The sequence below is a fragment of the Rhinolophus sinicus genome, chromosome 15, assembly GCF_057876585.1.
Source record: "Rhinolophus sinicus isolate RSI-liver-muscle chromosome 15, RSI-T2T, whole genome shotgun sequence".
NCBI lineage: Eukaryota > Metazoa > Chordata > Mammalia > Chiroptera > Rhinolophidae > Rhinolophus > Rhinolophus sinicus.
In genome coordinates, this window is record NC_142515.1 from 116,586,006 (window position 1) to 116,730,184 (window position 144,179).

Here is a 144,179-nt window from a genome sequence, read left to right on the forward strand (position 1 = left end):
ATGAGTTTTACAATCTCTGATGGGTGTGAAGGGCCTTTAGAAATGATTCTCAGAACGCTGCCACAGACTGCCAGACACGGGAACAATCAGGAATGTGGGTTCAGGAAAGACACCAATGACTGAAGCCAGGATCACGGGCTCATAGCACCATGAGGGTGCAGAACATATAGCACCTCATGTCTTAACACTCAACTCTGCCTTTGGGATAGCTGGCCTGTAGGACGCTCCCTGTGAGCCTTCCGGTCATTCATGGCCTCATAATTCTGCTTCCACAATGAATCAGGAGTGGACCGTATGATCGCTCGAGTGCAGTAGTGATGACAGTGTGTGGCACTGAAGCTTCTGCCTGGTCTCTGGGATCACGAGCTTTGGGGGAAGCCGGCCACCATGCCAGGAGCATATTCAAGCAGCTCTGTGAAGAAACCCACATGAAGAGGCACACAGGGCTCCTGCCCATTTGCCTACCACAGGCTGAAGTGCAGTGGAAACAGATCCTGCAGCCCCTAAGATGAGTAGTATCAGCTGATTTGACTGTCATTTCATTAGAATTCTGAGCCAGAGGCTGCCCTGCCAAGACACTCCTACATTTCCGACCATGGAAACTATGAGTATACATGACTTCTTTTTCTTTAAGCCATTACATTTTGGTTTGTTATATAATGTTAGACAGTATTTATAACTGTCTACCCAATATACAGCGCTCCATATTCTGCCTCGTTTCTCCTGTTTTATACTTTTCCGTACAACTAATAGCAAACTAATAAATAATTCATGTTATTTTTCCTGTTTCCTTCTTGCCAATCCTCCGAAGTTCAGCTCAGTCTCCACCTCTATGAAGCTTTTCTTAACTACAGTACTTTGACACTCTTTCCTTCAGTACCTCCTCATTGGTACCTCAGAAGTGATTATTTATTGTCCCATATTGTTTGTTATTATTTCACATACTAATTTGTAAAGATGTAGGTTTCTTCATTGTTTCCCATAGCACCTAGGATATTGTCACACATGTAGCAGCTACTCTAGTTAAATGAGTTAATTTTAAATAGACCATCATCCACTAGACTAAAAACCTGAGAAAACAGTACTCTCTTCTTAGTCTGAATTCCAGAATTATTGCTTTGTCTAAGGATTGGAATAAACAACCTCCAGACTCATTGTTTTTACAGAGTTGATTAAAAAATACTTTTAGAGGTACCGTGTTTACCCGAAAATAAGATCTAGCCAGACAATCAGCTCTAATGTGACTTCTGGAGCAAAAATTAATATAAGACTCGGTCTTATTTTCTATAAGACTGGGTCTTTATAATAATATAATACTATACTATACCATAATACCAGGTCTTATATTAATTTTTGCTCCAAAGGACGCATTAGAGCTGATTGTCTGGCTAGGTCTTATTTTCTGGGAAACACGGTATACAGGATATGTGTTTTACACACAAAGGAGAAATTTAAAGCAGGGATAATTAGATAACACAACCCCAGGGACAGCTAATGAAATTCTGTTCTTAATAGGATATTGTGCCCTATCTAGCAAGAATCCAATAATCTTTCTGTTCCTCTTTAGCATATCATTTCCTTCATCGGAGAGGCCAATTTAATGGTTCCTGAAAGACAAAAAAGGTATGGCCACCAGAAGTGGAAACATGTTTCATTGTTTGTATATGGCTTCAGAGATTCATCAACACTTTTAGGAGAGAAAAAGTTTTTGGCGTAGAGACTGCCAATGTATTTCAAATTAAACCTCAAAACCATTGCTTCGTATATGTGTAAGAGGCACTCGGATTAATGAATTAATACCTGTATCAGTCAGCGTTCTCCAGAGAAACAGACCAATAGGATTGATTCATCCATCTATCCATCCATCCATTGGCGAGATTTACTTTAAGGAACTGCCTCACACAATTGTGGGGGCTGGTAAATTTGAAATTTGTAGGGCAGGCCAGCAGGCTGGAAATTCAGGCAGGATTCTACATTACATTCTTGAGGCAGAATTCTTTTCTTCTGTGAGAAACCTCAGTTTTTGCTCTTAAGGCCTTCAACCTTGGTTGGAAGATGCCTATCCACATTATAGGGTGATCTGCCTCACTTAAAGTCAACTAATAATTGTAAATGGTAGTCACATCTACAGAATACCGTCACCGTAACATGTAGACCAGTGTCTGAACACACACACGGGCACTGTCACACAAGCATGACGGCCTAGCCAAGTTGACACCTCATCTATCACAATACCATCTTTGAGAAAGTAGCTTATTTTGAGGGATGACTTTATTTCTTTTCTGTACCACTATACATCCTACACATTGAGTACTCAAAATATTTTGGGTATCATTTATGACAAAATCAGAGCGACATTATGCTGAGAGCTAATCACCAACATAACCACTAGTAACAGTAATAAAATCCTGTCTAATTATAAACTTCATTCTATAGGTGTTCATTTCTTTTATTAAGAAAATAATTTTCTGTAACCTTAAAACGGAATCTAAGGAATGTTACCCATCAGAAAAATTACTATAGTAAGACGCCTCCCATCACTGACTCAGCTTTTAAATATGCAAAAAAAATTCACAAAATTGCCAAGTTATTCTCCATAAAACTAACAAAGCTATAATTCAAAAAGTGTTTCTCTATCAGAGAAAGAAGATTCTTTTCCCAAAGAAGTTATATGTATCTAAAAGATTCATTATTTACAAGATGACAGAAAGACAGAGGATCTCAAAGATAACCTCCCCCTCCCCAAACTTCTCAAGTATGATTTAATGCAAGTCAGAGTTTCAAAGCACTGGGCTGAGTAGGCCAAACGACTGACTGAGAGTAATTCTTGGGTTTTATGAAGTGCTGGAGATGTTTGAAAACTCTCATGGAAGTGAAAAAGCCCAGCCACCTACCATTTTCCAAGTCATGATTTATGTATAAAACTTATCTTCTGATGGTAAAGCTTGCACGCAGACCCTTATTTATTGGTCTTTTACTCAACAAAGGCTGGTAGCAATGGCTAGATAGAGGAAAAACAAGGGCATATGGGTGTGGCAACAGTTTCAGGAGCTTTTCCTATTTAGTTAGAGCGTGACTACTGTATTTTAGCATGATTTAGTGTGATCTTTGCTGCAGAAAATAAGTGACCCTATAGGACTGGAAAGTATAGTTAATGGCAGAGTTGGATTTTTGATTTAGAAAGACTCTAAGACAGGGTTGAAAATACATATGTCCTAAATGATTCACAATGTCAGTATCCAAATTGACTACTTAGGTCTTGAAACCAAATTGTTTGAAAAGTTTATTTGGTAGCAGAAAATATCTATATTTGGATCTTTACAAAAGATGTGCAAGAGGGGAGAAATAAAATTTACACGTAAGATTTTCCTGTTAAAATTTGGGATGATTATCCACTATTGATTTAGGTTACAAGAACTCATGTAAAGCCATGTGTTTTTATGTAAAGGAAACAGAAGCTAAATAGTTTGTTGAAACTCAAAATAGATATTATATTAAACCTAAAGAAAGACAAGTCTATGGAAGAAAAAACAAACTAAATTATTTCAAGCTGCACTATATATTTAGTCAGACTAAAATCAATTATTTCCACAACCTGACAATTGATTTTTCATTATATCAAGTCCATGATGTCTATAATATTCATTTATACCACGGCTTTTCATCTCATAGTTTTCAGTATTATAATTTTATACCGATTTACAAATATCAGACGTTATGAACAATCACTCTTATCCTGGGATATGTCTTTCTCTGTGTATCCACTTGATTTGGTCATATGTACAATCCCTGTCATGGACCTGCTACTTATCTGACAATGGAGGACAAACAAGGCCGACCAGAATGACCCAAAGAGAGGAATAGGAAGAATGGGCCTGCTTCATTGTTTCTAAAATTCTAAAGACTTTGCATTGACTCAAAATACCAATACTTTTAATGGTCCAAATAAAGAGGCACTCTTAGTGTTTGGGATAACAAAATATAAAAAACACAGATTTCACTAAAGGGGGAAAATAGACAACTTCCCACTAGTAGAAAAAGAAACATACTGGGGTTCAATTCCAGTTTAAATTCATTTATGAAGATTGTGACCCTCATTAATTAAAGAGTACAGAAGAAATTATTACTTAAGACCTTAATGTATAAGTATAGAAGTTTCCTATATCAAATTAAATTCAGTCTTTGACCAAATATAATTACACACACACACACACACACACACACACACACACACACAAACTCATAGTACCTTTATCGAATTCTCTAAAACACTCACAGTAGCTTATATAGTACTGATAGAAATAAAGATGGAAATGTACATACTAGAGTGCAGATAAAACTATCATTTATAGCTTACTAAGTGATACCCTCTGTGGGTTAAATAGCTTATATTATTCAAGTTTGAATTTTCATTTTTGAAAACAGAACTGTGCTTTGGTATTCAAACCTTCATAAAATTTTAGTTTTCCAAAATAAGGACTAAAAATAGAGAACATCAAACAAGTGGGAGAAAAAGACTTCTGATGTATAACATAACTGTTACATCGATACCCAGTGGTTTTCAACCCAGGCCTGGCCAAAACTCAGCTTCTTGGAGGTCATTAGGGGTATTAAAAGGGTTTGGTTCAAATTTTGTTATAAGTACATATTTAAAAAAAACTTAATAAAAATGCACATTCTAATTTGTTATATGCCTCAGTTTTACCATACTGGAGACTGCTTATGTATTGACTTCCACAACCAGGATGTTATTTTTGTATAAACCTTGGAATACAACTTTGGCTATCTCTAATTAGTAAAAAGCTCCTGAGATGTGTGTTTAAAATCTGTTATTGTATGCACTTACTTATGTTTGTGTGAATCAAAATCTTCTTAATAATATACAAATGAAACAAGGTATAAAAATAAATTGGCTGCTGAAGTTTTTCACCAACTATCAACAACCCCAGTTTTATATTTGTGTTATTCAGAGATTTTATTCTTAGCAATGGACTAAAATAAATAAATATAAATGTGAACTGAAAATACATTTATACTGATAAAATGAACTTTTCAGGCTTTATGTATTGGAGTTACACAAAATTTTACTTAAAAAAGATCCTAGTGCTAAAAAATGTTTGGAAAATACTGGTCTATAAAAAACTGTCTTTTATTTTAATTTGTTAATACAACGTTAAAGGTGATTTCATTGTGTGAAACAAGCTACTTAGTATTAGGTTGGTGCAAAAACAATTGCAGTTTTTGCCTTTATTTTTAACCTTTTAAGCCGCAATTACTTTTGCACCTAATACATTTCAATTCTCAAATTACTTTGTACAATGGGAACATTTCTACAAATTAGAGTGTTGCGGAACTTAAAAAATGGTGAGTAACTTGTAGTAAAGGAGAAATTACACTTAAAGTTTCACTCTTCTGATAGGCAGCTTTAAACAAGATTTCCATTTTTGAATTAATGAAATATTCAGTGTTGTGTTCTAAATCTCAAAATATGTTTATCCTCCACATAACACAATTTAACATTGTCACACATCAACTGTGTTGTGTGTTTTAAATGTTTAGGCACAGTTCAATGATTTTAGGTTTTATTTTGTGGTTTCGTTATAAAACAGCTTGCGCACGCCAAACTCAAACAATCTTTTTTATTTAAAAATTCACCTCAAAATTCACGTCTGGGTTTTAGTTTTTGTTTAAAAAGAAGCAAACATTTAAAAGCATCAACTGTTACTAATCTACAATTTGTCTTGTTATGAACATTTTTAGTTTGTGAACTGGGGAAATATACCCATTACATTGATTAGGCACAGTACTGTAGCCAGGAGGCCAGAAATCGGCACATCTGTGTAACTCAGGCAACAGAGGTCTGAATAGAAGGAGTTATGCCTAGCTATGGGCATTCCCATCTCTATGCCCCCCTCCAAAAACTGTTAGTAGGTCTCAATTCAATACATAGGAGATTGCATGTCACTTAGTCAAAAACAAACAAACAAACAATATCTGTTTTCTAAATTACGTCGCAAAGCCAAGACAGATCAATATAATTGTAGCCTCAGTATAATTTGTGGTCTTGATATCCGTGTCACAGGACCATGTTATAAGTGAAGCAGAATGATACGATTCCTCTGGTGGTTTCAGAAATCTGGTTGGAAGAGGTCCATGACTATAAGATTTCACATTATATCAAGGCTCCAATATTTCTTGAATTGGGGCAGTGAGTATAAATCACAGTACAAAATCCTTAATTCTTTTACTGGAAAAGCCAACAGGTGCTACATGTGAGAATCCCTTATAGAACATCTATGTTTTTTTTAAAAAAATGCAGATATAAAATATTAATTGCATAGGGATTTAAATATAAGGCCAAGAAGAATATTAAGTAAAGTCTAAAAAAATCATAGAAAGGGCACTCTGGTGTCAAAGGACAGAATCGTTCTTAGAGCAATAAATCTGAATTACAGTCTAATGAAAAATCACAGTATGTTGCTATAACTAACAGTGAATGTCAACTGTTTCATTAATTCCATATTGGAAACCAAATATTAGGACTAGCAAGAACACAACTAAAGCTCAGTCTAAACCTGATCAGTGTATTAGCACATCAGTGCCTGGTACGTACCTGATTAGTTATATAAACTACGTTTTACAAACAATGTAAAGTGTAATACATGTTAACAAGTGTGAGAGCACATCATCACCTCACGCCATCCGTGATTCGCAGGCTTACTTGATAGTATAATTATTCAGTTTTTCCAAGGTGCAAGATCCTACCCTGCAGAATCTTCACTCAATGAACCAAGAACACTGTAATTAACAAAATATAATAAAGTTCCACCATTGAGAACTCACCGTACACGAGCCAGAGAACTATGTCCTAATACCTAGTACATATATTATCCTTAGCATCCTGGAAGGCAATGAATGATTGATTCCAACTATACTCTGTAGTTTTAAATGATTACCACCTAAAGTTTCACATCGAAAGGTAAATTGTGAATCTACTTTTCATCTTAACATTAGACTGCAGTTTAAAGAGTAATTTCCAAATCTAAAAGTAGCTTAGTTAACTTAGTATTGTTATATAGAGTAGTGTGAGGAGAAACAAGAACTCCCAAAGGAATTGTGTTAAGGTACATCTGGGAATACCCCAATGTTTTAAATGAAAAAGTGCATAAATACAGTAATACTACAAGTGTGTTAACTACAGAACCAATGTTTCTCTGGGAGCTAAACAATAGTATTTTCCCACATTATTTACACATATGAATTGTTCAGATACCACAAAGCACCGTTGACAGTCTAAATTGCTTGACTATGTCTGAAAGGTCCTTTGACTTCAACTCTACTCATTTGAGGATCTATCTAGAGTAGAAGTGTCAAGTCATCTTCAGTCAAACAGGACTTATCTTTACAATTCAGTTCTTTTTTGTTCAGACACAGCAGAGAGTTATTTTCATTTCACACTCTTGGTTGGTGTTTCGGATTCTGTGGACTGTCTCCCATCTGTCCAGGCTTCTCGGGTACTCTTTAGAGCCAGGGTCTTCTGTTGGTCAACCACAACATAATCCACTCTCTCATCTGCTACACTGCTTCCTGAGCCACTGCTCTTTTGCTGAAAATAAGCAAATAAAAAAACCGCCCATAAAGTTCCACATATAAAGGAATACTTCTGAGTGAAATTCAGTCTTAAAACACAGACACATTCGCACTATGAATAACTCTTGAAATTCCTTTGGGTCACAAAAAAATAATATTACCTCAATTTAACAATGTCGTCTCTCTCCTAACTGCACACTGTTTTTCCTTAAATGTAAAATTATTACATATCAGAGTTCAAACTAATGCTCCCCATCACAGAGGAAATTATTACAAAGTAGTGAGAGCGGACACCTGGTTCATCTTAAGATACACAACTTGCTTCTCACTTTAGCCTTTAGCTTAAATTAAGCTTAACCTTTTCGAGTCCTGAGAACACGTATCAGTGCTTACTTTCAGAGTTAAGAAATGTTTCTTGAAAAATACTATTTCAATAATGGCAACTCACATAGGCTGATGGCCCCTCTTACTCCTGAACTACCACTAGATACTAGCTAACTTAAAACAAATATAATTATTAATGCATTGCTGGGCTCACTAAAAAGTAGGGGAAATCCCCAAGGGGAGGGAACCAGAGGGAGCAGAGAGCTGCTAAATGGTCAAGGCAGTGCTGTGTTTAACGTGAATGTCAATCTCAGCAACGCACTCAGGAGGCCCCAGTGGGAGGACATGCTGAAGCCGACCCTGTCCTGTTACGCTAGGGGCCCTGGAAGGGAACTGAGGTGGTTCTCGGGTGGTAGCACCACCTGCTTTCTAGCAGAAGCAAATGCAAATGCTGTCTGAAGAAAATGTAGGTCTGCAAGATTCCCATAGATAGCCTCAGCAAAATGAATTCTCAATAAAAGTGCATAAACCACACAAGAAAGCAAGCCATCAAGAGTGTGAGTTAGCAAAACAATAAGCACAGATTCAGACCTCTAAGGACTTCAGATATTGAAATCATTACATAAACTGTATAAAATATATATGTAAAAATATATGTATATGTTTAAAGGAAATAAAAATAAAACAAAAAGGAACAAAATAAGGAATAGGAAGCTATTCAAATCAGCTAAGCATATTTGAAAAAAACAAACAAACAAAAAAACCCCAGGCAGAAATTCATTTTAGAAATAAAAAATAATGAAATTAAAAATTATACAAATGGGTTAAACAGAAGAGTTGAGAATTAGTGAACTTGGTGATAGAGATAAAGAAATTATCCAAGTAAGCACAAAGAGACAGTAAGAGAAAACATGAAAGACTGGTAAGAGGTACGAAAAATAGAATGAGAAATTCTAACTAATGTTTAATCAGAAACCTCAAAGGAGAGAATAAAAAGAATACTGGAAAAGTAGTATTTAGAGAGATAATGACACTTTTCCAGAATTGATAAAAAATTCGAATCCAGAAATAAAGATAGTACAACTTCCACCAAGCAAGATTAAAAAAAAGGAAATCTATAGATATCTAGACACATTGTAGTAAACCTGCAGAATACCAAAGATACAGAAAAGATGATACCACCAGCCAGACAGAAAAGCCAGATTACCTACAAAGGAATTGTAATTAGATTGACAGCATACTTTTCAAAAGGAACAATGGAAGCCAGATAGCGAGTAGTATCATCTAAGTGTTGAGAGAAACTTACTGTCAATCAAGAATTATGAACTCAAACTCTTCTTTCAAGAATGATGGTAAAATAAAGACATTTCAGTTAAGCAAAATTCCAAGAATTTACCACTAACATACCTCCACCAAGGAACTTCTAAAGGATATATTTCAGGAGGAAGAAAAATGCTTAGAGAAAGAAGGTTTAAGATACAAGAAGGAATAATAATAATAAAAAAAGGCAATAATGCAGGGAAGTGTAAATAAATATTGCCTATATAATAAGAATACTACTGCTAGTAATGTCTAATTTGTGGATTTAACTAGAGGAAAGAAACTAAAATTTTGGACAAAAATAGCACAAAAGACAGAAGGGGAGGAATTTGAGCTAACATTGGAAAACAGTAAAGATGATAATTAACTTTAGAATTTGTTAAGTAAGCATTGCAATGTAACCACTAAAACAGCACAAAGTATATGACTTCGAAAGCATTAGAAAGGAAAAAAATTAATTTCTTAGTCTCCATAACTTTGTTACTTGTGATTTATGAAATAGCATCAGGCAACAGACTTTAATGAACTTAAACAGACTAATAAAATTCCCCCAAAAGAGATATGATTCTTCAGGGTTAAAATGTGATCTAATTGTATTTATTGAATGAGGTTTCACTTACCTTACGTGGTGGTGTGGATTTCCCAGAATCTAAATCTAGATCGAGGTATTCCACTTGTTTGTCTCCTTTGGGCTTGATCATAGGGCTGCTTCCTCCATCAAGACTGTTACTGCCAAAAAGATTCTGAAAGTATAATACAACAAAATCAACTGCCAAATTATTCACGAGACACATTGCTTATCTCACTTGCCATCTACTAACGCCTAAATATTTATTTAAAGAGGACATAGCTTGAAGAAATGTCTGCTCAGAAAATTAAATAACCTTTTAGGATTAGGGGAAAATAAGTAATGTTTAAAAAATTGATTAAAACTGCATTTAGAGCAAACTAAAAGTAGTTTCAAACGTCAAACTAAGTTCAAACTAAGTTCAGACGTTCAAACTAAGACTGGGACATCAGCTCCAGTTAGTTGTGATAGCTCGACTTGAACATTATTAAAACGATATCTGTCCTCAATGACATTTTTTAACTACACGATCCTTATACTCCATGCTTTCAAATTAAATTTTCAAAAAACTTTTATATTTTATTTAAAGACTCTCCCACTGAAATTAGTTGAGAATAAGTATGCTAGCCAAAGGCCATGAATGACGACTCGATTGACAAATCTATTTTGTTTCAAACATCTGGAATTTTTACCACCACTTAATTTCCTGTCTTCCCTTCTGTCCTAATAGGAATTGTACAATAGAAGGACTACTCTCTAAAAAAAGGGTAAAGGAAAAAGGAAGACAGTGAACAGCAATTTTTGTTCAGGTTAAACATAGTAAGCTGTGATTCAGGGAAAAGACAATTGCTAGAAAAACAGAGTTTATTTATTCCCTCATATGTAAGCAGGGCTGCTGATAGCCCGGTTTTTTGTGAATTAGAAAAAAGGTGCTCCTTCCTCTGGGGTGACACAGCTCTGTGCAGGGCCCATCGGCTGTTGAGCGGGACATGGTCTGGATTACAATTACTCACAAATACAGGATGTGTGCAGTCTACTGTACATACATACCACATACTGTATGCAATATGTTTATGCAGTAAACAACCTGCATGACTGAATGTGATGGCCTTATTTGTAGGAACAGATTTTTAAACCCAATGTATCAACTACTGCTAATAAAACATTAAAAACTATTGACAATAACATGTAGGGCACAAAAAATGTAAGCAAGTTTTGGTGTTTAATTAATACAAATAGTCATTCCCCTGCTGCCTTTTTTTCTAATTCATGGAAAGACTGATTTTTTTCTCTGAATGACTCCAAATTTCATTCTCATATAAAAAATCAAGCAGGAGTATATGTGTGTGAAAATATTTTGTATTCAAATGTGACCAATGCAAGAACCCATACCCAGAATTTCCCTAACTGGAAACACCTCGAATTGTTCACAGTATTGTAAGGCTATGAAAAGAATCCATGAGTTCATATGATATATACATTTAATCTCAATAAGTTGTTCCTAAAGAGAATTTCTCAGAATTACTAGTTAAACCATTTTCTGTCTAATTATTGCTAGAACTGGAAATTTTTCATCTTTAAGTACTGGTAAAATTTTTGTCCCTACATGGAAGTCTATTTGCTTTTGATCTAATTGCCACTGGGAACAGCCTGTCTCAGTGTTCTAGCCTTTCACCCAGTACTTTCCCAAAACAGTTTAGAAAAACCGTAAGATTCTAGGAGTTATTATGAATGTTCTGCAAATTAAAAAATAAAATGAAATAAAATAAAAGCAACAGTAGTGACTGTCCTAAAATTCTTTAAAAATCATGTAAAATTATCGAACATATTTTTTGTTGCTGTTATATAACAATATTTGTCTTTCGTAATGGACCATCACTCGCATTTCCAGGAGTCGCATTAAGGGTTCACTTCATGAATGCTTGAGTTCAGATCTTTGTATAAATGAACAGGAAGCGTTCAGTATAAGGTATTTTCTTGGATTGTTTCAAAAATCAAATATCTCTTAAAAGAAATAAAACTGGAAAATTTTATCACGTGTAACTAATTTATACCTACTTTATAGATATTGATATTACACTTTGACCCTTTATTAGACTTGTAGACTTTAAGATGCTATTTTTACAAAGCACTTAAAAAAGTTTTCTTTTATCCTTTTCCCTTAAGTATATAAAGAAAGATATAAGGGTAAAATTTATAGAGTGGAAGAGAGAGAAAAGATAAAGACTTTACATACGGAGTCTTCACTGGACAGGTTTGGGTTCATGGGGACATAATTCTCTTCACTGTCGTGAGAGTCACTGCTTGATGTTGTGCTGTGCACGGAGTCCGGTCGGGGTGACATGGGGAACCTAGAGGAGCTAATGACAGAAATGATCGTTCCAAACATAAACCTTGACAAATTCTTCTAAATTCACTTCCAAAATAAAAATGAGAGTTTACATTCTTACAGGAATAGTCACATAAGTTTACAATCACTTATTATACATATTTACTCTAATACAATTTATTGTACACATTCAAATGCACAACCAGTATTTATAGCTATATTGCAAAAGTATATTTTGGGGCATCAAATTGCCTGTATAGAACAAGAAAACAGTATTGCTAGTGATTTGAGGGTTAAGTAGAAAGTCACAGATAGATATAAAAAGAAAGATTTGAGAATTCCTATTAAAAAAATTAGCTGTATCTATACATGAAGCATATTCCACATGAAGCATATTATACATATTCCACACAGGTTTGTAACTTCATATATTCATTTCCCTATACACATTTAAATAAATCCTGATTAAATAAGTACCATGTTTTCCAGATCAGTTCTTAGAAATTTCTAGCCTCATGAGCCCTTTACACTTTTAGAAATTATTAGGAACCCCAAGGAACTTTTGTTTACATGGGTTTATCTATTGATATTTGCCATATTACGAATAGTAGAAAAATATTTTAAACATAGGAGCGCACAAATACATTGTATTATCTGTCTCAATGTATCGTCAAATATCATGTAGACTCTGAAAAACTCCAGTGTACATTCATGAGAGAAGAAGAGTGGAAAAAGCAAATGGCACTAGTATCTTCATGAAAACAGTTTTGACTTCACGGAACCCCCAACACTGGGGCTCCCCACACCATCCTTTGGGAACCACTGTGATAAATATTTTCCATTATAATGAACAATCAAGCCACATAGTTGAAACAAAGACTTACTCTCGAGCAAAGCTCCTAGTGATGGGAGATCTAACTGGGGCTTGTAGTTCTTCCCATTCTGGTAAAGGTTTTATTTCTAAAGGTGCTGGTTTGGCTGAAATAAAAGAGAGAAAAACAGATTTTAGCACAGCATACAGAAATTTGGAAAGCAAAACAAGGTCCTCTCTCCATATCTCTATTGATAAGTTGTAGCCCAAATATACCTAAGACCAGCTCGTTTCACAGAGGAAACGAGGTTCATGGATGTGATGTGATTTGCCCAAGGTTACACAGCTAAAAAATTAGTGGCAGAAGCTGAATCAGATGTTTCATGATTGCTGACTCAAAGCCTTAAAGCTCTATTACAATATGTTGCTTGCTAATTTAAGTAAATATTTTATGACTATAAACTAAGTGAGAATAAAAAAGAGTGATGTGACCCGATTCTTTTACAGTTACTTGATGTATATACTCTTTATTATTTCCTTATTTCATTTTTTACTAATTTTATCTTCAAATACGCAGGTTTAATCTTCTACATAAAAAATGTTCTGATTCTTTAATATTGAAATATCAATTATATAACTACACATATAAAATTATAGAAAGTATTAAATACAAAACTTTACTAAAACCAAAAACCAAAACAAGAATTAATGGTTAAGTCTTCTAAAGTAATTCATGCCCAATCTGGAAACAAATAAAACAGAGCAATAATTATATCTTTCGACTCAAACTCAGATGTGAGAAAAGGCCAGAATTAAACAATTACCTCAAAGTTTCAGCCTAATTTAACCAACAATATCCTTTTCCAAATTAAATTAAAATAAATACTAATAAGAATATTAGCATTTATTTACAGGTGGTCTTTGCTTATTTACCTCATTATTGCGGTAGACAATTACTATGCTAGTACATAACACAAAGCTCTCAGCCCTTTCCTTAACTGAAACATTTTTTCAGAAATTAATGAAAATGAGCAAAGAACTAACTATTCTTTAATATTAATTATATTTTACGAGACTATTTAAACATATAGGTGAATGTTTTAGTTACATTTCATTCTGTCACTCTAAAATTACTTTTTCATTTTTCCAGGTTTCCTTCTTCTAGACTTTGTCCATTGTGTGTACTTTTAATGAATTATGTTGCAATTACCATTGAACTATACAATAGGTGGTCATTTTAAAGGACTATGCAGATTCACTGGGGCTTATTAACGAAGTATTTTTGTCAACTCAAATACAAAACACTCTATGTGAGTTTCTGAAGATTAAAGTTCATGTTAAAGTAATTTTGCTCATCTATACACTTAAAATGGGCATGTACAGAATATTGTGCTGACTGGTAGGATTTCTTTAACTCTTATGTTTCCCTGTTTTGAAACACAACGGCTAATAGCAGTTTGGCTGTCAAATTCTAAGTCATGGCATAAAATAATTAATCTATGGAAATGAGTCCGCATTTTCCCACGACATAACACATACATTATACTATATAAAAATAGGAGACAACTAGAATTCACAAGCAGCTCACAAGCTTAAAGAAAACAATGCATTGATGTCTCAAGGGTTAAAGGGAATAAAGCAGAAATGCAGAAGAACACCATATATCACATATCAAATATTTAACATGCTGTTGTTAATGGTATAGCAAGTAGACTTATTGTATAGTATGGGAAGCATTCACTTTAGAAATAACATGCTGGGAAGCTTTTTTTTTTTTTACAATAGCAGTAGTACTTAAGGCTCTTCTTTATTTTTTAAAAAAAGCATCACAAAATAAATTCCCAAAGTCCCATCCAGCATGCGATGCTAAAGTACATACCCTTTCTTCTTGTAGCAAAGTCACCTATGGTTTGTGAATCAGTTCGCTCTAAACCATGGGGTTTGGGTCTTAAAATTTTGGGACTTTGACCTAATTGGTAAAAAGAAGACTCTCTTAATATAATGTTATTTTTTAATGGAATAATGGATTATGTAAAAAAAAAGAAAAAGAAAAAAAAAGGCAACAGAATCCTGAGCAGAAATGTTACATCTCAAAAGCATAAACAGTTTCTTTGTGGAAACTATTTGAATCTTGCTATGTATCATACATGCTCAGTACATTGGACAGGAGGAAGCTGCATGCAACAGTATAATAAGCAAAGTGTTATAAAAAACGGTAGGGTGTTAGTGGGATAACCGGCCTTGTTAGTTCTTATCTTTACTTGGAGGACGGAGGAAAAACACGTACCATGTTAGTTGTTCTTCTAACATGCCTTAGAAAACTGGGTCAAATAAAAAAATTTTTAATCCCTCATTCAGATCTCAAGTACATCTTTTCTTTGAAGTCTGGTGTCTCATAAGAAAGTACCAAGGCCCACCTCCTTCCTTAATATTACTTTCTTACTTTGGTGGAGGTATTGTAACAACCTTAATCTGACTGTTCCTTCACTTTCTGACCAAAACACTTCTAGAGAAGAAGGTGGATGCTACAGTGTTCACTCATCCAAGAGCAAACCCAAGACCCACATTTGTTTCCCCTGGATACTCAGGGCTGTCCGGTGACATCATTTTGCAAGGATGAGATGTCTAGATTTTGGAACTACTGATTGCCTAGCTTCCATGCAAGTACTGGAAAGCATAAATTCATTTGCCATCATTTTCTTTTCATTTAATCTCCGGCACATACAAATACTGCTGAAAAACCTTACGAAAAATACCAGGTGAACACCCAGAAGTTGGCCTCAGACTTTTTCCTACAGGAAGCCAGCATACCAACATCATTTGAATAAGGAATTTCAGCTACTCTATTCTCAGTGGCACCAAATTTTCTTTGTTCTTGCATTTACAAAACTGAGCTGACATCTAGTATTAGATGGCAAAATAAGAATCTGCTGATATCTAGCACTTTATCTCTTGGAATCTAAGTTTCTTAAAATGGGATTATCTCGATTACAAAACATGAAAATTCTCGAATTAATTTTCCAAGTTAGGCAATTAATACACTGAGTTAATTCAGAAATGAGGAAGGCCTACTTACACACATGAATGCTAAAATTTGGGGCCATGACCAAACCCTGTATATTGACCTACACTGGGGTCACCCGGAAGGGCACTCTTCTAAAACAAAGGAGGATGTCAGCTTCTTAAAACTCCCTCGGATAGTGTACTTCCCTTCAAAAAAAGAAGAGGCACAGGGTAGTAAGCTTTACCATAGAAAAGTACATTTATTTTAGAGATGAAAGCACCTCACTGAACAAATCCATCTTCTTCATTTTATGAGTGAAATATCCCTGGAGAACGAAAGAAGTGAAGTGACTTGCTCAGATAATAACATTAATCAGAGACGAAATGAAGGCTTCCTCTAGCCTTCTACTTGCTGGCGCCATGGGGGATTCTCTACCCCACTCTGCTGTACCTCTCGATCCGGCTGGTAAATTGAGCATCTTAGGAAATCAGTGTTTAGAGTTCAGTTTTGAACTCAGTTTGAGATCTTACATCTACCTGAATACCACATGAGTGATGTAATGGTTCATAATTAAAAATTGCTTTTAGAACTACTTTTGGTTTGTTGATGCTGATTCAGTCTGCCCTCTGTCCTCTTCCTTTTCTAAAAAGACCCACTTTCATTAGCTCTCAGCTTCTGCCTGGTTTTTCACTGTAGTTATCTACCAGTGGTCACTCTTTACATTTCTCAACTTTTCATCCTTGGTATCGTATCTATATTTATGGTTAAATAACCAAGGTCGTGTGACTGCTAAATCTACCTCGTTATAATCTAGTTCCATACTTCAGTTGTCTGACAGGTTTCTTCCAATTGTCCTTCTAGCCCTTGACCCTGAACTCATCATCCACCTCTCCCCCAAACCAATGTCATCACTCAAGTACTTTCAAGGATACTCCTTGGTTTTCTTAATAGAAGAATACTGTATTGAGTGAGATTTTTTTAAGTATGTTATAAAATTTACATGTATTTTCTACTCCATCCAAAGCTTAAGGTTGATTTTAGGATAAAAGTCGGAATGTGGAGATGTTGCACTGAATTTTACTGAGTCACTTAGGCATTTTGTTAGCTTTATTTTTTCATATCCTTCCAAACTCAATTCAATATTTATGTTCTAGACAGAAATAAAAGTCACACCCAAATGATAGCTGAATATTGCAGAAGAGGTGAGAATGAAAAAAAAGAAGTCCAAGGTATAAGTAGCTTGGTCTTAGCCTTGTCTTCTCTACTGACTGTAGGCAAATACTTGAATGTTTTTCAGATTGTTGAAGAAAAATGTAAAAATAAAGAGTAAGAAATAAGAATACTAGCGTAAGGGCCAAAATGAACCAACTCTAGAGATACACAAATTCTCAAATTCTGAGAGGAAACAGAAGAACTCATTTGAGCCTCAACTTTTAAATCCAAGGAAGTTATAACTGGGCTTTAGCTAGACTAGTTTTCAACAAAGAAAGCAATGTGTGTGTTTTTTTCATTTAGCAAACAACACTGATCCCTGGTGAAATTCCTACTGTGCTTTAACCTTTATGGGTTAAAACTATCTCACACAGGACTGTCAGTCTCTGGATCATGTGATCTGCTCCCTAATTTGGAGTACAGTTTGGTACATCTTAATCTCTGGTTCAGATCTTTCTCCAGACATCCTGATCTACACATCTACAAAACCACCCACATGGGTGTTCTACAGGCGTTCGTTCACACTACATGTTCAAAACGGAATTTATCCTCTTTGATTCACCACAAACCTGCTTTGTTTCCTATACTACAAGTTCCCATAGCAGATCTCTTAGGAGTCATTCTGGATTGCATTTTCTCTCTAATCTCCCTATATCAATTTTACTTTATATTTATAATGACAACATAGTAGCTTGTTTTCATTCGCCCAAGATAATAAAAAAATCTGCAAGTCTAAAAGGTCCTTCCTTCTTTCATTAATGTACACTTACCTGGTTTTTCTGGAAGTGATAAACTCACATTGCACGGCTAAAGGGTCTCCACCCACACTCCAAGTGCCCTCAAAAGTTCCAAAATCACTGTAAGCCCCGCATCGAGGGAGTAACTGAGAGCCAGGGAAAGAACTGTCCAATTGTCCTTCTAGCCCTTGACCCTGAACTCATCATCCACCTCTCCCCCAAACCAATGTCATCACTCAAGTACTTAGGCATGACTTTGCGGTCATGCCTAAACCAAGGCTTCAAGAACCCAGAATTTGGAAAACAGGGCAAAGCGCTCTCTGAGGAAGGTGTTGATTTTGTAGCATTTTACATTTAAAAATACAATTGTTTTCTACCACATCTTTACATCTTAGAATGAGCTTTTTAGGGGCCAACCTGATTCTATTATTGCCTGCATAAAAAACATTTAAGGATGTTCTCAAAATAAAGCCCAGACTCATTAGCTTGGATCATAACCCCCTCAGGGGCAGGTACCTGCAAGGCAATTGGCATTGGTTCCTCCACTCAGACTTCCCTGCCTCCTTCCCCATCTCCTTCCCTCCCTTCCACCCACGACTCTCAGACAGCCCCTTCTCCCCTCTTTCTGAAGGATCTGGGGATATTGTTTATTCTGACTAGAAGATCCTCTGCCATCTTCCCCTTCTCTACCATCATTTAATTGCCACTCACCCACTCAGACTTTCCTCAGGGGAGCTTAGCTAACAGTGCCAAGATCTTACCTCAACCACAACCCCTCCCATGTTAATTATGATAATAATGTGTTTACTTTTCTACCTCCTCCACTAAACGGTGGTGTAGTCACCTTTTCTTCCTTGTGTTTGGAGACCCAAGACCTACCAGAGGGGTATATGCTGTTAATTGGTAGGATTTAAATCTGTGCTGATGATCTGCAGTTCTCTTAAAGCTGGTGCTGTTTAATCTGATCAATGGCATAAGTTTTTGTCCTTTAAGAAGAAGAGCAACTAAACGTTGTCTCAAAAGTTGGTCATCCCAAATATGGTCAAGGCAGTCACACGAGGTCATTTCCAATAAGCAGATGCAATCCTGTTTTTTGAAAAGTCCGTATACTATGAAGTATTTTAATAGGTACTGTCTACACACATTCAACTCAAAGTAGAAAACTTATTTTCCATATACGGGTTTAACTTAGCCTAAATTATTTAGTTTTATTATGTTTTACAGATTATGCTACTATTTCCAGTAGGCATCTCAAAATTCAAGAAAGAAGGAAAATAATTCACAACATTATTATCCTCTGCTAATTTCAAAAACTCATCAAGGTAGCATACTGAAAAACTTTCACGCTTGTTTTAATGGTCTCACTGTATAAAGAAAAATATGATAATTATAATCATATTGGAAGGTCAAGAATATTTAGGGAAAAAAACTCGCATGCAAAGATTATGCTCTAAAAATGCATTCCATACTGACTTGCTTTAAACTGTAACACCAAACCAAAAATCTGACTTGAGGTTCAAACTTTAATATTCATTTATTAAAATCTAATTATATTTCCTGGTATCAATCATCCGTCTTCCAAACATTATAGTTTAAAAGCCATTTAAAGAAAACATGTTCATTTTTAATCACATTCAAAAACTTTAGAAGATCTCTGAAAAATGTTTAGAACAAATATATCCCTGTGCCCAAAAAAGACCCACCGAAGGAAGTGCCTCCCGACACGTCTTCTGGATGCTTTCTACACCGAAATAAAGACACAGAACTGAAGATACTTTCAACAAACTAATGTACAAAACACCAGAAGAAACCTCGAGCAGCCTTTTAAAAATCAATACAATAACTAATGGTCAGAACTGCTGCAGAAATCTGTGAATGGATAAAGCCAAACAAAACAAAAAGGAAAGACAGCATTTGAGGCTCAAACAGTTGCTACATCACGTTAGAAGGAGACTGGATGGGGGTAGGGGGACTTAGATAAGTCTGGTGGTTAAAGATGGTAGATTTATGTAGTGACTGACGTTAAGAGAAGGTATGATATGTATCTTATTGAAATATACCAAACTTCACAAAACTGCTTTTCCATGACAATATGAAAGTTTCAGTGAAAGCAAATCAAAACAGAACTTGTGCTGTATTTCTAATGACTCATCTGCTTTCCGAATATTTAATACAACACATGTATATTATGTTTTTCTGTTCTAGTAATAATATACACAAAACTTGGTGCAAAACAAATACTAACACGACAGAAATAGTACACGTGAAAACATAGCTACCGCAAGCTGGGTGATGGGAAAAGCATACGTGAAAACACATTAAATGTAAGTGTTTAGAATATCTATGTATTTCTGCAGCTTCAATTACTCATAAGTATTCAAAAAACTCATCTACTAACTAGAACAGCTGACATCTATAATTGGGGGTATAAACAAGACTAGAATGTCACTCATTTGTTGTAGACCCTTCCAAAGAAGACACTCCAGAAACTGGCTATATTGGAGGCTGAACTAGTTACACTGGGCTCTGAAACCACTCAAGCCATATTTGATAGAATTAGGTTTGCTTATAATGAAGTTTAGTTAATAAGAGATACCAGAATATTAGACTGAGTCACGTATCTGATGTCACAAAATTAGAAATTTAAAAGACTCATCTGATGATACGCATCATGAGAGAATTTCATTACCAAATAAGACACTTGTTTTGCAGTTTAAGTTTTTAAGGATAAAAACTCTGATCTCAGATTTAAATTTCGGTTTTAAAATGTGTTTTTTTTTTTTAATAGTTATAACTTTCTAAAGTGGTTGACAAAGTTTGCCTTGCCATATTAAATATTATTTCATGCCTCCTCTCTTATATCATATTTATTAAAAAAGTAGAACAGTACAAAGAAAAGCAAAAACTTTTTTTTCTTATTACTATGATTTTAGTAAACTCTTTACTGTTTTGCTAAATTCATTCTCCTTGATTTTGCCAAAAATTATGTGGGTATTTTATTCTGGGTGCTTTCTCCGTTCATTTTGTATCTAAGAAAAGATACCAAATAAATAATCCAGACAATGACTCAGGACTCTGTCTCAACAGTTCAGTTAATTTGTAAAAGACTGAATATAATCTCCAGAAGCCAGGAAACTATGTTGTTCTGTTTTATTGTAAAGTCACTTTCAGGTGGTTAGAGGACTAGGACAATTAATCTCTCATCTACTAGAATATATAGTACTTTCCCTATACACAGGGAGGTGTAATTATATATAATGTATATGATATATAATGTATATATCATATATAGTATATGTCATATTATTATGATATATACATATTATAATATGGGGTCAGACCTAGATGGCACCAGAGGCATATCATTATGATCTTTAAACTTTTATAACATAAATAGGGAATCTTTTCTGAGCGTGCTTACTACATAGAATCATTAACTGAAAAATACTGGGGATTTTCAAACGGCCTGAGAGGAGGAAGGAAAGGGGAGGAGAACAGAGCAGCTAGGACTCAGAGCCCGTACGCTTACCCAAAATATACAACCTCCATGTTTATGGGAGACCTCAAGATATAAAACTGTTAAATTTAGGGTTAAAAAGTGGAGATCTGCTGCTAAATGCACTAATTACAGGGAAATAAGAACCAACTTAGCACTAAAATGAATATTTCAATATTTCAAAGGCTTTATGACACTTGCATCTTAATCCTTCAGCAATGTGTGAACTCAATTATAAATCTATCCATGCCCAAACATACGTTCGCATATTGTATGTAAAGAAGAAAATGACTAATAATGTCTAAATAGATTTAAAGACTAATGAGGACAAAGAGTAACAGACAGAAAAGGTACCAAATGAAAAGCTGGTGATGCTCATAGCCTTTCTGGGACAACCATCCTGATTATGGCCCTGCTGCTGGGGCCGTCTGGTGGACGGGGATGTCACACATGACTCTCTTTCCAGTTGTTGGACCAAAGGTGGGCACTTGACCCAACAGCAGCCAATCTATGGGCTGGCCAACGATCTATCATGTGGCCTGGTGTGAAAAGACCAATGAGACCAATCAAATTCTCTCTGAGCAACTGAAGTGAGTAAAGAGTGAGCAAGACAATTAATTAACAGATGTGGAGGCTGCACGGGCACGTCAAAGGAGCCACGTAAAAAAGGCCAAAGCTCTGGGAAAGTGGAAGCCATGTAAAGGAGACGATGCAGAGTAGAAGGAAACAAAAAGAATGTCAGAGAGAAAACAAAGCAGACACAGACTTCCCAGAGGACAGACATGCCGAAAGCAGGACAAAGGGACAGTTCCCTAGGAGTGCTTCAGTTCCCAATCGCTTTCTCATATCCTTACTTAAAAGCAAAATGAAACAAAACTCATTTTCTTAAGATACTCTGAGTGAATCTGTCACTATTCCCCACAACTGGAACTTAATTAGAATTAGTATTAATGATCTAAGCTCAGGTTAATGAGAAATATACACAAACATTACATGCTCTTAAAAAGCTACAAACCACACATGAGACTTTTTCAAACGTGCTGAGTACCCTAGAAATTGTGCGACTCATCACACAGCTAATATATTAACTTATTTGGTTGTCAAGATTAAATCACACTGACAGCATGCTGCAAGACACTGGGTTTTAACCACTCAAACCCAGATTTTGTAAAACTTGTGTATATATTATCAATTTGGCTGAGAAGTTTCTTTTACACCGATTTCTTAACAAATCATGCCACCTTAGAATTTAACGTTACTTATGCAGGCCAGTATGAAAGAACAGACAAGAAGCATTTATTTACACCCCAGCAAAGGAAGAATAATTTTAAAGAATTTGTTACACGGACAGAATTGAAAGATTATACAAGCAACCTCACTGTTCTTAAAGAATTATGTCAGGTGCAGTAAATATCTCAAATCTGCCTCGTAGTACACACTCTGGAGAAGAGGTCACAACATAGCAGCCAAAGACCACATTTAGGTTGTAGATGTGTTTGGTTTCGTCTGCAATGTTTGTTTTTTAAAATAATTAAATTAGCTGATGGAACTTAAAAATCCATAGACAATACGCATAAAATCTGAAATTTCTGGCATCTCTTGGTACATCAGAAGCTTTGCCTGTCGGGTCCACAGTATTTTCACAAGTCAGCCCTGGCAGGGAGCAGGGAGTCAGCCCATCTAGACAGGGCAACGGCATTCCCATTTCTCCTCATTCTCTTCTGTTCCGTGCCAATCCCTGGGAGTATTTTAGTTTGTAACCTCTGCTCTAGAGATAGGAGACTTAAAACTCTCAGCTGGGTATCAACACACGATATAGTAATTATTAATGTATCAATAGCAATACCACTTAAACAAGTTAACAACTAACACAATATGAAATACTTCAGAAATCCGAAACAGTCCCCATTCTGTTTTGGATTTCATGACAGTTGAAAGGCAGGTCCAAACTGGAGACCCCGACCCTCTTCCTGTGCTGGGCTCTCCTTACCTTTTCTGTCCGGCTTGAGGTTCCTGTCCACGGGGGGTGGTTCACAGTCTGCAACAGGAACTGGTCTTCTGGGAGGGGTTTTGGGGCTGGACCTGAAGCCCATATGAGCAGGAGGAGGAACTTGCATTCCAAATGAAGAGAAATCAAATGTCCCTGGAGTCATCGGCACATAATTGGCTTCCTGAATTGGTTCCGTAAAACTGCTGGAATGTTTTCGAGGTGGAGAGTTGGGATTCATTGGGACGTAATTTTCATCCAGTTCTTCACTTGATACACTTCCTACTGTCAATACATTTTTGATTTTCTAAAACACACATACATTTCTTTTAATAAACAAAAACTACTGTCAAACAGGAAAACACAATTGCAAGTCACACCTATTCACATGGATCTGAGGGGGCTTTTATTTCATGATCTCATTTAGTCTCAGGGAACTAAGTGTGAGATTTTGACAAGGAAACACACTCAATGCCAAGGTCGAGTATACTTACAAAGTGGTTATGGAAGCCTTCAAGTGAACTAGATCTATCACTTGGAAATGTTCGTGGAATATCATAGCAGTCTTGAGAACTAGCATCTAAAATAAAGAACAAACTATCAACATTTCTTCCCACCTTTGCCATTTCTCAGGGTAATCAGGAAGGACCTATTGTCTCTGTCTCTCTTTAAATACACACACATGCAGTTACGTATGCACACACAGGTTTTAAAAAGGATGCTCACAGAATAATATCCTGAACTGGCACATTACGCCACTAGAAAATGCAGATACTCGCTCCTAGGCTAACCAGTATCAATATATGTTACGACAATGAATGAATGTCTAAGCCTGAGATGAGACAGGTTATCTGAAAATGGAGGAAAGATATACGTCTATTTTCTCATCTTTTGTACCACCTTGGGCCTAACTTATAATTCACTAACTTATTACCAGATTATACAAACACTTCAAGAAAGGAGTTACAAATTGATATTGAATGGCTAATTGATTAATGCTATCAGGACATCCATAATGCACTAAATCTTTATGTTCTTTAAGACAGCTGGAAAATTCTACCACAATACACAGAAACGCTAGGGTATGTGCATTTTACACTTTGGTTTTCTATTTTTAGGACTTTTAGAATCTCAGAGTATAACCCAGACGCAATTTTTCTCCTCTCAAGGTCTGTAAGTTTCGTCAGGCTCTAGGAGACGGTGTAGGAGTAAGTGAAGTGGTTAGGAATATGGGGAGAGAAGACACAGAGCTTTAAAAGTAAATAACACCAAAAACCCAAAAGAATGGCTTGAGTGGAAGTGACTGTCACCCGTTAGACACAACATACAAGTTGTTTATCTAGGAAGGAAGGAAATGGAGCCCAATAGATGTGACAAAGAAGCTGCCATAATGGCACACAAATACAGGAAAGGGTATGACTCGGAGAGGCTTTGGCTGGCCCCTTTCCTGCTTCTCTGACCCATCAGCGTCTACCTACCCAGGATACATAGAAAATGGGAGAGGGGGGTGCACACCTCCTGAGGCAGCACAGGATTACTAAGGCCATATCGTGTTTCCCCAAAAATAAGACACACAAACATAACAAACATAACATAACATAACATAACATAACATAACATAACATAACATAACACCAGGTCTTATATAATATAAGACCGGGTCTTATATTAATTTTTGTTCTAAAAGACGCATTAGAGCTGATGGTCCAGCTAGGTCTTCTTATTTTCGGGGAAACACGGTACTTCCTCAGGGATGAAAACCTCCAATTCTTTCTCCCTTCCAGCAGAACACACATATAGGCACACACATGTCGCATGCACAAACACCCTGCCAGGAATCTACTGAGACTATGACATCTTTGCTCCATGAGTGGGTAACTGCAGGGCTGAAGAAACAAAGGACAATCATTTAACATCATCCTCTGCGTAAAAGAACAAATATTCAGAAAGAGAGATTTTCTATCATGAACTTCTAATAGAGTAGAAGCCAACTAGAGCTGACCTTTCCGCAGTTTGTTTAAATCCACAGTGGAAATGGTATTGCTGCGTGACGGCGGCATTCCTGCGGTGGGGATACAGTAACTGCTGTCAGTGTCTGAGGCCGTGCGTGTGATGCTACACGTTTCCACAGGAGAACGGTCATGAGGCGGGTGTGGTTTCGGTGGCCGTGGTGGCGGAATATCTGGAATAGTGTCTAGCTTTGATGTCTGTCCCAAGGTTCCTTCTGGAAATGTTCGTGGAATCTGGTAAGTATTACCAGGTGCTGGAGGAATGTCATAACTAACAGATACATGCCTCATCTGAGTCTCTACACTCGATGTCCCAGACGGGGTATTAAAAACATAGAGCTCTCCATCTGCTTCGGTGCTTGACGGAGACGCCTTTGGTAAAACATCGTGGGAATAACTCCTGGGTAGGTTGTAAAGGCTGGAGTCGACAGAAACAGACACAGCACGAGACGGTGGAGAGTCATACATCATTTGCTGCTGGAAGAAGCCATTTACTCCGTGTTTGCTCTGGGAGGAAGCAGGATTTTTATGAGAAGGGACATTATCATTGCAGTCTGTGTCCGAAGAGGTGGATTTTGTAGAATCCGCATGTGTTCTAAATGAAAATTGTTAATGACAGAAAATAAAAATAGTGAAGACATAAAACTACATTTTAATACATGTATCTATAGCTTAGCAATAAAAATCCATCGTTTTTTCATGAGGTTTTTTTGTGTGTGTGATCCATAAGATTCAAAGCACCAACATCCCTCATTTTTATGATTATACGCCAGACAAGAAAACCGCCACCACAAAACCACCAAAAGCACTTTCCATAATTCCTGTCCTGGACCTACCCACACCCCCAACTCCACCTATTAAATCCACACATAAAACCACAAGCCCTGAAGTACTGAAATTAGAAAGGAACAAAACTTGGAGAAAGGTAAATGATTAAGGCATAGAAGAAACAAGGAAAAGCATTTCCTCTGAAGAGCATGCAAAAACTTCGTGCCAATATGGTTTATCAAGGTGATCCACTGTTCTTTAGCTTATCTGGGACAGATTTGTTTTCTGGTAAAACTAAAAGTCTAATGATTACCTGGTATTGAATAAATTCAATGTGATCTATGAAGAAGTGACGACTTGAAAGGTTTTGTGTATCTTCCTTTCTACTAATTTTCTTTAACAAGCATTTAGCCAATATGGTAAAGAGAATCAAAATACAAGCCAGAGAGTTATCCAATTCTAAACAATACTTAACCTTGAGGAATCTCATTAGAGTACATTGTATGCTTTGGGTACACTTTCAGTCTCTGTAGTTGGTGGTATCACAAAATTTGGGTGCAAGCCAAAAAGAAGCTAACACTAACAAGCATCCTTACACTTCCTTAATGTTAAACAAGACGCCTTAACTACCTCTTTGTCCAAAGTCCTATAGGAACTTAATAATGAAAAAAATAACTTGTGATAGTTTTTTTAAGGGCTTAACCTCGCTGATTTCTTAGTAACAGCCACAGTACATTGAATTTATTCATTGGAACTCTCCCTCTCTAGAATCAGAGAGCCTATATAGCGATATCCCGATTTTCCTTCTGCAGTAATTATTCCCTTATTTCGTTGACTGGCTCCTTCACTCTCATTCTCACTGATCCTTTCCCTCAAGGTACTGTTATGCAAATTACTAAAGATAGTCTCCTTTTCTCTTACCAACTAGGTGTAATTCAAATCCTACTCTTCTCCCCAGTGGAACAATTTCCAACACATCTACACAGATTCTAAAATTTTCACGCCATTTAATTCTAACATGTGAGTAATAGGATGCTAGAAATACAATGAGGAATAAACTCTCTGCTCTAGACTAGCTTACATTTTAGTGGAGAATGAATAAAAATATCAATGTATTTCTGATTAGGTGATAAAACAGATATGGAGGCACAACCCCAATGTTATGAAAATCCAGAGGCATTTAATCCAGCCTGGGAGTTTGGGGGAATGTTTCCTAGCGAAACACATGTTGGAGCCGAGGCTTGCAGAATGAACAAGAGGGTGCAAGGCAAATCTCATATCTTGCCTCCATCTAGAAACACTTAATGCTTGCATGTTTTGACTTCTTCACAAGCTTTACCTGTAAACTCAGAAGGTAACTGTATCTGAGGGGGCTATAACTTATGTAATTCGTTTGTACCTCTGTAGCACCTAGCAAAATAGTGGGCACATCATAAATATTTATTTGTCACTTTTGCAAAAAAAATAGATACAAAATATATCTAAGCATAATTTCTACTACAACAGGAAAATTGTGATACTAGTGAGGTCAATGAAAGACACTATATAAAAAGAACATGTGCTGAAAACTGTCACTTAGCTGTTGGCTTTTAAAAAGTTGATACTAAAAAATAATTGTGAATCTCCATAAAATAAAATCTCAGTTAGTAGCATAGGTAACAATGTTGCGAGTGTATAATTTTAAATACTCACAGCAAACAAGCAAAATCAAGTTAGAATTTGGTATTATTAACTAGTGTTGATTTACAAAAATTTTTTTTGCCCTTACAGGTAAAATCCCATTATAACAAATATATAGAGATCTATCTTTGGAATGTTTGTGAGCTATTTCTATTATCTCTGGGAATGGTTCTCAGAAACTAATCTGTGGATCTTAACAAATTCTATGTAAATTTTTTTAACACGTGCTTTGTATGTTCCTAGTGCAGTAACAGCCACTTTCTGGATGAAAATATATTTGTTATAAAAATAATATTTAATATCTAATAACCCTGTTTGAAAAATATCTTTCATATCTATTTATGCAATTCACCCCCACACATTTATACAGCAAATCAAGATAACAAATATGCCAAATATCACTAGTTGTCACAGCTGTGACAGCTAGAGACAGGCCTTCAGGTAAGTTTCTGATTTCAATTCTCACCATTACCTCAAACCTTCCAATTACTCAGTATCAAATTAAAATATCTTACAGCTTAGAAGAAGAGAGGGGTCTTCAAGCAGGGATGGAGATGACAGTAAAACCAAGGATTTGGGAAAGGCTTTCTGATACCTCTGGTCAAGCACTGAAATCCATATACTTCTCTTTCTACTTAAAAATTTATAGTCAAGGCTTGGTATGAACTCTGCTTAATTGGTAGATGTGAAAATTCGAAAGTTTCATAGCTTTGAGCAATATATTTGATTTCATCAAATTTCACTAAAGCCCAATTGGTATTTTCCATAGAATTTGCTATATTGGGATTTCACCTGTATGATTAATTTCTCACACAGATCCAAAGCAACCACAACACACTCACTGCAATGGAATCGTTTTGCTTTCAAAATCTTCTAGCAGTAGGTATTCCTCTCCTTCTTCAGAAACAAAAGATGACCCTTGGCTGGTTTACAATCACATAAGAAATGGAGCAAGATCACCATTTATAAATCAGTGAAATCTGTTAAGCAAGTAATATTGTGAGTCTGTAACAAAGACTATGCAACAGGAGACAGGTTTCCAAAAGAGCCTTTTACTACAAGTGTTCTTTGCCAAAGATGCTAGAGAATGTGTTTCTTCAATCAAATCTCCTGAATATCAGAAATCAGGAGTGGAGAAATATAAACCTGAAATATAAGCCTATATAGCTGATTTCTTTAGAGCCTTCAAATCCAGGTTTAAAAAGTTTCAAGGTAAGATTTCTAAATGTACACACATACACATACATACACACGCGCGCGCGCGTGCGCACGCATATGTGGTTTACCTGGTAGGTTCAGGCTTCTTGCTTTGACAGTTGATGAGCAAGAGGTAGTCTTGAGGATCCTCCTGGATGCCAAGAGTTTCCAGATGTGGTGGAAGGTTAATTAGCTGGTATGGAGGAGGTGGAGCTGCAGAGGACGACTCCACCTGGGTGGATGGTGGTGCTGTATTTACAGCTAAAGGTAAATCTGCTGGTGCTTGTAAGGAGTTGCCAGGGGGCTTCACAGGATCTGCAACACCAAAGTACAACGATCATTCTCTGTCCTATTTTAAGAATTTTTTCTTAAACAAAGCGACTTGAAAATTTGGAAATAAGTTGTTTAAACACAGGAAAACAGGGTAAATCATGACCATGGCAGTTAAAACAAATACAACCTAAATGGCAACATTTATACAGGAAATAATTGGTTCTTGTCAGAGGGATCTGAAGAGTAGGGCCCTTTTTTCCAGAGGCTTTAAAAATGCCATGGTTAACCTTGCCTTGAACAGTCTTCAGTTTTGAGGCTCCTGGGAAGGAAGTTGTTCTACAAATCTTAGCACAAGAGGCAGATTTTTTTCCATGATAATACAGTACCTTCTAAGCTAAGCCAACCTTCCCAGGAGACCCATGTTATTACGTAGCCCTACAGGCCGTGATGCTAATACCAGGGTCAGCTCTTCACCCCATCTTTAGTCTGCTGTTCATTCTTTCTACTCCTTAGCAGACTAGGGTAAAATATTTCTAATTCCAGGATTCAAATTCAGGGAAAGAGCGTTACTTTAAGGCATCACCTCTTCCCCCAGCTCATAGTCTAGTTTCATTTACCATTAATTAGATTTCTGAAGTATTTTCATGCAAAAGGGGTCAGCAAGTAAAGAAGTAGTTTATTAAGCATTAAACTATGTTCTGAGAAGACATGAAAATAGCTAAATGTATAGAATGAAGTATTTTGAAATGAGTTGAAAACCTTAAAATGAAATCCCACTGTAATTATTGACACAACCAAGTACATTTTTAACAAATGAAAAATTCTGTTGGTCTGGTTAGGAACACAAGGCTATAAACCCAGAAAAAGGTAAATTCCCATATATGAATAAACAAATTTGTTTATTATCTATTTATATTAGAACATATTAATTCTATTTTAATATATTCATTTTCTATTCATTATATTAATATGTTTTACCAAGTAAAACAAAATGCAGGACATTTGGCCTATTAATTCACCAGGAAATACTGTCAGCTCTCTCTCCTCTAGATACTATAGAATAAGTCAGCATGCTTTTGATCATATATTTATGCATTCAACTTCAATATTCATCTATGTACCAGAGCAAACTTTACGTAGCTCATGTTATAACGTTTCCCTAGACACAGAAACTCATATCCTAATTGTAAAGCTTGAATGACACATAGCATGGGTCAACATAACAGTTTATTTTTAATTGTGGATCCCTAAAACGAACAAAAAGGATCAGAACTATGCTTCAAAGTGCCTTACATGTGGTAGAGCTCAAAAGTGTTTCATTCACTCAGCAGAAACTCACTTAGTACTCTACCTACTTAAGTTGAGATTAAAGCAAGGGGCACTCCCAAATCCCCAAGACCCATTCATCTGCATGTGCAGTTTGCAATTTTCTCCTCAAGAAATTTGTGAGCCCTAACATTTGTTAATTAAGTTTGAAAACTTCTTTTGGTTGGGGAATTTGGCCTGAGTAAACAGAAGCTGAGCTAATTTCTAACATTTATCTTGGTTATGCTGCATGCAATGTGAAGTCTTCATACAGGCTCATCTAACAAAATCTAACACTTTATGCCAGGAGTTAATTCTTTCTTATTTATGAAAGGCAAGAATAGAAAATGGTTGGAATAAAAAAATAAAATTTTGGACGTTTATACGACATAATGACATAATTTCAGTGGGAACCCATAAATACTTCATCATGTCTAATAGATGTTGATTATCAATAGCATATATAACAAACCCTATAAAAAGTTTTACTGTTTTGATTCAGTTGCAAATATAGAGATTTATTTAAGGGGATTTAAAATGCCACAGATTCGTCAGTGACTCAGAGTAAATCCTTGTGATTTGTTCAACTTAAGAGAACTATGAAAACTGTTTACCACTAAAGAAGAGCTTAAGAAAAATATATACAACATTGAGAAGAAATAAAAAGAGTAGAGGGGTTAGAAAACAGTTACTCTATCCTATAGGCTCTATTCATAAGCATATTTTGCATACTCTCCTTTCCTCTACCATACGGACATGGTAAAATTGTATAATATAATCCAGTTCAATTTTCAGTTCTGACCAAAACAAAATGAAACTAAACACTGGAAACACACTGGTATATAAAATAGTATGAATTCTAGTTTTCCACTGTAACTCCTAGAATAACTTTTGCAGATGGACATTTTTATAGATACGCTTTTCCTTTAATATTTTTTTCCTAATTTGATGGCTATACACTAAGTGAACTGAGTGATTCATCTTACGTAGGGGAAAAAAGTCACCCAGCCAGGCAATCACATTTGTCTTTGACTGTTTTATTAACACAATGGGACAATCTCATTTTAAACCTTCCATTTATCCCACCTGTGAATGACGGAAGTTTTTACCCTCCTTATGGCTGCAAGATTCAATCAGTTTTCTGAAAATAGGACTGGGATTAAAAGGCTCCTTTTTTTTATTTTTCTTAAATATCTTGTTCACAATAGGGGAAGACTTACATATATAGTTGATCCTTGAACAACACAGATTTGAACTGCAGGGGTCCACTTATACGTGGATTGTTTTCAATAAATATAGTCGGCCCTCTGTATCCCTGAGTTTTGCATCGGGGATTCAAACAAACCCATCGGAAAACAGTATTTTCTTTCTTTGTTTTAATGAAGAAATTGAATGTTTTATTATGAAACTTTGTCCTCCTGAAGGGTTGTTGCTTCACTGTATAAAAATAGCACCAGCAAATGCAGTATATTGCAAAATTAAGATAATATTGGTCATCATCTGACACTGTTAATAACTAACAAAAACTTTTCTCCACTGCCAGTTACTTCCAATGGAAAGATCATTAAGTATTTTGACCCAAATCCAGAGATGGGTGTACGCAAGTTACAATATTACACAGGGCTTAAGGTAATAACATTATTTGTTGAATTACATGATTTTTAAAACTAGATTTTACCACAAATAATTTCAGGAATTCTGAATACTATAACTGTAGCCTAGCCTAAAAAAATCATAGGGTGTAACAAAGAAGATGCATATTGTGTTTATCTGCCAGTATTAGAAAGTTAAGGATTGTCTTTCAGAAGCATTGCTGTAGTTTCTTGTTCCATTGGTGTTACTAAAGGCTGCTATTTTAAATCTCCTGTCCACCACTAACTGAAGACAATGGTGCTAGATTAAGTCGGTCCACAGCGCTGGATTCAGCCGGTTCCATTCTCACTCCTCTAGGCTTCTTCCCTCATCAGCTCCTCTAGCTCTGGGGGGTTGGTTCCTCACACTCATCTTGAGCAGCCAAACAAGATTTGTTGACAAGTCCTGGGTTTTCTGCGAGAGCTTCATTCATTTCAGTTACTTCTCCTGATAGAGGAGAAGAGAATTCTAGCAGCTTTCACACTTTCCGAAGCACCAAACTCATCTTGTTTGTTCCATTTTGTCTCAACTTCGGGCAAACCACAGTAAACATCTCCCAAAGCTTCCTGTGCAAAATTGCCGATTCCCACTGTTCCAATACCATTTTCTGTTGTTATCCATTCATGTTTCTCTGTGAACTTACACACCGAGAGCCAAGTGGGGTGTGCGCGCAGCTTGGGGACGGGCCCACCCTCAGGCCCCAGGGCCGCAGCAGGCAGGGCCCGATGGGCGCCAGGCTGCAGGCTGCCGCTCCCACGCTCCGTGCCCCTCCAAGAGCCATGTTCGCAGGAGTCGGAAAACAGTATTTTCCATCCGTGATTGGGAATCCGTGGATGCAAAGGGCCGACTGCATGCATTTTTCTACACCGTTTTATATGAGGGACTGGAACCAATCCCCTGAAGGTACCAAGGGACTACTGAGTTTTGAGGAGTGAAAAATTATACTAGAATTTTCGACTGCGCAGGGGTCGGCATCTCTAATCGCCCCCCACCCGTGTTGTTCAGGGGTCAATTGTACTTCTAGGAAGCAAGAACCAGAGACAAACTTCCATTATGTTCACTAGCAAGCTCATGAAAGAAAAGACCTTCAAACATCCATGAAAAGCAAGCCCAGTCATTCCAAACATGATGCACAAAGGTCTTTAAAAGAGACATTGCTCTATCACTTTGGCTTAGATAATGCATGCAGTATTTTCAAAGTTTTAGTCTTTGGGATTATTTTACTCATGTTAATTTGACTATATACTCAGCTTGCATATTTTAACCCAAGCATTGTATTTGTGTCTCAATATTCTCTAACATAAAATTTCTGGCCAAAGTTAGGCAACTGGTCTGGAAAAACACAAACAAAACAAAACACTTCTGTCCCACCACAGAAAGACATGTGATTTGTCCCTATTCTACACTACAGATAATTGAGGGGTCCATGTTTGTTGCTTTCTGCCTCACCTGGGTTTCTAACTTACTGTTCTTTCTAAGTAATGCTGGAACCAAGTTTCTGAGAATGGAAACATCAGTTTAGGGTTTGCTTATGTATGTAAAATTATTTCCTGTCTCTTAATTCAGAAGGCAAAAAGAGCATAATTAGCATTCACTGAAGGGCTAATAAGCTGCTGGAGAAACTCCTAATGGAATTTTCCTTAGAAAACTACTAAATACTGCTAAAGAAAGCCTTAACCAGCTTTCGGTGCAGGGAAGTGGATCATTATGTGAGGAGAACCACAAATAAGAAGTTGGTCCACATGATCCCTAGTTTAATGCAGTTTTATCCTACTTGGGACCATAGTCCCTGGAGTTAGTGTCCCTCACAGAAGTTGGGGTGTGCAGATAATGCCTCTAAGCATTCCAAATAATATTATTTTTTCTATCCAAATGGTGTAAGAACTTAAGTCCAGGGAAGCAATCGTATTCGTTCTTACTGGTAAAGTAGAATATTTCAATGCTCAGGTGATAGGTCCTCCGATTTTGTAACTACTAACAGACGGTCTCTGAGCCTGTGGTGACAACACTGTGGTGTTTATTGCTCCTGTGTCAGGTGACCAGATGAGATCCTAGTCTCTGAGATGGGCTACATTTGCTGGTGAGAATATTCTTTTGGTTTCTATTAGAAAAGTTTTACCTTTATGTTCACAATTAAAGGTAAATAGGTCAAGGATACTCTGTTTTTATTGATTATGAATTTACCTGTTGTGTTATAGAATTTCTTTTTCTGTAAAGAGAAGCATTTTGAATATATCTAGGTCTAATTAGCTTAGCAAATAAGAATCCACAAAGAGGGTGCGTTATCATTAATGCTATAATAACCATCTTCTCACTTCTGAACACACCATTTTTTATGAAAGAACATTTTATAAAGGTAAATCTAACAAATGGATACAAACAGCAGTAGTTGCAATTTTCAGTGAAGCAACCTACAGTTTCTTCAACTTATTTAATCAGCTATTGAAGACCTTTAATCATAGCCCAATCTATTTATTTAATGTGTCTTGAAGTAGAAAATTTTTAAATCATATTTGTCATGCCTATGTCTTTAAGAGATTGTGAAAACTTTCTTGAAGACTTTGAAAATAAATCCTTAGGAAGAGCTGACAAGTGCCTTAGTTCTTATCCAGAGGTGTCATGGCATAGCATCACTTATGGGGCATTTCAGAAATCTCGGTGCCTGGGGCCCCACCTTAGGAGACTCAATAAATCAAGATCTCAGGGGCAGTAGTTTGAGAATGTATAATAAAACAAAACAAAACAAACTCTCTGGTTTGAATTGGTCCTCAGGAAAATGCAAATTAAAATCACAATGAGACACCACTATACTCTCCCTAGAAGGGTGAAAATTAATGACCAACAGTACCAAATGTTGGTGAGACGGTAGAGAAGTTGGAAATCTCATATACTGCTGGGAGGAGTGCAACTGGTGTAACAACTTTTGAAAACTAAAGCTACTAAAACTATGAAAGCTAAATACACACACACACACACACACACATACACACACCCAAAAGAACTAAGTATTCATGTCCATCAAAAGGCACATACAAGGATGGTCACAACAGCTTTACTTGTATTAACTAAAAACATTTGAAAACAACCTAAATGCCAATCAACATTCAAATGGATCAGTAATTTGTGATATATTCACACAATGGAATGTTACACAGGGTGAAGAACTTAAGCTACACGCTACATAGATGAATCCTACAAACTTAATATTGGGAAAAAGAAGCCTGACTCAATAGTTGCATTTATATGAAGTTCAAGTATAGACAGAACTACTAGAGTGATAGAAGCACAATAATGGTTACATTTGGGCTTTTTTCTTCTGGGTTTTTACTGGGAAGAAGCATGAGAAAACCTTCTAGACTAGAAAGGTTCCACTTCTTGATCTGAGTCGTGGATACACAGATTTCTATTTGTGTATATAGGGACATATAAAACTATACTTAAGATCTGTGCCTTTCACAGTAGTAGGTTATACCTGAATTGAAACAAATAAAAAATAAAAAGACATTTAAAAGTTCCCTAATTAAGAAGCACTGTTTTGCAGGAAAAGGTGCATATGTATATTCTTACATCTTAGTTTACCTCCCTTTTTCTAAAGGGAAGAAGAATCAAACAGAGAATCACACTTTTTTTTTTTTTTTTTTAAGCTATTAGTATCTGGGCATTTTGAGAAAAGCAACTCAACTGATAAGAGGCAACTTTTTAATCCTGCATCCTGAAATTAGGTCAGGAGCCTCTGCTCCAAGTTAGTCAGCGGCATCCAACCCTTAGGCTGTGCTTCCCGGCACTTGTTTAGCAGATTTAACAGCTTCCAAGTCCATGTAGAAACAAAAATAAATCTGCACATTTCCAAGAAAAACAAAAGAAATTAGTTTCTACCCTTGACTCTACTAAATAAAAGCATTCATAGGAACCACACACAGGTCAATGAGCTAGAATTGAAAAACAGATTCAGCCTGCCAGCATTCTGAGTATTTAGTAATAGCAGGAGTCACCTGGGGCAGCGGAAATAACATGGTAACGATATTTTGAGAGGTTCCTGGAATCAAAACATGGGTCAGATTTTTCCCCTTTCCTTTTGTTTTCAGGAGAAAGTTAGTTATTCTCATAGGGATTTGAGATACTAGTTATTTTCTCAGACTGTAATACCCAAGCGTAGTCTATTTCTTCCCACGTCTAGCCTGAAACAAGTCTAATGAAATATCATTTCGTGTTATTAGTTTTAAGCCAAGAGTGGGAGCAAATTCAGCTCTCTGTAATGGGGAGAGCGCAGGGCTCAGGGGACAGATCCAGGTAAAAACAAAAACACCCATTTAGTGATTGGCAGTAAGATCTATTTGGAAGCAAAAGACTATAAAGCAGGTAGTAAAGTCAATGAAAGAACAAAGGCATTTTGATATTTACCTTTTTGTATTAAACTGTATAAATGTGATCACAAAGGATAATAGCAGTTCTAGGTGGTTTAGAATTCGATAGAAATCTTTAAATGGATTTATTATAAAAAGGCATTTAGCAAAGTCAGCTACTACAAATAAATAAGGAAATAGAGTGGTTGGCTTTAAAGTCTTTTTACAGTTTTGTTACTATGCATCAAAAACCAAAATTACAGAGTGAAACAAAGTATTTTTGTGGTTCCTTTATACTCCACAACAAGGATTGTTCAACTTTTACTGATTTATTTGAAGAAACTCAAGTCTGCAACATAGCATAGTAAGACATTTCTAACTGGGGCTATTTGGGAGATGGCCGGGATGAACTTATAAAAAAAATCTAAATTGTAGAATATTAAAAAATAAACACACTTGCATTTAGATATAGCTCATGAACTAAACACAGAAAGCACTGGTAAACTGAAGTCCTTAGGGGCTTGTTTTAATGAACAGATAAAAGTGGTCTGTGATTAGCTTAGCTGTTCTTGGTAATTGACTTAGGTTATATATATCAAATTTGATTAACCATACTATCAATTTTCTTACAACCTCTCCTTTTATGGATATTGTGAAGATAAAAAGCTCATAAATTAAGAGTTTCACTCAAGGCAAATATACTTCTATTTTATAAGGATTTGGGAGTTTTGCCACTGAGAAGGTCACTGTAGCTTTCAAGTTTCGGAACTTCCCCCTCTTCCTATACTAGTAAGTTTATAAAGTGAAAAAAATAGGTATTGTGATGAATTCTGACTACTAATATCAAAGAAAATGATCTGCTAAGTACAAAAATAAAGTTCTCAGGACATTATCAATTATAGTCACAGAGCCTTTTAAAACTACCTAGGTTTTTCCCTGACGCTCTTAAGACTAAATCAAATGCTATCTATGCTTATTTACTATTTCTCTAGCAGAACACTTATCAACCGGTATATAATTCTAATTATTTGCCTGTCTCCAACTAGACTAACTATGAGTTTTAAAGAGGGTAAGAACTGTATTTATACACTCCCATAGTATCATACTTTAACAAAAATATAGTATATAAATTAAACATATATTAAAGTATAATTTTACATATATGTAATAAATACATATATACATATACATGTATATATATATCTATTACATACATCTATACAGATATATATTTATCAATTATATACATATATATCACTCCTGCACTTATCAACAACTGTAATGAATTATTTTGGGTACGAATCCTCTCCCATTAGATGCTCCATTCCATTTATGTAACGTTTGCCACTTGTCTCCTTAAATAGTCACCTAATATATATATTGCTTAAGTAAATGCCCAAAGCCTAGTAGAATGCTGGCAAACTCACCTAACCTGGTAAATTATTGAATTAACTTTCTAAAGCAGACAAAACTTTTCTTCTTCGCAGAGCTGACTGGGTGTTCATCAATCTCCCAGATGATAACAATCATTCTAAGGTGGACAAATGGCCCAGACTCGGTGCCTGAAAACTTGCAAAGCTAACCTGGGATACTCGAGCATTAGAAGTTCTCAAGTTTACTCACCCTTGAATGGGATTCCAAAAATTAGACACTCACATTTTTTTGACTGCAGAGTGTACCTCCTCTAAGAGGGCATCTCACGTCTTTTGTTAAATATTTAGGAGAATTATAAAAAAAACAAACAGAGGCAGAAGAACACCTACTTAGTCCTTCCGATCAGTTGAATCTATACAGGCAACCAATGGGGAGAGAAGTCTGCCTTTATGTCCCCAAAGCAAATTCTAAATTGAAAACGTAGCAGGCAAAAGAACAATGTCAACAAAAAGATTATACAAAGGCTTAACTTATTTTAACTGAAAGTCCATCACATAACGAAACTAATGTGGTGTCTAAATCCAATAATTATCATTACTGAGTAGTTATTAAGTAACCATTAACTAGAAAGCTATCTCATTTGTGACTTGAACTTTCCAATCCTCCACTGCACTCAAATATACACTGTATGTGCAAACAAGAAAAGAAAGGTGTTTAACTGGAGTTAGAAATAATACCCCACACCTACTTAAAATGTGAACATATTTAGTAACTTCACAAAAACAACTGAAGCCTTCATTCCCCACATGAAACAATTTCTTGAGGCTTTTAATCATAGAGGTCTGTCAAAGAGCTCTAGTTCATTAGGTGCCTCTTGTCTAAACTGGATGCCTCCTTCCCTCTCTCAGTGCTGCTGGGATTCTGGATTCCTCACCAAGGGATTTTCCCCATCCCACTAAGCCAAGCCCAGCCCTGGAAGTACCTTCTCCTGGGCTGTTGACCGGCCAGAGAGGAAGCACCATGCTGACCTGAGCTAATTAGAGATGATTACTGTTTCACTTCAGTCCAAAACTTGATGTTGATGGTTAATACAATTTTCCCACCCCTTGCTGAATCTCCAGCACTTCTAAATATAGATATTTGGAAATACACACTTGCAAATGTGAGTACAACCATGAAGACAATAAGGTCAAAGACCTTATTCCTGATTTTTGGCTCTCCAAACCTAAATTCATACTGGAGTCCCCTACATAGGTTCTTCATGTTTGCTTACAAAGGAAGAGAGTAGAGAAGTGGACAGGGAAGAACTGTCCCTGTCAGCACAGCTATGTAAAAGCACCTGGAGAGGAATTCCACGTGTAAAATTCTTCCTGAGAGCCAGAATCACTCAGCTCTTCCCAGGATAGAAACCCCAAATCTCGGATCCTCAAGCAACTCTTCCCTTGCTTTTATCACTCACAGCCCTCTACTCCAGTCAAGCAGAATTCTATTCCACCTCAACTTAGCACCTAAGCCTGAAGAGTTCTGCATTCCTCGTAGAAATGCTTCCTTCAAAAGTCCACAATTTACAATCTGTCTTCCTCTGAGAAGCTTTCTTCACTATGTCTTATTCAAACGGTGAGCCCCCCCTCTTCCTCCATGCTCTTTTTAGGACCTCTGCATTAAGTAAATGCATTTGTTCGCTTACTTTTTCAGGCTTTGTGACCGAATCCCATTTGTTTTTCATAGGTATTGATAATCACTGTGGCTGTTTCATAACCTCATAATCCAACATATTTTTAAAAATAACACCTGAAGAACTAAGTTGAGCCACATGAAAATGCTGTTTTTAATAGATCAAAAACAGTAAAATACCAGCAGTGTTATAAGGTTCAACTTAATATTTATATAGGAACTCAAGAAATGCTCTTAAACGGAATGTCTTCTTGTCACCTTCTTCTTTAGGACATTTATTTAGACACTGCCCCACAATGGTTAAGTTTCTTTTCCCAAAACCTTAAAAAGAGTTTCTCCTCAAACTGATTAAAGGGTATAGTTGGTTTCTCCAAATGTTGTCACAGGTACGAAAAATCCAAAATATAACACTATGTAACCAAAATAACAAAGCCTTTTGTATAATAGTTCTGACAATGTAATAATAAAGGAGAAATGCTGAATAATAAAATCTTGAACTTACCTTCTTCTGTAGGATTAAACCCACAGATGTCACAAATACAACGAACCCACTTATTCATCTCTTCCTCACTGTCTGCCACCAAGTAGAAAATTCGGTCAATGGTGTTGATATCAAAAATGTAGCTGTTTTCAAACTCTTTTTTGTTAAATGTCAATCCAGCATCAACTTGCTGACATAAATTTAAATCAATAATACGGATAGGCTTCTTGGCATGATCATTTTTGTAATATTCCAAGACATCTGGATCCCCAGTTAAACGACCACTGCGCAGCACAAACCACCTCCTCTTCCATGCCTAGAAACAAACAAAAACATGCATCTAGTATTCATCTGAGGAATTTTTCAAGATACACATTTATCAAATCAATTTTACTAATGCATTATCTAGAGTCGCATACAATGTTTTGTTTCCAAAGATTTATCTACCACTCCAGCAAACTTTACTAATGCCCCAATTCACTTAATAATGTGTATGTATATACATATTTATTATTTTCTATATATTGATTGATATTGAAGATATTGCACTGATATGAAATATCAAGTTAACAAAAGAAAGGAGATTTAGTTTTTACCAACTATAAAAAAGCAGTGGTTTCAACAAATGGTGCTAGGAAAAGTAGATATCTACATACAGCATAATGAAGCTAGGTTCTTACCTTACATCATACAACACACAAAAATTAACTCAAAAGAGATCAAAGACTGAAATGCAGGAGCTAACATTATAAAACTTAGGAGAAAACGTAAAGACAAGCTTCATGACATTATATTCTGCGATGATTTCTTGGATATGACAAGAGCGCAGGAAACAAAAGAAAAAATAGGTAAGCTGAACTATGTCAAAATGTATAACTTTTATACATTGAAGGAATTGATCAACAGAGTAAAAAAAAAACAATGCACAGAATGGGGGGGACACATTTGCAAATCATATATCTTATAAGAAATTAATGTCCAGAATACATAAAGAACTCCTACAAGTCAACAACAACAAAAATAAACCACCCAATTAAAAAATGGGCAAAGGACTTGAATAGACTCTCCAAAGAAGATATACAATTGGCCAATAAGCACACGAAAAGATGTTCGATTATCACTATCATTAGAGAAACGCAAATCAAAACCACAATGATGAGATAGCACTTCATACACATTAGAATGGTTATTATCAAAAAAGCAGAAAATAACAAGTGTTGGCCAGGAGATGGAGAAATTGGAACCTCTGTACATTGCTGGTAGAAATATAAAATGGTGTAACTGCTGTGGAAAATGGTATGGCAGTTCTTCAAAAAATTCCAGTTGTGGGTATATATCCGAAAGAATTGAAAGCAAAGTCTCAAAAGGGTATTTGTACACCCATATTCATAGCAGCATTATTCACAACAGTCAAAAGGTGGAAGCAATCTAACTATCCATTGATGAACGAAGCAATAAACAAAATGTGGTGTATACATATCATGGAATATTATTCAGCCTTAAAAGGGAAGAAAATTCTAACACATGCTACAACGTGGATGAATCTTGAGATGTTATGCTGAGTGAAATAAGCCAGTCACAAAAAGACAACAACCATATGATTCCACTTATATGAGGGACCTTTAGTAATCAAATTCATAAAGACAGAAAGACAGGGTTTGGGGGAGGGAGGAATAGAGAGTTAGTGATCAACGGGTACAGTTTCAGTTGGGGAAGATGAAAAAGTTCTGGAGATGGATGGTGGTGATGGCTGCACAACAATGTGAGCTACATAATGCCACTGAACTGCACACATACAAATGGTTAAACCAGTAAATTTTGTTATGTATATCTTATCACAGTTTTTTTTAAAAAAAGCAATGTTTTTTCATGTTTTTATACTATGCCATAAAGAATAAACATAAAGGTGCTTCTTCAAAAGGCTCCTTCATATTTTAAGCTATAGGGTTTCTTCTCTCTCTCTCTCTCTCTCTCTCTCTCTCTCTCTCTCTCTCTCTCTCTCTTGTGGGGGCAAAGAGTAGGGAGGGTAAAAATGGTATAGGAGCTTTCCTGGTTTCTCACCTGGAAAGTAAGCAAAGAAATGGACTCACTGTATCTTTCTTTCCGCTAGAATGCTGTTCAGGCTACATGGATAAGAGCTACATAATTGAGTATAAGATATAACTTTTTTTTCAGTCTTTCTCTTTCTCTTCCCAACAAACATATATTAGCAATCTGGACATATACTCATCAGGTACTCCCCTCCATAACAGTATCCTCCCTAAAATCTACATTGATCAAATAATAGAAGCAGAACCAAATGACTGCAACAGTCGACTTCAGCGCTCTTTAAACCTAACACCTCCACCTAGAATCAAAATTACGCCTCACTTCTCTTCGAAGGTCTTCCTCAGCTGGCAGTTGGCTAGATCACAAAGAGGCCTGTTTTAGGAAATCTCAACCACCTACTAAGCGACATTCTCTACTCCAGACTGAACATGCGAATATGACTGCCCAAAGAAGACACTCTAGGAAGTGGAAGAACCGAGAAACATGATAATTTGTGAACCCCAATGAAATCAAACATTCTTAATGGCTACTGTACAATTATGCTCATGTGGAGATCATGATGGAGCACCAGTCACAACACCTCCATCCTTTATTTCTGGAAAAGCATAACCAGACAAACTATGTCTCTTCTAGTGATAACATAGGGTAATGACAGCCATGTTATGCTTATGGCATTTTCAGAAATTGTATTCATGATAGTAAATAAGTTGAGCGCTCACTCTACATACAGTCTAGTTAGACAAAGAATGCTCACAAAGTTGGTACCATCACGTAGGCCAGTTTCTACAATATTATTTCTATTTCTTCATTAACACCTATATCAGTCTACTTCTAAAAATCTGCCCAATTATAATCACCAAAAGCAATACTAGTATGACACAAGAAGGTCTCTATATGTTTTGTTTTCCAAAATTTGGCATATATATAACACAAAAGGCATCAACTGAAAAAAACGAAAAAACAAAAAACAAAACCGCTTCATTTTATCCTGAAAAACCCATGTGGCCAGAGAGAAAAGAGGATTAACTAAAAGCCACATATACTTCTCAATAGATGTTTGGTCTGAGTCTTCATCTTCACTAAGTTTTACAATAAATTCTGACATGAATCAATTTGACTTGTAGTTCATAGAAGGAGGTGCTAGTTAAGTCATGACAATGGTCTGAGGCAAAGACAGAGAAAATGAAAAATAAGGGGCCTGAATGGTCCATGAACCAGCTCATCTGGTGTTTAGTAACTTGGACAATTTTATCAAAAACTGAATTAACTTGGGTGATAGCTTTAGGTTGAACATTATAATAGATTCTTTAAATTGTACCCATGCAATAAAAGTTGTATACATGAAGAAGTAAATTAATGAGTTTCCCAGTCAATAAATTATTGATTATATTGTAAAGACCATGCTAGGTACATGTGAGAAGGCATCTCAAGGAGTTTACTAATTATGAAGAAAATACCTACCATAAAAGAAAATATTTGAGACTATAGGAACCTTGGCAAAATATCTGCAGAACTGTTGCTAAATGGACAGGCATTCCTTCATGGAAACACGTATGCAATCCTTTAACAAGAAGATTAGCAGAAAAGTAACAAAGGCCTAAAAATATTACATAGTTCTTTAACATCATCAAGATTTTAGGTTGATTTCCAATCTGACTGCAACTCAAAGGAAAAAATAGATGATTGGTGTTCAGGAGACGGCAGTGTGGAATTCTATAGATGCTTTAGATAATATTGAAGTCAAAATGTTCAATTCACGTGAATTTAGCCCTGGCTTCTGGATTATAAAAATCCATTCAGTTAACATGTAAGACATCTGTTTACTTCAAAATAAATGAATATCATCTCTTAGTAAAATTATGCCTTTATGGATACCTCCCTACCGAGCAGTAAGCTTGAAAAAAAGAGAAGTAAACAGAAAAGATAATATAGTATTGTCATTTATCCAGGGCCATCAAGAGCTGTATTTTTTAGGAAGTGACTTCTCGAGATAGTGAAGGGTCTGTCTTTCAAAACAGAAATGACTTTTTAAAACTTCAAAGTCCCACATGGAAATCTTTCCAAAATGCCTGACTACATAAATGTATTGAACATCTTTCATTCACCCCCCAGTGACTCGGACTAGGTATTCAAGGCATCAGTTTCTACGCTGCACTTCAGTGAAGCTCTCTGAGTGTTGGACTGTATGGGTCATTGGCCCCTGCTCAAGAGTGCCATGCTGCTGTGCTTGCATAGTTCATCTATAATCGTTTCATCAGTGCTCACTTCTCCCTTCTAATAATATGGTGTATAGGATGCCAAACAGTTTCCTGCCTCAGGGACTTTGCACATGCTATTTCCTAAGTCCAGTACATTCCTTCCCCCAGTGCTGACCAGGCTGGCTTGGACCTTCAGGCCCTCCCTTCCCTAACCACCCTCAACCCAACCACCCCCGGTGTAAAGCAGGGCATAGTTTTAGGGATTCTATGACTTACCTGTGTAGTGATTTCTGTTATTGTGCAACTCAATTTGTTTTGTATTTATGTGTTTAGTATCTAACTCCCTAAGCAGATAAAGTCCAAGGAAACAGTGACCATGTCTACTTTATTTGCCATTACGTACTCAATGAATAGCACAGTGTCTGGTACCTAGACATATGTGTACAATAAACAAATTGCCCTATGACTATAAAGTTGTACATTTTTCGAGAATATTAGATTAGCTACATGGGCCACACTGAAGAGGAAGACATGCTTTCAAAACTTCTTCTACTTGAGAAAAAGAGCTCCAATATTGAACATATACATAATAAAATAAACACAACTAGGACAGCTTTACCAAAGCACCTGCACAAAGCTTGGGAAAATGACGAAGAAAGAATGCAATGTGTCCTTTTGCTACAGCTTATTGTGTCACTCTGTCTTCTGGTTAACTGTGGCTCCGCCATCCATTTCATCGCTCCCCTGTTGAAATGATATTGTTAAAATTTAAAAGGCCCTTGGAAACTAAAATAAATAGCCAAGAAATGAGTAGCAATGAATTGAGGTGCCCCAGATAGACTGGGCTCGTGATTACAGAGGCTGGATAGACATTATATAACAGACGAACGAACCCTTTACAGCAGGAAATTACAGCATTAAAACACAGAATTTAGCCAAAGCACCTGCCACTTATTTAGTTATTTTTAACATGGTCCAAATGTGAATGTTTGTCTCAGTCACAAAATGAGTCACTCTCATTGAATCTGGCACGGATGAAACTGGAAAACAAAAGCAATTACATAAACTACACACTTTAATAAGGCAGATACAAAGGTTCTCTGGATTATGGTACAAAGCACAATTTAGCCACAGAATAAAGCTTGATGCTTGACAAGAGAACTGACATCAGCACCCTTGCTAATCACAGCACAAAAGCTTCTCTATGTTTTGTCAGAGCACAAAATGGGCTCACATCAATCAGTCTTTGTTATCTGAAAATATCTGGGATTCTTCAAGTTTGCCCTATTTTTATCCTTGCTGCCTTGGTAGCCCCAGAGAAAGCTGTACATTGCCTCACTGATCCTGCAGAGCAGTCAGAGACAAAAAAAAAAAAAAAAAAGACAAGCTTTCTTAGAAACCTTCAAAACCAAGCACTCAAAGCAATTTTCAACAAAATTCATGTGAAAATCATTTTAACTACTGAACTCCCATTACTAGCATTACTAGCATGAATTCCCATTACTAGCATGTTCGCAGAGAGGAGCGCTGCGAAAATTTGTGTATTTGTGCTGTTGTCATTTCTTATAACGCAATGGCCACTGTAATTGTAAGTTGAATAAATAATGCATAAATAAGACTTCATCAGCAGGTCTGCATTTTGAACTACGGTAGCTAAAAGCACTATAGTCTGATACCAGTGTCTCATTTCAGGGTTTCAAGATTAACTTTAGCTACTACATTAACATCAAAACAGAATCGTACACATGAGTAGTCCATGGATCCCACTGGAAATATATTTAGATCAGACGCCAAACTAAATATCCATAAGGCTTGGAGTCTCTGCACTGCCATTTACCAAGCCCTACGTTCAGCCCCCTGCCTGCAGGATAAAGCCCAAACTCTGGCAGGGCACACGGGGCCCTCCAAGTCTCCCTATCTCTCTGCCTCACTTCTTGTCTCTGCCTTCCAACCACCTTAGAAATGCCTGCAGTTCCCCTAATACTCTGCTTCTGTCCTACCTCTGGCCTTGACACATGCTGCCCCTCGGCACATCATCTACCTCGTGGATTCGGCTCCCACCTCGTTGGGGAACCATCCCTGAGTAGGACCCTCTAAGCTCTCCGTCCCTTTCTGGCTCATTCCTAGTTATCTAGTGTTTGACATCCCTTCAAGTCTGTTCCTTAAGGACTGGAGCCATCTTTTCCCTGTTTATCTTTCTTTCCCCATTGTCTAGTCCCAAGGAGGTGCTCAATGTTTGCTGAACATGCCAACCAAAGAGACGAGGATAAAAATATGGAAGTTCCCACACTATCTATGCTTTACGGGGATACTGACATGAATGCAACCTGCGCAGCCAATTTGCAATTTGGCTGACAAGAATTGTCAGGCAACGTAAGAGCGTATAAAGCACAAATCAAGAATAAAAATAATAATAAACCTCTACAGCTATGAAGGCTATTTTTAAACTTCATTTTAAAGGAAATGTTCTTTTAAATAGTCTCTGTATTTAAGCAAATTGCACACATTAAACTGAAGACACACGTGCCACATTGAAGGAAGGTCTCATCACACACTCTTCCAGAGTATGGGTATGTTCGTGTGTACGTGTACGTATTGGCCAGAAAGTGTGGATGGAGTCCCATCCTTCCCTAGTAGGAAGAAAATTTTCAATCTGGATTAGCCCCAAACCATTACTTGCAATAATATTAACAAATGCACAATATGCCTTATTTGACTAAATGGCAAATGGGCTCAGTTATAAAGAAAAACATGGTAACTGCTGCACACTTGTCTCTGAGTTCCGTTAACTGACAGAGCACATGTCTGGTGTGACGCTTGCCAAGATTTCACAATCCCTTCCCTGCACCTTTACTGGAAGAGCTAATTATTGAGGGAATAGCCAAGGTATGGTTGGGCAAAAGAGAAGAGGTGGCCCAGTGATTCTCAACTCTAGCTGGACATAACAAATGTCTGGAGAACTTTTTAAAAAACAGACACCTGGGGCCTCACCTGAGATCCATTATATTATTCTGGACGTTCAGCCCTGTTCCAGACACATGTAGTTTTAAATGCTCAACAGGTGATTCTACTGTGCCATCAAGACTAAGCACCGCCATCCAATCAACAGACAAAATTAAGTGGCTCCCTAAAATAGAATTAAAAAAACAAAACAAAACAAAAGAGGTCCTTTCAAGCGTATGTCTAATTCCTTATCTTCTCATGCCTCCTGCTCTTTCCAATGCGGTTTATATATCCCTTCTTGTTTTTGTTCACAGTATTTATCCCACTGGAGTTCAACTCCTCTCTACTATTGGAAGCCTCATCCATTCTTCAAGATTCTGTCCAAACCTTCCCCTTTCCTCACCACACCTTCCCTCTGGACTCTTGGCAACCCACCAGTTATTGCCCTGAAATGTCTCTTGCAATGCTATGGGACAGTTAGAACCATCTGTTATTTTACCATGTACATCTCCAAATGTTCCAAATGCTTATGAATTGTTTTCCCAGCAAGACATCAAGTTCCTTGAAAGCGGAGACCATTCTTTAAAATCGTTTTGTATCTGTGACAGCACTTCAAACATTGTGAAGCCCTCAAAGCCTGGATGGGGTGCTTTTCAAGTTTTCTGTTCATCAGAATCATCGTGGAGAGCCAGTAGGTTTGAATGAAAGGATCTCAGGGACAGAAAAGAGACGCCTAAAGTTGTTATTGGGGTAAAGTTCAAAGTCCTTACACAGGATGGCCTTCTCCAATCTCTCCCCTCCACAGACAACTGCAGTGACCACCCACATGGTTCCCTCCCTACGCTAGGGCTTCCCATCTTGTTGTTTTGGTTTTAGTCTAATACACCCTGTCTCTCTCACCCAATGAGCTCCTACTCCCTCCTACAAGACCCTGTCAAGATCTCTTCTCTGAAGTTTTCCTCAACACCTCTGTCCCCCACCCTGAGTCAGGACATCTACCTGCTCCTGCTCCTCTGAGTTGTCAGCACACAGGTCCCTAGGTAGCCACGTAACAAGCCTATTCCCTTACAAACTTCAGAAAGAACTCTGACAACTACTGCACCGAGGTCTCTCTAGTGGCTGAACTTTAAAGTTGACCTTTATCTGATAACCTGAAGAAGAACAACACTTTCTACATTTTTGAGCCAACAGCATGAACATCACCACTGTAATTTGACTAACCGTATATTATCCTAGGGAATTGGGAAAGAAAGCACAGTGGAACTTTCTTATTTTGAAATCTCTTAAAAGGTATTTCACAACTGATATTTAAGGAAAGAAGACCATTACAATGAGTTCCTCAGAATTCAAAATTTATGTATAATCTCAGAAATCTGTAAAATGTTAGGATTGAATATATGTGTTTCACAAGACGAAAATGCTCGTTTTAGTAAGGTAGGTTTTAATCTAAATTTCATCAGCAGCGTAAGGTTAAATTTACATACATTACAAGGCATCTATACAATAATAAGTCGAAGTAAAACCTTTAAAAAGCAAAATTGATCTATATATATGAAAAATGCCCACAATTGTTAAATGAAAAAAAGCAAGTTGCAGAATTGTACGTATATGATTCCACTTGTCTGAAATGATTGTGTTTTTGTACACACAATACACACAAACTATGTTTAGAGAAACATGTCTGGAAGGAGATATACCGGAAGTGTTAAATGTGGTAATTCCAGGAATAGGACTAGGAGGGTATGACAAGTTTCATATTTTTATTTCATATACTTTTTTATAGTCTGAATTTTCCAAGGAGCTTCTATGTATTACTCTTGTAATTTTAAAAAATTACATGTTTAAAAAGCTTATGTCTAAAAATGCTCTTTAAAAAGTCTTTTAATATTTTTAAATCTAGGAATGATGCACCCCCAAATTTTATGTATGTATGGAAATGCATAATCTTCTTCTTATTCTGCAACTAATGAATGAATTTAACCTTTTTTTTAAAAAAATATAGAATTCCAGGATACATCTGGAAGGAGTCTTAGTCAGGAAATAGTTTAGACAAATAAAGTATAACTACTTTGTTTTAAAGACTGGAATTCTGGGGTTAAAGAAAAAAAGGAAAGTTGGGAGCACTTAAAATAGAAGAAAAATTTTTCTTCTTCTTCCCATAAAGTCCAGTGGTTGTAATACTCACACTATTTTAATTTTCTTTACAAATCATGTCAGTAAACGATAATATACTTAGATATTTAAATATCTAAAATGAGCACTTTGGAAAATTACCTGTTAAAAATATTAAATTTCCATCATAATCCTACCAGGGCAAATAATATAAAGAAAAACAAATTACCATGAAGTAGGGACAAAAGAAAACACTTTGCTTTAAAATACTTGAGTTGTTTTCCAGGAAGCACCATCTTTTCTCATAGAGCAAAATAAGGAAAAAACAGGCTTGGTGGAAGTTTCCACTCCGCTGGCTCTATCATTATGATCATCTGTTCCAAACACACACAAGCCTAAAATTTCCTGTTTTCAAACCATTGTCACCATTTTCTAGCCTAGTGCTATCTGTGCTAACTTTAGCTGAGTAATATAAACAAATGAATACACCAAAAATAATGCAAAACAAAGCCTAGATGTAGGCTAACATCTGATCCACAAACCTTTTAAATAGGAGTTTACATACATGGCCTGGACAAAAACAAATTAGCTGCACCTGAAACAATTTCATAATAGCAAAACTAATAAAAAAAAACCAAAAAGAAACAGTCAAATTTAATTTAGAAATACTATAGTAGCTGTGGGAAAAAAAATTCTGGGAATGTTAAAACGATTACTTAATACTGCATATATAATTTATTAGGTTGGTGCAAAAGCAATTGCGGTTTTTGTAATTATTTTTAAACTTTTAAACTGCACTTACTTTTGCACCAACCTAATACTTGTTGAAATCATTGCTAAACTGACGCCCATCCCAAAGCCCTGCCTAAGTCCTACAGAAAACAAATAAACAAAAAAAGCCACGACAAATGCTCCTTAGTATTTAACATACACAAAGTACATAGTTCTTGCACCTTTTTCTGGTCGACTGCTTTGAGAATTTGGTAAATGCAACAAAACCTTTTCTTAGAAAAAGGCACAAAAATATTGTACGTAGTTTCAGGGGTTCATAGGATTTCCATGGCACACATTAGAACACTTGAAATAGGACTACATTTTAATACTTCTTACTGCACAGAAAAGTTTAGTTTGAGACTTGGACCCCCAACCAGGGAAATTTCATTACCCAAGTTTCACAGGAAAGTAGGTTACCTCGGAGCATTAACTCTCACTACAGCACTGTGGAGCAGGTCGAGTATATTTTTACTTGTAAATACTTATACCAGTTAACATCTCATCAAAATTCCCAGTCGTCAGGGCTGTGGGGACACACTCTAACTCTGGGGTTTCAGGCTTCCTTCCCCTGACCAGGAGGCTGCAGGGAGGCAGGAGCCTGGTTTACAGTGTCCTGTGACTGGGGATGGAGACCTAGGGTGACTTACAGCTGAACCTGTACTGGGAAGGAAGACCACCTGCCTTGGGTTTCCTCTAATAGCACCTTTCTTTACTACCATGTGCAATAAGAGTCTGTGAGCTCACATCAGTTTGTGGTCAGAAGAAAACGCGGTCAGGGAGTCCACTCCATCTTTTGGAATCTGCTTCGGCTTGCCTCTGGCCCAGACAAAAGGTCACTGGAGTCATATGCAATCTGGCCAGTTAAGACATTTAGAATGGGAGCTGCAGCTAGTGATAGAGCAAGTAAGTACCTGGCCCTGTCTTCTGCATCTCTGTCTCCCTAAGAACCTGTGGAGGCAGAGGTAGCATAAACATCCAGGCAGACTCCACCAATCTAGATGAAAACAGCACAAGTGCAGTAAAGGGCTGTGAGCTTCATCATGAACTCCAAACAAGCCCAGAGTCACTGAGCCCAGCCATTAATTCCATTTCTAGGAATCTCACCTAAGGAAATGCAAAATGCAGTTAAATATGTAGGTGTCAAAATACTCAACTCAGTGTTGTTTATATTAGTAAATATTTGGTGCAGTCTAAACATTCAACAGTAGGTAGGGTGACCCACCATCCCCGTTTTCCCAGGACTGTCCTGGTTTTAGCACTGGAAGTTCCGCCTCCTGGGAAACCCCTCAGTCCCCAGCAAACCAGGATGATGGGTGACAGCAGGGAACTGAGTAAGTACATTATGATACATCTTCATAAGGGAGTCTTATACATTCACTAAAATGACACTCCTCCCTCCCCTCCAGCCCCACGGTTTGCAAAAGTTCCAAAATACTGAGAGATCTCGGCAAAGAACTAATCTTTTCCATCTGGAGTAAGTGGAACATGGTAGGGAGGGACCCCAGCCACACCCTCCTTCCTACCCTTTCTGGCCCCCCTCACCGGTGGGTGTCCACAGCATTTGCGCAAACCTCCATCAGAGTCCTCTGCTCTGTATGTCAGTCAACCCTCGTACAATTGCTTTCCTCCCCAAGACGCTGTCTTATCATCCCTCTTTCAGTGCTTAGCCTAGCGCAGAGCAAGGACCTGGTGGCTTGGAAAGCACGTGTGTTACCTGAACAGGTGCCTGCTGGTGACCCTGCAACGCTGTCTCTATTCTTCGCTAACGCAGTCTTCCCGTGAGCAGATGACGTGCCAAACCAACAGTGGGCCTTCTATTGCTGTGTGAGGTCTGCCATAAAACCTTGCAAACCTTCACCTCCACACGGCTCAGTCAACAAAAAGTGAAACTTAATCAAGGGACAAGTCAATATGAAACCAGGCCAATCTGCTAATATCAGGAACCTACAGCTTCAGACCTACAGTGCCTCCAGCATTTTGAGAATGGCTATGTAGTTTAGTTATAAAACATTACTGACGTTTATAATGTTTATAAGACATCAATTTATATATACATAGTTGTATATTCTCCATAACCAGATTCTGACACAGATATACAGAGGGGGCCAAAAAAATGTATACACATTTTAAGAAAGGAAAAAACTGTATTAATATATACCGATAACAAGAGAAATATTAGATTGGCGCAAAAGTCATTGCGGTTTAAAAGGTTAAAAATAATTGCAAAAACCGCAATGACTTTTGCACCAACCTAACACAAATCACATTTGACTTCTGCAATTACAAGAGGTGCTCAAAGTGGTTACCATCAGTGTCCAGACACTTCTGATGACGTGACAGCGAACTATTGCTTGAGCAACATTGTATCCATTGTATCCATTTTTTTGCCACCCCGTATATATTCAAATAAATATTTTCTATATATACATATATATTATATATACATAATATATATGTATATATATATTTTTCACATTGTTTTGTGTGTGCGTGTGTGTATGTGTGTATGTGTGTGTGTGTGTGTGTATGTAAAATGATATTCCAGGCTCTGAGGCTAGAATGTGATGTGTTTAGAGAGAAGAAGGGCAAAATGCCATGTGCTATGAAGTATATGGTATTAAGGTACATGTTTAACTGAAGAAGAAGATGTGAGATCTTCACTTAAATATTTTTGTTTAAGTGCTAGGAAATTGATATCACCTCTCAAATTAAAGTCACCAAATTTTCCAGCACAGCTGCAAATTCTCGTAGCAGCTTTAGAGCAGTGGTGTCCAACGGGGCTTTCTGCAATGATGGAAACGGCTGTGCTAGGCATCACAGTAGCCACGAGCCACATGTGGCTACAGAGAACTTGAAAAGTGGCTGGAATTGATTTTCCAATTTATTTTATTTAATTTAGTCACATGTGGCTAGAGCTATCATATGGACAGTGCGGTTTTAAAGGCCATTTTTGTGACTTGAGGGAGAAGCAGACAAATCACTAAAGAACAGTAGCTCCAAATGGTAATAAAATATAAAATGAAATTAATGTTTAAATAGTGTAGTACTACTATAAGCTGTTGTGCCTGAGATGCTAACAGTTGTGTGGACCTGGGTTTATTGGGTTTCACAAATTTACTTTGCCCACAGATGCATGTCACTTATATTGCTGTGATTATTATATTTTGGAAAACAAAATGCTTGCTGACATAGAGATTACAAAAATCACAACACTAGTAATCTGGAATTTTTAAAATAAAAATTTATCTTCCATGTAACCAATAAATTTCTAAACTATACTTGTTCAGCTATCCAATCTAAAATAATTCTAGGGTAGAACTAGTGTTTTGAGTTTGCAGCAAAACATACAAAGACATTCTCACTTTCTCCTCTGAATTTCTTCTTGAACATTCACAATTTGCAATAAAGTGAAACACTGACACATTGAGATTGGATCACAGTTCAAAAACAACACATACACAATAAAAACTAAAGGAAAAGTACTTAAGAGTTACAAAAACAAATTTCAAATTTCCATAATTTCATTTATATGCAATAAGCCAAAATAATGCTTAGTATGATTTTCTTCTGAACATAAGACTCAGTCTAAAGCTTCCAGAACAAAAGATACGTGGCAATGAAAGGTTTCCTTCGAAAAACATACTTCCAAAGAGATAAATTATGCATTCTGCTGTCACTGAGTATAAAACACATTAAGTTCAAGATGCAAGGAAGAATAACCTCATCCAAAGAGGAGAACTGAGTACAAAGTTGAACTCCATACAAAAATGACTCCACAGATAATTCAATCACGAAGATCTTTGATAAGAATGTGGAAGACTCAGCCCAAAGGCTGCTGCGGACCTCCCCCTCCCCCTCCACGACAGAGGGGAGTGCCACCCTTTAGTAAACATGATTCTTTGGGGGAAAATGCTTTTTCATTCATGTAACATACAGATAATAACTTCATCCTACAAGAAAAGCTGTTGACCATTTACCTCTTTTTGTTTTCAATATATCCAGTGCTGTTTTGCCCATTCTAAGCTGTGTTGGTCCTAAAATGAGGCCAGCTTTCTTTTTCCTGTCAGCTTTCCATCTCCCTCTACACCACCCAAGCCTTATAACCTTTGACCAACAGGAAGTAGCTACAATGGACTGAAAATAACAGCGACTGTAAGGATTTGTGCATGCATCATTTAATGCTTGAGGACTAGGAGAGAAGGGTTGGGGGAAAGAGAAGATAACTAGCTAGCTATCATTGCCAGAGGAGTAACAGTGCCATCTGGCAGGACCCAACTCATCTTGAACTCCAAACAAAACTGTTGCCCACGTTACACAGTTCATAAAAGCTAAATGAGAAATATGTACAGCATATGTAATAATATACAGACACAACACATGCAGTTGACACAAGGTAACATACACTTATCTGCGTTAAACATGTCAGAAACCCTGTGAGACAATCAGTCATTCACAAAGTGCTGGCATCTGAGGTAACAGACAACAACTGACTGTGTCTGACTTGCCAACTTGGAAGTTCACTAAAGTCTGTAAAAGCTAAAAATAATCATGCAAACATGTTTACAGCATTTTAAAAATACAGGATCCACACTGTCTTCTAAATATAAACCTTGAGTTGGGAGTATAGGGATTGGCTTTGGGTTTTCAGAGACGTCATCAAGACATCCCACAATTCACCACAGAAATTCACATTTTCAGTATTTTACTTTAAATGCGCAACTGGTGGCATTTAACTAGAGTGAAGAAGGGATGGATTTGGAATGGGGAAGGCAGGCAGAAAAGGAAAAGATGGTACTTCTTCCCTCGTTTAATAAGAGGGCTTTCAGAATACCACAACCCCCCAACTCTTTGTGGCGGGACAGGGTCTTCTTGAAATTCTGAAAGGGGATATCCTGCCTCTGTTTTCCACTCCACATGTCTACTCCCCAATGCAGCAGTCCCTTTCCCCTTCCTCATTCCTAAATCTGTAGATGCTGTCACAATAGATAAATGTGGACAGGAAGTCAAATGGAATACGTACATATATGCAAAGTCCCCACATCCCAACTGCTACACGAGTGTATGCATTTTGAAGACAACAATTCTAATTCTTATCCTGTTCCTGACAAGTGAGATCATTCTAAATCAAACACAGGGAAAATTTTCCAACTAAAATCCATAATGCTCACATCAAGTGGAACTGCCTGGGGCGGTTGTACTAAGACTATTAAGGATTCAAGGAGTATTTCATTAATTTTGAAAAAAATGTCTATTTGGTTGCTATAAGTTATGTAAAATAATTTGTTATGTTAATTTTTGCATAGGATTGGTTTCCATTTTCTCTGCCTTTAATTCTAAGAAATCTTAAAAATTTAGCAACATATTAAAAACATAAGAGAAAGAAAAACCTGCAGCAACAGACTTAGCCCTACACTTCTATGTCATAAACATCAAACGTCTGTGCCTCTTAATTTAAAGTACTGTGGTGGAATCTATATTTCTGGAGGTTATCCATTATCCAAGTGACGTATTTTCCAGAATAAAATCATGTAAGTCATATGGGCATTTTCTTTACAAATTTATTTTTAATAAACTACTAAGAACAACAAATTCAACTGAAAACTTAGGGAAAATTATTTATAATGCCACCACCACCAAAAACTATAGTTTTCCATATTTTCATCTAATTTTTATTCATATATATATACGATTTTTTAAGTTGTTAACTTTTCAAATAAAGATGACTATACCTTTGGTTTTATGAGTCACACTTTTAACTTCCTGAGGTTTAAAGTTCTCAGGTTTAAGATTTAAATGCATTAATATTTCACTTTGTGACTCTTTCCAGGTCTTGCTCACCATGCTAGAATTACACAAATAAAGGTGAAGCCCTCATTTTTATGCTTTCTGAAACCTAATTAAGAAAATACACTGGTGATTTTAAACCATAAAACAGTTATTTACCATGGGCTTTCTTACTTAGCACAGCATCCCAGACACATTCTAGCAATTAAAATATTTAACTCAAAGAATGTCCTGTTAGGCCTCGCCCAATTTGGTACAGTAGGCAGTTGATGCTCTCAGCACATAATGACTCAAACAAATACAGTAGTCTTCCCTTATCCATGGTTTTGTTTGCCATGGTTTCAGTTACCTGTAGTCAACCACGGTCTGAAAAATATTAAATGGAAAATTCCAGAAGTAAACAATTCGTAAGTTTTAAATTGCATGCCTTTCCGAGTAGTGTGATGAAATCTTGCACTATCCCACTCCATCCCACCTGGGACGTGAATCATCCCTTTGTACAGAGTCTCCACACTGAATACACTCCCACCTGTTAGTCACTGACGAGTAGTAGCTGTCTTGGTTATCAGATGGACTGTCATGGTATAGCAATGATTAGTGTTCAAATAACCCCTAGTTTACTTAATAATGTCCCCTTAACGCAAAAGTAGTAATGTTGGCAATTCAGATATGCCAAAGAGAAGCCATAAAGTGCTTCCTTTAAGTGAAAAGGTATGTATGTATAGGAAAAAAAAAAAGTGTATATAGGGTTCGCTTCTGTCTGTGTGTGTACATATGTATATAGTACACACATATATGGTTCAGATATCTACTGGGGATCTTGGAACATAGCCTCTGAGGATATGGGGGAACTACTTGTGTGTATAACCCTCTCAACAGAAATGTTATCACTTGTTTACAAATAATTGCAATCTTAAACTGTATAGAATGACTTATTAAATCAAATAAAGAATTTATTCCAGAAAAAAAATCTTGATATTTTAACTTACATTAGGCATTGTAACCTGAAGACATTCTTAGAATAAATATTTCTACTTCTTGGGCATTTAAGTATTTATACTTTAAAAATTAAAAGATGAGGCAATCTATTTATAGATTATCCGCTGAACAAAGGACAGTTTGTTCCAAAATTAGAGGGAAAGTTGAGAAGAAACAAAGCACCTCTAGTTAAAATTTGAGTATGCTTTAAAAAATAAATAAAAACAAAAGCACTACTCTGTATTTTGTTGAATAATTTACCATGAAAAGGCAAAGCAATGAGATTTTCATTTAGAGATTAATAAGATTACATAACCCTAGGTTGGCAGAGGTAAATGACTTTTTGGTAATTAGATCCAATTCTTGGTGGAGCAAAGGTAAAGGAACAATTAAAAAATACATCTTTAGAGACTTCCGGTCAAGATGGAGGAGTACATAAAAGCTGTACTCGCCTCCTCCCATGACGACATCAAAATTACAACTAAATTAGAGAACCACCGCCATTGAGAACTACCTGAAGGCTGGCTGAACAGAACTCTTATAACTAATGATAGAACGAAGAAACCACGTGGAGACTGACAGGAGGGACAGAAACACAAAACAGGCAGCTTCCACACCCATCTATGGCGGTTAAGAATAAGGAGGGACATCGTGGCTGCAAAGGTCCCCACTGAGGACTGAGGGCTCCCAGCCCCATACCTGACTCCCCAGGCTGGAGTACCAATGCCGCGCAGAGGAGCCCCCATGGCTTCTGGTTGTGAAATCCAGCAGGGATTCCGTCTGGGTGAAAAGAAGGGCTGCTGCAGTCTCAGGTGCTCCTCTTAAAGGGCCCGTATGTGGACTTACTCACTGATGCGCTGAAGGACGCACTCACTCTGAGCTCTAGTGCTGGGCAACAGCTTGAAAAGTGCTAGGGAGATAAGGTAGAGGAACTTAACTGTCTTATCTGGCTGCAGATATGGGGGAGGAACCGAACTGTCTTATCTGGCTTCAGCACGAGCAGTTCTCTCTGCCATTTTGTTCCTTTGTCAAGCCCTGCCCCCAGAGCCTGAAGGCACAGGCGGGTGCCAAATCTGAGTCTCAATCAAACTCGCTCCAACCTGGTGATTCCCTGAGAACCTGCCCCGCCCAACTCATGTATAGGCCCTAATTTCTTTCAGCAGCTGTTACTCAACAAGAGGCTGGCTTCTGCGCACTGTCAGAATTTCCCTAAAATCTCTGAAATGTCCACAAACTGCAAACAAACAGCAGCTGGCCTCAGTGTGCCCTGTACCTCCTGCTAAGTGGCCCCGAACCTGGAATTAATGGTAGCTGGCCTCGGTTCGCAGCATAGCCTTTCCCAGGTGACTCCAAGCCCAGCACAGGAAGCTACCAACCACAGATCACTTTGTAGCTCCTACCAGGTGACAGCTACCCTGGTCCTGCACCAGAACCCCTTCCTTGCAAGAGGCCCCAGGACCAACATACCTGGTGATCGGCTTCACACCACACCAGAGCAGCACCCAATTAGCTCCACAAATGACATACACAAAAGGTGGACTCAGCAGGCACCAGAGCCCCGCTATAGTGACTCCCATTCTATGGGGCCAGCCCACACACAACAGCTCGTCCACTGTAGTCACGGCCAGTCCTCACGGCCAGTCCTCACGGCCAGTCCTCACAGCCAGTCAGAGTAAGGGTCAATTCCACCCTCTGATGTGCCAACAGCAATCAAGGCTCAACTGGAGGGCACATACAACACACGTACGGAACATCCCTGGAACATCCAGCTCAGGTGACCAGGGAGACTGCACCACTGGGCGTCTAATACATAAGGCCCATCTGCCAAGACTGAGTGATGTAACAGATCTATCTAATAAGTAGAAACAAACACAGGAAGGCAGCCAAAAAAAAAAAAAAAAAAAAAAAAATGAGAGAGAGAGAGAGAGAGAGAGAGAGAGAGAGAGAGAGAAAGAAAGAAAGAAAGAAAGAAAGAAAGAAAGAAAGAAAGAAAGAAAGAAAGTGAAAGAACAGTACAAAACCCCAGAAAAAGAACTAAACAAAATGGAGACAAGCAACCTACCAGATACAGAGTTCAAAGCACTGGTTATAAGGATGCTTAGTGAAGTCAGGGGAAAAATAGATGAACTTAGTGAGAATGTCGACAGAGTTAGGAAACATAAAAATGGAGATAGAAAACATAAAAAAGAACCAGTCAGAAATGAAGACTCTGGGACAACATCAAACATACCAACATTTGCATTATAGGGGTACCAGAGGGAAAAGAGAGACAGCAAGGGATTGAGCATCTATTTGAGGAAATAATGACTGAAAACTTTTCCAAATTGGTGAAGGAAATAGACATACAAGCCCCAGGAAGTGCAGAGTCCCGAACAAGATGAACCCAAAGCGGCTCACACCAAGATACATCATAATTAGAATGTCAAATATTAAAGACAGAGCATCTTAGAAGCAGCAAGAGAAATGCAATTTGTTATCTACAAGGGAGCTCCCATAAGGCTGTCAGTTGATTTCTTAACCGAAACTTTGTAGGTCAGAAGGGAATGGCACAAAATATTCAAAGTAATGAAAATCAAAGATCTGTAACTAAGATTACTCTACCCAGCAAGTCAATCATTTAGAATTGAAGGAAAGATAAAGAGCTTCCCAGACAAGAAAAAAATTAAAGGAGTTTATTACCCCCAAACTAGTATTACAAAAAATGTTAAAGGGAGAATGAGAGGAGGAGGGGGGACGAAAAAGGAAGAATAAAGAAGAAGTAGAAGAAGAAAAGTATTAATAAGAAAATGGCAATGATTACTTTAAATGTAAATGGATTAAATGCTTCATATAAAAGACATAGGGTGGCTAAATGCATAAGAAAACAAGACTCAAGTGTCCATTGACAGACAACTGGATAAAGAAGATGTGGTACACATATGCAATGGAACATTACTCAACCATAAAAAAAAGAATGAAATTTTACCATTTGCGACAACATGGATGGACCTAGAGGGTCTTATGCTAAGTGAAATCAGTCAAAGACAAATACCATGTGATTTCACTTATATGTGTAATCTAAAAAACAAAATAAACAAACAAAACAGAAATAAACTCATAGGCACAAAGAACAAACTGATGGTTGCCAGGTCGAAGGGGGGTTGGGGAGCTGGGTGAAAAGGGTGAAGGAATTAAGAAGTACAAATTGGCAGTTATAAAATAGTCACCAGGATGTGAAGTACAGCATAGGGAGGGGCTAATTTTCTCACTTCCAATTGAAGTCCCCACACCAACATATGGCATTCTAATCTTTATGAGCAGTTTGAAAAGAATAATCAGAAATAAAAACTATCCAGCATCGTAGCCATCAAGAATCCCTTCTGGTTCCTCTCAGCCTCATCCTCTCACCAAATGGCTTAGAAGACACCATAAATAACCATTTGTTTATACTCATTGTCTAGGCTCTTTCTTTTCACTGTTCTATTCTCAAAACTTTCCACACACAATCCCTGATAAAATGTAGGGACTCAGCAAGTGGTGACTAACTGAGTGAATGAATGAATGAATGAATGAGAGTCTTTGATGTACAGTGTTAGATAAATCTTATAGGAATCAACATTACAGTCACCCATAAACAATTATTAAGTGTTCATTATTAAGTGGTTTGATGGTGGAAACATCCAGAAAAGCCAAAGAAATATTATGACAATGAATTAATTGAAAAAATAACCATTAAATCTGTATAACTATATTTACGCTTAAAATGTAGAAATAAGCATACTAAAAACCACTTTAAATTCTATTATGTGGAATACAACTAAACAGAAAAGCTTTCCCCAAAGGTATGTAGAAGGAGCAGCAAACGTAGGGCATGAAGTTACAGTGAACGCAATGGGTTTCTTTTCTTCTCCATTCTTTTGTCTGCCCCCTAGTGGAGTCCTTATGAGTGAAGAAAATATAAAAAAGGCAGGCACTATAAATATCAGGAAAAACAGAACAGAGCGTAACAAAACACAAAGCACAAACAACTTACTTTGGACTCCTACAAATCAGTCACTCAAGAAAAGAAGAGTTAATTTATGAATTCCTACTAAAAGCTTTTGTCCCAAGGACAAAACTTTTGTATCAACTTAGGTAGATTCACCATTCCCCTGCGCACCTTTGGACTTTTGATCATAGCCTTTTAAGGAAGTCTGCATCTCTAGATTGCATCTAGGTAGCATACGGCTTTCTCAATATTTAAGAAGACAAATAATTTACTGACTGCTAGTTTCTAAGTTGACATGATATGGCCACTTTAGTTTTGGTTTTCAGGTGTTTTAGGCATGAAGAGAAAAAAAAAAAATCATTTCCATAAAGAAGATTCTGGAAATCTATAGATTCATTTCCGAGTCAAGGAACAGGTAAAGTGAAACAGAGACAGTGGTTCAGTGATGGCAGGCGTGTCTGAATGACTCCTCTCAGAAAGCACGCTTATCTCCATGGGGATCTTTCTGTCTAGAAAGGGGTGTGGGTTTTGTCTATGATCTCATCAGCAGCAACAGCCGACTCTCCTCTAAACCGGCTGCCCATTTTATACTTGCATTTTGCACCAACATGTACAGTTCTTTAAATACGAAGATGACAGACACTGCTACTGACTTACGTAAACAACCAATCACGTGACACCTCCTCCCCTTGTGACTGGTGACACACATTTGCAAGGCTGTCAGCCAGGATGATACAAACTACACTCACTGAACAAAACATTAGAAAATGATCCCTTAAGAGGAAATACAAGTATTAGATGCAGTTTCTGGGCTTCAGCCATCCAGTGGTTCCATTTCTTAACTTCTAGCACAAAGATAATGCATAATAAATCATTATTATAAACAAAATGATTTCTAGAGAGGTGATTCTAGACTGTCTCCCATGTTTAAGTACTTGAACAGATAAAACTCCTCTTGCATCGGCAGGAATTCTGCCTCCCAGAACTGTATAAAAGTCACACGAGAGAATTCATACAAAAAACATTGAGATGAATAAAGGGACTAAGATAAACAGAGTTTACTTAATTACCATTTTTAACATCTTTTGTAGAAGCGCGTTAGTATGATCATTCTGGCAGGTTCTAAAAGCAGTTAGCTTCCAGTGATTTATGACTACATTTTACATGTGTGTGGTATCTGCTTAAAACACCCTTACCAACTTTTTCATGGAGGAAACAGAACAACCTCAATGGAGATGAAGTGTACAAAGGTTTATTTTAACAAGCAAATGCTCAGGACATAGGAACACAGGACTTCAAGTTTTCTGTTCTCAGACCGTTGTGAATGCTATGAAAGGTGGGAGCGATGAGAAGACAGTTGATATCCATCTTCCTCTGTATCTTTATCTTTTCCCTTTGGACAAAACCGTCAGCCACAGAAAGTACCAAGGAAGACAGAAAGTATCAAGGAAGACAGAATAAAACTATGCTCGTACTGTTTCCCCTAATTTCTCTGTCCTTGCTCAGATCTCGACAAGAAAAGCAAGGAAAGGCAAATTTCAACCGAGGACTTCAAAAGATTTATTCCAATCATCAAGGTTCACAGGTCAGGAAGGAGGACAGTGGGGGAAATTTCCCCCTCTCTATACTTAGACACGAATCCTTGGGTTAATTTTCATATCATCTGTGGTACTGCCAAACTATTTATAGAGGGTAAAGCAGCTCAAATAATTGACTTTCTTAAACTTGACTATATTTAGATAATGATATCACTAAGTTTTAAATACACTAATATCATAATTCTTAAAGCATGCTTATGTATCCAATTTAATGTTTTGGAGTCTGTTCAAATTATTCATCAAATTCAGTGACAAAGGAACAAAACAATGAAGAGGCAGCTGTTGCATTTGTATATCTGATTTGGAACATGTAGTGTATTTATAGTTAAATAGCGCAAAGTAGGCTACTCGAAGAATTGTTTCCACTCCCAAATACCAATATTTTAAAAATTAGTGTCATGTCATTACTAAAGACTTATGTTTATACAAGCAACATTAACTTTTTGGTGTGCCATGAAATTAAACTTAACAGTATTATGCAAAATTTGTAATCACGTTTATGTTTTTTGGTTTGTTTGTTTTTCTGGTTTGTTTATAGCATTTTCTCTCCAAGTAGAGCAGATCATAAACATTTTTAGGACAGAGATTCTCTCCGAGTCACTCCTGTCACCAAACACCTAGCACATTAGGTGAAATAATAGTTGCTGAATAAAAATAAGTATATTAAAAAGCTCTATTAAATTAACACCTGCAGGAGGTGTGGATTGTACAGAAAAGCTTATAGGCAACACAGTAATCCTTACCTGGGCATCTTCGCCCCAGTTCTACTCTAGAGAGAAGCATGTCCTGGTTTTGGCTCATCTTGGTGGTTACCCTCTGCTGGTTATTCTTGGTTTACTCCCCCACCCCACCTCTTTTCCCCAGCCCTCCCCACTGTCTGTCTTTTTCTGTGTTTGGGGAGAGGTGAAGGTATTCCCTCTCTTCTGGCTTTAACTTAACTCCTGGTTTCCAGCAGTGGTTGCCGATTTCCTGACCACAGCGCCCCTGGTGGTCACTCCTCCATTGTTCCAGGGCTCACTGGTCTTTCTTGTGTACAGTTTTTTAAATTCACATTTACAATGTCTTCCTCTGTCCCTCCAGCCTAAGGGTGGAAGGACCCTCATCTAAAACCAGCCCACAGCACCATAAGTAGTCCCTTCATTAAAAGTCTGTATTTCTTATCAGGACACTAAAAGAGACGCCTCATACTTCCAAGTTCTATGCTTATCACTTTACACATTAACTATCGATGTCCAGCCTTAACAGTCAGCTCATTTCCCCCCACAGCCTCTTCCCTCCTTCCTCCAGTGTAATGATACCACCGATTGCAGTCCCTCAGCCACAGACTTCAAGCCACATATTTAAGCCGCTGTTTTAGTTCATCAGTCACAGCCTGTAATTGTTTTGGAAAGAGTCAGTTCTCATCTCCCTCCATTTCCCCTCAAGCCCTTCCTCGGCCTAATTTTCATCTGCTGTGCATATATTTTACATTGTGAAGGCTGGTAACACTTTCATTCTGTTCTAAAACCACCTCAATTCTGTTTTTTTTTGTGTTTTCCCTCCCCACGCTAAAGGTTGAGTGGAAGAGATTAAAAAAAATAAACGGCATTTCTACTATCATGACCATGGATGTGTTGTTTCCTGCTGTCCCAAGTAAGGGCTGGATTACATTCGCTTCTCCGCTTGTCCAGTGTCAATACCCCCAGGTCCCACAACGGAGAATGCTCGTAGGGTCGAGGTCTAATGGATTCCGTTTTCCACCTTACCAATTACCTTGATCACATCTTCAACTCTTCCCAAGCCTCCCATTATAATTCCCATTTTATCTGTCACCTCCCTTTGACTAGGTGCACTCCGCAGGAACCCTCCTCTGCCTCACCCTGGCCTTCACCAGGAATGGGTGCTGACCGGCTTGTTTCTGGCTTTCAGTCATTCACCTTCCACACTGCTTTCTCAGAGCAGGTCCACCGACCCCTGTACGCCATGCCTTCCTCTGTCTTAGCTTACTTCCCATTTTGTTACATCTACATCCTAAGAAAGAGTACACGGAAGGTATGCTTTAAAGGAGGCGGCGTAGCATAGTGGTTAATAATGTTTTATAATTCACTTCTATTTGAGAGAATAGTTTAAAAAAATTAGTATTTATTATACTATTCTCTTAAAATAAAGGGAACAATATTTTAAAAACCCTCTCAAACACTTTTGGGGGGTCGAGAGTTGCAACTAAAGGACTTAACTGTCTGAGGTACGTGCATCTAACAATCTTATTGTTCACTATTTATGTTACGGTAATATTAATCCATGAAAATACGGATTTCATGTTCAATTTACCTTTTATGTACTCAACAATAGTTTTATTAAACAGAATTCATCCATTAAAATATTGTTCTCAGCATAAAGATACCTAAGATGATATCCACTGGCAACCTATATGCATCTGGGAAGGATATTTCTGTGGAAATGACAAGTAGCTATATTTAATTTATTCATCCACTCACTCCTCCAAAAGTATTTATTGAACACCGACATGTGCCACTGTTCTAGCTGCTGGAGGAATACTAAGTAGTTCAAGAAACAAAAATTTGCCAACCTCAGTGAACGTAAACTCTAGTGGAGTCAAGAAGCAGGACTGATTTTAGAATTCTGTATTGCTATGAAGAAAAACTCGAGTTGATCTGAAAGTCCGAACCTTACAGAAACCATCCGAAGGATGTGGGGAATTGTAACACTCTCATAAAATGTATTTTAGTCCACGAAGCCACCGCTATTCTCAATACAGTCCCACTGGACAGTGGCCGTTATCAAGCTCTTAGGATCAGATCGAGGGAGCAGCAGGCCTGAAAGGTCTACAGACTTGTCCTCACAAAAGGTCTCCATCAGCTCAGAACAAGAGGTAGGCAATCAGCGGGTGCCTTCCCGGGCCATCGCCAAGCGAGGCCACTACTTCAGTCCCTGGACATCATCAAATGCCAATCCCGGGACGCTCATCTCTCTAGTCCAATACCGTGTTACCCCTAAAATAAGACCTGAACGGAAAATAAGCCCTAGCATGCTTTTTCAGGATGACATCCCCTGCACATAAACCCTAATGCATCTTTTGGAGCAAAACTTAATACAAGACCCGGCCTTATTTTCGGGGAAACACAGTATACATAAACAGAACAAACAACTCGGTAAAAAAGAAGAAAAAAGAGAGAATAATTATACTTCATTATTTCATTAAGTTTTCTCTCTCTCTTTTTAAACGTTTTCTGCATTTTGTAAAACAGCTAAGTTTATTCTTCCCCTATTTAAATGAGCCAACTGCAGCAAATAAAGAGGCATTAAAGAAGATGAGAAAGGTATTTAGGAATCCAACAAATGTTTTATAATGATAACAATAATGATTAAGGCAGGTGGCTAAAGGTAATAAAATTACTTGGCCCAAAAATTAAATATACAAAATACGATGATTTTGTATATATACTATGTGACAGGTTTTCTGAAGAAACACACCTTACATACAGTGTGTGTTCAATAAACGTTACTTAACTTGATGCTGGAAATTTCTGTAGCAGAAAATAATCAAACAAAGGAGACACACTTTCTTTCAAATGGGAGCAATTCAACTGGACACAGAACAACTGAGGCGGGCTCCCAAGGGAAAGAGGAAAGGATACTAACATTGGACATCCTGGAGAATCCGCCAGCCGCCCTTTTGATCTAAAGCTTTCTCCTGCTCTGCTGACTACCTTTCTTATTCCTGATTCCTCTTCTTTCTCTAACTATTATCCTCTCTTCCCTACCTCTCATTTCCACTTTATTTCTTCTTACACGGTATTATAAAGTACACCAAAGAATTTGGGTTTGCTTTTCAGTGTCACATTTAATGTTCTTTTCTCAACTTAAAAGGCACATATCTTTATCATTTCCTTTTATGCTTTTAAGCATTTTTTTTTACATGTGAGTATGGGTCTGTCTTGACTTTTTTTCAATAAAGCAGGCACTATTAAAAAGAAAATGCGCCTTCCTTCTTGATGTGGAATACGGAAAATGGTCGTGGATAATTTGGACATTCACCAGCTGAAAGCCAGGACTAGTTCAGATTTTCTCTAAAAGTTTTTAACAACAACAACAACAACAACAACAATAATAATTTACTGAGTACTCACTAAGTACCAAGCATTGTTTTAAGCACTTTATACATTAACATAGTTCTTACCACAATCCTATGAGGTAGGCACTGCAATAATTTGTATTTATAGATGAGAAAATGGGTCAGAGATTAAGCAACTTGCCCAAGGTCATACTAGAAGTGGTAAAGACAGGATTTGAACCAACGCAATCTGGCACCAGAGCTCAGTGCCCTTAACCACTTAACTGTCTATGACAGGGGGTGGCAAACTTTTCTGTAAAGGACCAGGTAAGAAACAGTTTAGGACTTATGGACTACACATGGTCTCGTTTCATAGTCTTTTTCTTTCTCTCTCTCTCTCTCTCTCTCTCTCTCTCTCTCTCTCTCTCTCTCTCTCTCTCTCTCACAGTCTTCTACAAATGAAAGAACCTTCTCAGACATAATCAAGCCCACAGGCTATGAGCCAGTCCACTATTTTCACTTAGATAAACTGAGACAGCAAAAGTGAAAGATTCCACATAGGTGGGTTTATAATCCATAGGCCATGAATGGGCAAGAGCTCTCAATTGTGGGTTGCCATGAACACAGTGAAGGTAAAGAAAATGCAAACATCAAACTAAAGAATTGTAGGTGGTTTATGGACACACAGTAGGACATACAACTTATAGATAGAAACCAGGAGCAATGATCACGAATGGGAATTAATAAAAAACAAAAATCTAAGTGAGCTTCAACAACCCAGTATTTCACAAGTAAGGAATACATCTTCCTTGCTTCTTAGAATTACTATTGTAATCTGCTCACTAACGTCTAAAAACAGTATCTGCATATTAAAGAAATGCTTTATTTTTCATCGGCCCTCATAAATTAGAGTTCATTGTTGCATTATCAAAATATCCATTATCTTCAACGTCAGACACCAAAGAAGAGTAGCTAATTACTACGTTGCTCAAGATTCCTGCTGAATTTGGAAATCATAAGAATATGAACTTCATCCATCTGTCTTCTTCCCGGTCCTCTAGCAATATTCTACTCACACAAATATTAACATGTCATAACCACTTACCACCTGAATTTTTGAAATAAGCTTTTGTTAGGTTCCATATATTTTACCACAACTTAATTTTCTTTTAAAAATCAGAAGCTCTATTTCAACAATGCCGCAATCATTTCGATAAACCCAATCAGAAAGTAGGAAGTGAAGTACTTTATTTTGGCTTTTGACTCCTCAAAGTCAAAAGCTCAATCTACAAATCCCACCTCTGAGATAATTTGTTCCTTAGAAGTAAACATTTTGGCAAAATCTGGTTTAGAGTATATATTGTTAATTATGTTGGCCATTTTGTTAGCGGAAAAATAGAAATCTAGAAACAGACTCACTTCTACTTTCTTTCCTATCAACTTTGGACCATCTGTTTAAAATAACTAGAGCTATTTTCAGCAGTTAGGCAATGGGTTACATATAAAAACAAAAACAGATGCCTGCTCTTTTAGATCACTCCGTTATCAAATATATGAGCATGACTTGCACACAAAGAGTCCAGTGTATATTACTCGCCAAGCCTGAAACCGTAGATTTTTAAAAACACTATGGAGCAACTCAGGACATCATTTCATTCCTTCTTATTGTTTCTTAGCAATTGCTAAATACACAAGAATAAAATAACGTGAGGAGGTAATTTTTTTACAAGCAGTTAAAAATATTTCCTGTAACACTAGATTTTTACCCCCAACTTGGATGCCCTTAAGAATTTGTGCATTTCTTCTGTTGAGAAAAGTTGCTTACCTAGTTAATTTTTACCTGAAGTAGTTCTAAATGAAGAAAAGTTGTGTAGTTAGCCTTTGTTTTTTTTCTTTGCCAACAGTGACAAGTCAGAGATAATCTCAATGAATACGTAAATACTTTTCTCCTTTATATAGTACAAAGTATATCCTTTAAAGAGGAAAATCAAGGTGAATGTTTTCCCTGTGAAATTCCCCTCTTCTCTGCTCTCTTTTTTGTGCTTGGAAACTACCTTTCTCCTATAGGAAAAGTTTCTTTCTTTAGAAGCCAGTGTACTTTGTCCTTGCCAGGTCACAGAGGGGTTAAGTTTAATTTACAGAGCACACCTTCCTTGTTAGTGGTAGGCTAAGAGGAAGGAAGACCATAGCTAATCCAGCCTTCACTCCTTTTATCACATCCCCCTCTACCCCCCACAGCTTTTTATCCACCCTTTCTGTTCTGTCTCAAGGCTCACCTGGATTTGGGGTTCAACACTTAAAGGACTACCTGCCCCCCCCCCCCACAAAAACCTCCTAACATATTATGGGAGACACAAATTGTGCTGCATCAGCTCTTTAATTCCTCTTCCCCTAGAACAATATTTAAACCTTTACTTGGAATACTATCTGTGACTAAATAATTTGATAAATATTATCTTTTGGTAAAATTAATGAAGCACTGTGCTGTGGACCCTTAGCTGCTCACGGAAGTCCATTCTTCCACAGTGAATGCACTGTAACTGGGTACATGGCCATCAAGCTAGAAATCATACTTCCTAGCCTCCAGATGCAGCCAAGTGACATAGTTCTCCTCAGCGGACAGTGAGTGGCAGGGATGGGTACCTTTTCTGGATTTAGGCCTAAAGACCCTCCCCTCAAGCTGGGACACAGAAGTGCCCATGACCTTGCTTTGCATGTAGGTGGACTCTGCCACGTAAGGAAGGTAGAAAAACAAGGTAGAAGGAACCTGGGTCCCTGAATTTCTGCAAGGAACATGACTGCCTTGAAAGCCTGGAACGCTCGCCGTGCTATATGCGCAATTAATAAAGTTATATCTCCTATAATTCGCTGTATTTTGGGGTCTCTTTGTTGCAGCAGCTTTACCTTTATTGTAGGCTTTGTCATAATTGGTATAAGCACTATATGTAGCACTGTTCTGAGTGCTTTACACTGAATTGTCTCATTAATGAGGTTCTGAGGAAAATACTGTTATTATTCCCATTTTCCAGATGAAGAAACACAGACTTGGAGGGTTGAGTGATTTTCCCAGGGACAGTGCAATGATCAACAGCATGTTTGGATGATGCAAAGTTCAAACGCCTAACTACTAAACTACAGGATTTCTTAAAAGGAAACCTATTAATCACCTGGCAACTGTGCAATCTCAGCCGTATTCATATTTTTCTTGTGTTGTCTCCTATGTATCTAGAGCAGAAATACTATGAGTTCAAAATTAAGGGATATAAATTATATTTGGCTTGTCCAGAAGCAACCATAATCTACTGTTTGTTGAAGATCTAAAATTGTGTAAGCCCCCCAAACCGACAGAATCAGACAGCAGGCCAAGCTGAAGCAGCGTTCTGGTTGAAACTTCTCACTTCCTTTCTAAAATCCTATTATGTCACACACAAAGCCTAGGTCTGTACGTCAACCGAGTGCTGTAAGACACAGGATTAATCCAAAACCAACTCATTTTGGCTGAGTTTCATATTATGTTTATGAAAGGGCCGATGAAACACTTACATAACCTTGGGGTTTTCCTTTCAGTAACATGAGGCCACACACCTTTACTCCTCCCCAACTTTTAAAAGTCAAACCAGGAGAGTTGCCAGGATATATGTACTAGAGGGGTTTGGCTAGGTGAAGGGAGGAAGGGGATTGAAAAGGTGAGCTTTTTAAAATTTTTACATTTGATCCCTTAAAAAACTCATTTTGCTTAAGAATCCACTTACTCTTCCAGAAAGCTCTTACAATGAAGTGCCGGAGTCCATTTATTTGTTCATTCAACAAATACATATTGAACACTTACTGGCTGTTGAGTACTGTTGCATACACAGAGAACAGTAGTACAATTAGAGTTAAGGGGTGGGAATAAAGCAGTAACTTCCACATAACAGTAATGGTTTTTTATCCTAACTGAAGCTTGGGTAAAATTTCCAGAATAAATTGTCAAATTCTTTAACAATTGCAAAATACATAGACTGTAAGAAAAGAAAGCCCTTCCCTTTCTGTCCTTACCTGTCAGACAGGCCTCTGTCAAAAGGGGGGCGGGGGTTATAAACACTGTTTGTGTCTATGCTTTCAGCATCACCTGTGAACTCACAGGGGAAGCCTAACCACTGTATCCACAGAGCAGCTCCCCTTCCAATCCTTTCAGAAGGTCTGAATGTACATTTAAAATTCATATGTATCCATCTGCTTCCCAACATCATCGCCAACTGCACTAGGTAGTAATTAACAGGAGATGAGCAAACAACATGAATTCTTTGCCAGCATAAGCAGGTATTTCGTTATTTAGATTGGTCTCCTCATTGCATGCTTGGTTAAAAAGACAGAGGAAGAAAAAGGAGTTGGCACTCCATAGGGCAAATCATTTCTATAAAAAGAAAAGCTCTTCTTACATTTGATTACCAACTGTGGGAAGAGGAAGCTGTGAAAATACCACCTGTGAGTATAACGTGAGTGATTTTAGGTGGCTCTTCTAGGTAGTCGGGTATGTCTCTGGCAGCAGCGTTTAGAAAACGCTTCAGTCCTTCGCTGGAAGTGGACGACCTGGCTTTTCTGCGGTGGCCCATCGCCTGCCCTTGGGGTTCTGCCCACATGCCCCTCCTTATGCCTCACTAAAGTGCTATCTGCTTCTGGCTCAGCCTGGGCTTTTCAAGGAACTGTTCAAAACTTCTAAATGTGACTACATTCAAATACTGCTTCAGGTCTTAATAAAACACTTTTAAAATGTAGCGTTCTGTCACTAAAAAACTAGTAAAAATTGCTCTGGGTTAAGACCTTAAGTGGCACTCATTTTCAACGCAATTATTAGAGCTCTATGTTCATGTGTGAACGATGAAAGGGAAGACTACACAGCTTGGGCAGCTCTCCGCCCGGCCTCAGAGACCTTACAGTCTCTGCATGACTAGAAGTATACAAAGAATAACTCTAACAACACAGAAAGCAGCAAGTTCCACAAACGGATAAACACAGCCCTATAAGCAGTCAAGGAGGGAGAGCTTACCCTGGGGTTGGGAGAAGGGACCCAGCTGGAAAAGGAAGTATTACAGACGTGGGTGGTACCAAAAGGAAGTCAGCACCCCATGTGCCCAGCTGTGAAGGTGCCACCCTATGCCAGCTGCCGTCCTCGGTCTCCAAAGCCTTTCCACAGAGTAAGGCTAAGGAGGCAACAGTGGCAAATGCATGGAGATGACAAAGTGCCGAGGGGACAGGAGGGGTTTCTGTAAGGCAGGAGCCCAGCATGTGTGTCAGATTGTGAAGGAAACAGGATAGGACATCATGATTAGGGCCAAGAGGGCTAGACCTGGAATGGCAAACCAAGGAGCTGGGCCTTCTTGAGTACATAATAGGGACCCACAGGAAGTCCTTTAGAGGGGAGTAACGTAAGAGCCACACCTACAGGAAGTTATCCTGGAAGGTCTGGGAGACCAGTGAGAGGGCAGTGGGCAAAGAGCCTCTGACCACAGTTGTAGCAGTGGGGCTGCAGCAAGCGTCAAAGCAAGACAGAGGAGCGGGCTGCAGAGAGAGGGGAAGTAATTGTGTTACGATGCTCCACTTTAAAGATGGAAACTCACTGTAGTAAGCAACCTTCTGTACCCTCACCCTTCACCCCCACCAGGCTCCTCAAATCTTTCCTTCAACATTGCTTCTCCAACAGTCACATGCATACCAACTCACTCTCCCATGGGTCACTAGTCTTCCTAAGAACAAACTCCTAACTCTGCATTTCCAAGGCAGTGACTCACCTGCTTACCAAGTCCCTTACTGTGGCAGAGACTACCAGTTGCTCCCTTAATATTCATTTCCCCTTTTTCTATGATAGAGGTCAGCAAACTTCTGTAAAGGGCCAGGGAGTAACTACTTTAGGCTTCACAGGCAATATGGTCTCTGTCACAACTACTCAACTCTTCCACTGTAACGTGAAAGCAGCCACAGACAATTCATCAACGAATGGGTGTGGCTGTGTTCCAATACCATTTTATTTACAACGACAGGGAGCCGGCTGATTGGCGCTCTGATCATTGTTTGCCAACTGCTGTTCTATAGTAACAGAAGCTTGTACAGGGTGTCTAGTTTACTAAAGATGACGTTTTCCAGCCTCGCATACAGCTCGCTGCGGTCATGTGACGCTGTTCTGGCTAAGAGGATGTGAGTGAAAATGACCTGTAGAAGTTCTAGATCACCCCCCTCCTCTTGGCTGAAAAGAGACTGTGGTGAGTCATCTTTGACTGTGAACATGGGGCAACACCCTCGGGATGGCAGAGAAACAAAATGGAAGGAATTTATCCATTGAGATCCCATACTAGTTCTGGGCCAGTAATAGTCCATCTGGAATTTTGTTAGAAAGAGAAATGAAAAGCCCCCCAACTTTTAATTTAGGTCAGTACATTTGGGGGCACCTTTTTATAAAGCTCTGCATTTTCAAGTGTAGCTCAGTGTCCAAGGCTGGATTCAGAAGGGAAAAGACATTGTCGCAGGGCTATCGAATGATCCACAATCAGTCACAAACCCACAGTGGTCAGATGACTCTGCACGAATCTATCATCATCACGGGAACTAATATCTAGTGAAAGCTTACTCTGTGTCATGTACTTATAAAATACAAGCTCTTACTTACCTTGAAAGCAATTATTATTACAATCAATTTTTACCAATGAGGTTCAGAGAGATTAATATGCCCAAAGCCATACTGCTCCTAAATAGCTGCACAAATATATAAACTCAGGGACACATGACGCTCAAGCATGATCTTTCCCCCAAATCAGCTCCCTCGAGTCAAGGACAAGCCACAGGAGCCAATTCTACGGTGATATTTAGAGATGGCTCTGTGACTCCAGGTTTCAATTTTCAAACTGAAAAGCACCACTAAGATCCACTGATTGATGGCTCCATTTGGTTTAATTACTACTCCCCTCTAAAAGCCAAGTAAACCAAACGACACAAGGTTACATGACTTGCCCAGATTCCTTTGAAAGGCTTTGAGAATGCCAGAATGTGGATTTCATGAGACAGCCACAGGGGCTGCCAACTGGGCCCCAGCTTTGCCACCACCTCCTCCTCCACGGCCCATTACAAGTTTACGGCCTGGACACCTGCTACCCCAGGCTGAACAGAGCCTGCAAAGCAGTTTCAAAATACTCCAGCAGAGGGGAAGGGCCTCTTTTCTCTCCAGGAAAGGGTGAGCAAGGCCACCGACATCTGCCATTGACCCGAGGCTGTCAGGTGTAGCATTCATCTCTGCTGGGGGGTTGGCACCTATCATGGGGACCATCTGGCTCCATTTCCCTGACTGCCTGGCCTCTCCTGTCCTGTTCAGCCTGGAGGCCAAGGAAAGTCAAATTCACCCTGAAATTACGGCACAGTCAATGGCACCCACAGAATGGTAGATGAACACAAAATTCATTTGTGAAAATTTTAACCTACTTCAAATTTAAAGGAAAGAGCTACTTCAAAAATAGTGTGATTTTTTTTAACAGCATAAATCGATTTTTGAAAACTTCACTTGTTTAATCAGCTATGAATAGCTAATTAAAAATTATGTATTATATTTAGTTGTTTCTATACCACAGATTATAGTGTATTTAAAAAATGTTTTGGGAAGGATGGGTGGCTCAGTTGTTTTAAAATGTGAGCTCTGGGCAACAGGGTTGCCAGTTCGATTCCCACATGGGCCAGCGAGCTGCACCCTCCGCAACTAGAATGAAGACAACGAGATGCCACTGAGCTGCTGCTCAGCTCCCAGGTTGGTTGGAGCACATGCTCTCAACCACAAGTTTGCTGGTTCGACTCCTGCAAGGGATGGTGGGCTGCGCCCCCTGCAAATAAGATTGAACAACTGCAAATGGACGCCCTCCACAGCTAAGATTGAAAGGACAACAACTTGACTTGGAGTTGACGGGTCCTGAGAAAAACACACTGTTCCCCCAATAAAGTCCTGGAAATACACACTGCTCCCCAATTTTTAAAAATTTTTTTTAAGTTTTGTTACAGAAATGTAGCAAAGAATAATAAGTCTATCTTGAGTGGAGCACAAAATTAACACGTTCTCAATTACTTTTTAAAACCAATTATTTTTAAATTTAGGAAGGAAGACCTCACCACCAAAATGAATATCTCTAAGCACTTCCAGAGTCAAACTGTAATGGATGCTGAACTACGCAGACATTTAAAATCCTATTTTCAAAAAATGTTTTGAGATATGGAAAATGTTCTCACATATATTGTTATGTTAAAAAAAAAAGCAGGTTTCAAAAAAGGCTTATAGACATTCTTACTATATAAAAAAAAATGACTATGTAGCTATATAAATATGCACCGAGAATTAGTCTGGAAGTAAATACCTCAACATTTTAACAGTAGTTTTCATCTGAGTGGTAAAGTTACAGGTGATTTTTATTTTCTTCTCAGCATTTTCAAAATCTTCTATAACACACCGTAAAAGTATATATTTTTAAGGGAACTAGACTGTATAAAGAACATCGTGACACTAAAGGCACCTTTTACTGTGTTCTGCAAGAGGATGCAGAATGGGGTTTGCACAATGCAAGCCATTTTATGTCCAAATTGTGTATACAAATCTCAGAAACTCACACATTAAATGGCACAGAAAGTCTCAGTGTTCTGACAGGGCACATTTCAGAATGATCAGAGAAGTACCGCAGCCTACGGAGAAACGGAGCCACTGGGGACAGGGTTCAGGCTCATTACAACACACAGCTATTAGCTACGTTTTATCTTTACTAAATTGACATTAAAAACGGAGCAGGGAGTGTGTGGAACACTCAGACATCTGTGACATATCATTATGATATCATTATGGAAGAATATTTCCAGGAACCCTAATTCACAATTACTGCTTTCAAATTGAGAAAAGAGAAAAAAACCAAAAAACCTGTTAAATTAAAAGGAAATGCGCGCACGTCACAATTTAGCAGTAGCTCAAATCAACTAGAAATCAGTTTCTATTTCACAACAGGAGTGACTAAAACCATAGAAAATTCTCACAATTAGGGAATAAAAGTCAGAATAAAGTCTAAAACCAGAGCAAGTATCTCCTACCCCCAGTCCCAAGGCACAATAGAGTCCAAGGCTATGTATTTATTTGCAGATATTGAAAAAAAACTCATAATTGGCTCAAGCTAAGAAATCTTTGCCCCAAGTTTCACACTAATGGTCACATGACCCTCCAAGTGCTATTTCTCAGACAAACAGCCTCTTCTTTTAGAAAGTCAACAGATTATCGAAAACGCCTAAACTCATCAAGCTCCTTTACTTTTTAAATGATGGAAATGAACCTCTTAACCGAAGAAAACAGGATTTTGAAAGAAACATTTCAGGAAAAGGTGAAGGTAGGGAGTTTCAGGAAAATGTCTGATAAAATTCCATTGCTTTTCCAAAACAACAAAAACTAGTTTCCCAAGCCCCAAAGACAAAAGCAGAGCAGAAAATAAAAGTGTGTTCTCCAATTACACTATTCCTAAGGGAAACACACTTTCACTTGCTATTTTTCACCAAATATTTTCTCCACAGGGTTATTTTATTTACAGAGACAAAAAGACAACATAGACTGAATAATGTATGTGTGTCTGTCTGTAAGTGTGTGAGTGTGTGTGTGTATGCACACACATCCTACAGAAATATACAGCTTTATGGAGAAAATGTACCTGCCCTAAATAAATATTTAACTGAAGAGAACATTTTCAACAATGAAACAACAATGGAGAAAGACACGTAACAAAACAGCATTAGTCTGTCTCACTAAAGAGCAAGCCCAAAGAGATGAAGATTGTAGGGTAAGAGAACAAAACATCACTAGGATAATAAATAAGATTCTGATCTCCGAGCATGAACGTGAAGAGGACGGCAAACACACCTTTCACGCAGGCTGCCTACGAGGACAGCTTCCCCGTACCTCTGACTTCCATCCTCCTGCTCATGACCAGTCTAGGGAAGTAATATGTGCCCACAGAAACGCCTGCCTGGCCTGCGCCCAACTCAGTGACTTCAACTGCTCCACATTAATAACAAAAGCTGCACAGAGGGGACATGCGGGGAGAGAGGAAGAGATGAAAGACGGGTGCAGACTTCTAAGAGCAAAATCTACCTCCTGGTAAAGCAGCTCACCAAGCATGGTCAGAAACAACAGCCTCCTCAATGGAAAATATCAGTTCTCTTTATAGAGCCTTCCATGTCATGCTTTTAAAGTCTGCATGAAACTCGAACAACAAAAAAAGGTTTTCATTGTGACAGACTCTAGTAAACACAGAGACTTCTGTGCCAGGGGCTGTTCTAAGCACTTTACGCAAACTGATACAGGGGCTCTCCAACAAGCCAATGAGGTAAGTGCTATCTGCCTCAGTTTACAGATCAGGAAACTGAGGCACGAACAGATACAAGACTTTTTGAAAATGACGTAACTAGTCGCGTTGAACACAGGCCGTCTGGACCTGGAGGCCAAGGGCTTCATCATGACACCGGCTACCCCCCACAGAAGCCTTGCTAGTGCAGACAGCCCTGTGTGCCTAACCTTTGGGGACGCCGTGGTCACTGCCACTCCCAGGGCTATCACTTTGTTGCTTTCTGGCTGTTCCCTGGATTGAAGGGGAAGGGCAGGAAGCTACCTTTCACTGCGTGCCTGCTTTCTGTCAGCTCCTTCAGAATAGAGCAACGCTCTCATCTATCATGTGGTATCAGCATTATTATTATTATTATTCCCAATTTACAGGTGAAAAACTGAGATTCTGATGGGTGAAGTACCTTGCTGACTACTAGTGAGAGGCAGTGCTGGCATTTGAATCTCCGTCTGTTTGTACAGAGTCTGTGTTCCTGCCTTTACACAAAGCATCCTACCTCCCAGTCACAGGTTCGTGCCCTAAGTGTGCGACTCATCCAACCGCCAGAGATGACCTCCCATATTTGAGCCAACTGTTTTACAAACAAATGGAAGAAACATGGAGAGTGAGGGAAGAAAGGTCAGTGAAATTCTAATATAACAGCAAAACACAAACGAACAAAACAAAACCCATAGAAATTCCCACTTAGGTAACAGAAAGCACATTTGGTGGGCACACGCTCAGCACTGCTGCAGAGAACCATGAGGTATAAATGTAACCAACTGTGCATTTCTGACTCACGTAAACTAAGCCTCAGCAAACCATGTTACATTTTAAATGTACTACAGGAACTCACTATTGAAAAGAATTCTGTGGTCAAATCCCTTTGTAAAGTCAAAAGCTCTTTTACAATAATCATCCTCTAATTTATTTTTAAGTCTTTGAATATCCAAAAGCAGGTACATACTATTTTACAAACCTAATGAGGTGTATAATAATCCAAGTTATCTTACACAGATTTGGGAACTAGTTCTGCCTTACAGTTGAAAAAAAATGGACCGTTACACATTTCCAGACTCTTCTTTATTAGCCTGTGGTTCAATACATTGCTAAGTTGTCTATCACAGCAGCAAATAAACTATTTAGTGTTTACATCTTGGCTAAGAATTTCTTGAAATAAAAAGAATAACAGGGATCAAATGCCTGATGATCAAAATGAAAAAGTATCACGAAACTGTGACGCACAAAATGTACAGATACAGGGCTTAAGAATTCAATGTCCTCATTTTATGGCTAAGAAAACTAAGGCCAAAGAACTGAATGCTCTTTTCTTAGTCTTAACTAGAACGAGTGGAAGAAACACAACTAGAACCCAGTGCACTAATATCCAGTCCAGTGGGTGCTTCACGGTCCAGAATTGGCTCCCTGGAATGATGTAAGATAATATAGCACCATAAGTTCCAAAAGAGCAGGAACTGTGTTGTATGGCTTGTTTTCGCAGCTCCTACAAATTGCCTTGCTTAATCAATATTACTAACTCCCCCATGTTGGGAAGAGGGAATCAGAGGTGGTGAGGCAGGCTACCTCCTACTTCTTTTCTGGTCTTTAGTGGCTTGTTAGGCAGATCCTAGAATCTCAGCACAGAGCTGTGCAAAATCAGGGCAACCTTAACAGAGAAAGAGGGGGTGGCGAGACCCAGATGTAGTGTCATAAGGGTCTGCTATGACAGGACTCAGGATTGGATGGCACAAGACCCTTGCAGATCAGTTCACCTGTCCAGGTTAAGATTCCTCTGCTGCAAAATGAATACTTTGCACTTCCTGATCGCTAAGTCCCCCTCCAATATTAAATGTTATTATTCTGTTTAGTCCTTTGACACCAAATACAATATTTTAGTAAGCCTCTTTCAATCTGCCTGTGTTTGGTGGGTTACTGTCAATCTTACATGTACACAAGTAGTCCCCACCCCCACCTGCCACAAAGAATGAGGCAGGGAGTCGGAAAGCTCTCCTCTGTGATGGCCACCGAGTCCTCATTTTCTTTCCTAACACTACTTCTATCAGAAAAGCTCCTTGGGTTTTGGGGGATTAGGCCCATCACACTTCTAGTTTTGTTCCTGGATCAGGGCCCAAGGCTAATCCTGTCACATCAAAAATACTGTTGCAAGGCTGTGGTCCCCCCAGACAGGCTGCCTCTGTTTGGTATCTGGTGAGACCTTGTGCAGAAGGGGACTCCTAGTAGGAGCTTGTCAACTGCAGGGTCTGCCGAGAGCATGGCGCTGGTCTGAGGCCAGAGGCACAGGTCAGAGACAGGCCACGGCCACAGGGAGGCCGGCCTGCAGTGAGCCCCGATGTGTAACCTAAAACTTGAGAAGGTGGTTAAGAAAGAAATACTGAGACAAGGAAAGAACAGGAGAGATCTGGAGACAAGAAAAAATGAGAGCGTGAGAGAGGGAGAGGGGGAGAGGGAGAGGGAGGAAAAGGAGAGGGAGACAGAGAGAGAGAGAGAGAGAGAGAGAGAGAGAGAGAGAGAGAGAGAGAGAGAGATTACTTTGGAAATTCCAACAAACTGTCTCAATAAAGCAAATGTTACTATCTTCAAACTCAGTTAGGATAACATTTATTGTGTCTATGAGCTAAGTGGGACCTTATTAATTATTGTTAAGCATAAAGAGTTTTGCTACTAATGCATGTTTGTCAAGAAAAAGAAAAGCCAGTTCATAGGAGTTTCATTACTAAGGAAAGAATCAGAACTTACACTATGTATCTGTATAGCACTTTACAGATTACAAATCCCCTTCACATGCACTTTCTGCTCTGATCCTCATGACAACTTCATAACATGTGAAGAAACTGAGGCTTGAGAGGTTGAGATAATCGGCCAAGACACTCAAACTGCTAAGCAGCACATCATCAGGCCCACCTGGGGTTCTTCCACCCCCCCGCCTCCACCAAGTCTCTAAAACTACTTTCCCTCCAAACCCACCTTTTAAGACAAATAGAATTGTTGATTTGTTTTTAACCAATTGTGCAATTTTACTTAATATCTAGCATTGAAACAGGTTCCAGGCTGAATACCATTAGTGTTTTGATAAGCTACATATCACTGCCCTTGTACTGCAAAGCAGGTTAGCAGATGATGTGTTAAGTAAGTTTGAGGGCTGGCTGGCCTGGAAACTTACACATATGCTGCACTATTGTTTCTATGGGGAGCTCCGTTCCAAGTTCCAATCAACTGACTTAAAAGAGATCTTTTGAAATACATGAACATGGCCTAAAAATAATCACTACTGCAAACTGAAGGAATTTCTTGGATTTCACTTTTCTTTCTCATTTCATTTAAATATATACAGACACACACAGAGCCTGTTTTCACTGAGCTGCACGTACGGTATGAAAAGCTAAGCATTTCAGTATAACAGAAGAAATTTCATAAAACTCCCACATATTATGATTGTGGATTACATAAAGAAGTGGGAAAGTCCCCTTCTGCCCCTAAACTGTGCCAAGACATCTGACAGGCTCACATCTGCCAAGATTCTACAGTTACTCAAGTCAGAATCCACTCTTTAGAGAAATCAGCATAATATTGTAATGATTCAAAAAGCTCAGAAAGGATGTCTTGCCAGAATAATTAACTTTTTGAGGTCTTCCAAAAGAATTGTTCTGAGAAAAACATCTCGCAGCCAAGGGATTTCAAATGCTTTTAAAAGCAGGATGGCAGGTTTTCAGTTATGAATTTTCAACACATCATCAACATACATGGTTGAAAGTTTCTTCATTAAGGATCGAGGTGCCAGGTTTAAGAAGATTAAAATTAAAAAAAATTCCAGCTGATATATAAAAGCTAAGTTGGAGCATGCTTGGGACCACTGTGGCTATTAAAGCACATAGGTGACCAGAACATTAGGATACATTCAATTCAGTTCTCCTAATGCTTTTTGATTCATTACAAGTAGATTTGTCCACAGTTTTTCAGAACATTCCTATTGTGTAAGTTCAGAGGTGACTGTATTATGCTTAAACCAAACCAAACCAAACGACAGGAAGGAATAATCAGACGGCATCTCAGTCAGACACTCCCCACCTACAGCTCTGACAGAAGCCTGCCAGTCGGATTTCACTCTACCTCGAAGAGCAGGTATTGTGTGGACCTGGTGGCTCAATATCCTGCCATTTTCTCTTGTGTCCTCGCTCAGGACAGTCCTTCCAGCAGAATCTTGAAAAAGACAGACTAAAACAAAAGGATCAAAACAAAAGGCAGCTTACATGCATGAGCAACCCTGAACTGCCTCATTTCAATCCCAAAACGTCTCAGTCTGTGGATCCTCTATAATTTATGTAGTACGACAAGAACCTGCTTAAAGCTGTTTGTCATCAAAAGGTACAAAGTGTGAGAAACCACATTCTCTTCGTTATTGACATGAGTCTTAAAATAACCACAAGCAGCTAATATTTAATTTAGTGTTCTTACCTCTCTGTGAGAATTCTTACTAGTAAGATACAAAATGTCCTTATAAAACATAACCTACAGTAGAGATATCTCATCAAGTAGGCCATTATCTTGATGATCTAGATATAAAAAGCAAGTCATTTTTTGAAAAAGGCAAACTATTTGTACTTTACTTTTTTTTTTTGTTTGTTTTAGATACAAGCACTTAAAATAGTCTAATAGGAAGCCTATACAGTTCCACAGGGATGTGCCAGAAATCCAGCCATATTCTAATGAGTTTGCGCTATTTTTTTAAATCTGAAAAACAGTCAGTATACATGTTAAATTCTTGTTTTAGTGGTGCTTGCCTTTAGTTTTTCTGTGACAGGAATTCTTAGCCCCTCCTTCTCTATTTCCATAAGCTTGTGTATTCTTATTTTGAGTTGCCTGAAAGTGGACAGAGTTTTATGATCTGTAAACAAACTTAAAACAAAGAAGCCTACAGTCCAAAATCAATATTACCTCAAGTACATGTAATTTTTTTCTTTTTTATATCCACTAATTGCCCTGGGTCACAGTTTCTTCTGGTACAAAATGGTGGTGTGTGCTGGAATGGGCGTGGGGTGGGCAGCACCAGGAGAAACAACATGCTACATGATTTCTAACTTTCCTTCTGACTCCAAATGGCTATCATTTGCTGGTTTCTCTGGCCTGCATTTATCCCACACTTGAATGCTGTGGAGCAGTGGTTCTCAAGGGTTAAGAGGTGGGGAGCGTTGTTTTGCCCCCAAACCTTCGGCAATGTCTGGGTACATTTCTGGTTGCCACATCTGGGTGTGGGGTGTGCTCCTGGCATCTAATGGGTGGAAACCAAGGAAGCTGCTAACTAAACATCCTTCAATGCACCAGCAGCCCTGCAACTAGGCTCACCCAGGCCAGCACTGTCAACAATGCAGAGGTTGAGATGTCCCGCTGTAGAGGCACAAACTTGGGAAACGCAATGACTTGTCATCTTCCGAAAATTGTGAAGGCCATTTCCTAAGTATTGACTACCTTTCATTTTCCTAGACAGGCAGCTCAGGGGCTTCAACTCCTAAAAGGGAAGCAGAAAGCAAATAGGGCTTCTCCACAGCTCCCTTTCTCCCCCTTTCTCCCTCTTCCTCTCCTCCACGCCTCCTGAATGATCAATGCTGGGATGCAAGATGAATAAGCCATGGCCCCTGCCTTCCAGGTGCTACCATCCAGTGAAGGAGACAGAAAAAGTGACAAAATGGTCAGGGCTTGGATACTACAGATGCACTGCAGCTGGCAAAAGCCCACAAGTTCTTGAAAAGACCCATTAGGTATCAAAACTTCATTTAATTAGCAGATAGTACGAAGAAGACTTCATTGGCAAGTTTTTACATAGATCAATTCTGCTAGAAAAGTTCACTTACATTAGGAAAATGTTTTCAATCTACCAAAGTGATGAGAGTTGTTCTTCAGCCATGAATATCATCTCTGTCCTGCTGAGGGAATGTGTAATCAAATGTCCCTCCAAGAAGACTAACAGTATTCCAAGGATCATTGGGTTTTCTGGTCTTACAAGTGATTCTGGATTCTTTTGTGCAGAGAAAGATGAGTAAATTAGGACCAGAGGTCCAGGCAATGACTGCAGAGTGGGCACCACCTGCTTTCTAGGATATTCTGGGGTGTCTCCAAGGGAACCGTGTAATTTTGCTTCCAAACCAAGACACTTTTGAGAGTGAGTTACACCAGAATAATAGTATAAAGCAAGACAGGTGTTTGCTGAAGCCATGGGTGCTATAACAGCACTTCTGAAACAATGTCAGAACATTGTGGACAATGATACATGAACCTTGGAATAGCCCCAGGTACTAGGCATATGTAGACTTCTACTTTTTTTAGTCCACTGAAAAATCAGTTATAGTCAAAAGGAAAGAAATTTGATACTCTGTATAAAATCAACACAGAACATATCCAAGCAAATGACAAATCTGGAAAGCCTGAACATACTCTGTTTATGAATCTAAAGTATAAGATTGTCACAACAGTGAGCACCAGACGGAATTTAGTCTTTTCTCTGTGGCACATGAAAAGCAAGGGAAACTGGTAAACAGCTTCTGGTCTTTAAGCTTCGCCAATGTACTGAGCCTCCTAACATGCAGCTCCTCCAACTGGCACGAGCACATTTCTGGAACCTGCAGTCACTGCAAACCCTCAGTGAAAAGTCATTTGACTTTATAGGTCTGGCATATTAAACCACATTCTGCTGCATGGACAGTTCTGGATGAGACAAGAGACGGCTTCAGGAACTCTCCCCTTTCCACTACTAGAAAAGTATACGGCTTCACCGACATTTGAGGGGAGCCAAGATGTTACACATTTAATCTAGAAAATCTTAGAAAACGGGATACCAAAGTCTTTGGAAAACAAAAATATTCCCAGGGAGAATGAGGTCAGTACTCTTTTTCCTAACCCATAAATAAAGAGGTCTCTAAAGAAAACACTGTACTCTTACAGGGAGTTCGCAAATGCAAAAGCAAACTAAAAACACGGACTAATACTTTGGGTACCCAGGGAAGGCGGAATGCGAGAGTTCCGCTGCCTGCAGGCGCACCAGGAGGCGAGAGAGCCAGAAGACCTCAGGTACGGCCAGCAGCCGCAACCAAGGCCGCCCTGCCCTTCTCTCTCTTTTAAGCTTATGAGAAGCAAGATAAAAATCCTGGGGAAGATGATACAACCTTCACAAAAGTCAAAGAGCCAAGTTATTCAACTTCTACTTTACCTCAGTGTTCCAGATTTGATCAAGAGACTTGAAACTAGAAATGGTAGCTCATCCCGAAAAGAGGGAACAAAGGCCATTTTTAAATTTTAGTCTCACTTTATGCTCAGGAACCAGGGGAGTGACTACTGGCAAGCTCTCTACACACGAAGGTAGAGGTTCCAGAAAAAGATGAAAAGGGTCCAGAAAAAGGGTAAACCATAGACAGGTAAGCTTGTATCGATTCAAACACAATTCTACCTTGGGTTTTCAAGTCCATAGATTAGAAAACCATGGGGGTAGGAGGGAACAGCGATGGCTTATTGTATTTCCTGTGTCACGTCAGTTATCCTAATACATTTTTTGATAAGCCTGGTATCAGAGAGAAATGCCATAAACAGAATATATCTTTATTTATCAAAAATGACTGGATAAAATAATGTGAGATGGATGACGTAGTTAAGGTATTTCCACTTTTTTTGAAATGCCATCCCAAAAGAGTATTAATTATTGCACGGCTGTAACCTGAAGGAAAGGTCTGGTGTCATTCTTCTTTTTTAATTGAACAATTATATTAACCACATAGATGAAGTTTGAGAATATGCTTATTAATTTTGACACAAAGAAAGACAATATTCAAGAGAATTTTAATGTAGAATACTGCAGGGACAGCAATGAGACGACATTTTAATAGAGATAGAATAGATATTGACTCTCATATTTAAGGATAAACATAAATTGTACAAACAGAAATGCTGGGGACCTGGCTTAACAGTATTCTGAGAGACAGAAGTAACACAGCTGTTTAAAAAAAAAAAAAAAAAAGGAAATCCAATCCTCAGCTGCATTACTAAAATAACCAGATCAAGGAAAGAAACAGTCTGCTAGGCATTACAAGTTGAAACCACATTTAGAGAACTGAGTTAAACTCTGAGAGTAGCATTTTAAGAGGAAATTAATAATGTGAGAAAGACCAGGATGATTAGGAGTATAGATGTCATACCATGTGATAAACTATTGACAAAACTGGGAAGGTTTGGCCTAAAAAACACTCCGTGGGGATCTGATGGCTTTCTTCAACTATTTCAAAGCCTACACTGGGGTCATCCCCTGAACAAGTTTCCATTTGTCAATGTCCTTCTAGAATGTAGATGCAATATTCCACATCCAGCCGGACAATAAGAAAGCAGAAGGAACACAGCCTCCCTAGCGCTGGGCATTCTATTTCCACAGCCTAAGATGGAATTAGGCTTTTTGGCAACTGCATCATACAGATGACTCATAATGAATTTAGACGCAACTTAAACCATAGTTTTCTTTTCTGAAGATGGTTAGCAGCTGATAGAGTTAGCAGTTATCAGCCCGGCACATCACATTACATATTTGTTTGCTCAGTGTCTGTCTCTACCCACTAGAAGAAGCTTCATTAAACCAGGAGTTTTGCCTTGTTCTCAGATGAATATCCAGGACCTAGAACAAGTCCTGGTCCATAATATACATTCAATAAATACATGTTGAGTAAGCGAATGACCATTAAGCAACAACAAAAAGGCTATCATGGAGAAAAAAAAAAAGGGCAAGAAAATAGTCTCCTTCTGCGTGGCTCTGAAAGAAAGAACTGGCAGCCACTACAAGTTACTGCCAGTAGGCAGATTTCAATGCATGAAAACCTTCCTAATAATTAGAGCCAATCAACAACAGAACCTGCTTCTTCAAGTAAGATTTTGTTCTCTATAACTGAAAATATGAAATTAGATGTTGGATAAACAGGAAATCTGCAATTTCTGGGTACTTGAACGAGGTGACCTCAAGTATTTTTGAGACTCAGTGATTCTTCTTAGAAACGAGTTCCATAGTATCAATGGGAATGATAGGGAGGTCCCATTCAATATAGGTATCTCTTTTACAACATCTGTGCTGGACAGTTTCCATTGACCCCGTCCAGATCCACGTTCTTCCTAGTTCTAGCCCACTCTGAGCTTGCGGAGGCTGACTGTTAAGGACTGCGTCAAACTCTTGTGCTTTGGCTTTTGACTGGGTTTGGCCCAATGGGGGTAATAGGGAAAGGAGACTGACGTCAGGGACTGATTTCCTGGTTGCATCCCTATGTGATCTCAATAGACGGCAACGTCCTTGGACTGAAGACCTCAGCTTCTGCAAGGCAGCCATTTCTACACAGCCATCTCTCTTGGCGTTTAGTAACATTCCCATCTCTTTCCTCTTCAGGTATAGGTACTAGTCAGCGCCCGCCCCTCTTACTTGCCCTTATATGCTAGCTATACTCTGTATTTTGGTAAACAGTCTTATTACATGTTCCTCAAATTACCCAACTTGAGTATTGCCATCTGTTTCCCATCGGGCCCCTGACCAATGCACCATCTAAGCGGGCACTCATCCAGTTTCTGTTTGAATGTTTCCAGGGACACACTAGGAGGGAGCACACTAGGTTTTGGAGAGCTCTGTGGCACAGCTCTAATTGTCAGACGTGTCTCCTTTATATTTGGCCAACTCTATAATTCTTATTCATTAGTTTTAGTGCAATTATGATTAACACTAGGCCTTTCACTTATTTGAAGCCAGTTTTAAAAACCAGCCATGCCAGGGGAAGACAGGCAGGCTACATAGTTTACAGTTAGTCTTCTGTCCTCAGCACCCTGGCTTAAGCAGCTTGATTTCCTGTATATTCCGTAAGAGCAGTTTCCCGGTTTAGCAAGCAATTTGGCTTCACATCCAATCATTCCTTCAGAAACAGGAAGCAATGTGAAGTTATCATGCAACAATATCAGATTTTGGACACCAATGGCAGTTATCAGGAAATCGTGTCTATATTATGTTCTTTCTCCAGATAGGAGTTTGGAAAGAGCAACTACCACCAAAGTTCTCTTTTTCATCTTTTATTATTGAGGCTGATCTTTCGTGGAAATTACTAGAGCAACAGGATATTTTTACCCTGCATTGATTTTTATCTTATAAAGAATGTATCAAGTGGGAAAATACTGTCTTTTCTCATTGCCGACAGAGTGGTGTAAAATGAATGAAAGTATTTGGTAACGGTTGGTATTTCTTTATATGGCCTAGCAGCATGGAAAGCATTAAGCAAACAAGAGATCATGTGCGAAAAGTACATATAAAACCAGATGAATTTAGACAAAGGACAATAAAGACAATTTTATAAATTTTTACCTAAAGAGGAAGAACTGTACAAAATATGAAGAAAACTTCCATAGGAATCTACTGCTAAGAACTTACTAAGATTAAAATGTTTTTAATTACATATTTATAGAAATTTGGCATATCTGTAACTTAGAGAGGTGGGAATGGAGAATATCAAAATGAAAGCCACAAAACTTTTATAATTCCTACTGCAACAAGTTTTTAAACTGTTTAAGCATCCAAGTCTTAGACAATCACGTGACGGAGTAGCATCACCTACCCCAAAAACAGCACAGTCCCGTTTTGGAGACAAGTCTTATGAGAAAAACAGAAACTAAGAGAACCCCAAGTCTCTGGTGCTGACCTCTTCCAACCCTGGGCTGCTGTCCTGCCCCTTCTCTGATCTTTGACCACATAATGTAATTAGCACTAGAATATAATAAATTCTTCGCTATGCTAGCAGAACTCCTGTACACTTTCTTCCCCCCAAAAAATAGGCCTTACCAATAACATCTTTCTTTCTTCTCAAAGCCCTGCAGATGTGGCTGAAAACACTAGCCCAGGATCAGAGCACACACTGCACCCAAGAGAAGCACTTAGACAACGGCCCATCATCAGAACTTAAAGAACCTCAACTGAATTTTCAATTCTACCTCTGACTGAGAGATGGTCTAACTACACCTGAAGCTGAATAATAATGAATGTCAACTATAATTTTATATATATATACACATATATATGTATATATGCATATATATATAGTCACAGGATGTGGAGTACAGCATAAGGAATAGAGTCAGTGGAACTGTAACAGCTGTATACGATGTCAGAGGGGTAGCAGATTGGGGGAGGGGGTTATCACTCTGTGAGGGGTATAAACGTCTAGTACATTGTTTTGTACACCTGAAACTAATTTAAAAAAAAAGCAGTTTATCAAAGGAATAAAAGCCCTTGCTCCCCTTGCTCTGAGAGAACTTATTACAGTCTGTTTTATCAAGGCTTCAGTGGTAACTGGAACTTATTCTTCTGGAAGGGAAAAGAAAACAAACAAACATTTACTGACATATCCAAATACAACGCATCCAATATAAAGGTGAAAAGCAACTGCTCTGGGGCCCTTACAGAGGAGACACTCTCCAGACACTTTTCCTCATTTGACTGACATATGCTCTCGCTCTTCCTTTTAAACTTGGGGCTTCTAAATATATTTATAAATAAATACTATAGAATTTACTTTCTAGAAACATTGAAAATTTCCCCAGTCCTGCTACTGGGTACTGGGTCCAATTCAACAAATATTGATTGAGTTTCAACTACGTGCCAGAAACTACATCACTGCACTGATAACGAGAAGACAGGTTTTTCCAAAAATGTAGTTATCTTCCTTCATTCCTGACAGGTTTTTGGCATCCCCATGACATAAGAATTACAGCCTTAGTCTTAATAACACCCAGGTGATCTCCAATGATCTCACTCATTACTTTAAAAACTATTTATTGATTTTTAGTTATTTGCAAGGCTAGCTCTGATAGCAACAGAAATGCCCATCTCATGCATTCAAATCTGAAATGAGAAATAAGTATATAATTAACCAAAAGCACAAGTTGAAACTGTGGTAAAGACAAACTATGAGAATTTGAAGGAAGAGGCATTACTTATTACTCAAGGATTCAAGGGAAAGAATTCATAAAGGAAGTTGCATGTGAGATAGTCCGCAAACAAGGAAATAGTGAAGGCCCAACCATGAAAGCTGTGGGACAGGGACAGAGGTAAGAGTAAGAAGCCTGGGAAAATGACAGAGGGTCTTGAAGATCATAAAATTTTTAATTCAGAAATAAATTTACTCCATTTTGGATAAATACAAATTGTGCTATATCCATATAAAGGAATATTACTTGACAATAACAAGAATGAAGTTCTAATATAAGCCACAACATGGATGAACTTTACAAACGTTATGCCAAGGGAAAGAAGCCGACACAAAAGGCTACATATTAATGTTCCATTATATGAAATATCCAGAATAGGTAAATCCATATAGACAGAAACATTAGTGACGGCTAAGGCTGGTGGGGAGATGTGCTTGGGGCATATGAGGTGTGACTGCTAATACATATTGGGTTTCTTTTGGGGGAGTGATAACAACGTTCTGGAATTAGAGAGTGGTGATGAATGTACAACTCTGTGACTATATTGAAAAAACCGACTGAATTGTACAGTATAAAAGGGTATACTTTATAGTATGTGATTTATATCTCAAAAAAGCTATTATAAAAATAAAATTAATACATTTTAATATTTATGTTTATGTAGAATTTGAATACCTAGGCTAGTGTACTATACATATTTTTTACTTAGACATACGTATTACCTATGTACAGAGAATACCACATATATACAGAACAGAGGACATAACAACAGGCTGAAATGTTTTTAATAGTTCAAGATGCATTGCCTTAGAACTTTCCTAGAAGAAATGAATCTGCTATCTTCTTAACCCCCCCCCCCCATCAGGTTCACTTTAGAAATTAAAAATAAATGATAAATAAGCACAAGTTATATGAAGCTCAATATTTGAACACAAAGAAAAATGGTTAGTATAAGCAATTAGTTAGTGTCCTTTATATGGCATCAAGTTTAATTTTCAAGTGGCTTTTTTTTTGGAAACCTGGGGCTGCATTCCATTGTATGTTTTCCAAAACCATATAAAAAAAATAGTCACACATTTTCAGATGCCGGCTTTTGTTTTGTGTTGGTGATTCATTTATTTGTTCTTAATTATACAAAGTGGGCCTAATATTAGTATTTAATTTATTCTGTCTTCCTCCAAGAAACGGTCAAAGGTGTTGGAAAGCTAACAGTGTCCTCTTTTGGATCCTACTTTACCATAAATTTCTGATTTTGTACTTTGCTATACACAACGAACTTAGAAAAAAACTTAAGCATAAGCACAACTTGGCTCATTACAAGCAAAAACACAGCTTAATTATTTGTTCATATTCAGAGTGAAAGCAAACGAAAGTGCATAGGTAATACAACTGCACATAAAACAATCAAAAGCTTACATTCTGCCCCATGTGCACACACTCCAAGCACAAAGAGAAGGAAACACTTGCCTCACAATGTGAAGCACTGTGGAATGTGAGGGATCCTTAGCTTCTAAATCTAAATATTTATGTTCTTTGTCGTAAATGAAATTTGTATGTATTGTGTACCAGTTATAAAAAAACGCATTTCCCTCATTTTAAATTTAAGTCATTACTTTGCAATAATGTAGTTTTCTCCTAAAATGGAAACTTTAGTTAAAAACAGTCTCAATAAACTTGCAAAAGTGCCTCTACTTTTAATTTGTATAAGGTGAAACAATAATAAGCATTGATTAAACCAAGTTAATGACTCCAGTTTGTTTTAATAATTCAAGATTCTTGCCAACTCTAAATCATGAGCCCTTTCTGCCAGGAGAAAACTGTGAGGTGTACCAGCATGAGTTATCATTCTGTATTAAACAAAACAGCACAAAATACTTACAGGATCACAGAAGCAAATTACTAAATAATGCATGAATTGTTCTTTCACTACAGCTGAACTACTCCTCATATGTGGGTTTTCAATTTCCCATAATTACAGGGAACAGATTCCACCTAAAGAGTGATTTTTACATTGAAAGAAACTGCTAAAATGATGAATAAGAAACCAACAAAGCAACCGAATATGCAGTTTATTAGTAGTTACTGTACAGAAGAAAAGTAAGACTCTAAATTGTATCTACAAATTCAAGTTGAAGTACTAATTCAGGGATTATCTTGTTACCCTGATCACTAAATGAAATTTTAGAAGCTAGATATAATACCTACTTCTCTCCAAGTCCTGGGAGGAAACAGTCATGAATTCACTTGCCAGAAATCATTAATATATTACTTGAATTAGACTAATAAAAATAAGAGATCCATCAATAAATAAATTTGTGGTTCAAAACAGATTTGAACTTAACAACCAGGTAACTTTTCCAAGTTTCAGGACAGAATAAGATTATTTCCACACAACCCAAGCCACAACTCAGAAAGTTCCAGAAAGTCTTTTCTTTTATTTTTATTTCAGGGAATTCTAAGCATATTTCATAAATGTCTGTAGAATTTTTTACATAAACATGCAGATTTCCCACATTCCAGCTCCCATAAACTAGGTTCTGTTCATCAAATATTTAGTCAGACACATGGATAAATGATTTGAGGAAAGAAGCATACCTCACTGAAATGTTTTTACTTATCTGAAGAAATATTGTGCATGTGTGTATGTGTGGCAGTGGGCAGTAACACAAAACGTTGGAAAAAGCTGTGAAAAACTGGAGAATTACAGAAAAGCATTCAGAAAAACAAACAAACAAACAAACAAACAAACATATTTGTTAATCCAACTCCCATATATATTATCTTTGCGGAATACTTTTACTGTCAAAGTAAAGCCCCTATCATTATATTTTTATGTGAATTACATGATGTGTCTGGCTTCATTCTTTTTATGATAAAAAGCTAGAAGAAAAATAAATCATTTGTTCCTGGATTTTGCGTTCTTAACAATAAAGACAGAAACCAAATTTAGAATTACTTAAAAGCTGTAAAGGTGGGGTTGTTACTATTAATTGTTACCCATGATGAATATAAATATGCTTCCTCCATTATGATCTAAAAATACATCTCAGAACCACATATGGCAAGGAAAATGGGTGAATGCATAGAGAAATTCAGGACCACAGAAGTACAGAACTTCAGAGCTGGCAGTGACCTTGTGTGCTAGGAGTCCCATTCCTATGCAGCTAGAAACCTGACTGTGAGCTTACCAAGACAGAGACCCTAGTTTATTCATGTGTGAATCCTTCGTACAAAGCCTAGCACGTGCCAGGTACTCTATAAATACATTTGAAATATACTACCATGTTTGTTGGATGAATAAAATTAATTTTAATGTAATAGTTTATCATCTCAGAAGGAAAGACTTCTAGCTCTGCTCCTTCTACAAAGAAATGGCTTACTGTTCATTTATATATTAGTAATGAATAAAGGCCTGAATGGAAGATCATGTAATGGCGGTCCCTAACTAATATAAAGGTTGTAATCCAAAATTTTGTACGCAAGTAGATTCATGTGAACTCAAAATCCATTTTCCCATAGAAACAATGTTGTACATAATGGTTCACTTCTCTGGCCAGCCCACAAAAACTTAAGTACGCATATAGAGTTCCAACAGACTAACCACCATGCAGAAAACTACGCCATGGGGTGATGTGTCTAGCACCTATTGTGGGAACCCCCTTCTTGCTGCTAAAAGGGGGGCAGTCTCCTTCAAAGTTAGAGACTGAGGGGGATGACTAAGAAATCAGACTAGGGTAAAGTTGTCTAGAATGACATAGAACTAACGGCTCACTCCCCTGACTCACTTTCCATGCCTCACTCATTCACCAAGCAAGACTATTTTGAGGTCTTCTACACTTGAGGCCCTGCGCCGGGCATTGAAAGCACAACAGAGACCAAAATCAATATGGTTTTCCTCCTCTGGAGCTCATAGTCCAACAGAAAAGGTAGAAACTGAAGGGTTAAAAAGGAGAATAGGGGTGCAGGTGACTGGGGAAGGGTGAGAAGAGGTTTGATGAGCAGAAAAGGAAAAGAATATTAGAAATATGAGGCATCATTTCCCCCTCGTGCTTCCTCCATCTGCATTGGAGTGAGATAAGTGACAGAAACAAAAAACTAAAAAGCAGATGCAGGGGGAGCTTTTACTTCCACTCCTACTTCCACTCCTTGTTACAGATCCCAGTGCCCACTAGTGTAGCACAGAGATGACTGGCGTTGACATGGGCTGCGGAGAGTGGACCAGCAAACATTGGGGCTGCAGCAGTGACGAGAAAGGACTGAGAGCAGGGAAATCCCATCACCCCAGAACAGAGGAGAAAATTACGCTGTGATCAGGAATAGACAAGACAAGGCTGTATCTAAGCCAGGAAAAGGCCGTCCTGCTCAGGGCCCATCCAGGACAGACTGCTCTGTACATACAACCTTGTAGATATTAAAATCTATTCCAACACCTCTCCAGTTTTCCCCATAAAATAATCCATTCACAGATACTTTTGCTTCTATGCCTCTGTACTTTAAAGAGGAATTAAACTATAAATCGCTAAAAGTTAATCACTCATCCTTTCTGAAGTTTAACCAGAAGGATGCTTTAAGGTGATATTAGGCTCTCTGGTTTGCAAAAAAACAAACCAACAGTATAAGCAGTAGGAAGATTTCACAAGGCCACCTAGGTAAGTGCGAAGGAAAGCGGCAGACTGGCTTCCGTGTGGGCAGACAAAAACTAACAGACTGAGTGGGAATTCACCTCAGTCATTCTTGAGGAACGATGGTGTCTAAATCAACAAACGTGACTCTAGAATGGGAGGTGGGAAATACTCTAGTCCATCTAGATTGTTCACAATATGGGTGTGGCCCCAAAGATGACCCAAACTGAAGCATCATTAAAGAAAGTAATTAAAAATTTAAACAGGAAATTGTATGTCTCCACTGAGTATATAAACTTAAAATACAGGGCAGTGCTTCTACCACTGTCCTTCACGGTAGATTTACACAGAAGGGTACGATTCAGAGAATATTATTTCAAATTACAAAAGGGCTGCCATAGCATCTTCCTTGGCCAATCCACTCCAGTTGCCATTTTCCACCTCATCTAATTTTTCCCAAAGCACTTGGCTCCCAACTACACCCTCCGTCTCACACTATGATCTTTGGTTCCCCACACAGGCCCCTACTCTGGATCTCCTCCTCCCAAGTAAAAACCACTGTCTTTTGCTGGTTCCTCTCCTGCTCCATCCCTCAAACTAGTGTTCTGTAAGGTCTCACCATCTCTTCTCTTACTCTACAAACTCCTCCTGGAAGACTGCACAGATGCCCGAAGCACTCAGGGACACAGTCTCACCATTCCTGAACCTGTTGCTCGAGCCCCAGTCATTCTCCTGAGCACAGGAGGGTCTCCAACTCATGATCAAAGTCATGGCTGATTAAGGGAAATGATGCATTTCCCACAACATTTTCTGGTTTAAATCACAGAGGTGATCTGTGCTCTTTTCCAAAATCTCTGTGAGGAGGACACCTGGCACAATAGAAAGAACAGAGGTTTTGAAACAGACACAAATGGGTCTGCATCTCAGCAATGCCATACATCAGCTGTGTCATTTTGGGAAGGTGCTCTGAGCATCAGTTTTACTGGTAAAAATGAGGGCAATAATGTCTACTTTTCAAGGCTGCTGTGTGGATTAGAGGTTAAAAAAATAAAAACAAACAGAAAAACGAAACAGAAAAAACCCACCACACCCAGCATGTAACAGCTGTTCAATAAACAGTGCTTGCTGTTTCTTATAACTGTGGAGGTTGCTGTTATGAGAACGTTGAGGGATTATGGGTTTGGTTATGACATTTTTCCTCATACCTATTATAAGCAGACATTTTTTAAAGTACTGTAGGAGGGTGGCTGTGGTCCTTATGTTTTAGTCCTTCCACCTCTACCTCCAACATGCCAGGGAGAGTAGGCTCATGATTCTTTTCAGTTGTCCAGCATCCGAAGTCCCCTTCCTATGTTTTATAGTAAGCCTAATATTACAAAAGCAGAAAACTCCAGATCATTGTTTCATGATTAGTTACACTGGCTCCAACAAACTAACTGATGGGTCCAAGATTTTCAATCTTGAGCAGTTATAAGAAACAAGAACTATACAGACACCTGGGTCAGTGGTTGGCAGGGAATGCAGGCTCCAGAGGCAGCAGTGGGAGTGTTTAGTGTCACTGGTTCTAGGAGCGTGAGATGCAGGGCCCATGGTCACGACCCATGAGGCAGTTGACATGTTCCTGGGACCAGTTCAGTGGCATGGCTCTCGTTCCAAGTGACGTTCTTGGCTTTCCCAGAAAGACTGTGAGGTACCTAATATCCTTAATAAATTCCTTTTCTGATGAAATTAGCCAGAGGTTTCTATAGCTTACGACTGAGAACCCAGACTGGTATACCAAGTCAGGTAACATTTTATGACTTTTGGTCAAAGGCCACTGTAAGATTTACAGAGCAAACAAATACAGTGAGATCCTCCCAGTAAGTCAGGGAGTCAGAGTGAGCTGCCCAACAAGACATTATTGAACATTTCTGAAAGTATTTCTTAACAAGAATGATAGGCTGAATACCTCACCATGCTGTTTCAACAGTAGTATTTAAAGTGATTTATTTTTTTCCCATCAGACTGAGAGATACAGAACACTGGCTATCCTCTAAAAAACATCGTTATTTTCTTGCATGCTCCAAGGTATCCTATTGCTCAAGAAATCCAATTGTTCCCTTCAAAAGACTTGAATTTTTTTATCTCCCTGCTTAATTATTCCCAAAAAACTGTGTTGCCATTCCATTAAGCTGGCTTTTGTCAGTAGTATCACCTTATGTTAGCCTGATAGAGAAATCTTAAAAATATGCATCCTCGGGGAAAAGACCAGGTAGGAACTGAAAAATGTAATTTTTTTTTAAACCAGAAATAAGCACCCATACTTCCCTCAATTAAAATTAGTATTTCTCTTACAATAATCTAACTTCATTCATCTCAGATAATGCATTTGATTTCCCCAAGTCATTACAACTAAATTGTACAGAAGTTTGTATTAAATTTTCCTTTTGGCTTGTTATCATTAACTTTTATCACTATACTTAAAAAAAATATTTTCAGTAAGACCCAAACTGCTGCAGAAATCACATGAAAAACAAAACTTTGGCACATGAAAAAATCCTTACTAACAGTAAGCAGCAGGATTCTGAGAAAAATCAACTCACAAGAACACTTTTTTTTTCAGTATGATGGCAATGGTTTGGGAAAAAGGAACTTACAGGAAAAAGAGTTTGTGTTGCCAGTTACTCATTCACTTAAAAAAAAAAAATTTTGTTGTTGCTATTTTTGCAATATCCAAGTAGAATTCCTTGCCCTAAATCAAATTTCATTTTCCATTTTGTCCTCTAAAGTTATCACAATCTTCTGGTTATAAACTCCAATAGTTAACCACTTGAAAAGATGATAATTCTATGGATGTAGGTTTTTAACTTTCAGTTCAAAACTAAAAAGTTAGAATAGAAAAATGTATTTTTGATTTCAAACAATGAAAGCAAATGTAAAACAGCAAAGAAGTTTAAGAAAATCAGAATCAGAAGAATGTGGGCTGTTTGAAAATTGTCCCAACTCTGAATTGTGATTTTTAAAAAATGTATGTGATATGTGGGGTTATTCTCTCCCTAGTTATTTCAGACTAGGATACAGAGTGGTGAATCTATTTACACAAATGAAGCTTCTGTCTATAAGCCAGGATTCATATGAAGTTAGATCATTTGCACAAGGTCATATAGTTTTATGCAACAGTCATAAAAGCCATTTCCTCCTCTACTCTCTAAAATCATTATTAACCTGAGATACTAAAAAAAAAAAAAAAAAAAAAAAAAAAAAATCAAGCAGGCTGCAACCTGCCTGACCGACAGAAATGAAAACCTCTTTTACGATATTTTGAATTCAGAGTGATTCATGGGGGCAAAGTAGGTTGCTGTTAAACTGAGATCCCCAGTCTTTTTGCTCAAAGAGAAGCCCTGAGGATTGAGGCAGGTGAGAGTAAGAGACTGCAGAGCATAACATGGCAGTAGGAGGTCATCACCATCATTCTAGGTTTAACAAACAGCCTTTGGCACGGAGAGCCCTACACATCTCACAGAGGCTCTGCAAGGTGGGAGACAGGCATTCCTGGAAAGACTTCCTCATCCACGTCAGACCCCAATTTCCAGCGTGCGGCCTGAGGAAATGTGAAGATGAGAAGGACATACTTAACACTGAAGGGGGCCCATAGCCCTACAGAGAGGTTAGCACACCCTAAAGTTAAACAGGTAAGGACAGAGGATGCTTTAGGAAATCCAATAACCCTATAACTGGGCAGGAGTTAAGAGCCATATGTCTGCTTAACCAGTAGTGTGCAGCAAACAGACATGATCACCACAAAGCACATGGAAACACTCTCTTGTTATACACTGAGGTCGGAGGGGAACAGGACTCATCTAGTTACCTTGGTCCTTCACTGTTTTCATATTGAGCACAGATAGATGAAAATGGTTCTACTGGTTTTGTTTGTTGGTTTCTGCCTATGTACAAAACTCATCAACGGTCAGTTGACATCTGCTTTCAATATCAGATATTTTGAGTATCAGACATGGCATGCTAGATATCATCTGGATAAAGGAGTGGTCTTCTGGCCAGGCATTACTTTGGTTTCATGTTTATTTCCTGTTACTCAGAAAAAAACGGAAATGGCCCCAAAGCAGGCCGACCCTGGGGCACCTGACAGCTGGGGCCCTCTGCTACATCACTCCTCAAGTACTGTTTAACTTCTAATGCCATTTAAAATGTTATCACACATTTACTTAACTCTATAGTTTATAACAAACCTACCAGACAGGACAAGCCAGTCTGCATTGTATAATATGTAAATAAGCTGGGGAGCCAGGGAGTGAGCGGATAGGACAAACTGGAACAATGGTTAAATGAATTAAACCTCACTATACCTGAAGGCAGTCTCTTCATTCATTTTTCTCTCCTCACATTTTCGTTAAGTAAAATATAGAGAAATACCAATAATAAAGTTTACTACCGTGTTTCCCTGAAAATAAGACCGAACCAGAAAATAAGCCCTAGCATGATTTTTCAGGATGACATCCCCTGAACATAAGCCCTAATGCATCTCTTGGAGCAAAAAATAATATAAGACCCAGTCTTATTTTCGGGGAAACACGTATATGTATTTTCACAAATATCAACTAGTAAGCCACTACAATTAATTAAAGGGACACAAAAGTCAATATTTACATTTCATTTAGTTTTTAAAATCTGGCATACCTACTAAATAACTCATATTCAGACCTACAAATATTAATGCATTGTAAAGAATATCAGTAATTAGTATCTTCTTCCCACACACAATGCTATCAGCTTAAATGTGGGCCTAGTGACAGAATTCAAGTTTCATTAGTGTTGTTGTATGACTTGAATAAATTGTTTTAGTTTCATGCATGTACTTGTTTGAGAAACAGATTTTATATCTACCACCCTCAGAGATAGTGACGAGGTACTAAATAGGGAAAGTGGTTATCAATCCATAAATATTCTTGTAATATGATAAACTGACACAAGAGAAACTCCACAAATACAATATTTAACATTTTATAATAAAAACTGAAAATGCTAAAATGGTAATCAGAGGTATTCATTAACCCCATATTGCTTCATGAATCGCATGACTACAATCACCTATAAATTTTTCTTGCATACAGGCTGTTATGAATCAACTGGGGGGAAAAGTTAGGAAGAATCAGTTGTAGTTATCTAATCAGTTAAGAGTAGATGGTGATTGTGTAAATATAAGAATCACACACAACACTGACAAAATTACAAGTTAATCAGTGAAGTTCAATAAAAGCTAGCTGAAATTTAATAACTTCTGTCTAGAAATTTAAAAGCTATTTTATATTTATAAACACATGTGATTGGCATATAAAATATAAATATATATGCTGACTGCGATACCTGTTAAAAATTTAGGGCTTGGTTTAAGACCTGAGTTCTTTCTTAGGTTCTCATTTTTTAAAGTTATTTTTTAAAATAGATATGATCAAATTTGTTCTTTTCTGTTTTTAATACTCCACATTGGTGCTTTTAAAGTCAGTCTTAAGAAGCACCTTCGAAGAGCTAGAGACAAAAACAAAGCTCCAATGGGGGGAAAAAGCAAAATCCTTTTGGTGATCCTATTAAATGCACATTTAACATATCATTTCAAAATCTGTGATGGGAGGAGTGAGCATCAGTATCACCAGGCTGTATCTTTCCATCCCAAAGAGCAAGCATGAGGCAGGGTGGCAAACGGGCCTAAACTATGGAAAGTACAAAATGGAGGCAAGTACCCTGGGCTTCCACAGATTCTAGATTCAAATGCCACCTAATGACATTGTCATCCCTGCAATAGGAAAACAGGAAAAAAAAAAAAAAAAAAAAAAAAAATCAAGGTGGTTTCTAAAAAGCTCCCCGGTGATTCTCATATTCCCATGACTTGCCCCCAAAATGAGAACTAGAGAACCAAGCATATGCCATGCCTCATCTTCTCACCCTTAAAACCTGATACAGGGGTTCTCAAAATATGTGAGAACCCCTGGGTTCAACTAGTTTATGCCCTGGACTACTTTTAGAGCCCAAAGTTGTGGTACCAGCCAGACCGGTGTCCATGCAAAGTCAAAAGAGTATTTCTGACAGACACGGATACAGGCCACGAAACTAAAACCTCACAAAGACTATTTCTTCTACTCTTCAGAGCTGAACCAAGCTGGCTTTAGGATCTGAGCGTCCACTGGGTAGGTAGGAGTTGACGCTACAGGCACCCTAGTTTATCCTGTCTGGCCAGTTCCAACCATTTGTGTCACACCATAAGCCTGCAGAAGAGGTTCCCCAGCTAGGCTCACAGAAAGAGCTTCAGGTCTAATTCTGCAAAGACGGAAAAACAGGCTGAGTGGGAACTCACCCTCATCAGGGGCGATTACCAAAAGCTATTTTTGAGATAAGTCCCATGGTAAATGTTCTAAAAAAATACAAAAACGTGGAGAAAAGATAAAATCCAAAATTTCTGCAGAATTAAAAAAAAAAAAAGTTCTGCTGGGAGAGTACGAAAAATATCCTCAATAGGATCTTCTAAAATGTGCTCCCTCCAAGAAGGAAATGGAAGCATTGCACAGGCTCAGGACTCTCCACTCCTCTCAGAAATTCCCAGTGCTCACTGGCAGGCCTCCAAATTGCCTGGCTTGGTTGGCAAATATTCAAATACAGTTATTCAAAATATGTTAATGAAGCTAACACGGTGCTCCCATCACGTAACCCACCCTGTCTTTCTTTGTGGGAACTGAACCTGTGCAGGTTAAAACAGGCGTGCCAAACACTTGCTAAGTGAGATTACTGACTGCTGGCTCAATGACTGCCAATTCAAAGTAAGCACTGAAGAAGAATGGCTTTGCTCAAATGTAGGCTGTCTTAAAAATGAATGTTTTGATGTTGAAGTCACTCCTGCCCCCATAGCTCTCTATCGGTATAAAAACATTAGCATTGGTGATTTACATTTTTTTAAGTGACCATATTCAAAGTACCTTAAAGATTCCAAGATAGTTTACAAGTATTCTTTTTAAAATTCCCCGCAAAACATTTTTCAGTTTACAAATGAAGAAATGGTAGCAGTGGTTACACACTGTGTAGATAATGGCAATAGAATCAGAAGCAGAACGTGGTTATTTTATTAGTTAATATACCTATTCAACAATATTTGTTTAGCCCAATATCAGGTATTTCTTTTGTGTACACAAAGAAATCACAAAGCAGCTAGTTACTCATCTTTGGTCTGTACGTATTCTAAAGACCTCAGTATTTTCCCCACAAAATCAGACTATCTGATTAAAATTAGCCTTCCTCTTTCTCCCTGCCTCCCAAAAAAGCATGAACTTGTTTCTTCCTCCACACAGACATTCCACACATAGTCTGCATCTTAAAACTTAGGCCATGCAGTGTCATTTTCAGTGGAACAGAAAGTGCTGGTTCCAAAAAAAATCTCAACATCTCCTAGTTCCTAAATTAGTCCCCAGAACACCAGCCCTTACGAAGGAAATCAAAATTAAAGGGAGGTTGGAAGGGAGGTATAAATGGGATTATATACTTACCCAGGGTGACTCATTCTCATATGCTCAAGATTAAACTGAGCACTGATCTAGGATCAGGAAAGAATTTTTCCTCAGGGGCAGAAAGGGGTGTGGGGTTTGCAAATGTGCACTAAGGTAGGCTCTTCTGTGTGGATCAGGTAAGCAAATCCCACATAATTAACTTCCTACTACAGGGAAGGAGCAAATACAGGTGAGGTGCACGCCTTCCCAAGAGGTGTTGGTAAATTTTATGTGATGTGTTTTTTTTATCCACAGTTAAAAATTTTAAAAAGAGAGAGACTGGGATGAACTTACTATATTGTCATTGCTTTGAGGAGCAGCTAAAATGCTCTGACAATGACAAAGTGTTTGAATTTTAGAAACTTCACCAACTGAAGGAGGTGGAGGTGGCAGCCTGGGAATGGCACCAGGCCGGGCGTCAGGAAGCCTGTGTGCGTCCATGTCTACCTCTGCCTGCCGAAACCAACAGGACCTGGACGTGGGGTATTTCCCAGGCCTCAATTCCCTAGGGCCTCATTTTTCTCCTTCAGCATAGGAACAAGAATACAAGTTCTTCTCCTTTAATTACTTTAAGAAAAATTGGTCTTTATCTTCCTTGAGTCATTTTCTTCTCCTTAAGTGTTTCAATAAACATCTCAAAGTTATAAAAACTTATTCTGGTTTGGAAATATATGGTTTAGAAACACAACAGATTCTATCTGAAAACAGACATGACTGTTTTCAAGGCTAAAACCTTAATTGAAAGATTAAAGATAGTTCAATATCCATGTTCCAAGTTTCCTTAGTAAGAACATGGGTTTCTTAACATACGACTATTTCTCCAGCTTGGGAATCAAAACCACAATTGCTAAAAAATTTAGTGAGCATAAAACCTATCATAAAAAAGTATCTTTTTCTTGTTTAAGAATCACTGAAATAAGGAGGAAGATATTAAGCATTTAAATATTCCGAGTATTAAAAATTACAACTTAAAACATAGAAATAATCAAAGTACCAACATACCATGAATTTTAAGTCAATCAAGGTATATTTCCTACTCAAATATAAGTAAATATAAAATTCTAAGGCTAAATATATACATTAACTTGAATGATAAATCTTATATAATTATTAAAGAAACATTTCGCTTTAGTGACTTAGCAAAAGGCAATAAATCTGCTTAACTAATATTATGTAACTTATTTTCTGTATGTTAGACCAAAATCAATAGGTTACATTAAAATACTCCCACTGAAAATTGATAAACTATATATTCTTTTGTGCTGCACTTGGATGCCTACTTAATGTTATGGTTCTCCCCAAGAGCATTTAATACTTGTTTTCAGCCAATTTAATAAAAATACATGGGAAACACCTACCACCATGTTAAACACCATATGGATTAGAATAAGTTATGGGGGGAAAAGTCTGACAAAATAATTAGAACCATTAAGAAAATCATAGGAAAGGTTTACCGAGTGTATGGTGTAAAAACATAAGAAAGCAAAGGAATAAGGTCACCTGAAATGGAGAGAGCAAGTTGTGAGCCCAGCCTTCATCCTTTGTGCAGATAGGAGTCCCAGGAATCTAGCCTTTCTTAGCTGCCAGAGTAAGTGGTAGAAGTAGGTTCTGGGTCTCCACCACCATCCAGCAACAGCCCTTCTATTATTCACTTCAAGAGCGAAGTGATCTACTAACCAAACGTACTTGGACTGTCAGTGCACTGAGAGGGTGTGGTAGAGACTTCATATAATCACAATAATGATACTCAACACTTACAGAGCAGATATGAAGGTTCTGTAAGATCTTGTGGGCAGATGGGCATAGTATTAAGAGAATGAAGTATTCCTGAGTAAACATACGGAGTTGAAGGGAGACAGCATGGAGGATGGTGAAAAGGAAGGGAAGGAGGAAAGATAAGCAAGCGAGTGGCGAAGTTCTACAGTATAATCTGGGTTCTGTATATTGAAACCATGGAAAAATGAACCCTGTGCCACAGAGATGGTTAGGGTAGAGGAAATGCAAACACGAACACTTGGATGAAGAGAGAGAGCACGGTAAAGAATGATTTAACACTAATGACAGCAATATTTAAAAGTAACTCCCCAAATTCCTCTTACTTTAGGGGAGGGAGTGTCAAAATCTTTCTGTAAGGTAATTGAATGGAATCATAAAGTTCCCCTAAGAAAATACTATGTCAAAAAATTATAGCTTTCTAGAAACACAGTAAGTTCAGTAGGTAGTTGGAAGTAAAATCTTCTACTTCAGTCCTTTGCTGGGATTAAACTATCATTCCCACCTGGTCCCCCTCTTTACCAATTTTCTAAAACAGAGTCTGTCTTACCTGTCTCTCTCTTTTGCTCTCTTTGTCTAAAATGGATTTTAAAATCAAGGTTTATGTTAAAAGAGATAGATTAGAATACATATATTAAGACACACACACACACACACACAGACACACACACACACACACAGGTATGTGGGACAAGGGAACTTCTTTAGTCAACAACTCTGGTGCTCTTTCACAAATCAAAAACATCTCAACTAACCAAAAATTAGGGCAAACCAGACATGTATTATAAAGACAGTGGGAAAGAATGTTTGAAATCAGAACTAGTCCAGGAAATCTGGGCTGTATTTCAACAATATGCTTTCACATTCAATAACCAGAATAACCAGAACTTCTGGTGAAGAGCTAATCCTCTTCCATTTTTCCTGTTCATCTTCAAGTCATTCATAAACTCTTGATTCAGGAACACACACTCTTTTTTAAATCGATACCTACATAATACTTCCCTTGATTTAATAACGTCTTTTGAGCTTCTTGGCAATGGTTAGGACTTTCTCATAGACTAACCTTTCTAAAAATTCCCTTTCACTTTTGTTATCCTCTAAATATGTCTTTAGGGGACAATTTGATCTAAATCACCGCTAGAAACCACCAGGCATCTATCTTTCTAAGCATCGTGGCATATTTCTCTTATCTCACAGAAGACAGGCTAAACTACTTTCTGAGTTTTGGTTCTTGCCTTTCTATCCCACTCTCTGTACGTATTTACTTCCATCGGATTTTCTTCCTTCTCTCTTTCTTCCTCCACACCCAGCTCAGACTCTCTCTAAGTTTAATTTAAGGGCCACCTACATCAGAATTAGCAGGGGTTTGGGTCAGAAAATACAGTTTTCTGGACTTCTACCTAGATTTACTAAAAATATCAGAAGGTGAGTAGGGCTCAAGAATCTTCATTTTATGTACAGCATAGGGAATATAGCCAATAGTATTGCAATAACTTTGCATAGTGACAGATGATTACTAGCTGTATCGTGGTGATCACAAAAGGTATATAAATGTTGAGTATGTTGTACACCTGAAACTCATATAATATTGCATGTCAACTATCCTCAATTTTTAAAAAGTGAATGGAAAGAACTGGTAAAAAAAAAACGACGACACAAAAACCCTTCATTTTAGAAGTTACCCAGGTGATTGTTATATTGAAGTTTAAACTGAAATTTGAGGACGCACTGCCCCAAACCCTTGATTCTTCCCAAACCAAAGGATACAGGGATACTCTACCAAGCTATAAATAAGTACCATCAGAGCCTCTGAGAAGACAAAGTATGGTGGTGGTTCTCTCTTCACTTTCCTTTTAAAACATAGATGGAAGAGGCAAGAAAGCAAGGAGAGTGGAACCTGAAATGAATCTGAGACATCAGCATAAATGCAGACCCGTCAGCCTTGCTCTGTGGCTACTGCAAATTACAGGAGCCAGACCTACAAGAGGACTGATTACACGTCATTTATAAAAAGCAAACAAGCTGGGCGGCTCTTGAACAATGAATGGTGACATTCAAGCCACGAGGTAATAAAAAGCATGAAGAAATGACTGCGCACCTCCTCCCCACCCAGGCAACAACTGGTTGTACTCTAGCTACAATTAGTAAGAGCAAAGTGAGCATTTGGGTAATGGATTAAATGACAACAGACCGTTTGAGAGAGACTGTCTATCATATAAACCCTTGTGAAGTGTTACACAGCACCAACCTCTGGTGTTCAAAAGCTCAGCCATCTCTATGACGGCTTTTCTCAACCTTATCGAAGTCAGAAAAAAATAAATGTCTGGTTCCAGTGCTATATGAATTATGGCTTTTAATGGAAACATAGGGAAATAAACGAAGTAAATAATGCAGATGTAAGAACCAGGCTTTATGAAGGATCTCTCAGTATGAGGGTTCTTCAACTTCAGCAATATCGATGTTTTGGCCCGACAGTTCTTTGTTGGAGGGGCCGTCCTGTGCACTGTAGGATGTTCAGTAGCATCCCTGACGTCTGCCTACTAACAGTGAATAGCACCCCTAGTGTGACAATCAGAAATGTCTCCACACATTGCCCAATGTCCCCTGTGGGGGCGAAATCACCTCCCTTCTCCCACTAAAACGCACTGCTCTACACAGAAACATCATGAAGAAATGTCCATATTAGTGAAACAGCTCATAGAATATATTTTCAACATCATAAAAATCTCATGACTTTTGCTCTTCTATAACATATACCTTTTAAGTATATCGTCCTATTTTTCTACAAATTTTTCCATTATCAGGGACTGAAATACAAAATCGTAACATTGTTTTGGTAAGCTATCCAAGGCATTACAAAAGTACCAAGTAACGAAATAATTAAGTGGCTCCTCCCCTTTCCTGGTCACAGTCAATCAGCTGAAGTCAGCTTTATCTCCAAAGTATTTACGTCCATTTCACAGAGCAACGTATCCATCTGGCACAAGTGGCAGAGAGCTAGGGCTCATGAGACTTTTAGGAGCCCATGAAAAGTGTCCTAATATTAATTTCTTTTAAAATTAGAATAAAAACAATGAATACAGACAGTCCCCAATTTCAGAGGGTCCAACATGATGTTTTGACTTTATTATAGTGCAAAAGCAATCCATACTCGGTAGAAACCGTACTTTGAATTTTGATCATTTCCCGGGCTGGCAATAAGCGGTACGATGTTCGCTCATGATGCTGGACAGCGGCAGTGAGCGCAGCTCCCAGGCAGCCAGGTCATCCGCCAGGTAAACACCCCGGACTGTATTGGGCTGTGTTGCCAGTGTTTTTTGGATATTGTGTGCTAAGCACGTTTCTGGTAGGCTAGGCTGAGCTACGATGTCCGGTAGGTTAGGTATATTAAACATATTTTCGATTTAACGATATTTTCAAATTATGGGTTTATTGGCACAGAACCCCATCCTAAATCCCCATCCTAAAATAATGAATATATAATAATAAAACCAGTTTGGGATATGTTCTTCTTTATACTGACGCAGTTGCAAAATATCGTTTTCATTCCTCTTTTGTAGGGAGGGGGTGCTCATGAACGCAAAGTACCTGAGGTCCACAAAAGTGGCCCCGCGATCTAAAGGGGATAGAAATAGCAATTAAAACAAGCAAGAATTATCAGGTGTGGCATGGCAGAGTGTCGAAGGAGGACACAACAGATGCTCCTGGCCCACTGTGGCTACAGGTGTGAGTGATGGTGGTGGTGGGAGCTCAGGGGAGGCTTCTAGAGAGCAGAGGAGAAGCAGAAGTTAGGCTGGTTGTGCAAGCAGAGAAGGAAGGGCCAAGAATTCCTGGAGGAGGGAAGAGCACACGCAAAGGCCAGAGTGAGAGGTCACAGGGCCGATCTGGGACATGAAAGTTCAGTGCAGCTGAAGTGAAGAGCATGAGTGAGAGGCAGCGACAGACGCCACAGGTGGCAATGTACAGGTGCACATCACAAAGAGCCTTCCCTACAAGCCATTAGAGCGTTGGGCATTCCCAAGAGCAAGGGAACGCTGCAGAACAACGTTAAACCAGGGAACGGTATTATCAGATTTGTGTTTCAGAAAGGCCATTCTGGCTGCCTTGATAAGGACAGCTGTAGGGGCCAAGAATGGAAGGAGGGAGACCAACTGACTATTGCAACAATCCAGAAGAAAGGGAAAGGTAGCTTAGGCAACAGAAGGGTCAATAAGTCAAGAGATATTTGGGAGCTAAAACCAACAGGATTTGGTCACTGAATGCAGAGAACGGGGGGAGGGACAACAAAGAAAACCTTAAGCCACAGGACAAGGGCTGGCAGTGCGATTGACTGTGAGGGACCAGGTTTAGGGAGAGGGTGGTCAGACCTACTGTGGGCACGCTGAATTGCTCTTGGGTATGTAAGCAATTAGGGATTGAAGCAGTTAAGACATATAGATGTGGAGTGAGAAATGGATCGAGATAAGTCTCTGAATCACCAGCACATAATTCAGGGGCATTTAAGATCCATAGACGGTCTTTAAAGGTGAAAAAACATGCTAGATTATAATAACATTTGTGTGCTAGTTTGTAAGGATACCGTGAAAACTGAATGCCCAGAGCTTTTATCAAATGTTCAAAGAAGTTCATGAACTCACAATAGATGAAGAAGCACTAACTATGAGATGGGATGACACCATCCAGGGCTAGCACTAGAACCCATAGGACTCCAGCAATTAAGGAAACCAGAGCCTGGTCTCAGGAAGGCACAGAAAGAACATATTTTGAGAGGAGGGGTTAGTCATCTCCATCAATGCAGTCAGGTGTTCCATGAAAAATAAGAACTAAAAAGTTCAAATCTAGTTCTACTAGATTTGGCAATCAGGAGGTCACGGGGGGCCTTGGAGTTTACATACATGTGGTGGAAAAAGATCCAGGCTGTATTCTGGTATGAAATGAGCGGCAGGTGAGGAAGAGGGGACAGCCAAGTGTACAAAACCCACTCAAGAATCTGGATGGGAAACGGAGCAACAGAAAGAGTCTCACTCCAGCCCGATCTTTGAAAAGTAAAGCTACCTATTAAGGTCCTGGTGAAATCTCTCTCACCACCTTCATTCAGCCTTCAGAGTCCCTGACTCCACCTCCCTCCGCTGAATTCTTCTAGAGCCTTGTCTTACACATTACTGATCATGATACAGTTTGCAGTATTGAGAGCATCCTACGTCCCTAGTAGCATTAAACTGCTAAATGGTGGAGACAGTGCCTTCTTGGCCCTCTTCTGAACTCTTCGCAGTGCATTGTTCACAGTGGGCATTGCTGTAATGACCAAAGGATCTCACCTGAGAGGTGAGAGATGTGGCCCTGCCAGAACAGCTGGTTAACTTGTATGACACTGGACAAATCAATTAGTCTCCCAGAGGCTAATTTTTATTCCCTGTAAAACCAAGAGGTTGGACTCCTGACTAGGGGAGGAGGAGAAGGTATGTGTAACCGGAAAAGATATTCATTATAGCTGTTTTGGTAATGCAGATCATAGAACGTGAAACTGGATTACAAGTCAAAGGACATTCAAACAACACCTAAGAGACAAATGGGTTAAAAGAGATTGAGAAACATTGGATTAGATGATTTATAATTTTAGGTTTAAAATTCTACAATTATTTTGTCATGCTGTTCAAGAGACTGTGCAAGGTACCACACTGTATATTTTCCATACAGAAAACAAATGCCGTCTTTGTCCTCTGGAAATTAATATCCTATAACAAACACCAAAAGAAAATGAAGCCATAATTTTCTTTGTAAACAGATCACGTGTATACACCTTCTACTGTGTATACTGCGACTCATAAAAATCATCTAGAAAAATATATTAAATATAAAAACATATTAAACTTGCTTTTCGTATTTTGACTATTTGCTTAAATGAAGAGATAGGAAAAAAGAATACTATTCAATGGCACCGGTTTAATTTTGTGCCCCTTTCTTTGGAAATAAATGACCCATACACCCAATGAAGGTTACTCAGAAAGCTTCGATTATCTGTAACAGCATCACTAGAAACTAATCACCTTCCCAAATATGTTGCCTTCTTACTAGTTCAGTATTTCCTTTTAACTTTTCTTAACACTTCAAACATTTAAACCTGAAATTGTCAGGGAGCACTTGTAAAATCCAACACTGCTACACAGCTTTAGGGTCAACTGTAACTTTTGCCAGAGGGAAGGAGGTTCAAATACTACCTCCCTAACTGAAGTGAGGTGATTGTTCCTATGTAACTCTATGTAACACCACTGGAATTCAAAACACAGGAGGCAGCCTTTTACCAAGTGTTTCTCTTCCCAGAGTCAAAGATTAAAGTGCTTCTCTCCTGCTAATCAAATGGTCATCCCTCCAAGCAGAAGCACTTTCATCTTGGCTCCCAGGACTCTGGCCAAGGCACTGATGGGAATGTGTGATGGACTGGAGCTCAGAAAGCACACCAGGTACTTAATTCTTTAATCAGCTAGTCATCTTAGGGAGGAGTTCTGCTAGTCAGAAAGTGGCCTAACCACATTTTCCAACACAGTAGTAACTGAAAACTGCATTTCAGGAGAGAAAAACAATCTGCATGCTGGGTGGAACATTATTATTCTCAGTCTCAATTACCATATTCCAGAGATATAAATAACTCCCCCTTTTTAGAGAAAAGGTGAAAGAATGTGTGTGTAAAGATTCTGACACAACTACTTTGTGGTATTGGTGGCTAAGCTTATGTTAGAGAGGAAGAAGTGGAAACAAAGGGGAAAAGAGCTGGAGGGTAGGGATCCATGGACAAAGAGTGCTTTTACCTTTCTCCCACTTAAAAAAAAGCTAGCAAATAAAATGTTATAGTAATTGGCTAACTGATGTATTAAATAAATAATACAACTGACAACAAAAATAGATTGCGTTCTTAACCTTTTCCTGATGTCCTGCATTTGCTTTTCACGAAAGTAAGTCTCTTAACTAAATTTATATTCACCTGCTCATTTCATGTATTAATATAATAGCTAAGTAGCTCTAGGCAATAATGACAAATATTCAAGGCAACCAAGCAACATGAAAGTGTGTTACAAAGCCTTGGTGTTAACTGACATTTTTTTCCCTCTTTAGACCAGATGATATCCTCCTGTCACGTTTCTCTTGAAATGTAAAACGGAATTTTGATGTTTTCTTTTTCCATGTATGATATTGTTAAAGAAGAATGTATAAAATTGTTTTCAAAAACTTTAAACTACATGAGTCAAAACAAAGGAAAATAAGTTAAAAAGGGAAAAGAAAAACAATGACAAGGATAGTTAAAGTTTAGTATTTTTCTTCCTTTAAAAAAAAATGACCTAAGTTTTTTTCACATCTAAAAGAAATTTTTGGACTCTCGATATATTGTTTTTAATTCATGGAACAATGTAGACATGTTGTTTTCCTTTTAGGACATTGTTTTTTTTGAACACATAGGGAATTACCTAGGCCAAGTATGAATTCAAAGTAAAAAGCTGGGAGAAAAAAACACACACCGCCATAAGAAAATCTCATGGTAAATTTGGCATTCTTTCCAGCATATAAAAATAAAACCTAGTTTAAAAATATGATAAAAATGTCTGCAACATACACAAAGGAAAGAACAATTATATGGTAGAAAAAAATTAAGATAACTCACATTTCCCCTTCTAGAAGCTCTTTTCTTTGCAACTTAGGTCTTCATGTGAAGTTTGCATATAGTAGCTCTGCTAAAAACAACCACATGGAAAATTTTTGTTCCAGATAATACTGCAGAACGGGGCTTGGCAGCAACAAGTTGTAATCAGAATGCTTCAAGAGCTAATGTAACAGAGATAACGACCTAACATGCATTTCAGTGCACAGTCTTTACTGTTTTTTTATAAGCAGGCTGTGAGAAGGTCAAAAGTTGCTAGGCTCTACTTCATATGCATTCAACAATGAGATTTTTTTTCTTCGGTTAGGGAGAATTTTGGTCCTATGAATAAAAGAATTACTTAAAATATAAAAGATTCTTTTTTTCCAGGTAAGGCATTCTTGTATTATTTAAGGTGCTCACATATACAAGCCTGGAATGGCCAAAAAAACCTTCCAATTCCTAAAATGACTTTTCCCAGTAATTACACAAGCCTGTATTCCGTCTACAATTCATTAAGGCTCCTCCAGCCATCGAGCTGGCACCTGAAGGGGCTACTTATTCAATGGATGTGGAAATCCACGGTACAATAAGCCACCTTCCCCCAGGAGTAATCTAAAGAGAATGCTAATTTTATTTGTGCTTGTAGCCCAAGAGGGACGAAAAAAGGACCTGGACTTGGTAAGTTTCCTTTTAATCCACAGGCTGATTACATAAAAGCAGTCACAGAAATGCTGTGACTTCAGTCCAAGTTCAAATGGCAAATTCAGACTGAGCTCTAACTTCGTGGAAATTAGCCACCATGTAAATGCAAGGAATGTGAAATGAGAGAAACCCCTCCATCAACAGTCAGAAGGGGTTTAATGTGATCCAATGGTGTTATTCTCCTTCCTCCAGCACTAGCTGGCACTCACACAGCTGGGCTAAGATGGCTTCCAAAGTCCAAAATAAGAGGCGAGCCCAAGGCAGCGCTGGCCCTCCTGCTGGAACTCAGAAGCAAGGGAATCAAAGACTCTTTTATTCTCCCTCCCACCAGAACATGCTCCCTCTCTGTTGTAAAGTACATGCTTGCCAGAATGAATTATTTAGCTCAAAACAGACATAAAGAAATCTTAAATAACACAGGTCCCTTGGAATTTTAATAAGTTCAGGTGACCAAACAAGTTGCTTTATTTGTTTCTAGTCTGAGACATAAAACTCACTTGTGGCCAGGACCTCATCAGGAGCATTACTGAGTCATGGCAGAAAAAGAAACTTCTGCAACCAGAAGTACAGCTACATCCCAACTCCATGTATGAAACTGACGTGTTTGGAAGCTGTTCTTTTCACTGGGCTATCTAAACTCAACACAAAGTCTTCGTTCTTCTGTGAAAAACCAGACTTCCCTTATGATATTGCTATTTCTGCCAGCAGTTCATTTCTGACCTCTTCCCTGGCAGCCCCCTTCCCCCTCCCCTCTCAGTCCGAACTCTTAAGCAATTACTGTCTGCATCATTCATTGGGTGATTAATCATACAGGGCTTTATGATATGTCTTGTAAAACAATTTAAATGTCTGTGCATTTACAGCTTGTCTTCACAATTAGATTAGAAACTCCTTAAGGACAGGGAGTGGGCCTTTCCCTCCATCCTGTTCCACATATGACACATTACAAAAGCTCCAGAAATAGCAGTTTGTTTATTTATTCAGTCAACAGGGATGTGCTGAACTTCTGCTCTGAGCCTGGCACTGACTGGGTGCTGAAGACACGGCACCCAGCACAGAAACTCCACAGCCTATGCTCAGTGAGCTTGCATTCTGCTAGGCTAAACACCAGAAGGTCCCCAAAGAACTCTGCTTGAGTAGTTCCTAATATAGTCACTCAACTATTTAAGATGAACAATAAATTAAGATTTATTTCCCCAAAAGGAGGCCTACTGAGAAGCTCCCCATTCTGCCTCTTCCCCCCAAGGAAATGTCTGAGAAGAGGAATGTAAAACTGCAAGAGTTTAGAATGGAGATCTATTGCCCACCCCATCCCCATTTTCTAGATAAGAAACCTGAGAATCAGACTTGGTAAAAAGATCACGCGGGTAGAGGCCAAGTCAAGTCAAATCCTGGGTCCTGACACTCAGTCCAAGGTCCCTAACACAATTTACCCAAAACCATTCCAAAAAAAAGTAATAATCTACCTGCTACGATGTTCCTTCTCCTATGTTAGTCCCTATATGAAAATTAGGAGTGCTGGTACTTGAATGTTTTGAATCTACCACATCTTAAAATTCCTTAATCTGCAAATTAGCAGGACCTTATCTACCTTTTTTCATGTTGATTCCAAAATATGGAATTTTACTTAGTCTTAAAAAGTGCTTTGTCATTTTATTTCTTTCATATTTTTAAAGCAGACATAATGACAAAACACATTGAAATAGCCAAGTCAGCTGTCAACCAGATTATCCAAGTATGACTCTTGCCATATTATATTTTGTTGAAAGATGATCTTTTAAAAAAATTTAAAAACAAATTTTTAAAACAGAATTCTAAAATTACCCTCCAAACTGAGATATCTTCCTAATGGTAATTTTGAATCTCCAAAGACAACAAGCAGATTTAGGAATTCAGCAAGTTTTGCATGGAGAGTTTTATACCCATCATTAAGTTCAGGCACGACGAAAGTATTAGCTATCATTAACTATCATAAAGGTTTAATGTAATTGGTAGTTGATGATCTTTGTTAATAGAAGCAATGTTCCTGCCTCACTGGAAAAGGTAAAAAGAAAACATTAGGAATTTGAATGGGATGTTTACTAATATGAGGATTACAAGGAAAAAAAAAATGTTTTTCAACAGGATAATTCTGCTACTTGAGTCACTATAAGCAGTAGCTTCAGAATCCATCGATTGCTTCTGCAAAGGGAAGAGCTTCCAGACATCTCAGGGCCCTTTGTTGTAGTGACACTGTTGAGCAGAGACGTAATGCTCAGCACAGATCCCCACGTTGTCCTTGAACCAAGGAGACGCTGCTACTCTGGCTGCCCGTGCCCCTCTCCATGTAAGATGTCAGGTGCTCACGCAGAGGAAGAGGCTATTTCTGTTTCTAGGCCCATTTCCAGAACTGGGGGTGTGTTCTGGAAGTCCAGACAAGAACCATGCTCTTAACTGACAGCTGACGAGCAGATCCCAAGCTGGGCGCAGATTACACACCCGAGAACTGGCTGAGGTCTTGCTCCCAGGCCGGCTGGCGGCTAACAGACCACCTTGCTTTGGCCTCAGAAGCAGGTTCTCCTGCTGAGATTGCACACCTGCCCAACGCTGACAGCTGGGCCATGGAGGAGCCCAAACTTGGTGTCCACACTTGAGGCAGGCCAGAGGGAAGTTCCTCCTGCAGAGACGTGGTGACAGCCTGCTGGCTTGAGTCAATCCTTTGTTTTCAGACTTGCGTTTTATCTCAGCTAAAATTTCAAGTCCTGATGAAAAATCCACCATTATTTCCAATGGCTAGCTTGTCTTTAAATAATGCTTTAAAAACCTGAGCACGACTGTTGTGTGCACACTACCAAGAGTTTACTTGTTTTCTGTAGCCTTACTGGTGGTGATCTGTATATCATTCCACTCAGATCCTCAAAAGTGAAAAAGCAGCTGTTTGAGATACAACACAGGATAAAACCAGCAACACCGTAGGAGCAAAATGCAAAGAAAGCATGAAAATGTTCACCTCCATTTTAGGTCAAACTTTTAAAAATTCAGAGGCAGAAACGCATAAAAGAAGTACTTTCAGGTGGTAGATGAGGGTAAAGGGGATCAAATACATGGTGATGGAAGGAGAACTGACTCTGGGTGGTAAACACACAATGGGATTTATAGATGATGTAATACAGAATTGTACACCTGAAATCTATGTAACTTTACTAACAATTGTCACCCCAATAAACTTTAATTTAAAAAAAAAAAGAAGTACTTTCTTACCCTTTTGCAAGTAAATATAGAAAAAGTTAAGAAGAGACAAAAAGGCTGGGGAATCTGCTAACCATTGCAGTCTTGCTCTCACTTTCTTTTATGCCACTTTCATTCTATTTAGGAAATTCAAGGAAAGCTTCCATATCAGATGAACACACTAGTATGCAAAAACAAGGCTGCCTGAGTAGACTATCAAACAGTAAATATAAAATGGAGTTGTAAATGGAACACACTGGGGCCATAACTTGAGATGACTTTAAAGATAAAACTAAAACTTTGTTTTGTCACTTAAAAGCCCTTATGGATCATCTTAATGAATGTTTGGACTACCCTATAAATACTGTAAACAGCAAGACAACTGTCAAAGTCCCATGGACCAAATGTTTCCCAACAGAATCAACACTCTAATTCTCTGAAGTCTCAGTGAACAATTGTAGTACCATGAATCCAAGTATCTTTTCACAGCGAATCCATTCATTAAAAACCATTATCAAGCAACATTTTGCCTTGTTGGGTGGCTAACAATATTTCCTTCTATCCAGAAAATCAAGATTTTAGATGAAAAGAAACACAAGCACAGGAAATGCATAAATTCATTGGCTATATCTTTGAGGGTTGAAATTGGCTTAGCAAAAGCAATCTAAACTGTATACCAAAGCCACAAGATCAGTAAGCTGGGAATTTCAAAAATCTTCTGGGCAACCAACTTGACAGCGAAACTATACGATCAGCCTCATTTTAACTTGTAATCCCCCAGTCGCCTTCTTGGACCCCTCAATTCTGAGAGCCACGCTGCCCACTGTCTTTCTAGGCTTCACTAATATGTAAAGAAAACACGAATACTTGGCTGGGCAAGAAAAACTCAGCCTCCCTCCAGCTGTTAGGCAGATTCTTCTCCCTGTTGAAAACACAACTTAGGGAGCCTAATCTCTCTCTCAAGTATTATATTTTCCAACTACACAAAGCTTATTCCTCAAAACAACTATTAAAAAACACACAAAAAAACACGGCATTCAGCGTGGGCACACAATCAGAAACCACTTTACACTGTACTTGTCTCATCTTCTTGAAGACTCAGAAAGCTGCCTGAAGGGTCTCATGTGTCATTAGCAGTGCACGTCTGATCCACACCTGACCTTCTCCTTGTATTCTTAATATTCATAGACTCCTAGAAAGTTATAATCTGAGAGGACCTTTAGAGATGATCTAGTCTGAGCTCCACTTGAAATGAACTGGATGAGACTCGTTAACCTCTTACAGCCCAGTCAGTCAGGCAGATCTGGATTCAAATCCTGCCTCTGGCACATTCTGGTAATGCAGACTGTTTTCTTATCTGAAAAACAGAGATAATACCTACCTCATAAAACTTTGGGATAATTAAATGAAATAATATATATTTTTTTAATTTAGACTTTCCTTTTTTTTTTTTTTTTGTCCCTTTTAAGATAATTTTTTTGGCCGATTTTCTTTCTGGTTTATATTACATTAAATTGCAAGACCAAGAGATGGGGCTTTTCTCCTACTGTATTTCCTAATCTTATGATTCGTAGCCCAGTGCGCAGCATCTTTTGAGAGAACCACAGACCAACTATGTGAAAGAATACATTAAACCTCTATAGCCACTACCTATTTCGGCAAATGTACTTTAGTTCCCCCAAGAACCCAACCACTTAGGTTTACATCTTTCCCAAACTGTGCCTTCTCAAAACAAATACCTCTTTCTAGCTCCCTGCTCTCTCTTCTTACACACATACATCCTTCTGTTTAAAACTAAGAGCTGGAAAAAATCCACTGCCTCTCCCAAATTTTTGCAATGAAATTAGCATTTTTACCAGGATAGTAATGCAAACTGTGATAGGTGGAGAGACAGGATTTGGAAGGATTCAAAACTTTTGGCAAATTTTCTTAGGATGTGTGGCATCAAGTCCTTAAATGAGAATTGTTATAACAATTACGGCAGAAAGTAAACCAGAAATTCACTGGTCAATTCTCGGTGAAGCTAAATACTGCACTTCACTCCATTCTTTGCAAGCAAACAGTGACTAACAGGATTAACCTGAGTCTAAATATTGGGTTAAATATCCTTCAACAAGAAACAGGTTCCATTAGCATGTCGGTCCCTTGGTAGTAAATTTATATTTAAGGGGGCATAAATTTTGCTTTTGAAATACATTTGACTGAAAAAACTTTGCTCCATATGCCAGGGCAATAGTGTCATTTCTTTCCTTAGCAGGGGGGCAGCGACAAAAGGACCAACGGGGGGAAAAAAGGATAAGATCCCAGTCCCCGGAAGAGGACACAGATTTCCACCAAAGTAAGGTTGGTTCTTTCAAGGAATGTTTTCCATAACACCTAAAACGGTTTAACACATAATCGGCATCTTGTACCAATTATACAAATACCATTTAAGCAACTCTGGTGGCCTGGAAAAGGACCACAGAAATCCTTCCTGGCCTCAGCTGTCCCCTCCTGCAGGGCTTGACAGCGTGTCCAAGGCACCCAAACACCAGCCACCAGGCTCCCCCCAGCGCCCTCCTCTCGCAGCAAGCTGCTAACGCTCCTGGGCCAAACTCCAATGTTGCTGGATTCAAAACCGCGAAAATGTGAACCCTGCAAAGCAAACGGTAGAGCGCGTAATAACTTTTCATTCTTCCTCTTTTCGCGGATTGGAGATGCTTGCGTCTAACTCTAAACCAACTATCCAGGTCCACAGCCCGCTTCCCGCAATCTACCTCCAGAGGAAGGCAAGAGGGTGTACGGACCAAAGAGAGGGCTGGTGAGTTCTACATTTTCAGCGAATTTCCTAGTGCGGGAAATGTAGTACACAGCAGCCCCATAACGATTAGATGCAGATATAAAGGAAGAATGCTCTTCCCCCACCGCTGCTAAAAGGAATAATAAAAACATGCAGCGGGCGTTTAGCTGGAAATGCCGGGCCCTCCTCTGGGCTGAAGAGGCCCGCAAAGAAGGCGTCTGGAGTCTGAAGAAAGTTACCCGTCAAAGTGGAGGCCAGAACATGAGTGTACAGACTCGGTCCCAAAGGGGCCGAGCGGAAAGAGATGGGGTCTAACCAGCCCCGCGTGCGGCCAGCTGCAGCTGCCAGCGAGAGGTGTGGGCACCGAGGCCCGTGGAGCACCCGCCGAAGCTGTACTTACATAACGCTTCAACTTTTTCTCCGGGGGGGACTTGCGGAGCCATCCCGAGCAGACCACTTCGCCGCCGCTCATGGTGCGCGCCTCTCGGGCTCCGGCCCGGGCAGCAGAGGGGCGGGCGGGCGCGATCCCGACACAGTCAACGCCTGCCGGTAGTGCAGACGCTGGGACCTCGCTCTCCGGTCGCGCAGCTCGGGCCGACGGGGCGGACGGGCTACAAGGAGCGCCGGCTCTCCGCGTCCGAGCCTCTCTCTCGCAGATCCGCGAACTTGAACAGAAACGGGCTGCGCCGCGGACGCCGACACCTCGGAGCAGGGGCCGTCCCCGGACCGAGGGCGCCCCGGCCTCCCTTCACGGCGTCCGCCTTCCAGCCAGGCGCCCCGTCCCGCGGCCTCCTCAGCAGCGATCGGGATCCGTGGGACTCTGCCCCGGCCCGGAGCGGGAGCCTCGGTCCCCTGCGCTCCGCCCCCTAGGGACAGGACCTCCCCAGAGTGCTTTCCGAAAGACACTATGCTGCACGCGCACACACGCACACACACACACACACACACACACACTCACACACACAATGCCCCGCGCAGCGTCCACTCCAGCTTGCCCGCTCTCGGTTTCGGTGCGCCCGGGACAATCCTCTCCTTCGCCCTCGTCGGAGGAGGGCGGGTCACTGCCCCGCACGCCCGGGAAGCGGGGAGGAAAGGGAAAACTGCGAGGGTCCGGTGGGCAGTGGGCGCAGGGCAGGTCCTGGGTCGGCCGCCAAGCGCTGGGCAGCGCAGGGCGGCAGGCGCTAGGGACCGAGCAGGTTTCGCCGGAGGGTGGGTTCACGCTCGCGGCCGCCGAAGAGGGCGGGGAGCGGGGAGGAACAAGGCGCTCGGCTCCTCTGCTCTGGGGATGGATCCCACTGTCCCGTCCCCTTGCGCTCCTTCGGCACCGCCTCCCCCACCCGGGGCCAGCGGCAGATTCTGAGCCGCCCGGCCCACGGCCCCGATCCCTCCCGCTCCCGACTCCCTCTTCCTCCCTTTCCTCCTCCCCTTCCCACGTTCGGGCCGGCTCCGGTTTCTGCCCAGACTTTCTCTGAAACTCCGCCCGAGGGCTTCCAGCCAAAACAACAAGGGCCAGGGGGGAGGGGATGAAAGGAGGAGGGAGCGAGAGAGGGAGGGAACGGGAGTCCGAGAGGCACCCTGGGATCTGTAGTTCTGGAAGCTGGAGCGGGGTCCTCCGCCTCGCAGTGGCGTTGGCGGCCTGAGCCCCCAGCCCTCTCCGTGCTGGGGACGGGAGGCGTAGGCCTCGGCAAGGGCACCGCTGTTGAGACTTGGGCGCGGGGAGAGTGAGGAACGTTCGAGTGTTTACCATCTTGGCTCACCCGGGTGTCAGTTCGGAGTTTGTACTACTGCATGAGATCTGGAGTTTGGGGAGTTTTCTCTGTTTGACAGCCTGCAAAGTAAAAGAACCGGTAGGAAGACCGCAGAGCCTTGGGGAGGCAGCGACCCCGCAGATTCCTGCCCGGGAGACCGAAGGGCCGAGGGCGGAGGGCGCGTGGGAGCGCGCCGTAGATACCTGCCTGAAGGGGAGGACAGAAGGGGACCCAACCGGGCTAGCGTGGTCTGGTCCCCTGAGCAGCCCTGCCAGACTGGTGGGATGTCTTAGAGGGGCCAAAGGATTCCACTGAGTCAATCTCTGGGACACTGTAAAGCCTCACACTGCCTCCATTTGTTGCCAGTTTCTTCCACTTGACTTTGTATTTGTTTAAAGTCTCCCTTTGGGATGTTGGACGAGAAAAGGGAAAGTTACTGGATGTCCTAGTTCTATTTGCCTACTTGTATGTGTCTTACAATTATAATACCTGGTCCTGAGATTAACATGATCCTGTAATAGAAATATATTTTCCAACTTATTTATGAAAAACTAAGCCCCAACACAAATTTTAGAAGGCAATATAAATAATCAGATAAAAGTACTAAAATATTAGGAGATAAGTGAACATTTCTGGAAACAACCTCAGGCGTTTTCTTATTTACACACGTTCATATTCAGGACTTCCTCTGAGTTTGAAAATGTAAAATTATAGTAGGATATTAGGAGCTGGGGTGGCGATATACAAAAGTTCCTACACTCGTGGAGGTGACACTCCCATGGTGGCATAGGAAAATAAAAAAGTGAAAGGTCTATGGAGTACAGATTGTGATAAATGTTGTGCCCTGAGGTATTGGAATAAACCCGATAAGGTGAAAGAACAATGGAATGGAACTAGGTTAGATAGGATAAGAGGTAAGTATTCCTTCAGGAGGCATTTAGCCCGATATTTGAAAGATGTTGTAAAGAGAGAACTAGACTCATTTTGTGGAAGAATAAAAGGCATAACCGTAAGGAGGACTGAGAGAGAAAGAACAAGCGAGACGTTTGTTGTAAGGGTTTTTTAGAACACAAGTGAGTGATTTTTATGGCAGCTAATGAACCAAAATAATTTCTTTTTAAGTACCGTGTTTCCCGGAAAATAAGACCTAGCTGGACAATCAGCTCTAATGTGTGTTTTGGAGCAAAAATTAATATTAGACCTGGTCTTATTTTACTATAAGACTGGGTCTGCTAGGTCTTATTTTCAGGGAAATGGTATGTGAACACAAATTTTGCCACAGGTCGTCCAACTCAAGATAAATCATTGAATTTGTTTTCACTTCTCCCCTAGGCAGTGTGTCTACACCAAGTCAAAAGTATTTATGATTAATTTTGGTAAGACAGAGGCCCACCCTTGCTTAGTTAACTGTTGGCTTTAGGAAATTTGCCACTGTCTCCGCTCCTGTTATAAAGTCATTTTGAAAGAAAAAATCGTAATGTATCTTGTACTATTTAGCTTTTGGAAGTTCCAATAATTAAAAAACATATATATCTATATTTCAAAGAAGAGATTCAGTTATCTCATTTCTATGTAAGAAATCTTTAAATATTTTTCCATATCATTGACTCTGGTTTAGATGAGTATTTCTAGGGATCAAATAAGGGTTGAAGAGAGGTTGACAATAGATACGTCTCTATGTACGTATTTTAGAAAGGAAATTTGCATTATTTTACATTATATGCCATTTTTCGATTATCTGTTACATTTTATATCAAAAAGATATGCTGGAAAAAGCTATTATATGTATTTTAAATTTCATTCCTACAACAAACATTTATGGAATATCCTAGTATGTATAAGTCCCTGAGGACCACAGATACAATAGGGAGGAAAGCCAGACCTGTTCCCGTAGTCCTCTATCCTGGAAAAAGAAGGTTTTAAGATCATTAACCCTATAACTTCTACAATACAATTAATAAATGCTATGAAAGAAAAAAAATAGAGTGTCTTATTTGGGTGTATTACAGGATCTACCCCCTCCCAAGGAAGGAGAGTGAGCAGGTTAGGAAAGATTTCCTTTGTAAAAGACTTTAAACTGAGGTTCTCAGGATGAGTACAAGTTGGCCTGGCCATGTTGTGGAGAAGAGTGTTCCAGACAAAAGAGAAACTACTAGGTTACAAGTCATCAGGCTGGAAGGAGCTCCTGAGTACCTGAAAGACAGCAGCAGTGGGGCGAGTGAGAGGGGACACTGGGTGAGAGGGTGAGGTTCCAGAGGCAGGCAAGGGAAAGATTGTGCAGACCCTTGGAGATCTCAGAGTTTGGACTTTTCCTTAGAGCAAATGACCATGTCATTTCCTGTGACCTTCAAATCACCTCCAACAATTGCCTCCATGGGCTTTATTATTCACCTCCAGCATCCCGCTTTAACCATATGTCTTCAACTTGATCTTTCAAGTATTTCCAATATAATCTTTCTTCTCAACAGCTTTTGTGGCCTGTTGATACCTCTGCTTTCTCATGATCCATCAGACCTCTCCTTTCTTCACCCCTTATCCAGTTTAAATTTTATGGTCCACATTTTTAATAACATACACCAAACTTACAAAACCCCAACTCTGAATGAACCCCAGTCTGCTTTCTCCTGCACCAAGTGATGCTGGAGCAAGTTATGCAACAGCTTGAGTGACACCACTAAAAAATTCACATTTAATGACCTCCAATAGAGCCTCAGCTATTAGCACAGGCAGATCTTGGTTTTCTGGGACCTGAAGCTTATACGGTTTGGGAAGTTCTTTTAAAGGAAAAGAATATACAATTACAAATATAAAATTAGGATGAATGTGTATTTAGAATGAGAAAATAAATAACAAATGATTGGAGCCTAGGACTACAGATGCATTTCTTTTGAGATCTCTATGATGATTGACCAGAATCCTCCCATGGATATGTTTCCTGAGTGCATCCTGGCTTCCCCTCCCAAACAGCACACGGCACCTCTCCCATCAGCTCCCTACTCTCATGGGGGCCTGTGCAATGAGTGGCTCCGAGCTGAAGATTCATTAGCTTCGTGGATGTCTCTGCTACTCAGCAATCCTACTCCCTTAATTTGGACAGTACACTCACTAGTCTACCCTCTGAAATAACTTTTCTTTTTAAATAACAGCTTTATTGAGGTATAATTCATATGCCATAAAATTCACATTTTTTCAAGTGTACAATTCAATGGTTTTTAGTATGTTCATAAAATTCTTCAAGCACACCACTAATTTCAGAATATTTCATTGCCCCAAATAAAAACTCCATTCCCATTCCCCATTCCCTCTCAGCCCCTGAGAAACACTAATCTTTCTGCTTCTATGGATTTGCCTCTTTTGAACATTTCACATAAGTGGAAACACAATTTGTGACATTTTGTGACTAGCTTCTTTCAGTTAGCATAAGTTTTAAAGGTTTGTCCAGGTTGTAGCATGTATCAGTACTTCATTGTCAATTGTTAAACAATATTCGATTGTATAGATACAACACATTTTATTTACCCATTTATCAGTTGATGGGCATTAGGCTTGTTTCTACTTTTTGGCTATAATGAATAATGCTTACAATAACTCTTAAACTTTCTTCAGATTTCTCAAATTTTCAAACCCTCTACTTTTCCCATTAACTGACTATCTTATAGCTTCACCAGAAAACCAAAGTGTGCAAATGGAAACTCCTTTGACTTCTAGCCGTCAAACATCAAACATGCAAACCTACATACTATCTTCACTCTTCTTACTCTTCCACTTCCTATGGCAAATAAGGACATTGCTTTTCGCCTGTGAAAGGCCAATCTCTCCACTTATACTTTGAATTTCATCCCATTGCACTGTCTCAAGAACCTCACCCTGTAAATTATCTTTTTATATCTAAATACTCCATTCTCAATGTAATTCTTTCCATCACCATGTGCATGTGTGTGTTCAAATAAAACTTTATTTACAAAAACAAGTGGCGAGCCAGATTTGGCCAAGGGCCATAGTTTGCCAATTTTTGCTTTATACCACCATGATCTGATTGGGTGTGCATACACACAGACTCACACATACACACACACACATACACACACACACACACACACACACACACCCATGTTTTTTAAAATGGAAGTGTACAATAATGCCCTTTAAAGTAGCTATTGTGAGGGAGAATCTTATGTGAAGTTGCTGATAACATGTAGTTGCAGATTATTTAGCTCTTCGCTAATGTTAGCACTATCCTTCTGCATAAACTATTGAAAAATTAAAATAAAAGTTGGTTCCACTGTATTTGAGAAAAGTATTGTAAGCAATAATAGATTACAGTTCTCTAAAACTGAGTTAAATTATACATTTTCAACATACATTTCTTCTGTCAAAGTATCATTTTAAACATACCTCTTTTCTTTAAAACAAAACAATGTGAAAAACCGTCTACATCTTATATTCCTTTTTAGCTACCAGCTTTTCTCTCTTTTTTCACAGCCAGATTTCTATTAAGTGTTGCTATAGTTTCTGTTCCTAGTTCTCATCTCCCTTCACTCCTCAGCCTGCTTCTTTCTGGCTATCATCCCAATTTCTCTTATACTTGAAAAGGTCACTCTGACCCCCACATCACTAAATCAAACAATAATTTTCAGTCTTTATATTTCTCAGTCACTCCTTCCTAAAACTCTCAGTACCCTTGGTCTCAGAGATATTGCAGTTTTGAACCTTCCTGTTTCCTTGCTCCATCTTAGATTTCTTTGCAGGCTCTTCTTTTGCTGGCCCTTGGCATTCTGAAATCTAACCCGCCTCTCTTCTCATTCTCTACTTTTTCATGTGTGGTGGTATCTGTGTGTTTATCTGTACCTAGACATTTCACAAATTCCCATCCCCAGTTCAGTTCTCTCTTCTGAACAACCAACCTGTAAATCCAACTGTCTTCGTGATATGGCACTTGGCTCCACAAAATTAACAAGATCAGAATCAGGATCTTCTCCCCAGCTCTCAGATCAGAGCTCTGGAGATCCCCACTCAAGTGGACCCCTTGAGTCTTCAGCTGAATACTACTCAGCAGATGCAGGTAAAGAAATTACTTGACATTAAGGAAAGAGCCACTGAAAAGGATTACAGGGAAAACTCACCAGGGGATGGCACGGGGTAGAAATAGTTCCTATTCTCCCAGCCGGAGTGAAAAACATCATAATTCACAGGGCACTGTAGAGTACCCTGAAGGATTTGGCCTCAATAGTGGGGCAAAACTAGCCCTAGACTAAACGCTGCTGTGGTCCTTCCTAAGAAATCTTAACAGCAAGATCCCCCAGGATCAAACTGTTTCCAAGTAATTTAACCATGTTCCAAACAAGAGCTCACATATATTTGTAGGAAAACAAAAATATCCAACACCTAACAAGATAAAATGTATAATATTTGACATCCAATCAGAAATTTTAAAAAGCAAGTAAGTATGGCACAAAATGAGGAGATAAATCAATTGAAGCCAACCCAGAAATGACACTAAAATTAGTTAACAAAAACAAAATAGTTGTTGTAACTATACCCCATGTTCAAGACGCTAGAGGAATGACTTAACATATAAAGCAGAGACATGGAAGATATTACAAAGGCCTAAATAAAACTTCTAGAGAAGAAAATACAGTGACTGACATGAAAAATATACTGCATGCAATTAACAGCAAATTAGACTTTGCAAAAGAACAGATAGTGAATTTGAACATATAGCAACGTGAAACAGAGAGATAACAAAAGATTGAAAATAATGAACAAAGCATCAGTGAAATGTGATTACTTCTAGTGACCTAATACTCATGTAATTGCAGTCTCCAGGAGGGGCACAGAAAAATATTTGAAGATATAATGGCCAAAAATTATCCACATTTGTTGCAACTGTAAACCCACAGATTCAAGACACAACATTGCTGGGAGAAACTAAAGACCAAATAAGATGCACTGAGTTTATGAATCACAAGACAATATAATTAAGTTGTCAGTTTTTCCCCAGTTCGATCTATAAATTCAACACAATCCCAATCAGTACTCAGGAACCGTTTTTTTCAAAAAAAAAAAAAAATTAGCTAATTCTAAAGTTCATATGGAAATACATGCAAAAACATAGACTAGCTAGAACAACTGAAAAAGAAGATTGAGAACTTATACTACCTGACTTCAAGACATATAAAGCCACAATAATAAAGACAGTATAGTATTGGCATCAAGATAGATAAATGGATTAATGGAACAGAATGGAGAGTCCAGAAATAGACTCACACACGTATGGTCAATTGATTTTTTGACAAAGGTGTACAGGCAATTCAAAGAAGAAAGGATAATCTTTTCAAAAATTCATGCCGAAACAATTGGATATCAAAATGCAGAAAACAAAAACAACAAACAAACAACTTGCACACCCTGCAGCATGTGCTCTAATGTACTCACAAGAAATCGTAAACCTGAATGTAAAACCTGATAGAAATAAAACTTCTGGAAGAAAACATAGGAGAAAATCTGTGTGACTTTGACTTAGGTAAAGATCTCTTAAATATAATACCTAAAGTATGACCCATGAAAGAAAAAAAATGACAAATTGGACTTTATCAAAATTAAGAATCTCTGCTTTTAAACACTGTTGAAGGAATGAAAAGACAAGCCACAGACTGGGAGAAAATATTTGCAAATCAAATATTTGATAAAGGCCACATATCCAGATACTACAAAGAACTATCAGAACTCGATAAAAAGAAAACAAACAACCTAATTAAATCATGAGCAGAATTGTACAAACAAACAAGAAAGACACACAGATAACAAATAAGCGTATCTAAAGATGTGTGCAAAATCATTAATCATTAGGGAAATGCAAATTAAAGTCACCGAGATACCATTGTACACCTATGGTAATGTCTAAAATTAGAAAGACTGATCATACCAAATGTTAGTGAGAGATTGAGCAACTGAAACTCATACATTGTTTGTGAGAGTGTAACATGGAAGGCATTTTAACAGTTTCTTATGACATAAACATACACACAACATATGACGCTGATATTCCACTTCTAAATATCTACCCAAAATAAATGAAAGCATGTGTCCATTCAAAGACATGTGCACAGATATTCTTATCAGCTATATTTTAAATAGCCCCAAGCTGGAAACAACTCAAATGCCCATCAATAGATTAATGGATAAACAAAGTGTAGCAGATGCATACTATACTATGGGATACCACTCAGAAATAAAAAGGAACGAGCTAGGAAAGATACATGTAAGATGTGGATGGATCTTAAAATAATTATGCTGAGTGAAAGAAGGTAGGCAAAAATAAGGACAATGCAGTATGATACTATTTATATAAAATTCTAGAAATTACAAAACAATCTATAAGACAGAAGGTGTATCAGTGTTTGGTTGGGGTTGGGGGGATGGATATGTTCACTCTCTTGATTGTGGAGATGGTTTCATGGTGTGCACATGTGCCAAAATTTATCAAATTGTATACTTTAAATATGAGCACTTTATTGCATGTCAATTATACCTCAATAAAGTGCTTTAAAAAAAATCAACAAGATAGCCAACCCAATAGAAAAAAAGGCACCAAAGATTTACACCTAGGTAAATCTATCCTATGGAAATCAGGAGAATGGTCACCTTTGGTGTGTTGGGGGGGAAGACAACTTGCCTCTACTAGGCCGGTAATGTTGATTTCTTGATCTGGGTGTTAGTTACATGGATGTGTTTACTTTTGAAAATTCATCCAGCTGAACACTTATGATTTGTGCATATTTCTGTATGCTACACTTCAATTTTTAAAAAGTTTACACATTATAAAAACAATTATATATACATCTGTCATTGTGGTGCAGAATTTTGCGACATTTGTTACAGCTCTGTTTTCAGAATAAAGTCTCTGCCACTTTTATTCTGGAAGATGAATCCTCTCACTGTGCTTTTCCAGGTGGTAAAAAAATTTTCTCAGAAGTTTCTCAGAAAGCTGTTTATTATTGTTATAAGTGAGGGATGTGCCTATTTTAGCTTCAAAGAAATCAGCAACCTCTTCCAGACAGGAAATTGCTGGGGAAATGAAATTAGATTGTTCAGAATGTTAATGCAGTTAGATTCCAGTGGGGTGGTGCCTTGGTGTGCTAGCCAATTTGTCTATTTAGCTCATGTGCTTCTCTGAGAACTGCCTCCTTTCCAAGCCCACCAGTGTGGATCCTTTGGTCATGGTTGCACTCTTCAATGATGATGTGTCTGGTGACAGCTGATGGCACCATTTAACAAATGGGAAACCAATTCATAAGCTGTGCCAAACCAATCAGATTCACTCTTGAAAAATGTGGATTTGAGACAGAAACTCTAAGTGGTTAGTGATGGACCTTGGAGCTCGGAGCTCTTGCAGCTCTCCAGTAAGGAGAAATGAGATGTTGGCTGAGGAAAAAACGAATGTTCACGAAATACCAGAAAGGCAGAGACGCAATCCTGGTTTCAGCATCTCAAAGGGCCATCCTAGAGTTCTTGCCCTTGGAATCCATGAGATCCCAAGTCTTAAATTAAAACTTCCTTTTTTATTTAGTGTAACCTGAGTGGTTTCTACTCCTTGCCTCCCAATGCTTCCTATTTAAGAAATTTGGCAAGTAGTAAATCTAAGTGGGTAGAAATCTGGGTTTTGGTAGCAGAAGAGAAGAGTCCTACCAGGTAGAATCCCAGATTTGCAATGAAACTTTGAAGCTGTCCAAGCCAAACTTCTCCCCCATTTCAGAAAGTCCTTCTATGAGAGAGCCACTCCGTCTTGCTTGACTGCTTCAAGTTTTTTCCCCTTCCTCCTTTCTTTCTTCCTTCTTCCAACAGGTATCTATTACTTGTTCACTATTAGCCAGGCACTGTTCTAGGTGCTTAGGATTAGGTAAACCAGACCAAAAATTATAAGACAAAATCCTCTGCCTTCACGGAGCTTACATTTAAGTGAGGAGAAACAGATGGTTAAAAAAAAAAAAAAAAGAAAGAGTACAAATAATTTACGTAGTATGTTAGAAGGTGATAAGTCCTGTGAGAAAAAGAAAGAGAGTAGAGAGAGGGGGGTGGAGCGTAACAGTGGTGCTGGGGCAGGAAAATGCAATTTACAACAGGGCGGGCCTCACTGAGAACATACCATCTGCAGAGACTTAAGGAGGTGACGGAATTGAAGGAGCTGGAGGGACAGGTGTAGGAAATGAGGTGGGAGGCAAGAGGGGCCAGGCCCAAAGGAGCCTTATAAACAAAGGAAAAGACTGTGACTATTTCTCAGTAAGGTAGGGAGCCATTGCAAAGTCCTGGGCAGAGAGACATACTGTGACTTATGCTTGAACACAAATGGCTTCTGTTTTGAGCATAGATTATAGAAGGGAAGGATAGATTCAGGGACGCTGTGATTATTCCCAAGGCAACCACCAGCATCCAGTCAAAAATCTGTGTTCTTGTCAATTCCGTCCACTACTCTAAACTCAGTCTGAAGCATTTGAATATGTAATTACTTTTTTTAAAAAATGCTTTACCTGGTTACAAAACTAACCATACATATTCCTGGTAGGATAATTGGGAAGCACATAAAAAAGTAAGAATCATTGATTATACTAGCTCCAAAGAGAACCACATTTTCAATTTTATATAGTATTCTGATCTTTTTACTCTGCGTACATTTACATATTTTAATCTCCTTCTCCACCAATTCTTCAGCTATCCAAAGGCAGATATTCATATGTACTCCCCTAACTATTTCATTTTCTAGGTCAGGGTTTCTTATTTGGGAATCTATGGATACATTCCAAGGTCCTAGGAATCTCTTGAAAGCATAAACAAAATGCATCTTGAAAGCATAAACAAAACGTGTTTTTATGTAACGGAAAGCATAAGTTTCTCCAACTTTCCAAAGGCGCCTGTGTCATCAAAGAAAGTTAAGAAACTGATAGAAACCTTTTTGGGTATTTGCCTGTCACAGAATGATTCATTCATCATCCCCGTCTCAATTTTTAGGAGTGGTTTTCTAGTAGCCATGCTTGTCTAATGTAGTCCATTCACTTGGTTACAGCTGACAGGAACAGGGGTAGGCACTCAACCTGTACTACACCAAGCAGAATTCCTTCTATGGGGACTTGGAGCTGGGATCAAGAGAAAGCCAGTTTCTGGCAAGTGGACTAGGGATTGGAGAAAGCTGTCTCACACGGAGAAAGAATCATGAAGTAGAGGGAGGAGCAGAGAGCCAACCTCGCCCGCTTTTCCCAGTGACATTCCATTTCCTGGCTCTAGCCCTTCCTAAAGCTAGGCTGTGTTCCTCCCCTTGGATTCTAAGGCACTCCTGTTTCCAGGGGTGATATTCAAAATATTTAAAGCCGGTACTCTATGGGAACCAGTGAATCAGAGCAGATGCCAGAGACAAACAAGTAGTTTAGCCATACCTATGCATCTCATCTGAATGGTGCCCTGTCTATATCATTAGGATTCATGGCCCCCTCTTTGCCTAAACCAGCTGAGTTTTCTATTGAACCAAAAGAGTTTTAACTGATACAGAGCCACTGTTCTGGCTAAACAGTTGTCCAAACGACTCCCTGTGTAATGGAGAGCCAAGACCTTGTCATCCTGGTGGGCTTGTCTGTGGTTCTTTGTGACCCTCTTATAGAATGGCAGTCACAACTGAATAGTCAGCTGTTGTCTGACCCGTTGAAGGTGAGTCTACTGAAATTATTGCCCTGCGTGATCCTGTTAATGCAGCCCATGAGAGGATTAGCTTTTAGAGCAGCTAAGTCACATCACACTGAACTTTGATCTACAAAAACACCCCCGTCTTTTCACACAAAATAGTCAAGCCATTCTTCCCATCACCTATATTTATGAGATGGTATTTGGAACCCAAACTCAGGGCTGTGAAATCTCTTTCTGTTGCTTTTGAATCAGACTTCCAACCTCTCAAGAGCTTTTAAAAGTCTCCATCATATTAACCATCTCTCCTAGCTTTGTGTCATCCACAAATGTGAAAACTTGACTCTGTCATACTCTAGCATGGTTAGGCTTGTCTGAAACCCAGTCCGGGGGCATACTCAGTCAGTGACTGGAGTCTCAATTGGGTATCGTGTGTTGCCCAATATCTAGAAGGCTGGACTGTGGTCAGACAGCTGAGTTGGCAACAGGTATTCCTGTGACGCAATGAGATGGGTTTGGGGAGGTGTCAGGAATCTGCAGCCAGGGCCAACCTGAATTGCAAACCAAGTGGAATAGTGGATGTTAGAGACAACTGCAGATATAAATTTCAATAACCCAGGAGGGAAGGATGGGGAACCAGTTATACCGATGGAAGGCTCAGCCCAGAACTGTTCTTGTCTTTGTGAGTGATTGACCTTCGGTGCCTCCTTGGCTTTACTGACCTGGTCACCAGGAGCAGCCCTTTCCCTCACCTCTGCCTTCCTTCACGTTTGATAAAAACACTGATCAGGATAGCATCAAAGACAAAGCCACTGAAGACGTGGATACTGCTAGGCCTCTAAATCTACAAAGAGCTGAGGCCTGGAAGCATGAGAGAAAAGGAAATGCTGACTCTAAATAGGAATGAGAATCCAAGGTTCAAGTCTGAGAAATGTACACAGGAGACCCTGACAGCGTTTTGCCGCAGTGGGGAGGCTTGTGAGTGCTAGCTCTTTCACGTCAGACTTTCAACATCTGCCCACCCTCAAAGTCCTGATTTAAAAAGTATGGTTTCCTGAACCCAGTGTCTAACTGTGTTCATTATAAAAGTTATTTTGCACAAATTATAGCTAATGGTTTTGTCACGTGTTTCATTGTAGGTTTTCTTTGCATGAAATGTTAAGTCCAGAGATTTAAGTCCTCATTAGAAAACATTGATGTATTTATCTGCAAATAGTTACATCTTTGAATTCCTGAATAAGTGATTAATTATTTTCAGATTGGTAGTTGCATGACAAAAAGTTGAAACTGGCCATAGGCAAAACATAAGACAAAAACCATCGTTATTATCCTATTACCATTGTGAGCTATTTGGGGTCAATAAAAAGGAAATTAACATGTTCAAAATGTATACACTACTTGTGATTTTCAAATATGGCATTGTTTTCCAGTTCTGCTTTTATTATTCTATTATTTTCAAACATTTTTCATGCAATTATTAAACAAATATATGCTATTTGTTTGTGGAGTATAAAACTATTATAACCTGTGCATACTTTCTCAGGATTTCTTTTTAAAATTTTTTCTAAGGTCATTTAGATCTAAGGACTAATGTATTCCAAAAAAAGATCCTTCTATTTCTCCTTTGATTTTATCCCTGCACTTAGATACCTAAATAAAAATTTTCAGTAAATTAATGGAAATTCACACATTATCAAGAGGAGAGAAAGACAGAGAACATTCAACAAAGACACTTGGTCTACTTCCTCTGGTGCCTGGGACAGAAGTAGCATCTCCGAGGCCTACTTGAGATGGCCATTACTGCAAAGGACTTCATGGCCTACCATCTGTTAGTAACATTTATAATGGAGACCTTGATCTGGACAGAAATTGGAAGAGCCTATGGGAGGAGCTCTCACACTCTATGTCATCATCAGAGCTCTACAGGAAGAATTCTATGTTAACAGTTTGGCTCTATGGTTGTTACAGCTCCTTCCCTTGACTTCTTCTTCCCCTCTGTAAAGTACTTCGTCCATCTTTGTCTGGTTCAGTTCATGCCCGGGGCTTGCCATCTCTGCACATAAGAGATTGCAGTCCTTTCCTTTTCCTGAATAAAAATCCTTTCTGGTGATGGAATACCTAGTTGACTTTTGTTTTATGGTTGACACCATAATGAAGGCACAATCATGATGAAGTGAGATGTGATCCCCAGAAACCCATTCACCAGCCTCGGTTCATAGAGCAAACAATGGGCCTTCTCAGTGCTAGCATATCTTTTTTCTTCATAGTGGAATGAAGCAGTTTTTTCCCTGAGTTCCCATACTCTTTGTGCAGTAACTTGAGTTCAGGGCATTACCAGGTGGGCTTAGAGGAATATATTCTTCTTGCAGACTCGTTTGAGAATTGGAATTTCCTTCTAGCGAACATGATTTATTCAGTTGCCCATTTACCTTTCTTATAAAAGACACCACTGTGTGAGGAGATGCTAAAAAGAAAATTTGTGAAATCTCCGCCATCAAGAAACTTATAGTCTGATCACTAGAAGTCCAATGCTCTATCCATTGCGCCACAGAGCCACCTATTTCACTGATATGTGGTATATAAACCAAAAACAACAAAAGAACAAGACAAACAAATGAGAAACAGAAACTCATAGACACAGACAATAGTTTAGTGGTTACCAGAGGGTAAGGGGGGTGGGGGGTGGGAGATGAGGGTAAGGGGGGTCAAATATATGGCGATGGAAGGAGAACTAACTCTGGGTGGTGAACACACAATGGGATTTATAGATGATGTGATACAGAATTGTACACCTGAAATCTATGTAATTTTACTAACAATTGTCACCCCAATAAATTAAAAAAATAAATTAAAAAAAAAAAAAGAAACTTACAGTCGAGGAGAGTTAATCTCCAGGTTGTCTAAGTTCTTGATTGGGTAAATAGTGCCAAGATGTTGTGAAAAGTTCCATCTGTTCCTTGCATTGTTTGTCCACGAGGCATCTACTGTTCTAGTTGTATTTGCATGGATTACTACTAAGATGTCCTTCATTCCTAAAGGGTCTGCCTGGGCCCTTTAGATCCTGCAACATGAAGAATGGAAAGATGGCCAGAAATGTGTGTGTGGGGAGGGAGGTGGGTGAATGGTGAATCTGACAGTTTCTTAAATGGGTAACGGGATGGAAGATAAGATGCCATTTACTAAAACAGGGAATAATTTAAATCATGCTGGATTAAACTAAATTATTCACTACAGGATTTTATGCATTGAGAGTATCAAGGAAGTAGATACACTGCACAGTATTTTCTAAGGCAGATGACCATTAAACTACCTTCTTGTTTTCTCAAGAGAATGAATAATGGCACAAGGCATTGTCACTGTGTCATTATCATCATCAACAACATCAACTAAAATGGTGCCTGAGACAAGACCTACCAGAAAATAGAAGAGAGGCGGCTGCACAAAACTGATAGAGAAAAGGTTCCAGGGTCTTCGCCAAGTTAGTTGATCGTTCTGGTCCTTTCTGGTTCAGTCACTCTCATTTTTGCATCACCCAGGGACAGCTGAAGAGGATGGAAGCTGGCCCATGGCAGCAGGTAAGAGCTGAGGCTACAGAATAAGACAGACCTTGGCTCCAGTCTTGGCTCTACCATTTCCTAGCTGAATGACCCTGGGTAAGTTACCTAACTTCTCTGATCCTTAGTTTATTTGTCTGTACCATAAATTAAGAATATCTACCTTACCACTGTCAGGATAGATTGACATAAAGTATATAAAGCATCCTTAAAATAGGCACTTTGTAAATGTTCCTTCCTTTTCCTGACTTCCCTCAGGAGTAGAGGGACTAATTCAAAGCCTCACACTGAGGGAGCACTACAGCCAGTTCTCAGACCAAGGTTTCCTTGTCCAGGCTTTATTTTTCAATATCTGCCTTACAAGCATTAAAAAAAAAGCACCAACTCACAATGGGAAGTGATATTGAGACTTATTCAAGTATTATTCTCTAAAATGACGAGAAGCCCTGCCAAATCAGGCTCTTCATTTCGTCCTGGTGCTCTCCCTCTTCTGTCTCTAGAAATAACCTGTGTTGTTAGACCCAAGAGTTCCTGGCTGATCTCCTAGATACAGCACTCTTCTTGGCCTTTTAGGGTGACCCTTCTTTCTGTTTGGACCTCAGAACCCCAAGTCTTTTACAGCTCCAAGCCTATGAGAAGATTAAGTGAGAATTCAATACAGGCTCTTGTTCCAGAGAACAGAGCTGCCTGTCAAAATCCATTTCCCAATGTTCCTCAGTAAGAGAGCTCCACAGCAATGCCCCCCACCGCCCGCGGTTTTGCTTTCAGGGTTTCGGTTACCTGCAGTTAACCAGGGTCCAAAAATATTACATGGAAAATTCCAAAACTAAATAATTCATACGTTTTAAATTGCACGCCGTTCTGAGTAGCGTGATGAAATCTCGCGAAGTGCGCTTCTCACGCTGGTGCGTGACTCGAGCGTCTCGCTGCCGTAGGCGCTCCTGACCTTAGTGAGTTGCAGCCGGCTTGGAGTTTCCTGGTATCGCAGGGCTTGCGTTTAAGGCACCCTTATTTGACTTAATAATGGCCCCCAAGCACAAAAACAGAGGTGCTACCAGTTCGGATATGCCAAAGAGAAGCTAGCTATAAAGTGCTTGCTTTAAGTGAAAAGGTGAGTACAGCACAATAAGATATTTTGAGAGACTACATTTGCATTACTTTTATTACAGTATATGGTTATAATTGTTCTAGTTCATTATTAGTTACTGTTGTTACTCTCCTACTATGCCTAATTTATAAAATAAACTTTATCATAGGGTATGTATGCATAGGAAAAATACATAGTATATATACTATATATAGGATTCAGGACTGTCCACAGTTTCAGGCATCCACTGGGGGATTGGAACATATCCCCCTTGAATAAGGGGGACTGCTGTCATTTTATCTGGAAAAGCAAAGCGCGCAGCTAAGAAACTACCTTTTCCAGCTAAGTGTGGAAACTACCTTTTCCAGCTTACCTTTGCAGCTAAGTGTGCCCATATAATTATGTTTTGCCTAATGACATGTAAACAGAAATTGGTAGTTGAGACTCTGGGAAGGCTCCTCTAAGGAGAAAGACAGGTGTCTGTGATGTAGATGTAATGGCTGGAGCTCCATCTTGTATTATGAAGTGACTGAGGAAGGAAGCAACACGATAAGGAGGCCTGAGCAAAGAAGAGTAAGGATCCTGGGACACTCATGACCGTGAGTCATAATACTTGTCCTGACTGCCCATTGCTCCTTTGAAAGAGAGGGAGAGAGAGAGAATGGGAGAGAGAATATTCTGCTTTGTTTAAAACCTAGTATTCCAAGTCTTTGTTATCAGCAGCCATAGTTCCTGCTAACAGCTGGCAGCCCCCATACCCTTTCCCATCTCTACCCCCACCTGTCCCAACCACTTGACCTAGAGAGCTGATGTGTTGTTGTTGTTTTTTTAATTTACCATCTTAACCATTTTTTTAGATTTTATTGGGGGAAGGGGAACAGGACTTTATTTGCGAACAGTGTGGATTTTTCCAAGATTTTTTCCAAGTTGTTGTCGTTTCAGTCTTAGTTGTGGAGGGCACAGCTCAGCTCCAGGTCCAGTTGCCATTGCTAGTTGTAGGGGGCGCAGCCCACCATCCCTTGTGGGAGTCGAACCAGCAACCTTGTGGTTGAGAGGACACACCCCAACCAACTGAGCCATCCAGGAGCTCAGTGGCAGCTCAGCTCAAGGTGCCGTGTTCAATCATTAGTTGCAGGGGGTGCTGCCCACCATCCCTTGTGGGAAATCAAACCTGGCAACCTTGTGGTTGAGAGCCCACTGGCCCATGTGGGAATCGAATCAGTAGCCTTCAGAGTTAGGAGCACGGAGCTCCAATCGCCTGAGCCACCAGGCCCCCCGAGAGCTGATGTTTTCATATGAGTAATAGATAATTTATGGAAGGATTAGGAAGGCCTCTGTTAAGCACTTGACATATACCAACTCATGTAATTCTTATAATCATCCCATGAGTTAAGCATTATTATTCTCATTTTATAGATGAAGAAACCGAGGCTATGGAGCTTGTCCAAGGTTATAGAGCCAATAAGTGGTAGAGCTGTGATTCAAACCCAGTTCTGTCTGCCTCGAAAGCTCCTGCTGTTGATCTCCATACCAGGGTATGCTGGCTGTAATTATCCTGATTTGATCTTTATCAGTAACAAGATCATAACAAGGTTCACCCTGTCTCAATGCACTTTAGAGAAGGAAAAACCCACACCTTTTTAAAAGAGAGGACCGGCGTATATCAGTGTGTTTGACAATTACATTTCATATTACAAATTAAGTAGGCCCCTTGGCTTAGCCATTTGGTTTCAAAATTATGCCTACCTGATCATGCTGAGTATTAATTGCGGGGAAAGCTGAGGACCAGCCGCTGCATCTGTGGTTGGCAAGCCAATGCACCACATATTAGAGGTCCCGAGTTAAAGAAAAGGCCCCAGCCTTACCTCTCTTTCCACCTGTAACTATAACACCCAGATCTTCTTGCTGCTCTTTTGTAGTGAGAATGGACAAAGGTCTAAAGGTGCAAATCTAAGCAATAACCTGAATCCCAGCATTAAACATTATGACAGTAAAATGAAATGGAGAAGTTTTCTTTTCTAGAACCAGGAGTGTTTGAGACAGCAGGTGGGTCTGGTTAGGGGCCCAGCCTGCACCTCCCAGGAGGCTTTGTGAGAGGTGTCCCTGAAGGTGGAGTGTGGGGGAGCGGCCGAGGAAAGGCAGAGGCTGTTTTGGGACGTTGTGCAGCCCCTTCTCTGGGGACTTACCTAAATGGTAAGCTCAGGACAGGCCTGATGTGAGCAGATTCGTTGGTGTTCCCTGGGCTGGGGCAGAGCTTTGAGCATAGGCCTACAGGGCAGGCATATTCATTTTCTAGGGCTGCTTTAACAAAATACCACAAACTAGATGGCTTAGAACAACTGAAGTATATTGTCTCACAGTTACAGAGCCCCGAAGTTTGAAATTAAGGTGTTTCTAGGGAAGGATCTCTCCTAGCTTCTGGTAGCCTTCAGTATTCTTTATCTTTAAATGGTTATCTTCTCCTCAGTTGTCTTCACTTCATCTTTTCTCTGGGCGTGTCTTTCTCTGTTACCAAACTTCCCCTTTTTAGGACACAAGTCCTATGGATTAGGGCCCATCCTTACGACTTCCTCTTAACTTGACTGTATCTGCAAAGACCCTTTATCCAAATAAGATTTGAGGTTCTGGGGGTTAGAACTTGAACAGATCTTTTTGGGGAGATGTAATTCAACCCATAACAGGATGAAACCCAGATTACCGAAACACATACAAGAGGCTCAAAGGCCAGAAAATCTTGGGAAAATGTTAATATGCCCTCAACTCCTACAATCTGTCACTCTGAGAGTTCAAATCAAGTTTACCTCGATCTCCAAGGGTGAGGGAGGCTGTCCCATGAAATCTGGGCTGCAGAAGAACAGGAAGAGCCAAGGACACTGCTTCCCGGAAAGGAACACCCTCTTTAATGGAGCTGTAAGGATCCCCACACTGTGGGGTGTATTCACTGTCTCCAGGAAGCCCATCTTACAATACAATTTACAAGTATTTTTAATGTTGATGTTAAGGTGCCTTTCCAGCTGACCAGGAAATGTTAACCTAAAATATAATCTTGCATCATGTTACACCAACATCATTAAAGTACAGAGTGGAGAAGGGGGATATAGCTGATATATTTGTACTCAAACAAATAGAAAGGAATCTTGAAAAAAGATTGGAAAATAACCCTTTTTTTTTTTTTTTTTTTTTAAGTGCTATCTAATGTAGAGGGTGGTGATTCTAGATCAACAGTCTCCAGGAATTATCCCCAATGGAAATAAGTTTTTTTTCAGCTGCCCAGTGTCCCTGCGTGTACTGTCTTCAGTGACTCACAGATGAGCTACTGATCTCTCCCCATATGGCTCAGTTCTGGTCACTTCCCAAAACAATTCTGACTTGAAGCAGGAATCATTCTAATAGCCCCAGGCTCTCTAAAACCACTGAGAGATTGCTATGTAACTCCCCTGCAGGTTTATTGCAAATACAATATCCAAGCTTCAGCTCTGTGCTACAAGTCTGCGCTGACCACCAAATGTCCCGATTTGGAGTTTGCTCATCTACGGGGCTCTCACCCCAAGTATGGGGCTGTTGTCTTCAAATTTTTGAATTTACATTCACACACACACACACACACATACACACATACACACGTGCACACACACAACCTTCCTCACTCCCTGGTTCATAAGTCCATTTGAAAGAATCATGCATCTATTTTGGCTTTCATTTTGAATTCCTATTCAAGTCATTCATTTAATCCTCTGGTCCTGCAGTGAGTCCTGGGCTCAGGCCTTGTCCTGGCTGTTTCCTTTTTCCCAGTGGCCATGGCCATGCAAGTTCCATGTGCCTATGATCTTGTGCCTAGGTTTTAGGGCACTTAGCTTAGATTCCCCATTGCTATGCTAGCCCATCTTTTGGGTTCCCTGTTAATTTTTCTGGGACCCTCCCCTGATCTCAGAACAGACAGTGTCATATTTGTTCATTTATTACCTTGTTTTGGCGAGTTGGTTCAGCTCAGGGGTCAGCAAACTTCTCCATAAAGGGCTACATAGCAAAGGTTTAGGTTTGGCAGGTCCGATGGTCTCTTGCATTTATGCAACTCTGCTATGGTCATATACAAGCAACCAGAGGGCATGACTGTGTAAACAGTGTAAACTAAAGGGCATGACTTTGGTAAACCAAATGTGTAAACCAAAGGGCATGACTGTGTACCAATAAATCTTTATTTATAAAACAGGCAACAGGCTGGATTTGAGCCAAGGGGCACTGTTGGCTAATCCCTGGTCTAGTCTATAACTTGTGTCTTTATTCCTTCATCTTCTACTCTCTTACTCCCATCTCCTCCACCTTCATCTGCTTCCCTTGTTTTGCTGAGAGTAAAGTATCATGCCTCAATGTCAAATCTTAAGATAGGGGGGCCGGCCCGGTGGCTCAGGCGGTTAGAGCTCCGTGCTCCTAACTCCGAAGGCTGCCGGTTCGATTCCCACATGGGCCTGTGGGCTCTCAACCACAAGGTTGCCAGTTCAATTCCTCGAGTCCCGCAAGGGATGGTGGGCTCTGCCCCCTGCAACTAAGATTGAACACGGCACCTTGAGCTGAGCTGCCTCCCGGATGGCTCAGTTGTTGGTTGGAGCGCGGGCTCTCAACCACAAGGTTGCCAGTTCAATTCCTCGAGTCCCGCAAGGGATGGTGGGCAGCGCCCCCTGCAACTAAAATTGAACACGGCACCTTGAGCTGAGCTGCCGCTGAGCTCCCGGATGGCTCAGTTGGTTGGAGCCTGTCCTCTCAACCACAAGGTTGCCGGTTCGACTCCCGCAAGGGATGGTGGGCTGTGCCCCCTGCAACTAGCAACGGCAACTGGACCTGGAGCTGAGCTGCGCCCTCCACAACTAAGACTGAAAGAACAACAACTTGAAGCTGAACATAACCCCCCACAACTAAGATTGAAAGGACAACAATTTGACCATTGTTCCCCAATAAAGTCCTGTTCCCCTTCCCCAATAAAATCTTTAAAAAAAAAAAAAAAAAAAAAAGAAATCTTAAGGTAGGGCGCAACTATCACTGGTTATACCAGTAAAATTTAGTCTGTATACCTGAGTAACAAGTCTAAGTTTCACTGCCCGCAGAAGCTTCTTAGAGGAGGCAAATAGATAGGGTCCCAGATGGTTAATACTTTAACTAGTTGCCATTTAGGTCATTTGTGCTGTTCCTTCCCTAGGAACCAGGACCCTGCCTTGACTCTCTGATACAATCTAGGTAGTGATAGTCACCATTAGTTGCCTTATAGCCAACACTATTCGTTCCCTTATTCTTTGAATAAGAACCTTGACATTTTTATTCAGCTATGACAGCACTGTGCTCAGGGCTGATATATCCCTCCCAAGTGTCGGAATGAATTTTTTGCCTGGAATTTATATTAGATTATGTCTTGGGCAGTGGTATCTGAGGAAAGTCTCCTTGGGGCTTCTAGAAAAAGTTTTTTCTCCATGATAATAAAGAGAGACATGAGGAGAAACCCATGGCCCTCTCTTCCTGTTCTTGATTGTCATTGCATGAGAACGATATTCTTGTGGTTGTTGTACCCATCTTTTAACCATGAGGAGAGACATGATCGAGATTTTAATGTTGGAAGAAGATAAAAAGTCAAAATCGGTTTGATTATGGGGTGCGGCTCCATCTTCTCTGAGGAGCAGAGAATACGGGCCATATTAACCTTTGAAAACTCTGCAAGATTCCAAATTCGGAACCACATCTAGCCTCAGAGGTTTTGAATAATGGATCCTGGACCTGTTGTATAATTTGTATTCTTCCTGGGGTACTAAAATCCTGTTCCTGTGGTGAAGGGTGTCCCCCTGCTCCAGGAAAGCCTGTGTTCCATCTGCTAACAAAGAAGCAGCCTTTAGGTATCCAGCACCCCCCTAGTGTCTTCACCTCACTGAATTCAAGTCCACAAATGAAAAGAAATTACTGGCTACTACGTGGGAGAATTCAGTGGTAGCTTCTCCCTCGGCACAGCTGGCTGAAAGTCTTCATGAGAAAACTCTGTACAAGGGCACAACTAGCTGAAAGGCTCCTTCCTTCTTCAGGATACTGAGCTGGGAAAGCAGCGAAGCAGTTGGACTTAGATCACTGCCAGCCACCCGACCCTGTGTGCAAATCAGCCTGAAATAGGCAGTGATAATCCACGACTTATCATTCTCACTGAAGCTTCTCATTTCAACAAACTTCCCCATTTTATCATAAAAATCGCTGGATGTGCTTGGCTGATAAAATCTGGTTTAATAAGGCCAGTGTACTTTGGGTAGCCTACAACAAACCTCTATGGGCAGTAAATTGCATCTTGGAAATGCAGGCTTTTTGGAAATGTGTCTGCATCAGGACTCTGGGGGATTTAAATGCAGAGGGATTTGCAAGGTTTGCATTTTTCATTCATTAAGGCTGTGTTGCTGCCAAACTTCTCTTCCTGTTAGTCATCCCGGGAGGAGGGCTCAACACAGCGGGCTGGTCATAAATTATTGTGCGGCTCAAAGTGGCCCAAATGTAATACCAAGGGGGCCATAGATCTTGGCCCAGGTTTTGTGAACCATTTCTGAGAAATCCAAATGTATTGAAAAATCACATGTTTACAGAGGAGTGAAAGACTCAAGACTATCCTTAATGTCAGCAGGCCAAGAAGTAAGCTTGTCCTTTATCTAAACCAGTGTGAGAAACCCAGAATTAGTGACTGGTTAGTCTATTTTTGTGGCATTCCATAGAAAAATCAGTACAATTAAATGATTCTTTAGTCTCGATTTGTGCTTCTTAAGCCCCTCCCCCTTAAAAAAATCCCTTTGAGGACATGAATTAAGCACTGGACCTACTGACCAGAAATTGCCCACAAATATACACACAATTGTATATGCAATTTCAGGAGGTTCATGGGTCCTCCGAAGCTCATTCAGGATTGAGAATCCCTGCTCTTGATACTAGAAGCTCCTTGATGATAATGATTATGTCTGATGGTAATGCCTAAACATCTAATCAGCATAACATCCCTCTTGGTGGTGCTTAATACTCCATTGCACATCAGACATTCTAGTTAGTTTCTTGATGTAAACTTACAGAAAAATGAATAAAAAAGAGTTAACTCCTCTCTAGCCCAGAACTGCCCTGAACCAAATTTCCACTTAGGCAAAATTGAAAATGCAATTGCTGCTGCTGGGAATTGCCGGCTAGCTGTCTAACTTCTGCTTCACGTGGACTTTTAAAGGTCCTTTTTGTTTGCATCTTCCCAGAGCTTCAGGGTAACATGTCCCTACAGGCATCACAGAGCAATTCCAGGCAGCACCCTTCACGTTTTACCAAGTGGACCTGACTCCTCACCACACACTGGTGATGCTGCCATTGTGGAGTCCTTGCTTTGCTAAGGACATGTGGTATCTTCATAGCGCCTGGCAAGTTCAATGCTGTCTGTGTTAGTCACTTGAGGAAACGAAGGCCAGGAAAGCCAAAGAAATCAGCTCAAAACCGTAAAACGCACGAATTGCAGTCCCAATTTGAACCCAGTCTTTTTTGACATCAAGACCCTGCACTTAAGTACTGTACTGACCCTCCTCCTTTGGACTTGCAATTTTGCCGAAGAAAGTCAGGTTAGAGACATGGCCAGGGAAGAGACCTATTACCCTTCCTCCTCCCCCTGGAAAAAATACCCAGGAGATGTGTGTGAGGAGCTTCAAAGCATAGACACCTCTGCATACTAGCCAGCGTTCCCGCTGATGTGTGACGGGATGTGCCTGGGATGGCACCTCCGTGAACAGCCCTTATTACTGGAGAGGAGTTGAAGACAAATTGTTGAGGATTATGTAGTTAGACACTGTCTGGGGTCCCCTCCGTTCTCGTTCATCCTTCTAGCACGTGGGTATCATCACTCTTTTCATAGGTGAAAGTGCACTGATGTGGGGAGTTGGGTGTCTTCTCACTGACCTGTAGACAACTGGCAGCTGTTGGCTGTACAGGCTTTCGTTGCTAGGTGACAAACGTGGGGACCCATGGGGACAGGGAGTCACAGAGTACGAGTGGAAAGTTCAGAGCCTGATGCCGGTGTGCGTCCAGGATGGGAAGGTGGGGCTGCACGTATGCAGTAAAGGCTCATGAGCAAGCTCGCTAAAAATCAACCTGTTTCTCTTTTCTCAGCTCTGATTCTACTAGAAGGTGCCCCTGGGGACACGTGGTTGGAGAAGGACCCACCCTCTAGTCTGAGAGCGTGAGTCATATCATCTGCGTCGCCCAGCTCTGCTCCCCGAGCCTCCACCTGACCTCTTCCCTAGGAAAACCGAGAGGTTGAAGGCAGTAACAAACTCTGGACTGGTTCGTGAAGAAGCCGAAGAAGAAACAGGTACTGTTCAGTTTTCTACTTCCAAGCGATACCTTGCGTAATGGAAATCGATTACCCTGGAGTTTGTGCCTTAACAAAGGGGGATGAGACGAGAGTTACCTGGCCGGAGCCACGGTTGGCAGAGCGCACAGGATGCAGGGGAAGGAAGAGGAGGGAGGCTGTGTTGGCACACACTACACAGAAGTGTCCAGGATAGAAGCATGGGAGCCAAGGACAGGCCTCTCCTTAACCTCATATCACCCCTGGACAGGGGCCAAAGGCTCCTGGAAACGATGTGCTCTGCCCCAAATGGATTTCTTCTTCTTGTGAGTAGTGCATGCCATTTGGGAGCTCTGTCCCTCTATCCAGAAGGCTGGGCCCTTGACCGCTGGTGGGCAGTGGTGTTGTGGGAAAAAAGGCCCCAGCAGCAGAACACGGGTGAAACTGCACGGTGAGGAAATCCACCCTTGCTGTGACTCCAACTACTGAGTTACTTAGAATTAAAATGCACCAGGAGTAATCAGGCAACATTAAAAAAAACTTATCATGGAGAATCTTTCCTGATTGCTACCTAAACAAACGGTTTGAATGGGGTTAAAAAAATTAGGTCTATACCATTGCTTGGAGAGGACTAAAAAGCCACAGGCTATTAGTCTGTTGGGGTCCCTGGATGTAAAACAAGTCACAAGCTAGAATGTTTTGGACTAATAGAAAGCATTAATATAGACATTGACCTGCTAGGCCACCAAGCGAGTCAGAACGGGAGATGAACAAACAATTCTGGTTTTCCAGAAATGGGTCTCCTATTACTTCTTTTTCTGAATGGTGAGCACGGGCCTATGCCAGCTCTTATCCCTCCAGATGAGTGTTCTCCTCTCTGGGCTGGATCCCAACCACCTGAAGGAAAAATGCAAGAACAATAAACTGAATTTCATATTCTAAGCAAGGCAGGGCAAGAGTCCTAGAAGATGGAGTTTTAAAAGTATCCTTTCCTTTTTCCAAGGGATAAACAGGGGAATGCTAGGATGATTTATCTTCTTTACCGGTTCTGTAATTTTCTTCTCACTTCCATTAAAAAGCACGTTAACTGAATATTCCTGTGCTCAAGACATTGTGTCAAGCACCCCTGAAAGTAAGTACAAGGATGGATAAGCGCTGTCTCATGGGAGTTCTAGTAGAGCGAATATGACAAGTCTTAAACACAAATAACTGTAATCCAAGACCCTTTGAGTAAATACTCAGTGCTGAAGAAGCTCAAAGAGGGAGTAACAGTCTGCAATAATCTGCTCTTCTGACGTAACACAGCCTAACCCCATAGCAGCTGCTTTAAGAGCAGTGGACTGCCTTAAGAGCCAGTGTTAGATTGAATATAGATTAGGTGATAAAGAGCAGATGGCAGGCTTTTCTACAGTCTTACCTACGTTTCCTCTTCCCACTACATATTTCTATTTCCGCTTCTACTTTCAACTATTATAGGAAGCAATCTTGGCCTTCCACACCAGTAAAGGAGTCTAGCCATTCTGCTTCAGAAAATATAGCATTGGATTTTTAACTACATGAGCCATTTTTCCGTAATAATAAGTAAATGACAACTTTATGCAACTTATGCTTTGGAAGTAAATATCAAG

The 144,179-nt window shown here is 39.2% G+C and overlaps 1 protein-coding gene and 1 pseudogene across 5 annotated transcripts; both read right to left on the reverse strand.

Annotated features, from left to right (window-relative positions):
- Positions 1 to 5,625: 5,625 nt before the first annotated feature.
- GAB1 (GRB2 associated binding protein 1) lies at positions 5,626 to 118,599 on the reverse strand. 5 transcript variants are annotated; one of them, XM_019730771.3, is made up of 12 exons: positions 117,569 to 117,982; positions 40,136 to 40,430; positions 29,122 to 29,347; positions 28,678 to 28,758; positions 25,381 to 25,982; positions 23,873 to 23,958; positions 23,382 to 23,685; positions 14,822 to 14,911; positions 13,016 to 13,109; positions 12,039 to 12,162; positions 9,855 to 9,977; positions 5,626 to 7,606 (listed from the first exon to the last, which is right to left on the reverse strand). In XM_019730771.3, the coding sequence occupies exons 1-12, from the start codon at positions 117,638 to 117,640 to the stop codon at positions 7,448 to 7,450; spliced, it is 2,256 nt and encodes a 751-aa protein (XP_019586330.1). In that variant the 5' UTR covers positions 117,641 to 117,982; the 3' UTR covers positions 5,626 to 7,447. The 5 variants fall into 5 exon arrangements, with proteins under 5 accessions (XP_019586330.1, XP_074194580.1, XP_019586331.1 ...); XM_074338479.2 differs by lacking the exon at positions 117,569 to 117,982 and adding an exon at positions 110,502 to 110,571; XM_019730772.3 differs by lacking the exon at positions 28,678 to 28,758 and having other exon boundaries at positions 117,569 to 118,372.
- On the reverse strand, positions 32,435 to 33,214 carry LOC148755291 (glycine cleavage system H protein, mitochondrial pseudogene; annotated as a pseudogene).
- Positions 118,600 to 144,179: the final 25,580 nt, after the last annotated feature.

Coding starts and splice junctions, on each gene's coding strand:
- GAB1 (XM_019730771.3), bottom strand. CDS start 117,640: ATGAGCGGCGGCGAAGTGGTCTGCTCGGGATGGCTCCGCAAGTCCCCC. Junction 9,978..12,038: donor ACCTGTCCAGTGAAGACTCC/GTATGTAAAGTC, acceptor TTATACTTTCAG/AATCTTTTTGGCAGTAACAG. Junction 7,607..9,854: donor AATCCACACCACCACGTAAG/GTAAGTGAAACC, acceptor GCTTATTTTCAG/CAAAAGAGCAGTGGCTCAGG.